The sequence below is a fragment of the Dendrobates tinctorius genome, unplaced genomic scaffold, assembly GCF_039654945.1.
Source record: "Dendrobates tinctorius isolate UK_male_01 unplaced genomic scaffold, ASM3965494v1 ptg000070l, whole genome shotgun sequence".
In the NCBI taxonomy this organism is placed as follows: Eukaryota; Metazoa; Chordata; class Amphibia; order Anura; family Dendrobatidae; genus Dendrobates; species Dendrobates tinctorius.
The window spans coordinates 98,946,699-99,088,644 of NW_027361738.1; the positions used below are offsets into that span (position 1 = coordinate 98,946,699).

At 49.4% G+C, this 141,946-nt stretch overlaps 1 protein-coding gene across 2 annotated transcripts; it reads right to left on the minus strand.

Annotated features, from left to right (window-relative positions):
* Positions 1-9,826: 9,826 nt before the first annotated feature.
* MINDY4 (MINDY lysine 48 deubiquitinase 4) lies at positions 9,827-119,272 on the minus strand. 2 transcript variants are annotated; one of them, XM_073582202.1, is made up of 18 exons: positions 119,024-119,272; positions 117,897-118,016; positions 113,828-114,072; positions 112,415-112,628; positions 111,783-112,150; positions 91,755-91,798; positions 82,063-82,172; positions 79,425-79,541; positions 78,930-79,009; positions 66,635-66,739; positions 65,969-66,032; positions 60,032-60,097; positions 58,507-58,574; positions 52,391-52,454; positions 48,085-48,246; positions 36,079-36,259; positions 16,138-16,210; positions 9,827-11,236 (listed from the first exon to the last, which is right to left on the minus strand). In XM_073582202.1, exons 1-18 carry the CDS (start codon positions 119,084-119,086, stop codon positions 11,188-11,190), a joined length of 2,193 nt encoding a protein of 730 aa, XP_073438303.1. In that variant the 5' UTR covers positions 119,087-119,272; the 3' UTR covers positions 9,827-11,187. The 2 variants fall into 2 exon arrangements, with proteins under 2 accessions (XP_073438303.1, XP_073438304.1); XM_073582203.1 differs by lacking the exon at positions 119,024-119,272 and adding an exon at positions 118,844-118,880.
* Between the last annotated feature and the right edge of the window lie 22,674 nt (positions 119,273-141,946).

Consider the following 141,946-nt stretch of genomic DNA (forward strand, 5'->3'; position numbering starts at 1 on the left):
GCTGTCGGAGGAGGACACGGTGATGGATCTGAAGCATTCCTGGTTCCATCACAATCTCCTCAAGAAATTATCTCATTTCCGGTCAGCTTCCAGCACATCACTTCAGGTGGAACGTCATTGTGTGTGTTTTAAAATGCTCCTCGGGGCTCCGCCGTGTACTCCTGTGTCCGTGGGAAAAGCCCGCTTTGTACACACTTGGCTCCGCTCCGTACATCCCGTACACATATGGCTCCACTCCATACACACACGGCTCCACTCCGTACACCTCGTACACGCGCGGCTCCTCTCCGTACACCTCGTACACGCGCGGCTCCTCTCCGTACACCTCGTACACGCGCGGCTCCTCTCCGTACACCTCGTACACGCGCGGCTCCTCTCCGTACACCTCGTACACGCGCGGCTCCTCTCCGTACACCTCGTACACGCGCGGCTCCTCTACGTCCACCTCGTACACGCGCGGCTCCGCTCCGTCCACCTCGTACACGCGCGGCTCCGCTCCGTCCACCTCGTACACGCGCGGCTCCGCTCCGTCCACCTCGTACACGCGCGGCTCCGCTCCGTACACCTCGTACACGCGCGGCTCCGCTCCGTACACCTCGTACACGCGCGGCTCCGCTCCGTACACCTCGTACACGCGCGGCTCCGCTCCGTACACCTCGTACACGCGCGGCTCCGCTCCGTACACCTCGTACACGCGCGGCTCCGCTCCGTACACCTCGTACACGCGCGGCTCCGCTCCGTACACCTCGTACACCCGCGGCTCCGCTCCGTACACACGGCTCCGCTCCGTACACCTCGTACATACGGCTCCGCTCCGTACACCTCGTACACCCACGGCTCCGCTCCGTACACCTCATACATACGGCTCCGCACCGTACACCACATACACACGGCTCCGCACCGTACACGCGCGGCTCCTCTCCGTACACCTCGTACACGCGCGGCTCCTCTCCGTACACCTCGTACACGCGCGGCTCCTCTCCGTACACCTCGTACACGCGCGGCTCCTCTCCGTACACCTCGCACACGCGCGGCTCCTCTCCGTACACCTCGCACACGCGCGGCTCCTCTCCGTACACCTCGCACACGCGCGGCTCCTCTCCGTACACCTCGCACACGCGCGGCTCCTCTCCGTACACCTCGCACACGCGCGGCTCCTCTCCGTACACCTCGCACACGCGCGGCTCCTCTCCGTACACCTCGTACACGCGCGGCTCCTCTCCGTACACCTCGTACACGCGCGGCTCCTCTCCGTACACCTCGTACACGCGCGGCTCCTCTCCGTACACCTCGTACACGCACGGCTCCGCTCCGTACACCTCGTACACACTGCTCCACTCCGTACACCTCGTACACACTGCTCCGCTCCGTACACACAGCTCCACTCCGTTCACCTCGTACACACGGCTCCGCTCCGTACACCTCGTACACGCACGGTTCCGCTCCGTACACCTCGTACACGCACGGCTCCGCTCCGTACACACACAGCTCTGCTACATCCACACTGTAAATCCTGACCCCACACATACTTACCTCAACCAGCACCATGACAACAGCAAAGCAGAGTCTTGCAGACGGTAGAAGCAAGGCTGAGCGCACAGGACCTGTGATGAGGTCACAGGAGGGGCGGAGTCAGGGGTGACATGAACGGGGGTCTGGACAAAGGCTCCTGATCATGTGACCTCCTGACTCCTCCCCTCCTGTGACCTCATCACAGGTCCTGCGAACAGAGCGAGCAGGCAAGCGAGTGCGACGCTGTGAGTGGCTGCGGGGGGGAGGGGGTCTCATGCTACGGCGAGGATGGGGGGCGTGGGGGCTTATCTCCCTGCAGTGCGGGAGGAACTTGGAAACTATCACCGCCATGCCCGCAGAGGGCCGGCGGCAGGAGCAACAGTGGCCGCAGCAGCTGGCAAGCGGCCAGATGATCGGGCGCTGCCGCCCGCGGCCCACGTGACAGCGGCCCAGCGGGAAAATGCCCGGTTGGTTATATTGCCAATCCGGGCCTGGTTATATTCTTGTACATAGGAGCAGTATTATAGTAGTTATATTCTTGTACATAGTGAGCAGTATTATAGTAGTTATATTCTTGAACATAGGGGGCAGTATTATAGTAGTTATATTCTTGTACATAGGAGCAGTATTATAGTAGTTATATTCTTGTACATAGGGGGCAGTATTATAGTAGTTATATTCTTGAACATAGGAGGCAGTATTATAGTAGTTATATTCTTGTACATAGGGGGCAGTATTATAGTAGTTATATTCTTGTACATAGGAGGCAGTATTATAGTAGTTATATTCTTGAACATGGGGGCAGTATTATAGTAGTTATATTATTGTATATAGGGGCAGTATTATAGTAGTTATAGTCTTCTAGATAGGGGCAGTATTATAGTAGTTATATTCTTGTACATAGGGGTCAGTATTATAGTAGTTATATTCTTGTACATAGGAGGCAGTATTATAGTAGTTATATTCTTGAACATAGGAGGCAGTATTATAGTAGCTATATTCTTGTACATAGGGGCAGTATTATAGTAGTTATATTCTTGCAGGGGTGGCATTCATGCACATGTAATCGAAGTACATGTATCAAAGTACTACTGGCAGTTATAACATGGATGAATGTGACATGCATCTCTATTCTCTTCATACAGGTAACCAGCTTTTCCAATCTCTGCTCTGAATCCACTCCTGTGTCTCCATTCAATGTCAGCAAGCAGTTAGTCCTGAATGCTATCTCTGTGTTTTCAACTCTGCAAGCTTATATCTGGTATATAGTTTTTTTTCAACTTACTCTGCTTATCCCCTTATGTTGTGAGGTCAAGAAACTATTCAAAATGCTTTATGATCCATGTAGTGCTGGACATGTGTTTTTGACCACAACATTTTATTGGGTGCTGGTGTCTCAATTTAGTGTGATTGATTAACGAGAAGAGAGAGAGCAAAAAAAAAAAAAATCTTAGCCTTAACCTCCTATATATTCAGGCCTAGCTAAGGGGAGCATTTATGCAGGGGTGGCATTTATGTACATGTAATCAAAGTACATGTATCAAAGTACTACTGGCAGTTATAACATGGCAGTTGGGCAGGAGACAGGTAAGACATTTATATATATCTACTCCCTGTACATTTGGATTACAACAAATATATACCATATGCATTTGTGTAATTTTAATCCTGGCCGCTGCATTCACACACATCCACCGCCCTGGCATTAACTCTCTACACTCCATCAATATTGGCCCCTCGCTTCTTTCCTCTCTTATGTATAGCACTCACGCTCTTTTCACGTTGTTAAATTGCACAGATCCAGTCAGTCCCACCATTCAACATCAAAGACGCTCTCACAAATCACTTAACCATCTGCTCACTCTTTCTATCCTCCTTCTCCTAATCGCAGGAGACATTGCTCCCAACCCTGGTCCCCCATGTTATAGAAAGTCAAACCCCCCCACTGCTACACTCAGAAACCCCTCTAATCTTATTAATATTCCCTGCATGCCATCTGTCTCTCTTAATTGTGCACTTTGGAATTCTTGCTCAGTGTGTAACAAACTCTCCTTCATTCATGACTTCTTCCTTTCTAATTCTCTTAACTTCCTGGCTCTTACTGAAACCTGGATCCAGCAGTCAGACACTACCGCTGCTGCTGCTCTTTCATACGGGGGGCTACACTTCTCTCATACCCCAAGATCAGACAATAGAGCTGGTGGAGGCGTTGGTCTGCTCCTACCACCAAATTGTACCTTTCAGGTTATCCCTCAAGTACCCTCACTAGTCTTCCCTTCTTTTGAGGTCCATGCCGTCAGACTCTACACCCCCTTCTCCATGCGAGTGGCGGTGGTGTATCGTCCTCCCGGGCCCTCCCATCAGTTCCTGGATCATTTTGCCACTTGGCTTCCACATTTTCTCTCCTGTGACATCCCTACCCTCATCATGGGAGATTTCAACATCCCCATTGCTCTTCCCCTCTCCCCATCTGCTACTCACCTTTTATCTCTAACCTCCTCATTTGGCCTTTCGCAGCTCACTAATTCTCCAATGCATGAAGACGGAAACTCTCTCGACTTGGTCTTCTCTCGGCTTTGTGCAGTGGATGATTTTGCAAACTCCCCTCTCCCGCTCTCTGACCACAATCTTCTTTCATTCTCTATCAAGAACTGCCAGGCTGCTCAGGTCACCCCCACTGTCCAGACTTATAGAAACATACAGGCCATTAACACCCAGAAACTTATGAAGAACTTGCAGTCTTCATTGGCCCCTATCTCCTCCCTCTCATGTCCTGATTCTGCATTGAAGCATTACAATGAAACACTTCAAAGTGATGAATTTGCACCCCCTATAAATAGAACACCACAACACAGACGGCGACAACCCTGGCACACGGTGCAAACACGTTTCCTGCAGCGGTGCTCCAGGTGCGCCGAACGTCTGTGGAGAAAATCCAATCTACACGAAGATTTCATCCACTTTAAGTTTATGCTTAGAACATACAACACTGCCCTTCACCTCTCCAAATAAACCTATTTCAACACCCTCATCACCTCACTGTCCAATAACCCGAAACGTCTCTTTGACACTTTTCATTCTCTACTCAATCCAAGAGTACAGGCCCCAACCACGGAGCTCCGAGCTGACGATCTGGCCAATTACTTCAAAGAAAAAATTGACCAGATCCGACAGGAAATTATCTCCCAATCACCTCATACCATGCACTGTCCTCCCTCCCCCACTGCATCTAACTCACTCTCTGATTTTGAACCAGTCACAGAAGAAGAAGTGATCAGGCTCCTTGCATCTTCTCGCCCAACTACTTGCACCAGTGACCCATTTCCGTCACATCTCCTCCAGTTCCTTTCCCCTGCTGTCACCCCTCACCTAACTAAAATATTTAACCTCTCTCTCTCTTCTGGTATTTTTCCCTCCTCATTTAAGCATGCCATCATACAACCACTACTTAAAAAACCATCCCTCGACCAAAACTGTGCCGCTAACTATAGACCTGTCTCTAATCTTCCCTTCATCTCTAAACTCCTGGAACGCCTGGTCCACTCCCGTCTTATCCGCTATCTCTCAGAAATCTCTGTTCTCGACCCTCTCCAATCCGGTTTCCGCTCTTTACACTCCACTGAAACTGCCCTCACTAAAGTCTCTAATGATCTGCTAACAGCTAAATCAAATGGTCATTACTCCATGCTAATTCTCTTGGATCTCTCTGCAGCATTCGACACTGTGGATCATCAGCTCCTCCTCACTATGCTCCGTTCCATTGGCCTCAAGGACACCGTTCTCTCCTGGTTCTCCTCCTATCTCTCCGACCGCTCCTTTACTGTTTCTTTTGCCGGTTCCTCCTCCTCTCACCTTCCCCTTACTGTTGGGGTCCCCCAAGGATCGGTTCTAGGCCCCCTCCTCTTCTCCTTGTACACTGCCCCTATTGGTCAAACAATCAGTAGATTTGGTTTCGAGTACCATCTCTATGCTGATGACACCCAATTATACGCTTCTTCTCCTGACATCACGCCAGCCTTTCTAGAAAACACTGGCGATTGTCTAAACGCTGTGTCTAACATCATGTCCTCACTATATCTGAAACTGAACCTGTCAAAGACTGAACTCCTTGTGTTTCCTCCCTCTACTAATGTACCTATACCTGACATTGCCATTTCCGTGTGTGGTTCCACTATTACTCCCCAGCAACATGCCCGCTGTCTTGGGGTCATACTTGATTCTGAGCTTTCCTTTGCCCCCCACATTCGATCACTGGCTCGCTCTTGTCATCTGCACCTCAAAAACATTTCTAGAATTCGACCTTTTCTTACTTTTGACTCTGCAAAAACTCTTACGGTTTCTCTTATTCATTCTCGTCTCGACTATTGTAACTCTCTTCTAATCGGTCTCCCTCTTACCAAACTCTCCCCTCTCCAATCTGTCTTGAATGCTGCAGCCAGGATCATATTCCTCACCAATCGTTACACCGATGCCTCTACCTAGTGCCAGTCATTACACTGGCTACCCATCCACTCCAGAATTCAGTATAAACTTATTACCCTCACCCACAAAGCCCTCCATGGCTCAGCACCACCCTACATCTCCTCCCTTGTTTCAGTATACCACCCTACCTGCGCCCTCCGTTCTGCTGATGACCTGAGGTTAGTATCCTCAATAGTCAGAACCTCCCACTCCCGTCTCCAAGACTTTACACGTGCCGCGCCAATTCTTTGGAATGCACTTCCCAGGTCAATACGATTAGTCCCCAATCCCCACAATTTTAAGCGTGTCCTGAAGACGCATTTATTCAGACTGGCCTATCGCCTCAACACATTAACCTAATCTATCCCTGTGTGGCACAGCCAAAAGTTTTACCATAACCAGATTACCCGCATCATGTTCCCACATGCTTTATGCATCCATTAGCCCTCTGTGTCTGTACTGTCACACACTTAACATTATGGCTGGTCCATACAATCAGGGCAACTGTTACCACCCACCTTTCGTGTCTACCTCTTTCCTCATAGACTGTAAGCTTGCGAGCAGGGCCCTCATTCCTCTTGGTATTTGTTATAATCTACTGTAAGTGATTATTGTTATGCTGTAATGTCTATTGTCTGTACAAATCCCCTCTGAAATGTAAAGTGCTGCGGAATATGTCGGCGCTATAAAAATAAAATGTATTATTATAAATTTATTATATTGTACATAGGAGCAGTATTATAGTAGTTATATTCTTGTACATAGGAGCAGTATTATAGTAGTTATATTCTTGTACATAGGAGCAGTATTATAGTAGTTATATTCTTGTACATAGGAGCAGTATTATAGTAGTTATATTCTTGTACATAGGGGCAGTATTATAGTGGTTATATTCTTGTACATAGGAGCAGTATTATAGTAGTTATATTCTTGTACATAGGAGCAGTATTATAGTAGTTATATTCTTGTACATAGGGGCAGTATTATAGTAGTTATATTCTTGTACATAGGGGCAGTATTATAGTGGTTATATTCTTGTACATAGGGGCAGTATTATAGTAGTTATATTCTTGTACATAGGAGCAGTATTATAGTAGTTATATTCTTGTACATAGGAGCAGTATTATAGTAGATATATTCTTGTGCATAGGGGGCAGTATTATAGTAGTTATATTCTTGTACATAGGAGCAGTATTATAGCAGCTATATTCTTGTACATAGGAGCAGTATTATAGTAGTTATATTCTTGTACATAGGGGGCAGTATTATAGTAGTTATATTCTTGTACATAGGAGCAGTATTATAGTAGTTATATTCTTATACATAGGGAGCAGTATTATATTAGTTATATTCTTGTACATAGGGGCAGTATTATAGTAGTTATATTCTTGTACATAGGGGCAGTATTATAGTAGTTATATTCTTGTACATAGAGGGCAGTATTATAGTAGTTATATTCTTGTACATAGGGGGCAGTATTATAGTATAGTCTTGTATATAAGGAGTAGTATTATATTATATTTTTGTACATATGTGGCATTAGTAGTTGGTGGTATCCAGTTACATACATTACAGGGATATGTTAAACCATGATATTACAATCCCAGGCACTTGTTCTCATTACTGCGGGGTCAGGCCTTTTATAGTCGTAGGCCCTTCCTTATGCCACAGATGTTATCCTACACGTTTAACTGTAATGTTCTAATATCTTTTCGTCTCTTGTGTATAACAAATCACAATTTATCTAACAATCAGTGTGATATAAAGCTTCTGTAAGTCGTCTGGAGAAACAATGCAGTGGGCCATACTTCTGTAAGTGTGCAGTCCCTCTATACGGAGGGCTTGCAGTCCAGTTTGCAGCCAATATAAACAAAATAGAATCAGATTGTTCATACATAGGAAGTTTTCTGCAGCCCCCCCGCTGCCTCGGCTTACACAGCTCCTACCACAATGGAGTTCGGGAAAAGTCAATTAAGGCTCTTATCTTTTACTCCAGGGCTGAATACAGCGCAGACCTGGCTGTGCCACCATCAGGCGGTAAATAAACATTACTGACCCAGAAAGGTGCAAGAACCGGCAGTGCATTAGCCGGGCGCCCTGCCAGCACTGACCCAATATTTATGTTATATACATTCCTGTAATCGCTCGGAACAAAGCTCAGAAATACAGAAAATATTCATGTTTACAATTCAGCCACTAATGTGTTATTAGGAATCCCCCCCGAGAGACCCCAAGATAGGCCATACCCATGTGGCCGTACCTGGTACTGCACGATGGGCCCTGGTTACCTGAATGGGCTGACCTGCAGAAGAAACATCTGTAAGCGCATGGATGTCATCCTGTCCTGTGGCCTGTGGGATTTCCAAAGATAACACAAAGCCGTAATGGACGGTACTTACCATCAAGTTTCTGCAATAAAATCTGCAGAGTGGGAATTCACCCTTCAAAAAGAACGAGGGAGTCGCACATTTCACCATGACACTGATCATTGAGAATGCAGGACCTGCAGGGCCAGGGACGGGCACTTCACTGACCATTGAGAATGCAGGACCTGCAGGGACAGGGACGGGCACTTCACTAACCATTGAGAGTACAGGACCTGCGGGCCAGGGACGAGCACTTCACTGATGATTGACAGTGAAGGACTCGCAGTGCCAGGGACGGGCACTTCACTGATCATTGAGAGTACAGGACCTGCAGGGCCAGGGACGAGCTCTTCACTGACCATTGAGAATGCAGGACCTGCAGGGACAGGGACGGGCACTTCACTGACCATTGAGAGTGCAGGACCTGCAGGGCCAGGGACAAGCACTTCACTGACCATTGAAAATGCAGGACCTGCAGGGACAGGGACGGGCACTTCACTAACCATTGAGAGTACAGGACCTGCAGGGCCAGGGACGAGCACTTCACTAACCATTGAGAGTGCAGGACCTGCAGGGCCAGGGACAAGCACTTCACTGACCATTGAGAATGCAGGACCTGCAGGGCCAGGGACAAGCACTTCACTGACCATTGAGAATGCAGGACCTGCAGGGACAGGGACGGGCACTTCACTAACCATTGAGAGTACAGGACCTGCAGGGCCAGGGACGAGCACTTCACCGATGATTGACAGTGAAGGACCCGCAGGGCCAGGGACGAGCACTTCACTGACCATTGAGAATGCAGGAGCTGCAGGGACAGGGATGGGCACTTCACTGATGATTGACAGTATAGGATCTGCAGGGCCAGGGATAGGCACTTCTCTGACCATTGAGAGAGCAGGGCCAAGGACGAGCACTTCACCGATGATTGACAATGGAAGATCTGCAGTGCCAGGGACGGGAACTTCTCTGATGATTGACAATTCAACATGAGTGACCAAAAAGGGAAGATGTAAAGAAAGTTCTGTACACCAGGGTTCCCCAACTCCAGTCCTCAATGCCCACCAACAGATCATGTTTTCAGGATTTCCCTTGTATTGTACAGGTGAAGCAATTATCACCTGAGCAATACTAAGGAAATCCTGAAAACATGATCTGTTGTTGGGCCTTAAGGACTGGAGTTGGGGAACCCTGCTGAACACGAATCATAAGATCAGAACTGGGGGAATAATTGCATCAGGTAAATAGTTCCCAGAGTCCTAGCGGTCACTAGTACCAGAATGGGTGACCTATAAATCTTACAGATTCGGATTCCAGTGACCAAAATTAAAGTTAAGGGGATGTCCGAGATTAGAAAATATTTCTGCTTTTTTCTAAGAACAGTGCCACACTGGTCCACAGGTTGCAGCTCAGCCATGGTCTTGTTATCCTGGATAACCCTCTTACTTTCTGTAGTACTCAGGTGATCGACAGACGACACAACAGAATTTTCATCACATATTAAAAAACTTTAATAAAAACAAAATATAAAAAAGAAAAATGTAAAATGCACGGTTCACACAAAACAACACCCGGTCCCATGATAAATTAATTCATGAAATAAGTTATAAATGTCCCTCACCAAACAGAAGATCTGAGTAGTAGGACTGTACGGGGTCTGAGCGCGGCCCCGCTTCTCTGCTGAACACCCGACTGATCCAAGTCTCACCGGTAATACAGACTCAGCCTGACAACCCGACTGAGAGGACTGCGGTCACTGAGCATTGTGTCCCTAAGACCCAGACTGTCACACAGTCATGAAAGGAGTCAGAGATGGCCACAAGTCGAGAAAAGTTCAGGAAAAGGTAAAACTTTTTCCCAGAGAGGTCTGATATGTAGAATGTGGGTGAAGGGATCGGTCTGATCGCCGTCAGGAGGGATTATTTCCAGTCTAGGATCTCGATCTGCGGTACAACGGGTCTATGCATGTGCCTGGAGGTACTGACACTACATACAGCGACACTAATAGGCAGCACCCTATCTGACCATATATTTTGGGGTAATTTTGCAAAGTACCCCCTATTCCAAAACAGGTCTGGATCCTTAATGGGTTTGCAAACTTCTGCAAGCAATGACTCCAATACATCGAACATATTAAAGAAGCAACTTTCAGATAAGTCTTTATTACAAATCTCCTACCGTTTGGCGTACGCAGCACTTGCGCAGACCTAAGTGTTCCTGTGGTTACTAACAATCCCTGTCTGACCTGCAAGTGTCACTTTCTTCGGTCAGCCTCCTCTTCTACTGTCTGTAGGCAACCAACAAAAGAGCTTGGAATATCAGACTGGATACACATAGATTTGCGAGGGAGATGTGTACATAAAACGGTAGGAGAATCTGTTACCAGGACATTTTTTTTTTTATTTAAATGCATTAGATTAGTTTACAAATGGTTGCAAAAATATTCACACCCTTTAAGGGTTTCTCTGCCTTTTAGCAGGGGACTGCGCAGGGTTTTCAGACAATTATGGTATACAAGAGGAGTTTGTCATACGTAGCAGAGCTCAGTGAGTAACCGGGCAGCAGTGTACACATCTCTGATTTTACATAGGACTGCAGGTTAACCTACTGGATTACTTTACTTTCTCAGGAGGCACGAAGGCATTGTCAGGCCAGCTCTGCTACATCCATATTCTGCCACGTCCTGACCTTTCACCAGTGCGGGGAACATCCTCGTCTGTAGCGGTTTGTGTGGTTTACTGCTCGCCGGGCACAATAGGACAATCAGCGAGCGCGTCACAGACTCCTGAGGAAATGCCATGTGAGTGTCTGCCTGGCACTGGGAACCATCATTCCCTGGATACGGGGTTTATAGGATGGGGTCTGTGCCATTCCAGTCCACGGCCGCGCCCCTCCACCTGGTAGAAGATACAAAAGTCAGGAAATAAAGAAGAAATCACAAGGCAAATCCAGACAGGAAGCACAAAGCTCCGCTCATTACTTTTCTATACTTGTAAATATTTTATGTTTTTTCTCCATTCGCAACTAAAACTGCTTTAAAAACAAAACATCAATCATGCAGTTGCCCTTGGGAACAGACGGCAGGTCAGATCCTTCTTGCTGTCAGACATGTGACCGCAGAGGTTTAACTATATAAACGGTCGTAAGAAAGTAGCAGAACTCCAATATAAAAGTGATGAAACATTTCGATCCGGGTCATGAATATCAGATCAGTGAAAAGCTTGCAGAGCTCCAGCAATCACCTTTGCTTACAGGGCACAGCGCCGTGCTTTTCAGCAGTGGTTGCTTTTGGTACTGCAGACCCACTGAGATGTACAGCATTAAGCTGCAGTACCCGATGCTGCCACTAGCCAGAATGGCGCTGTGTCTGGTGAACACTGGAGCGCTGGACTCATTCATGGTCTCTTCTCAGCTGATCAGCAGGGAGCAGTAGTCAATCACCACTGATCAGGTAACTTCTCGCTATGAAAAGAGACTTGTGAAGAGGATATAATACAGAACACATTGCCAGGTTCAGCTTTGCAAGAATGGGAAGGTCGGCCATACTGGATGTCTCACAACTGTTCATGGGGAAGATGAAACTAGGCAAGGACATCCACCTTCCCCGCACTGGCATCATGCAGAGCAGCAACGGTCCTTGTAGTTCTTCTGGTGTCACAGCAATAGACTGCTGTCTTCTGGACTAACGTCACCAACAGCAATGGAAACACATGGTGGTCCCATCTGTGAGACCCCTTTCTTAGCAGATGTACATGTATCAGTGGAACCCACCAGGACGATCACACACCAGAAACCACAGTGATGGGCTGGGAACAGCTGGATGTCCATAGCTATAGGATGACAAGGGCTTTACATGGAGGCCAGGTATGCAAAAGATGGTTAATGTAGGGGGGGCTGGGATTCTCCAAAATCCTGCGCCTCCCACATCCATCCTCCACACCGACTGTTTCCAGTATTGGTGGAGACGTCTAACACAGCAGGTGGGGTCCAGCTTCTGGGGAAACAATCTCCCATAAAGCTACGGCAGACCTATGAATAGTATTTCCCCCCTAATGGTGCTTTCCCAGCTTCCTGCTCCCTCACCGGAAATGACCGGTCACCTCTGTCACTGATTGGCTGATGGGGACAGGAAGTAGAGACCCGCGGGGTCCCCGGAAGCGTCAGACTCCTTTCCCCTCCCCCGGTTCTATCACTTGTTTTGTTTTTGGTTTTTTTTCATCCTGATTCTTTTTAACAACAAAATATAATTATTAGCTAGAAAACCCTTAGGCTACTTTTACACTTACCGGGTTTTTGCGAGCCGTATCGCCGCATTTTCTACGGTCTGTCGCAATAACGGACCAAAAAAAGCTTGTGAATCGCCGGTTTTCATGTTCCCAATACTATGTAAATGGTATTGGGAAAAAAATGGCATTCTGCAAAAAAAACGGAAGTCACGGTGATGTTCAATGGGGGCCATGTCCGTACGCCGTGAAAAAGACCGAGCAGGCTCAATATGATTTCACGGCTGCAAATACGGCCCTCACGGCCATACGGCACACGGCGGAATTTGTGCGGGCCGATTTTGCAGCCCCATAGAAATCTATTGGGGCCGCAAAATCGGCCCGCAAAAAGACGGTAAGTGTAAAAGCAGCCTAAGCCCCACAGCTCTCTGCTTAAAGGGGATTTATAGTATTTGGAGAAAATAGGCCATAAGGAATATAACATATAGAAGCAAAGAGGCGCTCGGGGGGTCCTGGGGGGTCTCCTGAGGCCAATCAGTGGTCTTGGCACTAGAGAGACAGCATTAGTTTTGCACAATCAAATTATTATTTTTTTTTTAAAAAGCAACTTTGTGTAAAACTCTGACATGATATTGTGTACGCAGCTACTAAACAGACAAAAGTGTCGACAGGATCCGGAATCAAAGCGGGAAAGCGCCATTCTGCAGTCAAATAGGACGCAGAAACAAGACCGTAACACAAAGGCTTCCAGTCTGTGACCACATTGCTCTGCACAGGTCCTGTATACACAAAACGGAGGGATTTATCACCAAGACCATTTGCCAAGTATACTAGACCCAATAAAGTGGAGTATCTGCAGACGGTATTACTGAAGCAGCGCCATTCCTCCCTTACTGCCGGGACCAAATTTACCCCTTAAGAAGGAGGAACCCACTGTTTGCCTCTGCCTGTTATTACTTTACACATTTCGATGGGAAACATTAGCTTCCTCTGAGAGGTTAAATATCACTTAATGTGAATATCAAGCCTGTATCGTTTAATACAAATAGGTTAAATATTTAGTGCTGATTAATTTCTTAATATCAAAGGTCTGGATCTCAGAATCCCCGACACAGACACAGAACGGAAGACAACACTGCAGCTACCTGCAGCCACCAGCAGAGGGAGGTCCGGAGCTCACAGTGTACTCGCTTGTTATTGAGCACAAGATATAAACTGTATTTTCCTCAGCGCCCTCTAGTGGTGGCTGCAGGCTGCCATTTTTCTAATCTACAGTTGTGTGAAAAAGTGCTCACCCCCTTCCTGATTTCCTATTCTTTCCCATGTTTGTCACACTGAGGGTATGTGCACAAGTTGCGGATTAGCCTGCAAAATTTTCTGCAGAGAATCCGCATCTCTTGGCAGGAAACGCAGGGTAAAACTCTTGCGGTTTTCCTGCGGAACTGATACGGATTCCTTGCGGCTTTTACTGCGTTTTTGTTGTGCGGATTTGGTTTGTGAACTTTCTCCCTTGTACTTCTGGAGGAGAGAGAAAGAAAGAGACTCTTTCTCTCAGAGAGAAAGAGAGAGAAAGAAAGAAAGAACAGAGAGAAAGAAAGAAAGAACAGAGAGAGAGAAAGAAAGAACAGAGAGAGAGAAAGAAAGAACAGAGAGAGAGAAAGAAAGAACAGAGAGAGAGAAAGAAAGAATAGAGAGAGAGAAAGAAAGAACAGAGAGAAAGAAAGAACAGAGAGAAAGAAAGAACAGATAGAAAGAAAGAAAGAAAGAAAGAAAGAAAGAAAGAAAGAAAAAGCGAGAGAGGGATATGCGCGAAAAGAATTGACATGCTGCGGAAAATAAAACGCTGCGATTCTGCACGTAATTCTCTACAGCATGTGCACAGTGTTTTAGGATTTCCTATTGTGTGCACAATGCACTGCGGATTTGAAGCAATTCAGTGTGTCGAAAAACGCTGCGGAAAAGCATCAAAATCCGCAACGTGTGCACATACCCTTAAATGTCTCCGGTCGCCAAACAAATGTAAATATTAGATAAACATAACAAAAGTAATCACACAATGCAGTTTATAAATTTCTATTATGGGAAGAAGAAATCCAAACCTACAGGGGTAACTGCACCCTAAACCTAATAACTGGTCGGGCCGCCCTTAGCACCAACAATTGCAATCAAGCGTGAACTCGCAATGAGTCTTTTACAACGCTCTGGAGGAATTTTGGCTGCTCATCTTTGCAGAATTGTTGCAAATCTGCCACATTGGAGGTTTCTGAGCATGAACTGCCTTGTTAAGGTCAGGCCACAGTCTCTCCATCGGATTAAGGTCAGGCAAAACTTGAGACGAACCTTTATGTTGCTATTGCCCAGCAGTGGTTTTTGTCTTGGCTATCTGCCATGCAGGCCATTATTGCCAAGTCTCTTTGTTACTGTGGAGTCATGAACACTGACCTTAACTGAGGCCTGACGTTCTTTGGGTGTTGTGGGGTCTTTTCTGACCTCTGGGGGTAATCTTGGTCAGTCAGCCACTCCTGGGAAGGTTCACCACTGTTCCATGTTTTCACTATTTGTGGATAACAGCTCTCACTGTGGTTCAAGAGTCGCAAAGCTTTAGAAAAGACTATATAACCTTTTTCCGGACTGATGAATCTCAATTACTTTGTTTCTCATTTGTTCAAGAATTTCTTTGGATAGAGGCATGATGCCTGGCTTTTTAGGATCTTTTGGTCTACTTCATTTTGTCAGGCAGGTCCTATTTAAGTGATTTCTTGATTGAGAACAGGTTTGGCAGTAATCAGGCCTGCGCGTAGCTAGTGAATGTGAATTCAGCTTCCAAAAGATGTGATAAAGCACAGTTAATTTATGTTTTAAAGTGTGGTGGTGGGGGGGGCAATCACTTTTTCACAAAGGGCCCTGCAGGTTTGGATTTCTTTTTCCCTTAATAATAAAGACCTTCATTTATAAACTGAATGTTGTGATTATCTGTTTTAGATATGTCCATTTGTTTGGTGATCTGAAACATTTGAGTGTGACAAACATGCAAAAGAATAGGAAATCGGGAAGGGGGTGAACACTTTTTCATACAACTATATATCTAAGGAAGGCAATATGGAGTATTAGACAGAAAGAAACAAGATCTGTGACTGCTGTAATGCCATATTAAAAGGTATTCAGAGCTGACTTTTGTAGAACAAATGACAATATGATCAAGAGGTGAAGAGGAGTCGTATCCCAACATCCAGACAGTCTCAAATAGCAGAAGTCTAGAGTCGTACATCCTTTCTTATGGAATATCTGGTTAGATTAGTTATTCAGCAGACAAGAGTCTGTTGTGCCAGCGGGCCACCAAAGAGGCCACTCTGGCCATGGCCCACCTACGCGAGGTCAGCTTAGGCCACAGCCCACCAACGCTAGGGCAGCTTCAGCCATGGCCAACCTACGTGAGGGCAGCTTCAGCCACAGCCCCTTCTATAGGAGAGCAACACTGTCCACAGTCCACATGGGGGAGCAGAACGGAGATTGTAGAAGTGACTTCATGTTTGCCAACCCCTTGTCTCTGGGATAGGAGGAGAAGCAGGACTTACTTGGTCCTGATGCAGAATTCAAGGGGTGGAATGAGATCATCATCGTTCTCTTCATTGTAGGTCCCAGATGTGTCTGAAAAGAATAAGAAACAGATTACAGGATTATAACACCAGTGTTACATGGGGCTGCTGGGAAGAGACGGTTCCACTATAGTCTGGCAGTGTCCAAGACTAAAGGGCTACTAGAGAAAATCTCCTAAGTGCAAAGCTAAGGTGTTTACATATTTCACATATTAGCCGTCAGACAGCCAGGGACAGGGAGGATTAATGGCAGCTGTAGCACCAGAGCAGGACATAGAGCCAGAAGATGAAGAAAAATACTGCGTCTCACGATATTAATCTTGGCAGCTTCACTCCATTTCTTCACTACTCCCTCGTCATGCCAAGGGGCAACCACACACTGCAAGAGGAGAAATGGAGCAGAGGTCTGCAGGGTTCACCGGTCAGTGTCTAAGACACCGAAACCAGGCTGTGCAGGGGCAAAAGAGGACAAGCCAACATATAAACAAGTGCTGGAAAGAGGCAAACAAGAAAGAAAAGTACAGTATTATAGCAGTTATATTCTTGTACATAGGGGGCAGTATTATAGTAGTTATATTCTTGTACATAGGGGCAGTATTATAGTAGTTATATTCTTGTACATAGGGGCAGTATTATAGTAGTTATATTCTTGTACATAGGAGCAGTATTATAGTAGTTATATTCTTGTACATAGGGGCAGTATTATAGTGGTTATATTCTTGTACATAGGGGCAGTATTATAGTAGTTATATTCTTGTACATAGGAGCAGTATTATAGTAGTTATATTCTTGTACATAGGAGCAGTATTATAGTAGATATATTCTTGTGCATAGGGGGCAGTATTATAGTAGTTATATTCTTGTACATAGGAGCAGTATTATAGCAGCTATATTCTTGTACATAGGAGCAGTATTATAGTAGTTATATTCTTGTACATAGGGGGCAGTATTATAGTAGTTATATTCTTGTACATAGGAGCAGTATTATAGTAGTTATAGTCTTGTACATAGGAGCAGTATTATAGTAGTTATATTCTTATACATAGGGAGCAGTATTATATTAGTTATATTCCTGTACATAGGGCAGTATTATAGTAGTTATATTCTTGTACATAGGGAGCAGTATTATAGTAGTTATATTCTTGTACATAGGGGCAGTATTATAGTAGTTATATTCTTGTAGATAGGAGCAGTATTATAGTAGTTATATTCTTGTACATAGGGAGCAGTATTATAGTAGTTATATTCTTGTATATAGGGGGCAGTATTATAGTATATTCTTGTACATAGGGAGCAGTATTAGAGTAGTTATATTCTTGAACATAGGACCAGTATTATAGTAGTTATATTCTTGTACATAGGGGCAGTATTATAGTAGTTATATTCTTGTACATAGGGAGCAGTATTATAGTAGTTATATTCTTGTACATAGGAGCAGTATTATAGTAGTTATATTCTTGTGCATAGGAGCAGTATTATAGTAGTTATATTCTTGTATATAGGAGCAGTATTATAGATTATAGTAGTTATATTCTTGTACATAGTGGCAGTATTATAGTAGTTATATTCTTGTACATAGGGGCAGTATTATAGTAGTTATATTCTTGTACATAGGGAGCAGTATTATAGTAGTTATATTCTTGTACATAGGAGCAGTATTATAGTAGTTATATTCTTGTGCATAGGAGCAGTATTATAGTAGTTATATTCTTGTACATAGGGGGCAGTATTATAGTAGTTATATTCTTGTACATGGGAGCAGTATTATAGTAGTTTTATTCTTGTACATAGGGGGCAGTATTATAGTAGTTATATTCTTGTACATAGGGGCAGTATTATAGTAGTTATATTCTTGTGCATAAGGGCAGTATTATAGTAGTTATATTCTTGTATATAGGGGGCAATATTATAGTAGTTATATTCTTGTACATAGGGGCAGTATTATAGTAGTTATATTCTTGTGCATAGGAGCAGTATTATAGTAGTTATATTCCTGTACATAGGGGACAGTATTATAGTAGTGATATTCTTATACATAGGGGCAGTATTGTAGTAGTTATATTCTTGTACATAGGGAGCAGTATTATAGTAGTTATATTCTTGTACATAGGAGCAGTATTATAGTAGCTATATTCTTGTATATAGGAGCAGTATTATAGTAGTTATATTCTTGCACATAAGGGGCAATATTATAGTAGTTATATTCTTGTATATAGGAGCAGCAGTATAGTAGTTATATTCTTGTATATAGGAGCAGTATTATAGTAGTTATATTCTTGTACATAGGGGGCAGTATTATAGTAGTTACAGTGGGGAAAAAAAGTATTTAGTCAGTCAGCAATAGTGCAAGTTCCACCACTTAAAAAGATGAGAGGCGTCTGTAATTTACATCATAGGTAGACCTCAACTATGGGAGACAAACTGAGAAAAAAAAATCCAGAAAATCACATTGTCTGTTTTTTTTTCATTTTATTTGCATATTATGGTGGTAAATAAGTATTTGGTCAGAAACAAGCAATCAAGATTTCTGGCTCTCACAGACCTGTAACTTCTTCTTTAAGAGTCTCCTCTTTCCTCCACTCATTACCTGTAGTAATGGCACCTGTTTAAACTTGTTATCAGTATAAAAAGACACCTGTGCACACCCTCAAACAGTCTGACTCCAAACTCCACTATGGTGAAGACCAAAGAGCTGTCAAAGGACACCAGAAACAAAATTGTAGCCCTGCACCAGGCTGGGAAGACTGAATCTGCAATAGCCAACCAGCTTGGAGTGAAGAAATCAACTGTGGGAGCAATAATTAGAAAATGGAAGACATACAAGACCACTGATAATCTCCCTCGATCTGGTGCTCCACGCAAAATCCCACCCCGTGGGGTCAGAATGATCACAAGAACGGTGAGCAAAAATCCCAGAACCACGCGGGGGGACCTAGTGAATGAACTGCAGAGAGCTGGGACCAATGTAACAAGGCCTACCATAAGTAACACACTACGCCACCATGGACTCAGATCCTGCAGTGCCAGACGTGTCCCACTGCTTATGCCTGTACATGTCCGGGCCCATCTGAAGTTTGCTAGAGAGCATTTGGATGATCCAGAGGAGTTTTGGGAGAATGTCCTATGGTCTGATGAAACCAAACTGGAACTGTTTGGTAGAAACACAACTTGTCGTGTTTGGAGGAAAAAGAATACTGAGTTGCATCCATCAAACACCATACCTACTGTAAAGCATGGTGGTGGAAACATCATGCTTTGGGGCTGTTTCTCTGCAAAGGGGCCAGGACGACTGATCCGGGTACATGAAAGAATGAATGGGGCCATGTATCGTGAGATTTTGAGTGCAAACCTCCTTCCATCAGCAAGGGCATTGAAGATGAAACGTGGCTGGGTCTTTCAACATGACAATGATCCAAAGCACAACGCCAGGGCAACGAAGGAGTGGCTTCGTAAGAAGCATTTCAAGGTCCTGGAGTGGCCTAGCCAGTCTCCAGATCTCAACCCTATAGAAAACCTTTGGAGGGAGTTGAAAGTCCGTGTTGCCAAGCGAAAAGCCAAAAACATCACTGCTCTAGAGGAGATCTGCATGGAGGAATGGGCCAACATACCAACAACAGTGTGTGGCAACCTTGTGAAGACTTACAGAAAACGTTTGACCTCTGTCATTGCCAACAAAGGATATATCACAAAGTATTGAGATGAAATTTTGTTTCTGACCAAATACTTATTTTCCACCATAATATGCAAATAAAATGAAAAAAAAACAGACAATGTGATTTTCTGGATTTTTTTTTCTCAGTTTGTCTCCCATAGTTGAGGTCTACCTATGATGTAAATTACAGACGCCTCTCATCTTTTTAAGTGGTGGAACTTGCACTATTGCTGACTGACTAAATACTTTTTTTCCCCACTGTATATTCTTGTATATAGGGGGCAATATTATAGTAGTTATATTGTTGTATATAGGGGCAGTATTATAGTAGTTATATTCTTGTACATAGAGAGCAGTATTATAGTAGTTATGTTCTTATACATAGGCGCAGTATTATAGTAGTTATATTCTTGTACATAGGGGCAGTATTATAGTAGTTATATTCTTATACATAGGTGCAGTATTATAGTAGTTATATTCATGTACATAGGGAGCAGTATTATAGTAGTTAGTCTTGTACATAGGGGGCAGTATTACAGTAGTTATATTCTTGTATATAGGAGCAGTATTATAGTAGTTATATTCTTGTACATAGGGGCAGTATTATAGTAGTTATATTCTTGTATATAGGGGGCAGTATAATAGTAGTTATATTCTTGTACATAGGGGCAGTATTATAGTAGTTATAGTCTTGCACATAGGGGGCAGTATTATAGTAGTTATATTGTTGTACATAGGAGCAGTATTATAGTAGTTATATTCTTGTACATAGGAGCAGTATTATAGTAGTTATATTCTTGTACATAGGAGCAGTATTATAGTAGTTACATTCTTGTACATATGGGCAGTATTATAGTAGTTATATTCTTGTACATAGGGAGCAGTATTATAGTAGTTATATTCTTGTACATAGGAGCGGTATTATAGTAGCTATATTCTTGTATATAGGAGCAGTATTATAGTAGTTATATTCTTGTACATAGGGAGCAGTATTATAGTAGTTATATTCTTGTACATAGGGGCAGTATTATAGTAGTTATATTCTTGTACATAGGGGCAGTATTATAGTAGTTATAGTCTTGTACATAGGGGGCAGTATTATAGTAGTTATATTCTTGTACATAGGGGGCAGTATTATAGTAGTTATATTCTTGTACATAGGGGCAGTATTATAGTAGTTATAGTCTTGTACATAGGGGGCAGTATTATAGTAGTTATATTCTTGTACATAGGGGGCAGTATTATAGTAGTTATATTCTTGTACATAGGGGGCAGTATTATAGTAGTTATATTCTTGTACATAGGAGCAGTATTATAGTAGTTATATTCTTGTACATAGGGGCAGTATTATAGTAGTTATAGTTTTGTACATAGGGGGCAGTATTATAGTAGTTATATTCTTGTATATAGGGGGCAATATTATAGTAGTTATATTCTTGTACATAGGGAGCAGTATTATAGTAGTTATATTCTTGTACATAGGGGCAGTATTATAGTAGTTATAGTCTTGTACATAGGGGGCAGTATTATAGTAGTTATATCCTTGTACATAGGGGGCAGTATTATAGTAGTGATATTCTTATACATAGGCGCAGTATTATAGTAGTTATATTCTTGTACATAGGGGGCAGTATTACAGTAGTTATATTCTTGTACATAGGGGCAGTATTATAGTAGTTATAGTCTTGTACATAGGGGGCAGTATTATAATAGTTATATTCTTGTACATAGGAACAGTATTATAGTGGTTATATTCTTTTACATAGGAGCAGTATTATAGTAGTTATATTCTTGTACATAGGAGCAGTATTATAGTAGTTATATTCTTGTACATAGGGGCAGCATTATAGTAGTTATATTCTTGTATATAGGGGCAGTATTATAGTAGTTATATTCTTGTATATAGGGGGCAGTATTATAGTAGTTGTATTCTTGTATATGGGGGGCAGTATTATAGTAGTTGTATTCTTGTACATAGGGGGCAGTATTACAGTAGTTATATTCTTGTACATAGGGGCAGTATTATAGTAGTTATAGTCTTGTACATAGGGGGCAGTATTATAATAGTTATATTCTTGTACATAGGAACAGTATTATAGTGGTTATATTCTTGTACATAGGAGCAGTATTATAGTAGTTATATTCTTGTACATAGGAGCAGTATTATAGTAGTTATATTCTTGTACATAGGGGCAGCATTATAGTAGTTATATTCTTGTATATAGGTGCAGTATTATAGTAGTTATATTCTTGTATATAGGGGGCAATATTATAGTAGTTATATTCTTGTACATAGGGGGCAGTATTACAGTAGTTATATTCTTGTACATAGGGGCAGTATTATAGTAGTTATATTCTTGTATATAGGGGGCAGTATTTTAGTAGTTATATTCTTGTACATAGGGGGCAGTATTACAGTAGTTATATTCTTGTATATAGGGGCAGTATTATAGTAGTTATATTCTTGTATATAGGGGGCAGTATTTTAGTAGTTATATTCTTGTACATAGGGGGCAGTATTACAGTAGTTATATTCTTGTACATAGGGGCAGTATTATAGTAGTTATAGTCTTGTACATAGAGGCAGTATTATAGTAGTTATAGTCTTGTACATAGGAGCAGTATTATAGTAGTTATATTCTTGTACATAGGAGCAGTATTACAGTAGTTATATTCTTGTACATAGGAGCAGTATTACAGTAGTTATATTCTTGCACATAGGAGCAGTATTACAGTAGTTATATTCTTGTACATAGGAGGCAGTATTATAGTAGTTATATTCTTGTACATAGGTTCAGTATTATAGTAGTTATATTCTTGTACATAGGCGCAGTATTATAGTAGTTATATTCTTGTACATAGGAGCAGTATTACAGTAGTTATAGTCTTGTACATAGGGGCAGTATTATAGTAGTTATATTCTTGTACATAGGGGCAGTATTATAGTAGTTATATTCTTATACATAGGGGGCAGTATTATAGTAGTTATATTCTTGTACATAGGTGCAGTATTACAGTAGTTATAGTCTTGTACATAGGGGCAGTATTATAGTAGGTATATCCTTGTACAGTGCAGTAATGCACTGTATTGCTATAGAATAATATAACATTGCCTTCTTGAATGACTTGTTTCACTATAGTCTTTGTTCCTTCTATCAGAACTCTGTTTCCAGTAACTTTTTATCTGTTAGTTAGGAAAGGGGACCCCAAAAAAAGATTTACAAATTATTGTGAATGACAAAGACCCGGATTCATTATGAATCATGTACAAGTGTGAACAGTCTCTGACTGAGAGAAGCTTCCAGGGTCTGATGAAGAATTATCAATATGAAAATCTTGTAATTATAAATATGAAATTAAATGTCTATTTAACACAGCAGATACTTGACAAGTAGATAACACAGGCTCCGGACTGCAGGGGTGTAGTCAGATAATAGTTGGGCCCAAGATCAACTATTTTATACACAGCTCCGACCCTCCAGACTCCATCACTCAAACTAGAAAAACAACTTCTAATTGCAGAAGAGTTCAGGCCTCCATACAAGTTACACTAATGTTGTGGATATCGGGGCTTAGAAAAAAGTCTATTCTGCATGAGGGTCCCCGAAAGATGATGTTCTTGGGGTTGAGCTGGTGTTCAGCGTTTTATGGATTGAAAAGAGTAATACAGCAGGGCTAGTGTTCAGTATGATATGGAGAGAGGAGAATAGTACAGCAGGGCTGGTGTTCAGTATAATATGGAGAGAGGAGAATAGTACAGCAGGGCTAGTGTCCAGTATGATATGGAGAGAGGAGAATAGTACAGCAGGGCTGGTGTTCAGTATAATATGGAGAGAGGAGAATAGTACAGCAGGGCTAGTGTTCAGTATGATATGGAGAGAGGAGAATAGTACAGCAGGGCTGGTGTTCAGTATAATATGGAGAGAGGAGAATAGTACAGCAGGGCTAGTGTCCAGTATGATATGGAGAGAGGAGAATAGTACAGCAGGGCTAGTGTTCAGTATAATATGGAGAGAGGAGAATAGTACAGCAGGGCTAGTGTCCAGTATAATATGGACAGGTTAGAATAGTACAGCAGGGCTAGTGTTCAGTATAATATGGAGAGAGGAGAATAGTACAGCAGGGCTAGTGTTCAGTATGATATGGAGAGAGGAGAATAGTACAGCAGGGCTGGTGTTCAGTATAATATGGAGAGAGGAGAATAGTACAGCAGGGCTAGTGTCCAGTATAATATGGACAGGTTAGAATAGTACAGCAGGGCTAGTGTTCAGTATAATATGGACAGGGGAGAATAGTACAGCAGGGCTAGTGTCCAGTATAATATGGACAGGGGACAATAGTACAGCAGGGCTAGTGTTCAGTATAATATGTATAGAGGAGAATAGTACAGCAGGGCTAGTGTCCAGTATAATATGGAGAGAGGAGAATAGTTCAGCAGGGCTAGTGTCCAGTATAATATGGACAGGGGACAATAGTACAGCAGGGCTAGTGTTCAGTATAATATGGATAGGGGAGAATAGTACAGCAAGGTTAGTGTTCAGTATAATATGATAGGGGAGAATAGTACAGCAGGGCTAGTGTTCCGTATAATATGGATAGAGGAGAATAGTACAGCAGGGCTAGTGTTCAGTATAATATGGATAAAGGAGAATAGTACAGCAGGGCTAGTGTCAGTATAATATGGATAGGGGAGAAAAGTACAGCAGGGCTAGTGTTCAGTATAATATGGATAGAGGAGAATAGTACAGCAGGGCTAGTGTTCAGTATAATATGGATAAAGGAGAATAGTACAGCAGGGCTAGTGTCAGTATAATATGGATAGGGGAGAAAAGTACAGCAGGGCTAGTGTTCAGTATAATATGGATAGAGGAGAATAGTACAGCAGGGCTAGTGTTCAGTATAATATGGATAAAGGAGAATAGTACAGCAGGGCTAGTGTTCAGTATAATATGGACAGGGGACAATAGTACAGCAGGGCTAGTGTTCCGTATAATATGGATAGAGGAGAATAGTACAGCAGGGCTAGTGTTCAGTATAATATGGATAAAGGAGAATAGTACAGCAGGGCTAGTGTTCAGTATAATATGGACAGGGGACAATAGTACAGCAGGGCTAGTGTTCCGTATAATATGGATAGAGGAGAATAGTACAGCAGGGCTAGTGTTCAGTATAATATGGATAAAGGAGAATAGTACAGCAGGGCTAGTGTCAGTATAATATGGATAGGGGAGAAAAGTACAGCAGGGCTAGTGTTCAGTATAATATGGATAGAGGAGAATAGTACAGCAGGGCTAGTGTTCAGTATAATATGTATAGGGGAAAATAGTACAGCAGGGCTAGTGTTCAGTATAATATGGAGAGATGAGAATAGTACAGCAGGGCTAGTGTCAGTATAATATGGATAGGGGAGAAAAGTACAGCAGGACTAGTGTTCAGTATAATATGGATAGAGGAGAATAGTACAGCAGGGCTAGTGTTCCGTATAATATGGATAGAGGAGAATAGTACAGCAGGGCTAGTGTTCAGTATAATATGGATAAAGGAGAATAGTACAGCAGGACTAGTGTTCAGTATAATATGGATAGAGGAGAATAGTACAGCAGGGCTAATGTTCAGTATAATATGGATAGGGGAGAATAGTACAGCAGGGCTAGCGTTCAGTATAATATGGAGAGAGGAGAATAGTACAGCAGGGCTAGTGTTCAGTATAATATGAATAGTGGAGAATAGTACAGCAGGGCTAGTGTTCAGTATAATATGAATAGTGGAGAATAGTACAGCAGGGCTAGTGTTCAGTATAATATGGATAGTGGAGAATAGTACAGCAGGGCTAGTGTTCAGTATAATATGATAGGGGAGAATAGTACAGCATGGCTAGTGTTCAGTATAATATGATAGGGGAGAAAAGTACAGTAGGGGTAGCGTTCAGTATAATATGGATAGGGGAGAATATTACAGCAGGGCTAGTGTTCAGTATAATATGGAGAGAGGAGAATAGTACAGCAGGGCTAGTGTTCAGTATAATATGAATAGTGGAGAATAGTACAGCAGGGCTAGTGTTCAGTATAATATGAATAGTGGAGAATAGTACAGCAGGGCTAGTGTTCAGTATAATATGGATAGGGGAGAATATTACAGCAGGGCTAGTGTTCAGTATAATATGGAGAGAGGAGAATACTACAGCAGGGCTAGTGTTCAGTATAATATGGAGAGATGAGAATAGTACAGCAGGGCTAGTGTTCAGTATAATATGAATAGTGGAGAATAGTACAGCAGGGCTAGTGTTCAGTATAATATGATAGGGGAGAATAGTACAGCAGGGCTAGTGTTCAGTATAATATGGATAGGGGAGAATAGTACAGCATGGCTAGTGTTCAGTATAATATGATAGTGGAGAATAGTACAGCAGGGCTAGTGTTCAGTATAATATGAATAGTGGAGAATAGTACAGCAGGGCTAGTGTTCAGTATAATATGAATAGTGGAGAATAGTACAGCAGGGCTAGTGTTCAGTATAATATGGATAGGGGAGAATATTACAGCAGGGCTAGTGTTCAGTATAATATGGAGAGAGGAGAATACTACAGCAGGGCTAGTGTTCAGTATAATATGGAGAGAGGAGAATAGTACAGCAGGGCTAGTGTTCAGTATAATATGAATAGTGGAGAATAGTACAGCAGGGCTAGTGTTCAGTATAATATGATAGGGGAGAATAGTACAGCAGGGCTAGTGTTCAGTATAATATGGATAGGGGAGAATATTACAGCAGGGCTAGTGTTCAGTATAATATGGAGAGAGGAGAATACTACAGCAGGGCTAGTGTTCAGTATAATATGGAGAGATGAGAATAGTACAGCAGGGCTAGTGTTCAGTATAATATGGAGAGAGGAGAATAGTACAGCAGGGCTAGTGTTCAGTATAATATGAATAGTGGAGAATAGTACAGCAGGGCTAGTGTTCAGTATAATATGATAGGGGAGAATAGTACAGCATGGCTAGTGTTCAGTATAATATGATAGGGGAGAAAAGTACAGTAGGGCTAGCGTTCAGTATAATATGGATAGGGGAGAATATTACAGCAGGGCTAGTGTTCAGTATAATATGAATAGTGGAGAATAGTACAGCAGGGCTAGTGTTCAGTATAATATGATAGGGGAGAATAGTACAGCAGGGCTAGTGTTCAGTATACTATGGATAGGGGAGAATAGTAAAGCAGGGCTAGTGTTCAGTATAATATGGAGAGAGAAGAATAGTACAGCAGGGCTAGTGTTCAGTATAATATGATAGGGGAGAATAGTACAGCAGGGCTAGTGTCCTGTATAATATGGAGAGATGAGAATAGTACAGCAGAGCTAATGTTCAGTATAATATGGAGAGAGGAGAATAGTACAGCAGAGCTAGTGGTCAGCATAATATGGATAGGGGAGAATAGTACAGCAGGGCTAGTGTTCAGTATAATATGATATGGGAGAATAGTACAGCAGGGCTAGTGTCCTGTATAATATGGAGAGATGAGAATAGTACAGCAGGGCTAGTGTCCAGTATAATATGGACAGGGGAGAATAGTACAGCAGAGCTAGTGTTCAGTATAATATGAATAGTGGAGAATAGTACAGCAGGGCTAGTGTTCAGTATAATATGATAGGGGAGAATAGTACAGCAGGGCTAGTGTTCAGTATAATATGAATAGTGGAGAATAGTACAGCAGGGCTATTGTTCAGTATAATATGAATAGTGGAGAATAGTACAGCAGGGCTAGTGTTCAGTATAATATGAATAGTGGAGAATAGTACAGCAGAGCTATTTTTCAGTATAATATGAATAGTGGAGAATAGTACAGCAGAGCTATTGTTCAGTATAATATGAATAGTGGAGAATAGTACAGCAGGGCTAGTGTTCAGTATAATATGAATAGTGGAGAATAGTACAGCAGGGCTAGTGTTCAGTATAATATGATAGGGGAGAATAGTACAGCAGGGCTAGTGTTCAGTATAATATGATAGGGGAGAATAGTACAGCAGGGCTAGTGTTCAGTATACTATGGATAGGGGAGAATAGTACAGCAGGGCTAGTGTTCAGTATAATATGGAGAGAGGAGAATAGTACAGCAGGGCTACTGTTCAGTATAATATGAATAGTGGAGAATAGTACAGCAGGGCTAGTGTTCAGTATAATATGGAGAGAGGAGAATAGTACAGCAGGGCTAGTGTTCAGTATAATATGATAGGGGAGAATAGTACAGCAGGGCTAGTGTTCAGTATAATATGATAGGGGAGAATAGTACAGCAGGGCTAGTGTTCAGTATACTATGGATAGGGGAGAATAGTACAGCAGGGCTAGTGTTCAGTATAATATGAATAGTGGAGAATAGTACAGCAGGGCTACTGTTCAGTATAATATGAATAGTGGAGAATAGTACAGCAGGGCTAGTGTTCAGTATAATATGGAGAGAGGAGAATAGTACAGCAGGGCTAGTGTTCAGTATAATATGATAGTGGAGAATAGTACAGCAGGGCTAGTGTTCAGTATAATATGATAGGGGAGAATAGTACAGCAGGGCTAGTGTTCAGTATAATATGATAGGGGAGAATAGTACAGCAGGGCTAGTGTTCAGTATAATATGATAGGGGAGAATAGTACAGCAGAGCTATTGTTCAGTATAATATGATAGGGGAGAATAGTACAGCAGGGCTAGTGTTCAGTATAATATGATAGGGGAGAATAGTACAGCAGAGCTATTGTTCAGTATAATATGATAGGGGAGAATAGTACAGCAGGGCTAGTGTTCAGTATAATATGATAGGGGAGAATAGTACAGCAGAGCTATTGTTCAGTATAATATGATAGGGGAGAATAGTACAGCAGGGCTAGTGTTCAGTATAATATGGATAGGGGAGAATAGTACAGCACAGGTAGCAGTCAGTTTACATACAATGCAGCTGAACGCTGGGTAATAAAGGTGATAATAAATGTAATGGTTTTCCTCTCCCTGGTGTGAGGCGTGGGACAGGACACCCAGTACATAACTCCTCCAGGACATCCTCCCCTGGCGCGGGCACCCAGTGGAAAGAAAACAAGAGATAAAGCGGAAAGTACAAGAACCAGCAAACGCAGAAACAATTACAGAAACCTCCTGCGCCTGGAGAAATGCCCACCGGGGGGCCCCCTGCCAGACCTCACCCTGCGCTGGTATATTAGGTAGAATCCATGAAAGAAGACCTAAGTCCAGAGCAGGCTGGCACTGTATACGGGGTGAAGCTCTGCGTCTGGCATTATATACAAGCAGAATATGGCAGGCAATCTATATGTCAGGCTCTGGCTGTCACTGTATATGGAGGACTCATGACAGACATTGTACAGTACATAGCGGCCAATGAGGTGGGCAATGTATATATTAGACAGTAGGCAGCGTATATTGCTGGCATGAGGCGGGCAGTATCACTACGCTGTGGGCATGAGGCGGGCAGTATCACTACGCTGTGGGCATGAGGCGGGCAGTATCACTACGCTGTGGGCATGAGGCGGGCAGGATCACTACGCTGTGGGCATGAGGCGGGCAGTATCACTACGCTGTAGGGCATGAGGCGGGCAGTATCACTACGCTGTGGGCATGAGGCGGGCAGGATCACTACGCTGTGGGCATGAGGCGGGCAGGATCACTACGCTGTGGGCATGAGGCGGGCAGGATCACTACGCTGTGGGCATGAGGCGGGCAGGATCACTACGCTGTGGGCATGAGGCGGGCAGGATCACTACGTTGTGGGCATGAGGCGGGCAGGATCACTACGCTGTGGGCATGAGGCGGGCAGGATCACTACGCTGTGGGCATGAGGCGGGCAGGATCACTACGCTGTGGGCATGAGGCGGGCAGGATCACTACGCTATAGGGCATGAGGCGGGCAGTATCACTACGCTGTGGGCATGAGGCGGGCAGTATCACTACGCTGTGGGCATGAGGCGGGCAGTATCACTACGCTGTGGGCATGAGGCGGGCAGGATCACTACGCTGTGGGCATGAGGCGGGCAGGATCACTACGCTGTGGGCATGAGGCGGGGAGGATCACTACGCTGTGGGCATGAGGCGGGCAGGATCACTACGCTGTGGGCATGAGGCGGGCAGGATCACTACGCTGTGGGCAAGAGGCGGGCAGGATCACTACGCTGTGGGAATGAGGCGGGCAGGATCACTACGCTGTGAGCATGAGGCGGGCAGTATCACTACGCTGTGGGCATGAGGCGGGCAGTGTCACTACGCTGTGGGCATGAGGCAGGCAGTATCACTGTAAGCTGTGGGCATGAGGCGGGCAGTATCACTACGCTGTGGGCATGAGGCAGGCAGTATCACTACGCTGTGGGCATGAGGCGGGCAGTATCACTACGCTATAGGGCATGAGGCGGGCAGGATCACTACGCTGTGGGCATGAGGCGGGCAGGATCACTACGCTGTGGGCATGAGGCGGGCAGGATCACTACGCTGTGGGCATGAGGCGGGCAGGATCACTACGCTGTGGGCATGAGGCGGGCAGGATCACTACGCTGTGGGCATGAGGCGGGCAGGATCACTACGCTGTGGGCATGAGGCGGGCAGGATCACTACGCTGTGAGCATGAGGCGGGCAGGATCACTACGCTGTGGGCATGAGGCGGGCAGGATCATTACACTGTGGGCATGAGGCAGGCAGTATCACTAAAGGCGGGCAGTATCACTACGCTGTGGGCACGAGGCGGGCAGGATCACTACGCTGTGGGCATGAGGCGGGCAGTATCACTACGCTGTGGGCATGAGGCGGGCAGTATCACTTCGCTGTGGGCATGAGACAGGCAGGATCACTACGCTGTGGGCATGAGGCGGGCAGGATCACTACGTATCACTACGCTGTGGGCACGAGGCAGGCAGTATCACTACGCTGTGGGCACGAGGCGGGCAGTATAACTACGCTGTGGGCACGAGGCGGGCAGTATCACTACGCTGTAGGGCACGAGGCGGGCAGGATCACTACGCTGTAGGGCATGAGGCGGGCAGTATCACTACGCTGTGGGCATGAGGCGGGCAGTATCACTACGCCGTAGGGCATGAGGCGGGCAGGATCACTACGCTGTGGGCATGAGGCGGGCAGGATCACTACGCTGTGGGCATGAGGCGGGCAGGATCACTACGCTGTGGGCATGAGGCGGGTAGGATCACTACGCTGTGGGCATGAGGCGGGCAGGATCACTACGCTGTGGGCATGAGGCGGGCAGGATCACTACGCTGTGGGCATGAGGCGGGCAGGATCATTACGCTGTGGGCATGAGGCAGGCAGTATCACTAAAGGCGGGCAGTATCACTACACTGGGCACGAGGCGGGCAGGATCACTACGCTGTGGGCATGAGGCGGGCAGTATCACTACGCTGTGGGCATGAGGCGGGCAGTATCACTTCGCTGTGGGCATGAGACAGGCAGGATCACTATGCTGTGGGCATGAGGCGGGCAGGATCACTAAGCTGTGAGCATGAGGCGGGCAGTATCACCACGCTGTGGGCACGAGGCGGGCAGTATCACCACGCTGTGGGCACGAGGCAGGCAGTATCACCACGCTGTCGGCACGAGGCGGGCAGTATCACTACGCTGTGGGCACGAGGCGGGCAGTATCACTACGCTGTAGGGCACGAGGCGGGCAGGATCACTACGCTGTAGGGCACGAGGCGGGCAGGATCACTACGCTGTGGGCACGAGGCGGGCAGTATCACTACGCTGTGGGCATGAGGCGGGCAGTATCACTACGCTGTAGGGCATGAGGCGGGCAGGATCACTACGCTGTGGGCATGAGGCGGGCAGGATCACTACGCTGTGGGCATGAGGCGGGCAGGATCACTACGCTGTGGGCATGAGGCGGGCAGGATCACTACGCTGTGGGCATGAGGCGGGCAGGATCACTACGCTGTGGGCATGAGGCGGGCAGGATCACTACGCTGTGGGCATGAGGCGGGCAGGATCACTACGCTGTGGGCATGAGGCGGGCAGGATGACTACGCTATAGGGCATGAGGCGGGCAGTATCACTACGCTGTGGGCATGAGGCGGGCAGTATCACTACGCTGTGGGCATGAGGCGGGCAGTATCACTACGCTGTGGGCATGAGGCGGGCAGGATCACTACGCTGTGGGCATGAGGCGGGCAGGATCACTACGCTGTGGGCATGAGGCGGGCAGGATCACTACGCTGTGGGCATGAGGCGGGCAGGATCACTACGCTGTGGGCAAGAGGCGGGCAGGATCACTACGCTGTGGGCAAGAGGCGGGCAGGATCACTACGCTGTGGGCATGAGGAGGGCAGGATCACTACGCTGTGGGCATGAGGCGGGCAGTATCACTACACTGTGGGCATGAGGCGGGCAGTGTCACTACGCTGTGGGCATGAGGCAGGCAGTGTCACTGTAAGCTGTGGGCATGAGGCGGGCAGTATCACTACGCTGTGGGCATGAGGCGGGCAGTATCACTACGCTGTGGGCATGAGGCGGGCAGTATCACTACGCTGTAGGGCATGAGGCGGGCAGTATCACTACACTGTGGGCATGAGGCAGGCAGTATCACTATGCTGTAGGGCATGAGGCGGGCAGTATCACTACGCTGTGGGCATGAGGCGGGCAGTATCACTACGCTATAGGGCATGAGGCGGGCAGGATCACTACGCTGTGGGCATGAGGCGGGCAGGATCACTACGCTGTGGGCATGAGGCGGGCAGGATCACTACGCTGTGGGCATGAGGCGGACAGGATCACTACGCTGTGGGCATGAGGCGGGCAGGATCACTACGCTGTGGGCATGAGGCGGGCAGGATCACTACGCTGTGGGCATGAGGCGGGCAGGATCACTACGCTGTGGGCACGAGGCGGGCAGTATCACTACGCTGTAGGGAACGAGGCAGGCAGTATCACTGTAAGCTGTGGGCATGAGGCGGGCGGTTTCACTACGTTGTGGGCATGAGGCGGGCAGGATCACTACGCTGTGGGCATGAGGCGGGCAGTATCACTACGCTGTGGGCATGAGGTGGGTAGGGTCACTATGCTGTGGGCAGTGTCACTACGCTGTTGGCATGAGGCGGGTAGGGTCACTATGCTGTGAACATGAGGCGGGCAGGGTCACTACGCTGTGGGCATGAGGCGGCCAGTATCACTACGCTGTGGACATGAGGCAGGCAAGATCACTACGCTGTGGGCATGAGGCGGGCAGGATAACTACGCTGTGGGCATGAGGCAGGCAGTATTCACTGCGCTGTGGGCATGAGGCGGGCAGGATCACAACGCTGTGGGCATGAGGCGGGCAGTATCACTACGCTGTGGGCATGAGGAGGGCAGGATCACTACGCTGTGGGCATGAGGCGGGCAGTATCACCACACTGTGGGCATGAGGCAGGCAGTATCACTACGCTGTGGGCATGAGGCGGGCTGTATCACTACGCTGTGGGCATGAGGCGGGCAGTATCACTATGCTGTGGGCATGAGGCGAGCAGTATCACTACGCTGTGGGCATGAGGCGGGCAGTATCACTACGCTGTGGGCATGAGGTGGGTAGGGTCACTATGCTGTGGGCAGTGTCACTACGCTGTTGGCATGAGGCGGGTAGGGTCACTATGCTGTGAACATGAGGCGGGCAGGGTCACTACGCTGTGGGCATGAGGCGGCCAGTATCACTACGCTGTGGACATGAGGCAGGCAAGATCACTACGCTGTGGGCATGAGGCGGGCAGGATAACTACGCTGTGGGCATGAGGCAGGCAGTATCACTGCGCTGTGGGCATGAGGCGGGCAGGATCACAACGCTGTGGGCATGAGGCGGGCAGGATCACTACGCTGTGGACATGAGGTGGGCAGTGTCACTACGCTGTGGGCATGAGGCGGGTAGGGTCACTATGCTGTGAACAGGAGGCGGGCAAGGTCACTACGTTGTGGACATGAGGCGGGCAGGATCACTATGCTGTAGGCATGAGGCGGCCAGTATCACTACGCTGTGGACATGAGGCGGGCAGGATCACTACGCTGTGGGCATGAGGCGGGCAGGATCACTACGCTGTGTACATGAGGCGGGCAGGATCATTACGCTGTGGGCATGAGGAGGGCAGTATCACTGTAAGCTGTGGGCATGAGGTGGGCAGTATCACTGTAAGCTGTGGGCATGAGGCGGGCAGTATCACTACGCTGTGGGCATGAGGCAGGCAGTATCACTACGCTGTGGGCATGAGTCGGGCAGTATCACTACGCTGTGTACATGAGGCGGGCAGGATCATTACGCTGTGGGCATGAAGTTGGCAAGATCACTACTCTGTGGGCATGAGGCAGACAGTATCACTGTAAGCTCTGGGCATGAGGCGGGGAGGATCATTACGCTGTGGGCATGAGGCGGCCAGTATCACTACGCTGGGGACATGAGGCAGGCAAGATCACTACGCTGTGGGCATGAGGCGGGCAGGATCACTACGCTGTGGGCATGAGGCAGGCAGTATTACTGCGCTGTGGGCATGAGGCAGGCAGGATCACTACGCTGTGGGCATGAGGCGGGCAGGATCACTACGCTGTGAGCATAAGGTGGGCAGTGTCACTACGCTGTGGACATGAGGCGGGCAGTATCACTATGCTGTGGACATGAGGCGGGCAGTATCACTATGCTGTGGGCATGAGGCAGGCAGTATCACTGTAAGCTCTGGGCATAAGGCGGGCAGTATCACTACGCTGTGGACATGAGGCGGGCAGTATCACTATGCTGTGGGCATGAGGCGGACAGTATCACTACGCTGTGGGCATGAGGCGGGCAGTATCACTACACTGTGGGCATGAGGCGGGCAGTATCACTATGCTGTGGGCATGAGGCGGGCAGTATCACTATGCTGTGGGCATGGGGAAGGCAGTATCACTACGCTGTGGGCATGAGGCAGGCAGTATGTGACACAGTGGGCATGACGCGGGCAGTATCACTACGCTGTGGGCATGAGGCGGGCAGTATCACTACACTGTGGGCATGAGGCGGGCAGTATCACTACGCTGTGGGCATGAGGCGGGCAGTATCACTACACTGTGGGCATGAGGCCGGCAGTATGTGACACAGTGGGCATGACGCGGGCAGTATGTGACACAGTGGGCATGAGGCGGGCAGGATCACTACGCTGTGGGCATGAAGCGGGCAGTATGTGACAGTGGGCATGAGGTGAGCAGTATGTGACACAGTGGGCATGAGGCGGGCAGTATGTGACAGAGGGCATGAGGTGAGCAGTATGTGACACAGTGGGCATGAGGCGGGCAGTATGTGACACAGTGGGCATGAGGCGGGCAGTATGTAACACAGTGGGCATGAGGTGAGCAGTATGTGACAGTGGGCATGAGGCGGGCAGTATGTAACACAGTGGGCATGAGGTGAGCAGTATGTGACAGTGGGCATGAGGCGGGCAGTATGTAACACAGTGGGCATGAGGTGAGCAGTATGTGACACAGTGGGCATGAGGCGGGCAGTATGTGACACAGTGGGCATGAAGCGGGCAGTATGTGACACGGTGGGCATGAGGTGAGCAGTATGTGACACGGTGGGCATGAGGCGGGCAGTATGTGACACCGTGGGCATGAGGCGGGCAGTATATGACACAGTGGGCATGACGTGGGCAGTGGGTGACACAGTGGGCATGAGGCGGGCAGTATGTGACACAGTGGGCATGACGCGGGCAGTAGGTGACACAGTGGGCATGAGGTGGGCAGTATGTGACACAGTCGGCATGAGGGGGGCTGTGGGTGACACAGTGGGCATGAGGCGGGCAGTATGTGACACAGTGGGCATGAGGTGGGCAGTATGTGACACAGTGGGCATGAGGTGGGCAGTATGTGACACAGTGGGCATGAGGTGGGCAGTATGTGACACAGTGGGCATGAGGTGGGCAGTATGTGACACAGTGGGCATGAGGTGGGCAGTATGTGACACAGTGGGCATGAGGTGGGCAGTATGTGACACAGTGGGCATGAGGTGGGCAGTGGGTGACACAGTGGGCATGAGGCGGGCAGTGGGTGACACAGTGGGCATGAGGCGGGCAGTAGGTGACACAGTGGGCATGACGCGGGCAGTAGGTGACACAGTGGGCATGAGGTGGGCAGTATGTGACACAGTGGGCATGAGGTGGGCAGTGGGTGACACAGTGGGCATGAGGCGGGCAGTATGTCACACAGTGGGCTCACATACATTCGGGCACAGGCCGTCCTGTACATTACACAGTCGGATTGTAGAATGTCGCGGTGGGATCGTCCTCGCTTACCGACGGTGAGGCGGATCTCCTCCTGCTGATTGGCCAGCCCATCGTAGTAGTGAAGGTCAAATTTACGTTCGGCTTTCCAGTCGCTGATCAACTCTTTCTTCAAGCAAAACAGGACGCTAAAGTGACTTTCGCTGCAGACCACCCAGATCGGATACTTAGGGGTCTTCAGATAGGAGCCGACCTGGAGGAGAAATAGTGGAAGTAGTTCACGCACAACGATTATATTCAGTGCCTATATGGAAATAACAGTCTACTTCTCACAGCTGAGGGGTTGTTACAGTTGTATCCAGTCTACACAATCCTCGGTGAGTCATCAGCAGCACTAGTCTCTCTCAGGGGCAAAAACCTCAGCACCGAAACAACGATAGAGAACAAAGACTTCGATGCAATAAGTGAATATTTTATTTTAATCCGGCAAGAAAAGGTCCAATGTTTCGACCAAAAACAATCTTTATCAAGGAGCTCTGTATTGTGGAGGAGCCAGGCATCGGGTGGAGGAGCCGGGCAACAGGTGGAGGAGCCGGGCGTCGGGCGGAGGAGCCGGGCGGAGGAGCCGGGCGGAGGAGCCGGGCGGAGGAGCCGGGCATCGGGCGGAGGAGCCGGGCGTGGGGCGGAGGAGCCGGGCGACGGGCAGAGGAGCCGGGCGTCGGGCGGAGGAGCCGGGCAACAGGTGGAGGAGCCGGGCGTCGGCGGAGGAGCCGGGCGTCGGGCGGAGGAGCCGGGCGTGGGGCGGAGGAGCCGGGCGTGGGGCGGAGGAGCCGGGCGACGGGCGGAGGAGCCGGGCGGAGGAGCCGGGCGTGGGGCGGAGGAGCCGGGCGACGGGCGGAGGAGCCGGGCGGAGGAGCCGGGCGTCGGGCGGAGGAGCCGGGCGACGGGCGGAGGAGCCGGGCATCGGGCGGAGGAGCCGGGCAACGGGCGGAGGAGCCGGGCAACGGGCGGAGGAGCCGGTCATCGGGTGGAGGAGCCGGGATCTATGCTCTCTATAATCATTTTGGTGCTGCGTTTTTTTGCCTACATGAAGTCAGGACTGCGGTCCTTTCCTCGAGCTCCTACACTTCAGGAGCAGTGGTGCTGGTCCTTCCTCCAGAATCTCTCTGGGGCTGATACTTTGTTACAATGTTTCAGTCTGAAGACCAGGCTGTGCAGCTCTAGATTGTATAGACTAGATACAACTGTAACACACAGTCAGCTGTGAGAAGTAATCAGCCAAGTTCACTGTTACACGTAGACAACGTTCCCGTTCACTGACAGCAAACAGAAAAAAAAATAGAAAGTCAGTGTAAAGCATCGGCACAAGACGTCCTCTGGATCGAGATCCAGTGAGGGAGGAATGAAGGGGAAGGGAAAGAAGGGAAAAGGAAAGGAAGAAAGGAAGGCATGAAAGGGAAGGGAATGAATGAATGAAGGTGATGGGGAAAAAAGTAAAGAAGGAAGGAAAGGAAGAAAGGGGAAGGAAGAAGAAAGAAAGGAAAGGGAAAGAAGGGCCATATGTACACTACGGATCTCCGACAGACCAGAAGAGGACATGTCACGACCACCACTGACCTGAACGCTAAGGCCACAGTCAGTGGTCGGGACGTCATCTCTACTATCCAGGAGAGACCACCAGAGTGCCAAGTGCTGGGGTGGGTGGCGGATTCGGGGGGGGTAAATTCGGCTTCTATCTTTATTTTATAGGCGTAGCTTCCTGCTGGTAATTTTTAAGGCAGTTCTAATACGGCATATAGTGATTGTTCAGAATAGAGGAAAAAAATCCATTGCTTTCTTCCAAAAAAACAGCTGTGCACGGCTGTGTGTCATATTGCAGCTCAGAGGCATTCACTCCAACAGCGCAGAGCTGCAATACCAGACACGACCTGGGTCAAATGTGGAGCTGTTCTTGGAGGAAAGCAGCCATGTGTTTCTTATCCTGGACAGTTTTCCCTGAATCTGGTAAATAGTGCTGGACTTCCCTGTAGGTTTGATTTTTGGGACGTCCAACTATCCCATACAGCCATTCCTGGCTGTCAGACCTCATCACACTCCCTGTAACACATTACTCCTATGGACAGTTCTCTCCCCTCCGGCATCAGCTCCCGGGGTCTCCAGGTAAAACTTCCAGAGCCGGAGAACGAGCCAAATTCCATCAAGGAATGAGGTGTCAGTTTTGGGTGGAATTTCCATCTCTGAAGCCAAAATTAATCAAGAGAGGAATTCAGGTCCATCCTTGGAAGCAGCCCTGGTCAGTAATCAGCTGAGATTACACGGCTCTTATGAGACACGATGAGACTCAAGAAGCCACGTCTAAGGTGTTCACACGTCGCAGACATATCGCCTTTTTTTCCTCGGTAATTATGTCACTGATCAAATGAGAAAGATGCTCGTTCACCGGCCAACTGGATTGTTTCAGGAGTCTCTGAGCTGGTGGTTTGGAGCCGAGAGGCTATGATGTCTCCCATACACAGCACACACAGACATGAGGGATTCCTGCTCTCCTGTCTCTATGTCTATGTAGCACATGTTCAGCAGTAACAAGAAGCAACATCAGCCATACTGAGCAATGTAGATGTGATTCCAGCTCTGGAGTGAGACAAAATAATATTAGAAACCAGCAGTGTGGATGATATTACACAGCAGTACTGCAAAGTAGGGCTGTGAATCCAAAACTAGGGTGGGAGAAAACACTGGGAAGATGCAGCATGGAGGATATTATACAGCTATAGTGAGCAGAATAGCTGTGAATCCAATACTTGGATGAGAGAAAACACTGGAAAGCTGCAGCATGGAGGATATTATACAGCATTTCTGACCAGTGTAGATGAGAATCCAACTCTCAACTGAACTATAACACTTACTATAAAGCATTAGCATGGTTAACATTATACAACAATATGAAGCGGTGTAGCTGTGAATCACATACAGGGGTGAGATAAATACTTAGCAGCAATATGGATGACATTATATAACACTAATAAAGTGTTTATGTGAGCCCAGCGCCGAATTGAGGTGAACAATTACTACAAAGCTGCTTTGACACGTAGAACATTATACAGCATTACTAAGAAGTGTAACTGTGAATCCAGCACTGGAGTGAGATAAAACACTTACTGGAAAGCAGCAGCTTATGCCACTCACTGTCCTCCCCTCCCCCTATAGACTGCAATCTAAGGGTACCGTCACACATAGCGACTCACCAGCGATCCCGACAACGATAGCAACGTGTCAGGATCGCTGGTGAGTCGCTATGTGATCGCTGGTGAGCTGTCAAACAGACAGCTTCACCAGAGATCAGGATCAGCACCAGCGACGCCAAGCGCCCGGCGTCGCTGTTTTCATTAGTTACCAGCACGCTGATGCAGGGAGCTGGTAACTAAGGTACACATCGGGTTTCTAAGAGGCGTGCGTCACTTAGAAACCTGAAGTGTACCTTAGTTACCAGCTGATCGCTGGTCTCCCGCCTGTCACACACAGCGATGTGTGAGGGCCAGCGGGAGACCAACGATCAAAGAAATGTCCAGGGCTTTCCAAGAGCGATCAGCGATAGTGAGCACAGACCTACAACGCATGCAGTTAGGGTAAACCTACAACGCATGCAGTGAGTGCAGACCTACAACGCATGCAGTGAGTGCAGACCTACAACGCATGCAGTGAGTGCAGACCTACAACGCATGCAGTTAGGGTAGACCTACAAGGCATGCAATGAGTACACCTACAATGCATGCAGTGAGCACAGACCTGCAACGCATGCTGTGAGGGTAGACCTACAACGCATGCAGTTAGGGTAGACCTACAACACACGCAATGAGTACACCTACAATGCATGCAGTGAGTGTAGACCTACAATGCATGCAGTGAGTGTAGACCTACAACGCATGCTGTGAGGGTAGACCTACAAGGCGTGCAGTGAGGGTAGACCTACAACGCATGCAGTGAGGGTAGACCTACAACGCATGCAGTGAGGGTAGACCTACAACGCATGCAGTGAGGGTAGACCTACAACGCATGCAGTGAGGGTAGACCTACAAGGCATGCAGTGAGGGTAGACCTACAAGGCATGCAGTGAGGGTAGACCTACAATGCATGCAGTGAGGGTAGACCTACAATGCATGCAGTGAGGGTAGACCTACAACGCATGCAGTGAGGGTAGACCTACAACTCATGCAGTGAGGGTAGAGCTACAAAGCATGCAGTGAGGGTAGACCTACAAGGTGCACAGTTGTAATTCACTTAGGGTGTCTGTCAGCTACATGCTAATATTACTAACTGCTATTCCTCCTTGAAACCCTTATACACATGCAGGCTCCGTTTGTCTTGGTGTGCATATGTTCTGCATGCTCATGCTCGGCCAGGTCACTTAGGAATCACATTATAGCTGCCTATTGAAGTCGATAGAAACGAATGGGTGGAAAAGAGAGAAGCAAGAAGACGATTTTGCTACTTCTTAGTAAGTGTTTTATCTCACCTCAGGGCTCGATTTACAGCAACATTGTTTCCTATGACTAAACAGATCAGACAAGTTAAAATCCAACATGTCCTACCCACTTTTAATCAGCACACCAATATGCATGTAAGTAAATCTTCAGGTTCTGCAAACATTATCCAGAGCAGGTCATACAATTTCAATAGCGGAGCGCTCGACAGGCCAACATCTGCTTCTCCCGACCTCCTCACACATATGCTGGTGTTTGGCACAAGGTAAATCGCAGCCGCAGCGCAGAAGACGTGAGCAGCTTCTGCCACCAGATTCCACAGGAGAATTTTCCGCCGAGCATTAGAACTAAGGCCGTGTTGGTATGAGCCACGTAAATCCCTTTCCTTTTCGTCTAAGCTCGCGGATGCTTTGATAGGGGCAGCAGATGTTTTAGACATATTGCTTTTGTTCTGGGCGCACATTCCTGCATTGGCGGAGCTCCTTATTCTGGGGAATTTCCTTTAGGAGGTTTTCAGATACAACCCCGTGACCTCGGGGCTCATGAGGGTCAATCCTAGTTTACTGGATCTGAACCAGGACATTTTATCCGATGTGACCGGTCAATATGAGGTGAAGGAAAACTCCGGGACGGTCAACAACTGTTTTTTGACTAACAGGTCGAGAGCCAAAAATGGCGATCATTGCTTGGAGCCACTACAGGAATAACCTTCATTCAAGGACTCAAAGAAGCTTCGGAATCAAATAAGGGTTAGTGGGGTATTGTCCGTAATGGTCAATGGTGTTTACGGGGCTTCGGAATTAAATCTACAGTGTTAAGGAGATTAATGAGAACATCAGTGGTGCTAGAACAGCTCAATACATAGATGTACACAGCCACCACTAGGGGGAGCTCACTATATACAGATTTATGCAGCCACCACTAGGAGGAGCTCACTACATAGATTTATAGTCACCACTAGAGGGAGCTCATTCCATAGAGATTTATACAGCCACCACTAGGGGGAGCGCACTACATACACATTTATGCAGCCACCACTAGGAGGAGCTCACTACATAGATTTATAGTCACCACTAGAGGGAGCTCACTACATACAGATTTATATAACCACCACTAGGGGGAGCTCTCTACATACAGATTTATACAGCCACCACTAGGGGGAGCTCACTACATACTGATTTATACAGTCACCACTAGGGGGAGCTCGCTACATACAGATTTATACAGCCACCACTAGAGGGTGCTCACTACATACAGATTTATACCGCCACCACTAGAGGGTGCTCACTACATACAGATTTATACAGTCACCACTAGGGGGAGCTCACTACATAGATTTATACAGTCACCACTAGGGGGAGCTCACTACATAGATGTACACAGCCACCACTAGGGGGAGCTCACTACATTCAGATTTATACCGCCACCACGAGAGGGAGCTCACTACATACAGATTTATACAGCCACCACTAGAGGGAGCTCACTACATAGATTTATACAGTCACCACTAGAGGGAGCTCACTACATACAGATTTATACAGCCACCACTAGAGGGAGCTCACTACATACAGATTTATAAAGCCACCACTAGAGGGAGCTCATTACATACAGATTTATACAGCCACCACTAGAGGGAGCTCACTACATTCAGATTTATACAGTCACCATGAGAGGGAGCTCACTACATACAGATTTATACAGTCACCACTAGAGGGAGCTCACTACATACAGATTTATACAGCCACCACTAGAGGCAGCTCACTACATACAGATTTATACAGCCACCACTAGAGGGAGCTCACTACATACAGATTTATGCAGCCACCACTAGAGGGAGCTCACTACATACAGATTTATACAGCCACCACTAGGCGGAGCTCACTACATAGATGTACACAGCCACCACTAGGAGGAGCTCACTACATACAGATTTATGCAGCCACCACTAGGAGGAGTTCACTACATAGATTTACAGTCACCACTAGGGGGAGCTCACTACATAGATGTACACAGCCACCACTAGGGGGAGCTCACTTCATAGATTTATACCGCCACCACTAGAGGGAGCTCGCTACATACAGATTTATACAGCCACCACTAGGGGGAGCTCACTACATACAGATTTATACCGCCACCACTAGAGGGAGCTCACTACATACAGATTTATACAGTCACCACTAGGGAGAGCTTACTACATACAGATTTATACAGCCACCACTAGAGGGAGCTCACTACATACAGATTTATACACTACATAGATTTATACAGTCACCACTAGGGGGAGCTCACTACATAGATTTATACAGTCACCACTAGGAGGAGCTCACTGCATAAAGATTTATACTGACACCACTAGAGGGAGCTCGCTACATACAGATTTATATAGCCACCACTAGAGGGAGCTCGCTACATACAGATTTATACAGCCACCACTAGAGGGAGGTCACTACATACAGATTTATACAGCCACCACTAGAGGGAGCTCACTACATACAGATTTATACAGCCACCACTAGAGGGAGCTCACTACATATATATTTATACAGTCACCACTAGGGGGAGCTCACTACATACAGATTTATACATTCACCACTAGAGCGGAGTTCACTACATACAGATTTATACACTACATAGATTTATACAGTCACCACTAGGGGGAGCTCACTACATAGATTTATACAGTCACCACTAGGAGGAGCTCACTGCATAAAGATTTATACTGACACCACTAGAGGGAGCTCGCTACATACAGATTTATATAGCCACCACTAGAGGGAGCTCGCTACATACAGATTTATACAGCCACCACTAGAGGGAGGTCACTACATACAGATTTATACAGCCACCACTAGAGGGAGCTCACTACATACAGATTTATACAGCCACCACTAGAGGGAGCTCACTACATATATATTTATACAGTCACCACTAGGGGGAGCTCACTACATACAGATTTATACATTCACCACTAGAGCGGAGTTCACTACATACAGATTTATACACTACATAGATTTATACAGTCACCACTAGGGGGAGCTCACTACATAGATTTATACAGTCACCACTAGGAGGAGCTCACTGCATAAAGATTTATACTGCCACCACTAGAGGGAGCTTGCTACATACAGATTTATACAGCCACCACTAGAGGGAGCTCACTACATAGATTTATACAATCACCACTAGGAGGAGCTCACTGCATAAAGATTTATACTGCCACCACTAGAGGGAGCTCGCTACATACAGATTTATACAGCCACCACTAGAGGGAAATCGCTACATAAGGATTTATACAGTCACCAATAGAGGGAGCTCACTACATACAGATTTATAGTCACCATGAGAGGGAGCTCACTACATACGGATTTATACAGTCACCACTAGAGGGAGCTCACTACATACAGATTTATACAGTTACCATGAGAGGGAGCTCACTACATACAGATTTATACAGTCACCACTAGGGGGAGCTCACTACATACAGATTTGTACAGTCACCACTAGGGGGAGCTCACTACATTCAGATTTATACACTCACCACTAGGGGGAGCTAACTACATACAGATTCAGAACTCAGAAGTAGCTATATAAACCTGCATATAATAACCTCCCTCTAGTGACAGTATCAGAGAACCCAAGTTTCCATATTTAATGCTATGGCAGCTTTGATGCATCTGAGCAGCATCACCCATACGTCTCGGTGCACCCCTGTAACCGCTACTCTGGTCGATACGGTTACGCCTATACACACAGACACATTGTATGACACATAACACACAGGACAGGGACGTGTGCTGCGCGTGTTTGTGTCCAGGCTCGGTACAGGCTGTATACAGACCCCTGATTATACCGATGAGTGTTCCCATTCACGACCACAAGCAGAGATCTGGTGAACACATTAATACCAGATTCTGACCACAGTGACAATGAAACGCACGGAACGTTCGGACCCATTTCCTAATGAGATTTTTATGTTCTTGGCCGCTTTCTGGAAAGTCATTAAAAACAAATTTGGCTGTTGGCACGCGGCCTCGTCACCCGAACCTCTCCAGCATGAGAACAACAATATAGTATTAACACCCCGACCGATCTCCTACAACTAGACCGCCTGTACGTTACCTGCAGGTGATCAGCTCCCCGCTGCCCGGATCCGGTGCGGGGCCACAATGGAACCTGCGCACTGTATTATCGGGGGATCATCCCACGCTCACTACATCAAGTTTAAAGGTAAATTGTCATCTCAGACATTTAAAGGAACGCATCTATGGAATGGGGCCACGTCGCTGGGAATAGAGCAGGGGCCGCGCATCCGCAGCTCTCTCCATTCACTTCTATGGGAGTTCTGAGGACAGCGGAGCAGGCGTGCTTGGTAAACGCATGTGCAGCCCCCTCTACTCTCTGCAGCGTCAGACGGCACATTTTCCACACAGGTGCGGGACCCTGAGCTCTCTCCTGGCCATGATGTCAGGCTGTCGAGCTAATGCCCAGGGGAACATTATCGGGACATAGCCAGGGGCCACCATTCACCTGATTGGGGCCCCAGCGTCCTTGGGCCTCAGTCGCGGTGGGGTGCCGTACCTCACAGCAGAATGACAAACCATCCCAGTGCTTTGTGTCTGCGCAGTGTTGTAGGTTGTCGCATGCTATGTTGCCTAGACGTCTTGTCTGTAAGATCTGCTATACCGCAGACTGCCTCTCCATGCTGTACAGACTTGGCTGAGATTTTTCTTACACAGGTCCATTGCAGCAGTGTGTTTTCTGCATAATCAGAGTTGGAGGATTGAAGTGAACACGTTCCCCCAAGAGAAGGATAAAAGCTGCTCACTTCTCTCCTGGGAATTGTTGCCGTTTTCCCGGTTTTCTTCCATTAGATCCGATCTCCGGTGTGCGCAAGCAGAGGAACCCTGCAAAGCAGCACGACTGATGACCCGGCACCCGCGGCCCGGGACCGCCATGATTATTAATATTACAGCTGAATTTAGACATTGCATAGCACTATTTATGTGTACAAATGTTATTAGGTCATTGCTTGGCAGTATTATTGGTGCACTGTATGGCGGTATTATTGGTGCACTGTATGGCAGTATTATTGGTGCACTGTATGGCAGTATTGTTGGTGCACTGTATGGCGGTATTATTGGTGCACTGTATGGCGGTATTGTTGGTGCACTGTATGGCGGTATTATTAGTGCACTGTATGGCGTCATTGCTAGTGAAAAGTAAGAAACCAGCTCACCTGCTGCGGCATGTGGTGTGAGGAAACACGGAACTCGAGTAGTCTCACGTGCAGTAAATCGAAAGAAAAGAGGTGCTCCAGCGTGCTTAGGAAAGCTCAAAAGAGAGGAGGTGCTTAGCGCTTCGAACACGCTAAGGTGTCCTTTCTGGAGAAACGCCTTACTGCTACACATGATAATGTGAACTTTGTCCTGCCTCAACCTGCTTTTATCTATGATTGAATACATTTTGGAATTTTTTGGAAGCTGGAGCACCTGCTTTCTTTCGAGCTATTGTTAGTGCACTGTATGGTGGTATTAGAGCACTGTATGATGGTATTATTGAGCACTGTATGGTAGTATTATTAGAGCACTGTATGATGGTATTATTGAGCATTGTATGGTGGTATTAGAGCACTGTATGATGGTATTATTGAGCACTGTATGGTAGTATTATTAGAGCACTGTATGATGGTATTATTGAGCACTGTATGGTGGTATTACTGGAGCACTGTATGGGGTATTATTGAGCATTGTATGGTGGTATTACTGGAGCAGTGTATGGGGGTATTATTGAGCATTGTATGGTGGTATTACTGGAGCAGTGTATGGGGGTATTATTGAGCACTGTTTGAAGGTATTATTGGAGCACTGTATGGTGTTATTATTGAGCACTGTATGGTAGTATTATTAGAGCACTGTATGATGGTATTATTGAGCATTGTATGGTGGTATTACTGGAGCAGTGTATGGGGGTATTATTGAGCACTGTATGATGGTATTATTGGAGCACTGTATGGTGTTATTATTGAGCACTTTATGGTGGTATTATTAGAGCACTGTATGGGGGTATTATTGAGCACTTTATGGTGGTATTAATAGAGCACTGTATGATGGTATTATTGAGCACTGTATGATGGTATTATTGGAGCACTGTATGGTGGTATTATTGAGTACTGTAAAGCGGTATTATTAGAACACTATATGGGGTATTATTGAGCACTGTATGGTGGTATTATTGAGTACTGTAAAGCGGTATTATTAGAACACTATATGGGGTATTATTGAGCACTGTATGGTGGTATTATTGAGTACTGTATAGCAGTATTATTAGAACCCTGTAGGGTGGTATTATTCAAGCACAATATGATGCTTTTATTGAGCATTATATGGAGGTATTATTGTGCACTGTATGGGAATATTCTTGAGCACTGTATGGTGATATTATTGCAGCACTGTATGGTGGTGTTATTGGAGAAATATATGGTGGTATTTGTGCACTGTATGGTGCTACTATCGGAGCACTGTATGGTGATATTATTTGAGCCCTATATGGTGGTGCTATTTGAGCAGTAGTATTATTTGATCACTGTATGATGGTAGTATTATTGAACACTGTGTGGTGTCATTATTTGAGCAGTATATGGTGGTATTATGTGCCCTATATGGTGGTGCTATTTGTGCCCTATATGGGGGTACTATTTAAGCACTGTATAATAGTAAGTCTTGTGACCCTGGTGGCACTATACAATATACCATTACTGCAGCTGCATAGCCCATAACACAATAATACCGGCATATCTGCCAATCAGGAGCTACGTGAGTGCTGAAGTGCCGCTACACTACACATCATGCCTGGCTGCAGTAGTGCTGACAGGTGTGGCCTGGGGAGCGCTCCGGTCTCTTCTCATTTGTGCTCCGGCGTATATTGGATCGGTGCAGAGCGTTTCTGATTCTGGACGTATTATTTACACTGTGGGAGCCTTATTATTAGGCAGTGAACTGGGGTGACCCCAATAAACAGTTTTTCACAGTCAGATGAGCAAATGTTTCTCTTCCTCCTAGAACTGTGCTTGTGTAGCGCTGCCATGGGAGAATGGTAAATTGTTCTGCGGGTCCAGTAAAGGTCTCTCCCCTGATCTGTTCTGCTTCAGCCGCATTGTCATCATCCGGGAGCAGAGGCAGGAATGCCGGGAATGCCGGCCTGATTGTGAGGAAGCCTCGCCGCCTCTGAATACAGCAATTGTGCGTGGCTCTAAAAACGATGAGCTAAACCCGATCCTGCACTGACACATGGGACGATCACACAAAGCCCCGCTGCACCCCGGCACTGGCTGCACCCGTCACCCTCCTTCTGGACCGGCTCCCTTCGCCTTCTTCTGCAGTTAGATCCTATTCTTTCCCTGACCTAACACTACCTGGAAACAGTCAACAAGTAGGCGAAGAACTGCGGACAGGTCTGATCAGGTCGAGATTTCTAGAAGAACTCCTGACCAAGGTGAAGTGAAAAGTTCTGCAACTTTCTGGTATTTTTTCAAGATCTCTGTTTGCCGTCAGTGAACTGCGACAGGGCGTTACACAGACGCTTATCTGATGAAACGTACCTGGCATACATTGTAGTGTTCAAAGAGCGAGAGGAAGCCGATGTCACTGCGGCAGGAGATGCCTTTCAGAACTGTCGTATTCCCGTCCCCGGAGTCCAGCTCCATCACGTCATTAAAAACATTAGACGCGGCCCGGCCACTCAGTATAAGGTTTACCAGCTCCTGTGGATCAGAACAGGACATTAGATATAGGTTCAGTCTGCTGTACAGTACACTGCCTCTCCAGGCTGCACAGACTTGTCTGAAGCTCCTCCCACTCAGGCAGCAGAATGATAGCCCATCGTCTGCCTTGTTATATCTCTCCTGAGATCTGTAGCTCTGAATGACCAGCCAGTTACCAGATATCTCTTGCTACTTTCCTAGAAGCATCTAAGAAATAATTAGGTCTGATATTAATTACCAGTATTAACATTTAATCACAAGAAAGCAGCAGATTGCTGTCAGTTATCGGCTGTCGCCACTAGAGGGCAGCGTATATATATATATATATATATATATATATATATATATATATATATGGAAAAAGGGAAAAAGTAGCACAATTAACAGACAATGCAGGTGCAAGCCTTCCAGGCATATACCAAACCTCAAAAATAGTCCTCAAGATGAAAGCAGCACACCAAAAGAAATCCAGTCAAAGTGCTATTTATTAGCCCATCTGTCTAGTTGCCCATACAGTGATGTTCCGGTCCTTGAGAAAGGTCCACAACTCCCAGGACCGAAACGTCGCTGTATGGGCAACTAGCCAGATGGGCTAATAAATAGCACTTTGACTGGATTTCTTTTGGTGTGCTGCTTTCATCTTGAGGACTATATATATATATATATATATATATATATATATATATATATATATATATCTATATATATATAATATATAAAGCTCAAGTGTATGTATGTATGTATGTATGTCCGGGATTGGCATCCGCACCGTCGCAGCTACAGCCACAAAATTTTGCACAGGCACACGTCTGGGCCCCGAGAGCGTCATAGACTATGTTGTGAGGCGAAATTTTAACCCCGCGCATTCCAATTCATCAAACAATTTGGCCTATTATTATCATTTTTATGGTGTTATCGTCCTTCTGTAAAGCTGGAAATAACACAATTTATTACCGTGCCAACACAGACCACCCTCTGAGACAGACTGCAGGGGGAGCCCAGTATCACGCAGGATAGGATTAGATCCACGGCTCAGCAGTCAGTATCACGCAGGATAGGATTAGATCCACGGCTCAGCAGTCAGTATCACACAGGAGAGGATTAGATACACGGCTCAGCAGTCAGTATCACACAGGAGAGGATTAGATACATGGCTCAGCAGTCAGTATCACACAGGAGAGGATTAGATACACGGCTCAGCAGTCAGTATCACACAGGAGAGGATTAGATACACGGCTCAGCAGTCAGTATCACACAGGATAGGATTAGATACACGGCTCAGCAGACAGTATCACACAGGAGAGGATTAGATACACGGCTCAGCAGTCAGTATCACACAGGATAGGATTAGATACACGGCTCAGCAGTCAGTATCACACAGGATAGGATTAGATACACGGCTCAGCAGTCAGTATCACACAGGATAGGATTAGATACACGGCTCAGCAGTCAGTATCACACAGGATAGGATTAGATACACAGCTCAGCAGACATTATCACACAGGATAGGATTAGATAAACAACTCAGCAGTCAGTATCACACAGGAGAGGATTAGACACACGGCTCAGCAGACATTATCACACAGGAGAGGATTAGATACACGGCTCAGCAGTCAGTATCACACAGGAGAGGATTAGATACACAGCTCAGAAACAGGATGTGCCAAAGGAGAGGACATTTTCATTCCAAGAATTCCACTCATTCCATCTGATTTGTTTTTTGATTTTAAACGCCTACAGTTTCCAGTTCAACTGCTATTTGCAATGTCCATTAACAAGGCTCAGGGACAGTCCTTGAAAGTAGTAGGGATCGATTTGCAATCTCCATGCTTTTCTCATGGTCAACTTTACGTGGTCTGTTCAAGAGTTGAAACTGCCAAAAATCTGTCCATCTTTGCACCGAAAGGAAAAACCAAAAATCTTGAATGAGTTGAAAATAAAATACTATCAATACTTGGGTAATCGTTTAGTTAATTTGTGTAGCAAATCTGTAGTGTTGAATATATGATGTGAAATGTTTTCATGTGCAATATAATCATTATAATTTGTTATAACTAACCACAGTTGGTTACTATACCCAGGCAGCGACGGGCTCTTCAGCTAGTATACATCACTAGTTAAATATATATATATATATATATATATATATATATATATATATATATATATATCTGCTATAGCGCTGAACAAAATAGCACATATGATCGCCCCCTGGTGGTGATGACAAGAAGCACAGATTTTTATCATTACGTCTATGGTGGAACCTACAAAATTAGCTTTCTCATATCAAAATGGAGCTCCGGAGCTTGATTAGGTAATTTAGGAAAATACCCCAAGCAATTAGCACAGGACATTTCTACATTTCTTAGGAAATTAATTGCAACGGTAGGTGTCCTTTAAATGGTAAATTCCATTTGTCTGCCAAATCGTCTCTAAAGATGGACAGCTCCATAAAAGAAATAAACACCCGATCTTTGATGTAATCTCACATCACGGCGGTCTTGTGATCGTCTCTCTCGCTGGGGTAAAGGGAGGGGGCGGCTTATTATGTTCATTGAATTGCTGCTCTGCCCCAAGATGAAGAGGCGCTGCAGCAGCTCGGTATGGCCGCCTCGTGTGACGCCACAGGGGTATTAGAGAAGACTGACCATTGGCTCCGCTAAACTTCTTCACACGCTCCACACTCCACAAAAATAGCATAAAAGTACAAATCTTTATTGTGCTAAATACTGAGTGGCGGACGAGGTCAGAGATACAATAATCAGGCGGCATCAGTGGGTTTATCCCACTAGGCTTTGTGGAGAGGGGCGAGCTGCAGATCGGCATGCTGGGAGTTGTAGTTTCACAATAGCTATGGATAAAAACAACTTTGCTGGCCCAAATAATCACAGCGGTAACAACATGAAGGACAGGGGGGATCCCTGCAATCATAGCCATGGGGGAACCATTCACATCCAGGGGTGAAGGGGTTAAATGTACACACATGCGATGACTGGGAGAAAGAGAACGGCCAAGTTGCACAAGCGAGCGGGAAACAAGCAAGCGAGCGGGAAAAAAGCGAGTAAGCAGAAAACAAGCACGCCAGCAGGAAACAAGCAGGCAAGTGGGAAACAAGCACGCCAGCAGGAAACAAGAACATGAGTGGGTAACAAGCACGCCAGCGGGGAACAAGCACACCAGCGGGAAACAAGTACACCAGCGGGAAACAAGCACGCCAGCGGGAAACAAGCACGCCAGCGGGAAACAAGCACGCCAGCGGGAAACAAGCACGCCAGCGGGAAACAAGCACGCCAGCGGGAAACAAGCACACCAGGGGGAAACAAGCACGCCAGCGGGAAACAAGCACGCCAGCGGGAAACAAGAAAATAAGAGGGAAACAAATAAGCGAGTGGGAAACAAGAGAGCAAGCAGGGAACAAACGAGCTGGAAACAAGTGAGCAAGAGAGAAACAAGTGAGTGAGAAATGAGAGTGAGTAGGAAATAAGTGAGAAGCAAGCGAGAAACAAGCGAGAAAAAAATAGGAGTAAGCGGGAAACAAGCAAGCGGGAAAAAAGAGAGCAAGCAAGAGATCAGGATTTTCTTTGCACAAACAAAATAGTGCAGTATACATACAGCACACCATAGCACGGTATAGATACAGTACAGCACACTATAGTGCGGTTGCGGTATCTTGACAGTCCTCTGTGTAGTGATTGGTCTGCACACATGTGTGAGTATATTTGGTATTTTCCGTTACCGCTGTTCGTATTACCTTGTTAGTCTGGTTGGCGTATGATAGTACACTACTAATCCCCTCTTCCCTGTGTGGGAGAAGGATACAGACTGGAAGAGGATTTCAAGATCTAAGGCAAGGTACGTGGCCCCGGCATCTTCACCATCAGAAGTAATCTGGGGAACAGGGTAAGCTAGGGCGCCCCTAGAATTAGGGACAGGGAAGGAGCCCCTAGTCCCAGGACACCTGACAACAGCGTTGTGACATGCAGGATGAGAGGTGGCAGCGCTCCACTGGGCTCTGGATAATTTACATGCAATGTGTCACCCATCCCATAACAGGTTGTGGATAGTGAGATCCGGCATCTACTGCAGCTGCTGCACCTCATTCCCTCCAATGCTTCATAGCTAGAGATGGGTGTCAGCACGTTACCTGGGTACAGTAGGCATGAGCACCAATTAGGCAGGTTGTTGGGACGTCAAAATCCTTAAGAATCCTGCAGAGAAATACAAACAGAAATCAGTGACCGCAGAGCAAATGTCAGAAATCACTGACCGCAGAGCAAATGTCAGAAATCAGTGACTGCAGAGCAAATGTCAGAAATCAGTGACTGCAGAGCAAATGTCAGAAATCAGTGACTGCAGAGCAAATGTCAGACATCAGTGACTGCAGAGCAAATGTCACAAATCAGTGACTGCAGAGCAAATGTCACAAATCAGTGACTGCAGAGCAAATGTCAGACATCAGTGACTGCAGAGCAAATGTCACAAATCAGTGACTGCAGAGCAAATGTCAGACATCAGTGACTGCAGAGCAAATGTCAGACATCACTGACCGCAGAGCAAATGTCAGAAATCAGTGACTGCAGAGCAAATGTCAGAAATCAGTGACTGCAGAGCAAATGTCAGAAATCAGTGACTGCAGAGCAAATGTCAGAAATCAGTGACAGCAGAGCAAATGTCAGACATCAGTGACCGCAGAGCAAATGTCAGACATCAGTGACTGCAGAGCAAATGTCAGAAATCACTGACTGCAGAGCAAATGTCAGACATCAGTGATGTGCTGCAGAGAAATGTCAGAAATCAGTGACTGCAGAGCAAATGTCAGATATCAGTGACCGCAGAGCAAATGTCAGACATCAGTGACTGCAGAGCAAATGTCAGACATCAGTGACTGCAGAGCAAATGTCACAAATCAGTGACTGCAGAGCAAATGTCACAAATCAGTGACTGCAGAGCAAATGCCACAAATCAGTGACTGCAGAGCAAATGCCACAAATCAGTGACTGCAGAGCAAATGTCAGAAATCAGTGACTGCAGAGCAAATGTCAGACATCAGTGACTGCAGAGCAAATGTCAGACATCAGTGATGTGCTGCAGAGAAATGTCAGACATCAGTGATGTGCTGCAGAGAAATGTCAGACATCAGTGATGTGCTGCAGAGAAATGTCAGACATCAGTGACTGCAGAGAAATGTCAGACATCAGTGATGTGCTGCAGAGAAATGTCAGACATCAGTGACTGCAGAGAAATGTCAGACATCAGTGACTGCAGAGAAATGTCAGACATCAGTGATGTGCTGCAGAGCACTTGCTGGAAATCACCGACAAGCTGCACGATCCAGTTGGGGTCAGCAGTAGCCAAGAGTCGCATTAGCCATCGCCCAGCGTTTCACTCCTCAAATATCAGGAGCCGGATATTCTATTACAAATCTGTCTGACAACCTGTTAGGAGCAGAGCTGAGATCAGGCAGGTTGTCGCACTTTCCTATGCAGCAGCTTGACAAGAGATGCGGATTTGTCCCTCTGAGGTCACACTGACCCCGCTGTCCTCATTAATGGCTGTTCCTCCCCAATATTCCAGCATTGTCTGGTGCAGGAAGATAAATCAGAGCTGTCACAAAGATGAATATCAGGCTGACAGATCGCCACTGGTGACAAAAGGAGGATGTGCTAATGACATGTTTAGCTGTAAACAACGTGGGAAAGGAGCGGCGGCATCTGCACATTAGATCATCTGCCCATAGAGGAAGCAGCAATCAGGAGAGGAGTGTACAGCGACAACGGCGCCCGAGCTCCCCCCTCCCCCCAAAAAAATCCCACTCCAAGAGAAAGGCAGGAGGCTGTAAATGCCCCCGATTCACCCGCTCACCCCTCACTAGTACGGCATGCCCCTCTTCTGTCCAACGGGGGCCGAGAAATCAGTCTCGAATGAAAAGTTTTGAAACTTTTTGTTTCTACTTTGCTTTCGGTTTGCATTCAGGGGCTGAAAACACACAGCTGCAGGTTCGCTACAATTGTATCCAGTTTTGACAGTAATGTAGTAACTGGCCTGAACTCCAGACAGATACAATGTAACGGATGAACAGCAAAGGAAAACATCTGTGCAGCTGTCAAAACATGAGAATACAACTGTAACAAACCTTCAGCTCTGAGAAGTCCAGGGGCAGGGGCGAGTATATCACATTAATAATGGTGGGTTCTGGTGCCAGAGCAAGAGGGGCAGCTCAGGATCAGTAATGTAATGTCTGTACACAGTGACTGCACCAGCAGAATAGTAAGTGCAGCTCTGGGGTATAACACAGGATGTAACTCAGGATCAGTAATGTAATGTCTGTCCACAGTGACTGCACCAGCAGAATAGTGAGTGCAGCTCTGGAGTATAATACAGGAGGTAACTCAGGATCAGTAATGTAATGTATGTACACAGTGACTGCACCAGCAGAATAGTGAGTGCAGCTCTGGAGTATAATACAGGATGTAACTCAGGATCAGTAATGTAATGTCTGTACACAGTGACTGCACCAGCAGAATAGTGAGTGCAGCTCTGGAGTATAATACAGGATGTAACTCAGGATCAGTAATGTATGTACACAGTGACTGCACCAGCAGAATAGTGAGTGCAGCTCTAGGGTATAATACAAGATGTAACTCAGGATCAGTAATGTAATGTATGTATACAGTGACTGCACCAGCAGAATAGTGAGTGCAGCTCTGGGGTATAATACAGGATGTAACTCAGGATCAGTAATGTAATGTCTGTACACAGTGACTGCACCAGAAGAATAGTGAGTGCAGCTCTGGGGTATAACACAGGATGTAACTCAGGATCAGTAATGTAATGTATGTACACAGTGACTGCACCAGCAGAATAGTGAGTGCAGCTCTGGGGTATAATACAGGAGGTAACTCAGGATCAGTAATGTAATGTCTGTCCACAGTGACTGCACCAGCAGAATAGTGAATGCAGCTCTGGAGTATAATACAGGATGTAACTCAGGATCAGAAATGTATGTACGCAGTGACTGCACCAGCAGAATAGTGAGTGCAGCTCTAGAGTATAATACAGGATGTAACTCAGGATCAGTAATGTAATGTACAGTATGTACACAGTGACTGCACCAGCAGAATAGTGAGTGCAGCTCTAGAGTATAATACAGGATGTAACTCAGGATCAGTAATGTAATGTATGTATACAGTGACTGCACCAGCAGAATAGTGAGTGCAGCTCTGGGGTATAATACAGGATGTAACTCAGGATCAGTAATGTAATGCATGTACACAGTGACTGCACCAGCAGAATAGTGAGTGCAGCTCTGGGGTATAATACAGGAGGTAACTCAGGATCAGTAATGTAATGTATGTATACAGTGACTGCACCAGCAGAATAGTGAGTGCAGCTCTGGGGTATAATACAGGATGTAACTCAGGATCAGTAATGTATGTACACAGTGACTGCACCAGCAGAATAGTGAGTGCAGCTCCAGAGTATAATACAGGATGTAACTCAGGATCAGTAATGTAATGTCTGTCCACAGTGACTGCACCAGCAGAATAGTGAGTGCAGCTCAGGGGTATAATACAGGATGTAACTCAGGATCAGTAATGTAATGTATGTACACAGTGACTGCACCAGCAGAATAGTGAGTGCAGCTCTGGAGTATAATACAGGATGTAACTCAGGATCAGTAATGTAATGTATGTACACAGTGACTGCACCAGCAGAATAGTGAGTGCAGCTCTGGGGTATAATACAGGAGGTAACTAAGGATCAGTAATGTATGTATACAGTGACTGCACCAGCAGAATAGTGAGTGCAGCTCTGGTGTATAATACAGGATGTAACTCAGGATCAGTAATGTAATGTATGTACACAGTGACTGCACCAGCAGAATAGTGAGTACAGCTCTGAGGTATAATACAGGATGTAACTCAGGATCAGTAATGTAATGTATGTACACAGTGACTGCACCAGCAGAATAGTGAGTGCAGCTCTGGGGTATAATACAGGATGTAACTCAGGATCAGTAATGTATGTACACAGTGACTGCACCAGCAGAATAGTGAGTGCAGCTCTGGGGTATAATACAGGATGTAACTCAGGATCAGTAATGTCTGTCCACAGTGACTGCACCAGCAGAATAGTGAGTGCAGCTCAGGGGTATAATACAGGATATAACTCAGGATCAGTAATGTAATGTATGTACACAGTGACTGCACCAGCAGAATAGTGAGTGCAGCTCTGAGGTATAATACAGGAGGTAACCCAGGATCGGTAATGTAATGTATGTACACAGTGACTGCACCAGCAGAATAGTGAGTGCAGCTCTGGAGTATAATACAGGATGTAACTTAGGATCAGTAACGTAATTTATGTACACAGCAAAATAGTGATTGCAGCTCTAGAGTTTTATACAATGCTTGAGAGAAAGTTGTGCCCACATGCCAACCAATTGCAGTTAATTGACAGACTTGGGTTACTGGATCACAAGTGAGGACAAACAGTGGGTTAATTTTAGATCAGTGGGGTCCGGCATCTGGCAGTCCCGCAATGATCAGTGGGTTGGATGTACGCAGTGCACGGAGCGGGCACAGGTCAGCTCTATGCATGGTGTAGTGCCAGTTCTCGGGGACTGCAGCTTAGTTCCTATTCCCTTCATAGGGAGTGTCAGTGGCTTCTATGGGGATCTGGGGACAGTCCGGGGTCCCTGACACACCTACGCGTCTCTGGCAGTTGATGGTCAGTGTAACTCCGGGAGTGAGCGTGACAGCTTCCCCCTAGTTGGGCCGAGTGGTGACTGATAACAGCTACTTCTCATCGCCCGCAGGCTTCCAGTAAGATTGTAAAAGTTAATGCTGCTGATTAGGAGCTGGCAGGCGATGCGATAAACAGCCGAGACCTCCCTGACCAGTGGAAAAATGAGAAATCCGGGCAAAATCCAAATGTCCTTCTCTGACTTTTCATGTTCTGCCAGAAGTATGTCAGTAATGTAAACTGGTCCGGCTGCACAATGGTCGTGGCAGAGACTCCCCGGATACCTGGCTCTCCAGGGGTCAAATGGAGGGGATCATTGAACTCTCTGACTTGTATGATCACAAACACCACCGTGCCAAATGCACCAGAGCGTCGGGACGGCTCCGCAGTTACAGGGGCAATTACCTTCCAAGTCACATTACGGTCAGTAGGGTCCGTTTCTGTGTCACGCTGGTCACCCGCTCGTCACGGACTCCCAGTGCGGCCTGATGCTGTACTGCAATTCCCTGCAGATCCAGGAGGTGGCAGCTGCCCCAGCATAGTATCCCCTTCAGTCTCAGGATTAGGGGGAGTTCAGACTTCAGACCCTCAGAGCTCATAAAGTGACCTGGAAACACCCTTTAACCCTCTGGTTATGCACACTGTACGTGTACGGTGGACGTGCACCATCACTGTATGGAGCAAATCCAGGAGCTGAGTCAGATCCATACAGCCGGCACCTGGGGGTAACTAATGACGCTGGAGCCAATCACAACAGTTTAAAGGGGTGCACACCGTCAGGGCACTCACAGTCCGGGTTTCATAGGAGACACTGAACCGTAGATTTATAAGCAATCGAAAGATCGCAGGTTCAAGTCCCCATATCTATGCAGAATAATAATAAATAAGAATATGCAGGAGTAAAGAAATAAGGTTAAATATGCAAAAAAAAATAAATAAAAATTTTGAAAAATATATTTAATCATTTTTAAGATTTTTACCAAAAAGCATAAAATTAGGAATCACCCCTTTTCCCCTAGTTAAAAATATGGAATTAAATAAAAACAAAAATGTTCGGTATTGCAGCTTATGTTATAGTCTGGTTAAATGTAAAATTATTTAATCCAAATGTTGAACCCTAAAACATCCAAACACTAGGACTGCTGGAACTCCCATGTAAAGAGGGCAAAATTTAATTAAAAAAAAGCAATTAAAATCTTCTGCGTATTCCAAAACATTATCAATAAAAAATAGATCTTACAATAAAACGAGACCTCACAGAATAGTAAAAAAAAAGTTACCAGAGACACAAAGCGACAGCTGCAAGAAGGAGGCGGATGTTCGCCATAGAGGATATCTAGCTGTAATGTAAGGTGTAAAGCTGAACCAGCAATAATCTGCTCACCCAATAGGCGAAACCTCGCCAGCTGGGTGAGGGTGTGGAGAACGGGCGCCGTCGGATTGTGCACCCCGTCTATGGAGACGGCAGATCACAGCACCGATATTACACACACAGTATACATTATATATACTCACTGTTCCACTGTTCTGGAGAGGATGACGGAGACAGTCAGCAAGATACATCCGAAGGGGCCGCGCTCAAACTGTGGAGAGTAGAGCAGGATGAGAAATGGCTTGTGTGCATGTTTTTTTATTTTTTAACAGGGAGAGGAAAATAAGCAGCTGTAGACAAAAGGAGAGTAAGGATCGGGCATGCTGAAATACAACATGTCTGCTCCTTCTTCACCACCGATATCTGCATACATATTAGATGTGCGATGTGTACGCACACCATAATCAGGTATTATGATAGTAGGAAACTATCCCCCCTCCTTGATAAGTCTGATAATTACTCGATTGCTGGTAGAACAGAAGACCCCCCAATCGCATAAAGCGGAGGTCGAGCATGAGTACAGAGTTCAGCTATCTCACCTGCCTCACAGAAAATGGTGCGCATCCTCGACTTCCATCTTAACTAAACATTGACCCAAGTTCCCCATTAAAGTGATCGGTGAGGTCTAAAGACCCCGTCACACACAGCGATCTCGCTAGCGAGATCGCGATTTTGTGACGCCACAGCGATCTTGACAGCGAGACCTCTGTGTGTGACGGGGATCAGCGACCACCGGCCCCCCTGCCGGGTATCACTGATCGTGCTCGATCGGCCTGGGCCATTTTTTGATCGGTGGTCTCCTGCTGGCCAGCACGCATCGCTGTGTGTGGCAGCGGGAGCCAACGATCAGCGAGGCTCCCAGCGCTCTAAGCAGGCGCTGGGAGCTGGTCTCTAAGGTAAATATCAGGTTACTAAGCGGCGCGCGGCGCTTAGTTACCCGATGTGTACCTTAGAGACCAGCGTGTCGGCAGCTCCCGGCGCGAGCACGCAGGTTTCTAAGGTACACATCGGGTAACTAAGTGACGCGCGCCGCATAGTAACCCGATATTTACCTTAGAGACCAGCGTCCTCGCTGGTGCTGATCGCTGGTGAAGCTGCCTGTTTGACAGCTCACCAGTGATCATGTAGCGATGCACCAGCGATCCTAACAAGGTCGTATCGTTGTCGGGATCGCTGGTGCATCTTTATCTGTGACGGGGCCTTTAGTCGTCAGACCCCCACTTATCTCGTATTTATGGATTCCTCAAGATAAGTGGTAAGTTATTGTTACAGGAATACCCCTTTAACCCATAGCTGCAGGTTACATAGAGACACATAGATAAGCACAGGAGCTGTGTACACTAAACCTGGTGTTATTTGCTAATAACAGTCTGCAAAGCTTTTCACACTGAAGATAAAGGTTGGCGGTTCGTCAGCGGCTGGGTTATGTCACCTACTCACAGTAGTCAGGGAGGAGACGTGAAACGCGCCGATTACCATAAAGGCCTTGATGTCATGAAGATTCTCCGTTCCTTCCTTCTCAGAGCGTTCACCAGCCGGATATTATCATATTTATTCCGCCTTTGCAGTGACCCAAGACCCCGAGTAATTTCTGATTAACTCACGAGGGAACATCCATTCACAGATGACACTAATAGGTCCATAATGTAACGCGGCGGAGTAATTCACCTGATTAATGTTCTGCTGCAGGAAGGTCACAAGATCCTCGTATTTTCTGAACTTGTACAGGATGAGCTGCAGGAAAATGAGAATTCGCATTAATACGGGTCACACGTGACGGCACAACACATGTAACGTGCAACAGGCAAGGAAGAGCAGATAATAAGATCAACAATCTCATCTACCGACCGGTACATATTTAATTACCTGATACTCACAATACCCCAGAGTTGCACTCACTATTCTGCTGGTTCAGTCACTGTGTACATACATTACATTACTGATCCTAAGTTACCTCCTGTATTATATTCCAGAGCTGCAATCACTATTCTGCTGGTGCAGTCACTGTGTTCATACATTACATTACTGATCCTGAGTTACATCCTGTATTATACTTCAGAGCTGCACTCACTATTCTGCTGGTGCAGTCACTGTGTACATACATTACATTACTGATCCTGGGTTACATCCTGTATTATACCCCAGAGCTGCAATCACTATTCTGCTGGTGCAGTCACTGTGTTCATACACTACATTACTGATCCTGGGTTACATCCTGTATTATACTCCAGAGCTGCACGCACTATTCTGCTGGTGCAGTCACTGTGTTCATATATTACATTACTGATCCTGGGTTACATCCTGTATTATACTCCAGAGCTGCACTCACTATTCTGCTGGTTCAGTCACTGTGTACATACATTACATTACTGATCCTGAGTTACATCCTGTATTATACTCCAGAGCTGCACTCACTATTCTGCTGGTGCAGTCACTGTGTACATACATTACATTACTGATCCTAAGTTACATCCTGTATTATACTTCAGAGCTGCACTCACTATTCTGCTGGTGCAGTCACTGTGTTCATATATTACATTACTGATCCTGGGTTACATCCTGTATTATACTCCAGAGCTGCACTCACTATTCTGCTGGTGCAGTCACTGTGTACATACATTACATTACTGATCCTGAGTTACATCCTGTATTATACTCCAGAGCTGTACTCACTATTCTCCTGGTGCAGTCACTGTGTACATACATTACATTACTGATCCTGAGTTACATCCTGTATTATACTCCAGAGCTGCACTCACTATTCTGCTGGTGCAGTCACTGTGTACATACATTACATTACTGATCCTGGGTTACATCCTGTATTATACCCCAGAGCTGCAATCACTATTCTGCTGGTGCAGTCACTGTGTTCATACACTACATTACTGATCCTGGGTTACATCCTGTATTATACTCCAGAGCTGCACTCACTATTCTGCTGGTGCAGTCACTGTGTACATACATTACATTACTGATCCTGAGTTACATCCTGTATTATACTTCAGAGCTGCACTCACTATTCTGCTGGTGCAGTCACTGTGTACATACATTACATTACTGATCCTGAGTTACATCCTGTATTATACCCCAGAGCTGCACTCACTATTCTGCTGGTGCAGTCACTGTGTACATACATTACATTACTGATCCTGGGTTACATCCTGTATTATACCCCAGAGCTGCAATCACTATTCTGCTGGTGCAATCACTGTGTTCATACATTACATTACTGATCCTGGGTTACATCCTGTATTATACTCCAGAGCTGCACTCACTATTCTGCTGGTGCAGTCACTGTGTACATACATTACATTACTGTTCCTGAGTTACATCCTGTATTATACTCCAGAGCTGCACTCACTATTCTGCTGGTGCAGTCACTGTGTACATAGATTACATTACTGATCATGGGTTACATCCTGTATTATACTCCAGAGCTGCACTCACTATTCTGCTGGTGCAGTCACTGTGTACACACATTACATTACTGATACTGAGTTACATCCTGTATTATACCCCAGATCTGCACTCACTATTCTGCTGGTGCAGTCACTGTGTACATACATTACATTACTGATCCTGGGTTACATCCTGTATTATACTCCAGAGCTGCACTCACTATTCTGCTGGTGCAGTAACTGTATACATACATTACATTACTAATCCTGGGTTACATCCTGTATTATACTCCAGAGCTGCACTCACTATTCTGCTGGTGCAGTCACTGTGTACATACATTACATTACTGATCCTGGGTTACATCCTGTATTGTACTCCAGAGCAGCACTCACTATTCTGCTGGTGCAGTCACTGTGCACATACATGACATTACTGATCTTGAGTTACATCCTGTATTATACTCCAGAGCTGCACTCACAATTCTGCTGGTGCAGTCACTGTGTACATACATTACATTACTGATCCTGGGTTACATCCTGTATTATACTCCAGAGCTGCACTCACTATTCTGCTGGTGCAGTCACTGTATACATACATTACATTACTAATCCTGGGTTACATCCTGTATTATACTCCAGAGCTGCACTCACTATTCTGCTGGTGCTGTCACTGTGTACATACATTACATTACTGATCCTGGGTTACATCCTGTATTATACTCCAGAGCTGCACTCACTATTCTACTGGTGCAGTCACTGTGTACATATATTACATTACTGATCCTGAGTTACATCCTGTATTATACTCCAGAGCTGCACTCACTATTCTGCTGGTGCAGTCACTGTGCACATACATTACATTACTGATCCTGAGTTACATCCTGTATTATATCCCAGAGCTGCACTCACTATTCTGCTGGTGCAGTCACTGTGTACATACATTACATTACTGATCCTGAGTTACATCCTGTATTATACTCTAGAGCTGCACTCACTATTCTGCTGGTGCAGTCACTGTGTACATACTGTACATTACATTACTGATCCTGAGTTACATCCTGTATTATACTCTAGAGCTGCACTCACTATTCTGCTGGTGCAGTCACTGCGTACATACATTACATTTCTGATCCTGAGTTACATCCTGTATTATACTCCAGAGCTGCACTCACTATTCTGCTGGTGCAGTCACTGTGTACATACATTACATTACTGATCCTGAGTTACATCCTGTATTATACTCCAGAGCTGCACTCACTATTCTGCTGGTGCAGTCACTGTGTACATACATTACATTACTGATCCTGAGTTACATCCTGTATTATACTCCAGAGCTGCACTCACTATTCTGCTGGTGCAGTCACTGTGTACATACATCACAATACTGATCCTGAGTTACATCCTGTATTATACTCCAGAGCTGCACTCACTATTCTGCTGGTGCAGTCACTGTGTACATACATTACATTACTGATCCTGAGTTACCTCCTGTATTATACTCCAGAGCTGCACTCACTATTCTGCTGGTGCAGTCACTGTGTACATACATTACATTACTGATCCTGAGTTACCTCCTGTATTATACTCAAGAGCTGCACTCACTATTCTGCTGGTGCAGTCACTGTGTACATACATTACATTACCGATCCTGTATTATACTCCAGAGCTGCACTCACTGTTCTGCTGGTGCAGTCACTGTGTACATACATTACATTACTAATCCTGAGTTACATCCTGTATTATACTCCAGAGCTGCGCTCACTGTTCTGCTGGTGCAGTCACTGTGTACATACATTACATTACTGATCCTGAGTTACATTCTGTATTATACTCCAGAGCTGCACTCACTATTCTGCTGGTGCAGTCACTGTGTACATACATTACTGATCCTGAGTTACATCCTGTATTATACCCCAGAGCTGCACTCACTATTCTGCTGGTGCAGTCACTGTGTACATACATTACATTACTAATCCTGAGTTACATCCTGTATTATACCCCAGAGCTGCACTCACTATTCTGCTGGTGCAGTCAGTGTACACACATTACATTACTGATCCTGAGTTACATCCTGTATTATACCCCAGAGCTGCACTCACTATTCTGCTGGTGCAGTCACTGTGTACATACATTACATTACTCATCCTGAGTTACATCCTGTATTTTACTCCAGAGCTGCACTCACTATTCTGCTGGTGCAGTCACTGTGTACATACATTACATTACTGATCCTGAGATACATCCTGTATTATACCCCAGAGCTGCACTCACTATTCTGCTGGTAGTCACTGTGTACATACATTACATTACTGATCCTGGGTTACATCCTGTATTATACCCCAGAGCTGCAATCACTATTCTGCTGGTGCAGTCACTGTGTTCATACACTACATTACTCATCCTGAGTTACATCCTGTATTATACTCCAGAGCTGCACTCACTATTCTGCTGGTGCAGTCACTGTGTACATACATTACATTACTGATCCTGAGTTACATCCTGTATTATACCCCAGAGCTGCACTCACTATTCTGCTGGTGCAGTCACTGTGTACACACATTACATTACTGATCCTGAGTTACATCCTGTATTATACCCCAGAGCTGCACTCACTGTTCTTCTGGTACGGTCACTATGGTGGAGTCTGCGGGGCGGAGCCTGACACAGGGATTCTTGAACACCATAGACATTCCCTGTGTCAGACTCCTCCCCCAGGACCATTGCAGCGGGCCTCGCACAGTACTGTAGGGAATATTCCTTTCTGGATCTCTCGTGCCCCTTTAAGCTGCTCTGTCACGTGTTCTGTGATGTATCTTCCCAGGACACTGGTAGAACATTGGATTACGGATAATTGATATAAGACCCCCGCGGCCACAACCAGTACAGTCCCTTGTAGTTTTCCATTGTGAACTTCTGTCCATGAGATGTAGGAGAACATTCCAAATCTTGCGAGGAGCCGCAGGGCAGCGCCGCTCCGACCTGGTTAATAAATATTCTTCTCGTTGGCTCGCTCCATTGTTTTGCCGACCTCCTGCAAGTTTTACACCGGGGTGAACAAAGCAATGTTGGTCCAGTGCCCGGAGGAGCTTCCCGTCCAATATGTAGAGTCTCTGTCCCCCGCGACTGGGCGCAGGAGAGGATATTCGTATTTAAAGGGTAATTCCACCCCAAATGTTACAGGATGTGGACACCTCCCAGGTTTTAGGGTTTTTTCTATTTAACTGCTAGATTTTCATCATAGGTTGGTAAGGGCTGATGGAGCTGGAGCAGGAGATGATGCCTGTGTTATACAGCCAGCATCTGCTTCTAATAGCAGCAATCAGAACCTGCTCCAATCGCTGCAGGGTGAAAGAACACACCCCCAGAGAAGACTCTGAAGAAATGCCCAGTTGTACCATAAGCAGAGATTTCACATACTGCTCTCCAGAAGAAACAAACGTGAATTTTTCTGCAATACAGCGACGCAGCGCAAAAAGGAAAAGAGCTGCAGAATCAAGGGAATTAACTACGTATTTAACTCACTGGAGAAAGCGACAAATCCTCTTTAAATTTTATTATTTTAGAAAAAAAAGGGCTAATTACTAAACAGATTCAAAATTCAATAATTAATTTAGTAATTTATCTTTACGCCGGCCAGAGCTCCAAATTCCTGCACAGTTCTCATGCTGAAGAATAACATTCTGTCTGCCGGCAGCCAACACTAGAGGGAGCTCATCGAATACAGTTTATACATTGAACTCAATGAGAACAGTGTATACAGAAAACTCCTGAGCTCCCCCTAGTGGCGGCTGCATGAAGGCAGAATTTTAGATTTTACATTTATGTCAATATAGTAGATTTTATAGGAAACCTATAAAGGAATACAATGGAATTAATGCCTTAATCAGATGTTAGAAGGTAATAATCCTGCATTAACTCTATAAGCGGAGGCATAATGATGAGCTGTTATTCTAATTTCCTGGTGATGTACTATATCTCACTATGGCAGCGACCTGCACACTACACATCCATACCTCAGATGTCACAGACTAGGTCGCCCCTGCAGCCGCCTAGTGCTAGATAAAATGTGAGATATAGCTATCGATCACCTCCCCAGTGCCTATGCCCCATCTCCTACACATGGCATCCCCCCAGAGACCCCGCATTGACATCCAGTGATCATGCATCACGTACGTGCTCCACTGCACACGCCAGTTCAGTGACTTACACTTTCTAGGATCCCATCAGCTCTATATCTTCCGGCTGGAGTGAACTGCTGCCTTCCAGACGACCTGCAAGATGTGAACAAGATGCATCATTCTACTACCAGCCCTCTAATCCGGCATCCTATAATCTGGAAGTCCACATGGGATGTCTTATACAGATGCTGTGGGCTTCTTCAGCAAGGAAATTGTCATACAATGTAGATTTTTAAACTTTCACCTTGTCCGTTTCTTCTTGAGGTCTAGGTAAACCCAGCATCATTCTCTCACTACCAGAAACCCGGCGGTTACGTGACCCCGGCGCTTCCTTTATTGTATTCTGCACCATGTATAGAAGAACAGCGAAGACCGAGTGATGAAAACTACGTCCGACGTCTCCGGGTCTGGGCGCCCAACAATCAGCTCTCTGATCGCTCAGGTCATAAATATGCATTGGCACGAGTCTAAGGACATGGCCGACTACAGTACATTTATGGCAGGTGGGTATTAAAGGGTTAACCCTAAGCACCTCCATTACACGGACCTCATAGTGTTCAATAGGCACTGTGTAAGGGATCATTTCCATCCACATCAATGCAGCCATATAGGAAGCCTCCGATCGTCTTCTCCGTTCTCCATGTGACGGACAAGACAGAATTATCACCCGTCTCATTATGCACGTATCTACTCACAATGTGACCACGGCTTCCTTGCCATCTCCGGCACGCCACAGGACATCAGCGAGGGCTTTATACAGGCAGCTCGTCCTGACCGCGTCCGAAGGCTGCAGAATCCGGCTGGAAACAGAAATGACAAAAAAGAAAAAAACCATCAATGACGATGGGTATAATGGTGCCCGTACCGCTGCCCGTCCTCCCCCGCTGCACAGGATATCAGTGACTATGGGTATAATGTGCCCGTACCGCTGCCCCTCGTCCCCCAGTGCACAGTATATTAGTGACTATGGGTATAATGGTGCCCGTACCGCTGCCCCTCGTCCCCCGACGCACAGGATATTAGTGACTATGGGTATAATGGTGCCCGTACCGCTGCCCGTCCTCCTCCGCTGCACAGGATATCAGTGACTATGGGTATAATGGTGCCCGTACCGCTGCCCCTCGTCCCCCGCTGCACAAGATATAAGTGACTATGGGTATAATGGTGCCCGTACTGCTGCCCATCCTCCCCCGCTGCACAGGATATCAGTGACTATGGGTATAATGGTGTCCGTACCGCTGCACGTCCTCCCCCGCTGCACAGGATATTAGTGACTATGGATATAATGGTGCCCGTACCGCTGCCCCTCGTCCCCCGACGCACAGGATATCAGTGACTATGGGTATAATGATGCCCGTACCGCTGCCCCTCGTCCCTCGACGCACAGGATATTAGTGACTATGGGTATAATGGTGCCCGTACCGCTGCCCCTCGTCCCCCGACACACAGGATATTAGTGACTATGGGTATAATGGTGCCCATACCGCTGCCTCTCGTCCCCCGACGCACAGGATATTAGTGACTATGGGTATAATGGTGCCCGTACCGCTGCCCCTCGTCACCCGACGCACAGGATATCAGTGACTATAGGTATAATGGTGCCCGTACCGCTGCCCGTCCTCCCCCGCTGCACAGGATATTAGTGACTATGGGTATAATGGTGCCCGTACCGCTGCCCCTCGTCCCCCGACGCAGAGGATATTAGTGACTATGGGTATAATGGTGCCTGTACCGCTGCCCCTCGTCCCCCGACGCACAAGATATTAGTGACTATGGGTATAATGGTGCCTGTACCGCTGCCCCTCGTCCCTCGACGCACAGGATATTAGTGACTATGGGTATAATGGTGCCCCTACCGCTGCCTCTCGTCCCCCGACGCACAGGATATTAGTGACTATGGGTATAATAATGCCCGTACCGCTGCCCCTTGTCCCTCGACGCACAGGATATCAGTGACTATGGGTATAATGGTGCCCGTACCGCTGCCCGTCCTCCCCCGCTGCACAGGATATTAGTGACTATGGGTATAATGGTGCCCCTACCGCTGCCTCTCGTCCCCCGACGCACAGGATATTAGTGACTATGGGTATAATGGTGCCTGTACCGCTGCCCCTCGTCCCCCGACGCACAGGATATTAGTGACTATGGGTATAATGGTGCCCGTACCGCTGCCCCTCGTCCCCCGACGCACAGGATATTAGTGACTATGGGTATAATGGTGCCTGTACCGCTGCCCCTCGTCCCCCGATGCACAGGATATAAGTGACTATGAGTATAATGGTGCCCGTACCGCTGCCCATCCTCCCCCGCTGCACAGGATATCAGTGACTATGGGTATAATGGTGCCCGTACCGCTGCCCGTCCTCCCCCTCTGCACAGGATATTAGTGACTATGGATATAATGGTGCACGTACCGCTGCCCCTCGTCCCCCGACGCACAGGATATCAGTGACTATGGGTATAATGGTGCCCGTACCGCTGCCCCTCGTCCCCCAGTGCACAGTATATTAGTGACTATGGGTATAATGGTGCCCGTACCGCTGCCCCTCGTCCCCCGACGCACAGGATATTAGTGACTATGGGTATAATGGTTCCCGTACCGCTGCCCGTCCTCCTCCGCTGCACAGGATATCAGAGACTATGGGTATAATGGTGCCCGTACCGCTGCCCCTCGTCCCCCGCTGCACAGGATATAAGTGACTATGGGTATAATGGTGCCCGTACCGCTGCCCATCCTCCCCCGCTGCACAGGATATCAGTGACTATGGGTATAATGGTGCCCGTACCGCTGCCCGTCCTCCCCCGCTGCACAGGATATTAGTGACTATGGATATAATGGTGCCCGTACCGCTGCCCCTCGTCCCCCGACGCACAGGATATCAGTGACTATGGGTATAATGGTGCCCGTACCGCTGCCCGTCCTCCCCTGACGCACAGGATATTAGTGACTATGGGTATAATGGTGCCCGTACCGCTGCCCCTCGTCCCCCGACGCACAGGATATTAGTGACTATGGGTATAATGGTGCCCATACCGCTGCCTCTCGTCCCCCGACGCACAGGATATTAGTGACTATGGGTATAATGGTGCCCGTACCGCTGCCCCTCGTCACCCGACGCACAGGATATCAGTGACTATGAGTATAATGGTGCCCGTACCGCTGCCCGTCCTCCCCCTCTGCACAGGATATTAGTGACTATGGGTATAATGGTGCCCGTACCGCTGCCCCTCGTCCCCCGACGCACAGGATATTAGTGACTATGGGTATAATGGTGCCTGTACCGCTGCCCCTCGTCCCCCGACGCACAGGATATTAGTGACTATGGGTATAATGGTGCCCCTACCGCTGCCTCTCGTCCCCCGACGCACAGGATATTAGTGACTATGGGTATAATAATGCCCGTACCGCTGCCCCTCGTCCCCCGACGCACAGGATATCAGTGACTATGGGTATAATGGTGCCCGTACCGCTGCCCGTCCTCCCCCGCTGCACAGGATATTAGTGACTATGGGTATAATGGTGCCCCTACCGCTGCCTCTCGTCCCCCGACGCACAGGATATTAGTGACTATGGGTATAATGGTGCCTCTACCGCTGCCCCTCGTCCCCCGACGCACAGGATATTAGTGACTATGGGTATAATGGTGCCCGTACCGCTGCCCCTCGTCCCCCGACGCACAGGATATTAGTGACTATGGGTATAATGGTGCCTGTACCACTGCCCCTCATCCCCCGACGCACAGGATATAAGTGACTATGGGTATAATGGTGCCCGTACCGCTGCCCATCCTCCCCCGCTGCACAGGATATCAGTGACTATGGGTATAATGGTGCCCGTACCGCTGCCCGTCCTCCCCCTCTGCACAGGATATTAGTGACTATGGATATAATGGTGCACGTACCGCTGCCCCTCGTCCCCCGACGCACAGGATATCAGTGACTATGGGTATAATGGTGCCCGTACCGCTGCCCCTCGTCCCCCGACGCACAGGATATTAGTGACTATGGGTATAATGGTGCCCGTACCGCTGCCCCTCGTCCCCCGACGCACAGGATATTAGTGACTATGGGTATAATGGTGCCCATACCGCTGCCTCTCGTCCCCCGACGCACAGGATATTAGTGACTATGGGTATAATGGTGCCCGTACCGCTGCCCCTCGTCCCCCGACGCACAGGATATCAGTGACTATGGGTATAATGGTGCCCGTACCGCTGCCCGTCCTCCCCCGCTGCACAGGATATTAGTGACTATGGGTATAATGGTGCCTGTACCGCTGCCCCTCGTCCCCCGACGCACAGGATATTAGTGACTATGGGTATAATGGTGCCCGTACCGCTGCCCCTCGTCCCCCGACGCACAGGATATTAGTGACTATGGGTATAATGGTGCCCGTACCGCTGCCCGTCCTCCCCCGCTGCACAGTATATTAGTGACTATGGATATAATGGTGCCAGTACCGCTGCCCCTCGTCCCCCGACGCACAGGATATCAGTGACTATGGGTATAATGGTGCCCGTACCGCTGCCCGTCCTTCCCCGCTGCACAGGATATCAGTGACTATGGGTATAATGGTGCCCGTACCGCTGCCCGTCCTCCCCCGCTGCACAGGATATTAGTGACTATGGGTATAATGGTGCCCGTACCGCTGCCCGTCCTCCCCCGCTGCACAGGATATTAGTGACTATGGATATAATGTTGCCCGTACCGCTGCCCCTCGTCCCCCGACGCACAGGATATTAGTGACTATGGGTATAATGGTGCCCGTACCGCTGCCCGTCCTCCCCCGCTGCACAGTATATTAGTGACTATGGATATAATGGTGCCAGTACCGCTGCCCCTCGTCCCCCGACGCACAGGATATCAGTGACTATGGGTATAATGGTGCCCGTACCGCTGCCCGTCCTTCCCCGCTGCACAGGATATCAGTGACTATGGGTATAATGGTGCCCGTACCGCTGCCCGTCCTCCCCCGCTGCACAGGATATTAGTGACTATGGGTATAATGGTGCCCGTACCGCTGCCCGTCCTCCCCCGCTGCACAGGATATTAGTGACTATGGATATAATGGTGCCCGTACCGCTGCCCCTCGTCCCCCGACACACAGGATATCAGTGACTATGGGTATAATGGTGCCCGTACCGCTGCCCATCCTCCCCCGCTGCACAGGATATTAGTGACTATGGGTATAATGGTGCCCGTACCGCTGCCCCTCGTCCCCCGACGCACAGGATATTAGTGACTATGGGTATAATGGTGCCCGTACCGCTGCCCCTCGTCCCCCGCTGCACAGGATATCAGTGACTATGGGTATAATGGTGCCCGTACCGCTGCCCGTCCTCCCCCGCTGCACAGGATATTAGTGACTATGGATATAATGGTGTCCGTACCGCTGCCCCTCTTCCCCCGACGCACAGGATATCAGTGACTATGGGTAGAATGGTGCCCGTACCGCTGCCCGTCCTCCCCCGCTGCACAGGATATCAGTGACTATGGGTATAATGGTGCCCGTACCGCTGCCCCTCGTCCCCCGCTGCACAGGATATCAGTGACTATGGGTATAATGGTGCCCGTACCGCTGCCCGTCCTCCCTCGCTGCACAGGATATTAGTGACTATGGATATAATGGTGCCCGTACCGCTGCCCCTCATCCCCCGACGCACAGGATATCAGTGACTATGGGTATAATAGTGCCCGTACCGCTGCCCGTCCTCCCCCGCTGCACAGGATATCAGTGACTATGGGTATAATGGTGCCTGTACCGCTGCCCCTCGTCCCCCGCTGCACAGGATATCAGTGACTATGGGTATAATAGTGCCCGTACCGCTGCCCGTCCTCCCCCGCTGCACAGGATATCAGTGACTATGGGTATAATGGTGCCCGTACCGCTGCCCCTCGTCCCCCGCTGCACAGGATATCAGTGACTATGGGTATAATGGTGCCCGTACCGCTGCCCGTCCTCCCCCGCTGCACAGGATATCAGTGACTATGGGTATAATGGTGCCCGTACCGCTGCCCCTCGTCCCCCGACGCACAGGATATCAGTGACTATGGGTATAATGGTGCCCGTACCGCTGCCCGTCCTCCCCCGCTGCACAGGATATCAGTGACTATGGGTATAATGGTGCCCGTACCGCTGCCCCTCGTCCCCCGCTGCACAGGATATCAGTGACTATGGGTATAATGGTGCCCGTACCGCTGCCCGTCCTCCCCCGCTGCACAGGATATTAGTGACTATGGATATAATGGTGCCCGTACCGCTGCCCCTCATCCCCCGACGCACAGGATATCAGTGACTATGGGTATAATAGTGCCCGTACCGCTGCCCGTCCTCCCCCGCTGCACAGGATATCAGTGACTATGGGTATAATGGTGCCTGTACCGCTGCCCCTCGTCCCCCGCTGCACAGGATATCAGTGACTATGGGTATAATAGTGCCCGTACCGCTGCCCGTCCTCCCCCGCTGCACAGGATATCAGTGACTATGGGTATAATGGTGCCCGTACCGCTGCCCCTCGTCCCCCGCTGCACAGGATATTAGTGACTATGGGTATAATGGTGCCCGTACCGCTGCCCCTCGTCCCCCAGTGCACAGTATATTAGTGACTATGGGTATAATGGTGCCCGTACCGCTGCCCCTCGTCCCCAGACGCACAGGATATTAGTGACTACGGGTATAATGGGGCCCGTACCGCTGCCCCTCGTCCCCCGACGCACAGGATATTAGTGACTATGGGTATAATGGTGCCCGTACCGCTGCCCCTCGTCCCCGATGCACAGTATATCAATGACGATGGGTATAATGGTGTCCGTACCGCTGCCCAGTATATCAATGACGATGAGTATTATGGTGCCCGTACCGCTGCCCCTCGTCCCCTGATGCACAGGATATTAGTGACGATGGGTATAATGGTGCCCGTACCACTGCCCCATGTCCCCCGATGCACAGGATATTAGTGACGATGGGTATAATGGTGCCCGTACCGCTGCCTGTCCTCCCCCGCTGCACAGGATATCAGTGACTATGGGTATAATGGTGCCCGTACCGCTGCCCGACCTCCCCCGCTGCACAGGATATCAGTGACTATGGGTATAATGGTGCCCGTTCCGCTGCCCCTCGTTCCCCAGTGCACAGTATATTAGTGATTATGGGTATAATGTTGCCCGTACCGCTGCCCCTCGTCCCCAGACGCACAGGATATTAGTGACTATGGGTATAATGGTGCCCGTACCGCTGCCCCTCGTCCACAGACGCACAGGATATTAGTGACTATGGGTATAATGGTGCCCGTACCGCTGCCCCTCGTCCCCCGACGCACAGGATATTAGTGACTATGGGTATAATGGTGCCCGTACTGCTGCCCCTCGTCCCCCGACGCACAGGATATTAGTGACTATGGGTATAATGGTGCCCGTACCGCTGCGCCTCGTCTCCGATCCACAGTATATCAATGACGATGGGTATAATGGTGCCCGTACAGCTGCCCATCCTCCCCCGATCCACAGTATATCAATGACGATGGGTATAATGGTGCCCGTACCGCTGCCCGTCCTCCACCGCTGCACAGGATATTAGTGCCGATGGGTATAATGGTGCCCGTACCACTGCCCCTCGTCCCCCGATGCACAGGATATTAGTGACGATGGGTATAATGGTGCCCGTACCGCTGCCCATCCTCCCCCGCTGCCCAGTAAAAAATGACTATGGGTATAATGGTGCCCGTACCGCTGCCCCTCGTCCCCCGCTGCACAGTATATTAGTGACTATGGATATAATGGTGCCAGTACCGCTGCCCCTCGTCCCCTGACGCACAAGATATCAGTGACTATGGGTATAATGGTGCCCGTACCGCTGCCCGTCCTTCCCCGCTGCACAGGATATCAGTGACTATGGGTATAATGGTGCCCGTACCGCTGCCCGTCCTTCCCCGCTGCACAGGATATCAGTGACTATGGGTATAATGGTGCCCGTACCGCTTCCCATCCTCCCCCAGTGCACAGGGTATCAATGACGATGGGTATAATGGTGCCCGTCCCGCTTCCCGTCCTCCCCCAGTGCACACGATACCACTGTACAGTAACGTCCCATTATACGGGTATCCCGCTGTGAGGTCTAATAATACAGCAATAAAAGTAAAGTCGGGACCAGATATTGTATAACCCCTGACCGCCGCGATATCCGTCACACATTGTATATAGTGCAATAAGAGGTCATGCTTCCTGTAGAGCGAAGCCAGATACAAGGAACGCTGCACCGTACAGGAGACAAAAGGCAGGAACTTTATCCTTTAGGCTGTGTGCCCACGTAGCGTTTTTTAAGCGTTTCCGCAGCGCTTTTAGACAAGCGATTCTGCTGCAGAAACGCTTAAGAAAAGCATCCAATTGATTTTTAATGAAAAACGCATATGTTGTGCCAATGGTGCGTTTTTAACCGCTGTGGAAACGCTTAGCGAGTAAAAACGCAGCATGTTCATTAATTATACCATCAATTATATGGGCAAAAACGCTTGACAAACGCTTACAAAAGCGCGTCAAAAAACGCATGCGCTTTCCCGGGAGCAGGGTGTGCGATTCTGCTCAGGATTATTCTGCTTCACAGTCGCTATGTGGGCACATAGCCTTAACGATTATTAATATGGAGGCTTTCCGGATTATGTCATCCATGGGGAGAGGGGAGGAAGCCACGGCCAGACTCCTCTGTGCAGTGGAGAGTCAGGAGGGAAGCACACAAACTGGATAACGGTCTGGTTCAGCCCGACTTTAATCCGATGAGTATTGGGGTCCTTGCACGACAGTCTGTCAATCTACGACGAGCAGGGTACAGGTATCGGCAGGGTTCCTGGGTACGAGAGACGAGCGACCACTGGGGCACGGGTCGGGGTACACGCTGGTTCATTTATAACTAGAGATGAGCAAACCGATTCTTAATAAACAGATATCGCTTTAAAATTCTAAAAGAATTTGCTTTATTATTGACTTCATTTGCACAAATCCAGCAAATTAGCGACCGGAAAGTCATCTCTGGTCCTCCATTACCTGTCCTGCCATCACCGATCCCCACCCGATCCTCTTTGGCTTTCTCCTATTCTGGGTGTTCCGGTGCCCCCACTGACACGGCCCCATGTTGAGCGCAATGCACATTAATGCAGGTATTAATCCCTTATGATGCGACTGTGTGCAGAACCAGTCCGGATATTACGGTGCTGTAGTACTTGGCTTCTACCTCACTACAACTCTCACATAGGATGTAATGCCCCCCGACCAGCTCACAGCTCTGTGAAGCCCCCTCACCCCGGGGTCACCGGGACATTTTTCCATGTCCCTCACTGACATTATCTTATGGCTGAAAAATCTTTCCTATAAAAGTTAATAAAAAGATCGACAGAAAGAAAAGGACCTTTCTGGAAAAGAGAAAATTACATTTTGTCTCATTCCGATTTGTAGCAACGAAGGACGAAAGAGGGAGGATCAGGTTATTTCAGCCCTCAGAGTGGTTTTTCACTTTTCTGTACATGTGGCCAAAAGGAAAGGAGCCCCCAATGATTGGCTGCAGCGGTCAGGCGAGTCTCCGGATAGGACGGCATCGGAGCGGTGGAGCTGGAGTGTTGGGGGTTCGGGGAGGTAAGAGATCTTTTTCGCTATTTTACAACAATCCCTCCCTAGAAAACCTCTCCATCCCCTTAACCACCGCCGATACGCCTTTTAACGGCAGCAGTTAAGGGGACTTATGAACTCAGCGCCACTTTTTAACGGCGCTGAGAAATAAGTGTATAGCGCCCCCCCCAGGGTCGGAAAATCTGAGGTCTCGGCTACCGGGGTAGCCGAGACCCCAGAGAACATGATTCAGGTTGGTTTTTAACGTCCCCAGTTTTGTGATCGCCATTATTCACGGAATAACGGCAACCACAAAAAAAAGTCTGATTTCTCATTTATTTCTCTCTTCTCTGAAATGATCTAGCACAGAGGAGAAATGGGGTCCCCCGAGCCCCCCCGGTACGTCCGGCACCTCCTGCATTCCCCGGTCCTGTCCCCCAGCGTCTTATTCAGGGAAAAAAATGTTGGATGCCTGAGCAGTGCGCCCACCGAGATCTGCCGGCCGACACCCAGCAACAATAGGAGATTAGTTCATTTTGATCACTGTGATAGGGTCTATCACAGTGATCAAAATAAAAAAAATAGTAAATCAAACCCCCCTTTAACACCCCTTTAATTAGGTAAAAATAATAAAATAAAATATATATTTTTTTTCCATTTTTCCATTAGGGTTAGGGTAGGGGCTAGCGTTAGGGTTGGAGATAGCGTTAGGGTTGGAGATAGGTTTAGATCTAGGGTTAGGGTTGAGGCTAGGGTTAGAGCTAGGGTTAGGGTTGGAGATAGGGTTTGGGTTGGAGATAGGGTTAGATCTAGGGTTAGGGTTGAGGCTAGGGTTAAAGTTGGGGCAAGGGTTAGGGTTGGGGCAAGGGTTGGTGTTAGGGGTGTGTTGGGGTTAGAGTTGTCGTTAGGGTAATGGTTAGGTTAGGGATTAGTGTTAGGGGTGTGTTGGGGTTAGGGTTGGAGTCAGGTCTGTGTTAGGTTTGGAGTTATAATTGGGGGGTTTCCACTGCTTAGGTACATCAAGGGGTCTCCAAACGCGACATGGTGCCCGCCATTGATTCCAGACCATTTTGCGTTCAAAAAGTCAAATGGTGCTCCCTCCCTTCCGAGCCCTGCCGTGCACCCAAGCAGTGGTTTTCCCCCACATACGGGGTATCAGTGTACTCAGGAGAAATTGTACAACAAATTTTGTGGTCCATTTTCTCCTGATACCCTTGTGAAAATAAAAAAAAAAATTGGTTCCAAAGTAAATTTTTTGTGAAAAAAGTAAAATGTTCATTTTTTCCTTCCAAATTGCTTTAGTTCTCGTGAAGCACCTGAAGGGTTAATAAACTTCTTGAATGTGTTTCTTTTGCACCTTGAGGGGTGCCGTTTTTAGAATGGCGTCACTTTGGGGTATTTTCTGTTATATTGACCCCCCCAAACTCACTTCTAATGTGAGGTGGTGCCTAAAAAAATGGTTTTGTAAATTTTGTTGGAAAAATGAGAAATCGCTGGTCAACTTTTGACCCATAACGTCCTAACAAAAAAAAATTATGTTTCCAAAATTGTGCTGATGTAAAGTAGACATGTGGGAAATGTTATTAACTATTTTGTGTGACCTCTGATTTAAGGGCACAAAAATTTAAAGTTTGAAAATTGCAAAATTTTCAAATTTTGCCAAATTTCAGTTTTTTTCATAAATAAATACAAGTTATATCAAAGAAATTTTACCATTAACATGATGTTAGGCGTTGGGTTCCTGCAGCTACACAGCAGGAATCCAGAGCCATGCAGCCAGCGGTCTCCCATTCCCCTGCGACCTTTCAGGGACCTGCACAGCAATCTCAGCGATCCAGACGCCCTGCTCAGACCAGCTCTCTGGGTCTGGTTGTTGCTGCCACCTCTGGACCAGCAATGGTAGCGCAGCCTGCTCTGCAGCAAGCCACTCCAGAGGCTACGTCCTCTCACCGCGCTACTGGGCATGCTCACGAGACGATCTCCCAGTGGAGATCGGGAGTCACGTGCTCAGGTCCTTCTCCTGATCTGATAGGTCCATCTCAGAGATCTGGAAGGTCCCGGAAGCGCACGGCTATAATAGGCCCGCATGGCCACTCAGCCATGCGCTAGTATAGACTCTAATTGCTATCTGTGTGAATGGTGATGGATGCATGTGCCTGCGAATGACTCATTAAAATCCCCTCCCTCTGATATTACGAGTGTGGATAGGGACTTAGTCATAGAGTCAGCGCCAGTCAGTGGCAAGCTACAGGCCACAGTTCACATCTTACAGCACTAGCGTCCGACAGTGCGCCCCCTCTTGGGCATTGTCGTGTGGCGGCTGAGTCGGTCGCCGCGCTGCAGTCAGCAGCACTTATTGGCGTCCGCAGTAGCGACGCGGCAAGCACGGTAGGTCTAGACGGACATTGACCCTGAGTCTTGGGCCTAGTCCTGTGACCGTATACTGTGTGCGCACACCACTGAGACCTGTGAGGTCAACAGGCTCGGCACTTATGTTTATGCGTCTCTGTGAGGTTAACAGAGCTCGCCAGCGCACATCGGGTGACGTATAACCCGTGTGTGCTATACCGTCATATAGCGCGTCTGCCATTACATAGCAGCAGTTTAACACCTCTGCACGGTGGACCCCGGGCGGCGAACGCACTTTCTGTTATTCAATATTTAGTGCGTTCCGCCGTCCCTAATACATGAAGTACAATATGTCACGAAAAAAAACAATGTCAGAATCAGCGGGATCCGTGGAAGCGTTCCAGAGTTATAACCTCATAAAGTGACAGTGGCCAGAAATGTAAAAATTGGCGTAGTCACTAAGGGGTTAAGGAGCCGAACACTTTTTTTTTAACCTCTCAGCATTTTGGTAGTGGTGACCAGAGTGCGGTACTGAAGAGATCACAGATCAGACTGTGGTCGCACTGCCTGTCAGGACCGAGTGCTCTACCATGGGGGGGGAATGTCCAGTGACCTGTCCTGCATACGAGGCCCTGGTCCCTTGCCTAGGGAACCAGACACCTCTGATACTGCAGAGGTGGCCAGTAACCTAAGCAACTTGCAATCCACTTAAAAATCCCTTCATTCTTTAGGTTTTTATATCAGGTAATTCAAAAAGTTGCTTGTTTTATATGTACAAGTAATTTTACCCATTTAATAGGACGAGACAATCGCTTTAAGACAGAAATGATAAATGTCCGGTTGCAGCAGCAGGTGAGGAGCCGTGGCAGCCAGCCCCATTATCTGCTGATCATCACAATCCGTGCTTTATCCTATTGCCCGACGTCCCCCAATTAAATACTTGCTAACCAATAACCCCCAAATCCAGGGTCGCACAGAGGTTCACGGCCAGCGGACAGTGCTGAGGATGCAGAGTGTCACCGTCCGACTACATGGCGCATATCTCACCTGTTGTCAGACTCCTTCCCGAAGAGCAGATGCTTCAGCACACAGGCCTGGACGGCAGCCAGGACCCCGCAGGGACCACCCTAGAAGAAGCAAAGCACAGTCCAGCATCAGGGGAAGTGAGCAGCCGTCACATGATTCTGTTCAGTGCTGCGGACCGGCTGATCATACGATATGGGGTGATTCTTATTTTTTAATCCCCCCTTTCATCATTTTGGGGGAACACCTGTAACTGTTCCCACTGGTGAGGGTACAATACGCCGGAGATTTCTATCCCAATGACGTATTTAGAAGAAGCAAAAATGGAAAGCGAGATTTTACAAATTTAAAGGGGTTGAAAAAACATGGCTGCATCCAGACATGCAGAGATTTACAATGTAGTGTCCCCAGCACATTAACAACCAGAGCCACCGGCTATGAGACCCCGGAGTACACTGCAGGCACAGCGAGGACCCCAGGGTGTATAGCGGTGGTATAGAGGGGTCGGGGGGTACGTACCTTTTTCTGCACAATGCCGTACTTCAGCTTCTTGGTGTTAGTGAATGTGAAGCTCTGGATTTTCCATTCTTCACTGAAGCAGCAGAGAGACGAACCGAAGAGCAGCGTCTTCAGATCCTGCAGCAGAGACCGCGATCAGCAGGGGGTCTTCTGATATGTGGGGGTATACTGAGCAGGTATATATATGGGGCTTTGCCCCTGATCCCGGCGTGCCATTTTGTCTTGCGGCCTGGGTCAGGAGGTAGGATTCTGCCAGACCTTCACAATACTTTCTCCTCATTACCTTTCCGGGATCTGGGTCGTCCTTCTTGCATTATTAGGACTACCCGTGCCCGATGGTTTCTCTGCAGTCAGACCCATTCCCATGTGTGAGCTTTTCCAGGCATGGTATTTGCATATATCTTTTGCCTTTTTGGCCTTATATGTTATTGTTTTCCTATATGTTTCAGGGTCTCACTATAACCTACATATTATATGGTCCTATTCTGGCTCATTCCACACTCATTGTTTGTAGGTCATGTTGGCGTGCTTAGTAAGGTATGGCAGTGTATATATGTATATGGCTATGTGACTTCCCGCACGGACAGGGTCTGCGCTGGACTCGGGGTCCACATCCCCTTCTGACCTGTATTCAAGGAGGCAGCCCAGGACTGGCGGTCACTTTACCAGATATCCCCTGCATACACCTACAGCCATGGACGACCGTGTTGGCACCCTTGAAATTAATCCAGAAAATGAACTATTTCTCCCAGACAATTATTGCAATTCCACACGCTTTGTTCTACACATTTTTATTTCCTTTGTGCATTGTAAGTAGAGATGAGAAGAGCTTACCGAACAAGCTGCCGGATACCTGGATCGCTCCCGTTAATCAGGTGTCTGGTGCCGCAGCTGCATGTGTCGCGGCTGTGTGACAGTCACAACAAACAGGCTCTCCACGCATGTGCTGTGACTGTCACACTGCCGCAACACATGCAGCAGCGCCGTACATCGGATTATCGGGAGCGTTTCAGGTATCCGGGTTCCCGCTGCAGCTTCTTCGGAAAGCGCTATAGCCAATTAAAGAGGGAGCCGACGACATTCGCTCAACTCTAATTGTAACAACACAAAAAAAAAAAAAAACACAGATGGAAAAAAAGGCAAACGGGACAGAATTTCACGCAAAACCACAAAAATGGGCTGGAAAAAAATTGTTAGCACTTTTCTAAAATTATGGGTAAACAACTTTGTTTCAAGCATGTGATGCTCGTTCACACTCACCTGTGGCAAGTAACAGATGTGGGCAATATGAAAATCACACCTGAAAAAGGGGATAAGTTGACTCAATCTTTGCATTGTGTGTCTGTGTGTGAGACACTAAGCATGGAGAACAGAAAGAGGAAAAGAGAACTGTCTGAGGACTTGAGAGCCACAAAAATATCAACAATCCCAAGGTTACAAGTCCATCTCCATCTCAACTTAATATTTGGCTGCACCCCTTTTGGAATAAATAACTGCAATCAATCGCTTCCTATAACCTCACAGCTGGAATTTTGGACTCTTCTTACAAACTGCTCCAGGTCTCTCATATTTGAAGGCATCTTCTCCTAACAGAAATTTTAAGATTTCTCCGCAGGTGATCACTAGGATTTTCTGTCACTTCAGAACTCTCCAGCGCTTTGCTTCCATCCATTTGTGGGGGCTTCTTGAAGTGTGTTTGTGGTCATTGTCGTGCTGGAAGACACATGACCTAGGAAGCAAACCCAGCTTTCTGACACTGGGCATTACATTACCACCCAAAATCCTTTGTTAATCTTCAGATTTCATGATGCCTTGCACACAGTCAAGGCACCCAGTGCCAGAGGAAGCAAAACAACCTCAAAACACCTTTGAACCTCCATCATAATAGACTGTAGGTAGGGTGTTCTTTTCTCATTCCATTTTTGTTAAACACTGAAATTATGTGCTTTATCAAAAAACTCAATCTTGGTCTCATCTGTCCACAAGATGCTTTCCCAAGATTTTGACCTACTCACATACCTCACGCTTCATTTCATTCACATGGGGATGGATAGTTTGCGCTGACAATGAAGCACCCTGAGACTGCAGGACAGCTCGAAATTCTTTGGAGCTTGATTGGGATTTATCCACCATCTGGACTATCCTGCGCTGTGACCTTTCATCAGGTTTTCTCTGCCGTGCACATCCAGGGAGATTAACTGTAGTGCCATGGGTTATAAATTTTTGATTATGTTGTGCAAAGTGGACAAAGGAACATCAAGATCTCTGGAGATGGACTTGTAGCCTTGAGATTGTTGATATTTTTCAACAATGTTTGTTCTCAAGTTCTCAGACAGTTCTCTTCTCCTCTTTCTGTTCTCCATGCTTAGTGTGGCACACGCAGACACACAATGCAAAGACTGAGTTATCTTCTCCCCTTTATATCTGGTTTCAGGTGTGATTTTCATATTGCCCACACTTGTTACAATTTTGGAAAGGTACTAACAGTTTTTTTTTGTGTTCTTCCAATACACACAAAATAAATAATCATGTGTATAACAAAACATGCGTAAGTGCAATAATTTACTGGAACAATTTCAATACTTCTCGCCATGTCTTTATATTAATTCCTGCAGTTTGCTGCCCTTCTGCCACTCACTGTCGCCTGCTGCAGATCGATCGCTTTCCCTTCGGTCTGAACTTCATTTTCCATGAAGAAAGATGGAATCCTGGCGGTGTCAACAGAGAGCAAATCCTCCTCCACGTCATCTGATAGGGAGATGAAGGCAAAGAAAGAGGGATGAAGGCGAGGATATATGTACATACACATCTATAGGCACTGCCCAACTCCAGCACCTCTCCTGAAATACTCTGTGCTGATGGAGGCACTGCCACACACCTCTCCTGAAATACTCTGTGCTGATGGAGGTACTGCCACACACCTCTCCAAAAATACTCTGTGCTGATGGAAGCACTGCCACACACCTCTCCAAAAATACCCTGTGCTGATGGAGGTACTGCCACACACCTCTCCTGAAATACTCTGTGCTGAAGGAGGCACTGCCACACACCTCTCCAAAAATACTATGTGCTGATGGAGGCACTGCCACACACCTCTCCTGAAATACTCTGTACTGATGGAGACACTGCCACACACCTCTCCAAAAATACTCTGTGCTGATGGAAGCACTGCCACACACCTCTCCTGAAATACTCTGTGCTGAAGGAGGCACTGCCTCACACCTCTCCAAAAATACTATGTGCTGATGGAGGCACTGCCACACACCTCTCCTGAAATACTCTGTGCTGAAGGAGGCACTGCCACACACCTCTCCTGAAATACTCTGTACTGATGGAGACATTGCCACACACCTCTCCTGAAATACCCTGTGCTGATGGAGGCACTGCCACACACCTCTCCTGAAATACTCTGTACTGATGGAGGCACTGCCACACACCTCTCCTGAAATACTCTGTACTGATGGAGACACTGCCACACCCCTCTCCTGAAATACTCTGTACTGATGGAGACACTGCCACACACCTCTCCTGAAATACCCTGTGCTGATGGAGGCACTGCCACACACCTCTCCTGAAATACTCTGTACTGATGGAGACACTGCCACACACCTCTTCTGAAATACCCTGTGCTGAAGGAGGCACTGCCACACACCTCTCCTGAAATACCCTGTGCTGAAGGAGGCACTGCCACACACCTCTCCTGAAATACTCTGTGCCGATGGAGGCACTGCCACAAACCTCTCCAAAAATACTCTGTGCTGATGGAAGAACTGCCACACACCTCTCCTGAAATACTCTGTACTGATGGAGACACTGCCACACACCTCTCCTGAAATACCCTGTGCTGATGGAGGCACTGCCACACACCTCTCCTGAAATACTCTGTACTGATGGAGACACTGCCACACACCTCTTCTGAAATACCCTGTGCTGAAGGAGGCACTGCCACACACCTCTCCTGAAATACCCTGTGCTGAAGGAGGCACTGCCACACACCTCTCCTGAAATACCCTGTGCTGAAGGAGGCACTGCCACACACCTCTCCTGAAATACCCTGTGCTGATGGAGGCACTGCCACACACCTCTCCTGAAATACTCTGTGCCGATGGAGGCACTGCCACAAACCTCTCCAAAAATACTCTGTGCTGATGGAAGCACTGCCACACACCTCTCCTGAAATACTCTGTACTGGTGGAGACACTGCCACACACCTCTCCAGAAATACTCTGTGCTGATGGAGGCACTGCCACACACCTCTCCTGAAATACCCTGTGCTGATGGAGGCACTGCCACACACCTCTCCAGAAATACTCTGTACTGCTGGAGGCACTGCCACACACCTCTCCTGAAATACCCTGTGCTGATGGAGGCACTGCCACACACCTCTCCTGAAATACTCTGTACTGATGGAGGCACTGCCACACACCTCTCCTGAAATACCCTGTGCTGAAGGAGGCACTGCCACACACCTCTCCAGAAATACTCTGTACTGCTGGAGGCACTGCCACACACCTCTCCTGAAATACCCTGTGCTGATGGAGGCACTGCCACACACCTCTCCTGAAATACTCTGTACTGATGGAGGCACTGCCACACACCTCTCCTTAAATACCCTGTGCTGAAGGAGGCACTGCCACACACCTCTCCAGAAATACTCTGTGCTGATGGAGGCACTGCCACACACCTCTCCAGAAATACTCTGTGCTGATGGAAGCACTGCCACACACCTCTCCTGAAATACTCTGTACTGGTGGAGACACTGCCACACACCTCTCCAGAAATACTCTGTGCTGATGGAGGCACTGCCACACACCTCTCCTGAAATACCCTGTGCTGATGGAGGCACTGCCACACACCTCTCCAGAAATACTCTGTACTGCTGGAGGCACTGCCACACACCTCTCCTGAAATACCCTGTGCTGATGGAGGCACTGCCACACACCTCTCCTGAAATACCCTGTGCTGAAGGAGGCACTGCCACACACCTCTCCAGAAATACTCTGTACTGCTGGAGGCACTGCCACACACCTCTCCTGAAATACCCTGTGCTGATGGAGGCACTGCCACACACCTCTCCTGAAATACTCTGTACTGATGGAGGCACTGCCACACACCTCTCCTGAAATACCCTGTGCTGAAGGAGGCACTGCCACACACCTCTCCAGAAATACTCTGTGCTGATGGAGGCACTGCCACACACCTCTCCAGAAATACTCTGTGCTGATGCACTGCCACACACCTCTCCAGAAATACTCTGTGCTGATGGAGGCGCTGCCACACACCTCTCCAGAAATACTCTGTGCTGATGGAGGCGCTGCCACACACCTCTCCTGAAATACTCTGTACTGATGGAGGCACTGCCACACACCTCTCCTGAAATACTCTGTGCTCATGGAGGCGCTGCCACACACCTGTCCTGAAATACTCTGTACTGATGGAGGCACTGCCACACACCTCTCCTGAAATACTCTGTGCTGATGGAGGCGCTGCCACACACCTCTCCTTAAAATACTCTGTACTGATGGAGACACTGCCACACACCTCTCCTGAAATACCCTGTGCTGATGGAGGCACTGCCACACACCTCTCCTGAAATACTCTGTGCTGATGGAGGCGCTGCCACACACTTCTCCTTAAAATACTCTGTACTGATGGAGACACTGCCGCACACCTCTCCTGAAATACTCTGTACTGATGGCGGCACTGCCACACAACTCTCCTGAAATACCCTGTGCTGAAGGAGGCACTGCCACACACCTCTCCTGAAATACTCTGTGCTGATGGAGGCACTGCCACACACCTTGCCAGAAATACTCTGTGCTGATGGAGGCACTGCCACACACCTCTCCAGAAATACTCTGTGCTAATGGAGGCGCTGCCACACACCTCTCCAGAAATACTCTGTGCTGATGGAGGCGCTGCCACACACCTCTCCAGAAATACTCTGTACTGATGGAGGCACTGCCACACACCTCTCCTGAAATACTCTGTGCTGATGGAGGCACTGCCACACACCTCTCCAGGGATACTCTGTGCTGATGGAGGCACTGCCACACACCTCTCCAGAAATACTCTGTGCTGATGGAGGCACTGCCACACACCTCTCCTGAAATACTCTGTGCTGATGGAAGCACTGCCACACACCTCTCCTGAAATACCCTGTGCTGATGGAGGCACTACCACACACCTCTCCAGAAATACCCTGTGCTAAATGAGGCACTGCCACACACCTCTCCTGAAATACTCTGTGCTGATGGAGGCACTGCCACACACCTCTCCAGAAATACTCTGTGCTGATGGAGGCACTGCCACACACCTCTCCTGAAATACTCTGTGCTGAAGGAGGCACTGCCACACACCTCTCCTGAAATACTCTGTGCTGATGGAGGCACTGCCACACACCTCTCCAGAAATACTCTGTGCTGATGGAGGCGCTGCCACACACCTCTCCTGAAATACACTGTACTGATGGAGGCACTGCCACACACCTCTCCTGAAATACTCTGTACTGATGGAGACACTGCCACACACCTCTCCAGAAATACTCTGTACTGATGGAGGCACTGCCACACAGCTTTCCTGAAATACTCTGTGCTGCTGGAGGCACTGCCACACACCTCTCCTGAAATACCCTGTGCTGAAGGAGGCACTGCCACACACCTCTCCTGAAATACTCTGTGCTGATGGAGACACTGCCACACACCTCTCCAGAAATACTCTATGCTGATGGAGGCACTGCCACACACCTCTCCTGAAATACTCTGTGCTGATGGAGGCACTGCCACACACTTCTAATACTCTGTGCTGATGGAGGCGCTGCCACACACCTCTCCAGAAATACTCTGTGCTGATGGAGGCGCTGCCACACACCTCTCCTGAAATACCCTGTGCTGATGGAGGCGCTGCCACACACCTCTCCAGAAATACTCTGTGCTGATGGAGGCGCTGCCACACAGCTCTCCTGAAATACTATGTGCTGATGGAGGCACTGCCATACACCTCTCCTGAAATACTCTGTGCTGATGGAGGCGCTGCCACACACCTCTCCAGAAATACTCTGTGCTGATGGAGGCGCTGCCACACACCTCTCCTGAAATACTCTGTACTGATGGAGGCGCTGCCACACACCTCTCCAGAAATACTCTGTGCTGATGGAGGCGCTGCCACACACCTCTCCTGAAATACTCTGTGCTGATGGAGGCGCTGCCACACACCTCTCCTGAAATACTCTGTGCTGATGGAGGCACTGCCACACACCTCTCCTGAAATACTTTGTGCTGATGGAGGCACTGCCACACACCTCTCCAGAAACACTCTGTGCTGATGGAGGCGCTGCCACACACCTCTCCAGAAATACTCTGTGCTGATGGAGGCACTGCCACACACCTCTCCTGAAATTCTCTGTACTGATGGAGGCGCTGCCACACACCTCTCCAGAAATACTCTGTGCTGATGGAGGCACTGCCACACACCTCTCCTGAAATACTCTGTGCTGATGGAGGCACTGCCACACACCTCTCCTGAAATACTCTGTGCTGATGGAGGCACTGCCACACACCTCTCCAGAAATAATATGTGCTGATGGAGGCACTGCCACACACCTCTCCTGAAATACCCTGTGCTGATGGAGGCACTGCCACACACCTCTCCTGAAATACTCTGTACTGATGGAGACACTGCCACACACTTCTCCTGAAATACTCTGTGCTGATGGAGGCACTGCCACACACCTCTCCTGAAATACCCTGTGCTGATGGAGGCACTGCCACACACCTCTCCTGAAATACTCTGTACTGATGGAGGCGCTGCCACACACCTCTCCTGAAATACTCTGTGCTGATGGAGGCGCTGCCACACACCTCTCCTGAAATACTCTGTGCTGATGGAGGCACTGCCACACACCTCTCCTGAAATACTCTGTACTGATGGAGACACTGCCACACACCTCTCCTGAAATACCCTGTGCTGAAGGAGGCACTGCCACACACCTCTCCTGAAATACTCTGTGCTGACGGAGGCGCTGCCACACACCTCTCCAGAAATACTCTGTGCTGATGGAGGCGCTGCCACACACCTCTCCTGAAATACTCTGTGCTGATGGAGGCACTGCCACACACCTCTCCTGAAATACTCTGTACTGATGGAGACACTGCCACACAGCTCTCCTGAAATACTCTGTGCTGATGGAGGCACTGCCACACACCTCTCCTGAAATACCCTGTGCTGATGGAGGCGCTGCCACACACCTCTCCAGAAATACTCTGTGCTGAAGGAGGCACTGCCACACACCTCTCCTGAAATACTCTGTGCTGATGGAGGCACTGCCACACACCTCTCCTGAAATACTCTATGCTAAAGGCGGCACTGCCACACACCTCTCCTGAAATACTCTGTACTGATGGAGACACTGCCACACAGCTCTCCTGAAATACTCTGTGCTGATGGAGGCACTGCCACACACCTCTCCTGAAATACCCTGTGCTGATGGAGGCGCTGCCACACACCTCTCCAGAAATACTCTGTGCTGAAGGAGGCACTGCCACACACCTCTCCTGAAATACTCTGTGCTGATGGAGACACTGCCACACACCTCTCCAGAAATACTCTGTGCTGATGGAGGCGCTGCCACACACCTCTCCTGAAATACTCTGTGCTGATGGAGGCACTGCCACACACCTCTTCAGAAATACTCTGTGCTGATGGAGGCGCTGCCATACACCTCTCTTGAAATACTCTGTGCTGATGGAGGCACTGCCACACACCTCTCCAGAAATACTCTGTGCTGATGGAGGCACTGCCACACACCTCTCCTGAAATACCCTGTGCTGATGGAGGCACTGCCACACACCTCTCCTGAAATACTCTGTACTGATGAAGACACTGCCACACACCTCTCCTGAAATACTCTGTGCTGATGGAGACACTGCCACACACCTCTCCTGAAATACCCTGTGCTGAAGGAGGCACTGCCACACACCTCTCCTGAAATACTCTGTGCTGATGGAGGCGCTGCCACACACCTCTCCAGAAATACTCTGTGCTGATGGAGGCGCTGCCACACACCTCTCCTGAAATACTCTGTGCTGATGGAGGCACTGCCAAATACCTCTCCTGAAATACTCTATGCTGAAGGCGGCACTGCCACACACCTCTCCTGAAATACTCTGTGCTGATGGCCTGAGGCGCTGCCACACACCTCTCCTGAAATACTCTGTGCTGATGGAGGCACTGCCACACACCTCTCCTGAAATACTCTGTGCTGATGGAAGCACTGCCACATAGCTCTCCTGAAATACTCTGTGCTGATGGAGGCACTGCCACACACCTCTCCTGAAATACTTTGTGCTTATGGAGGTACTGCCACACACCTCTTCAGAAATACCCTGTGTTGATGGAGGCGCTGCCACACACCTCTTCTGAAATACCCTGTGCTGATGGAGGCGCTGCCACACACCTCTCCTGAAATACTATGGAGGCACTGCCACACACCTCTACTGAAATACTGTGCTGATGGAGGCACTGCCACACACCTCTCCTGAAATACCCTGTGCTGAAGGAGGCACTGCCACACACCTCTACTGAAATACTGTGCTGATGGAGGCGCTGCCACACACCTCTCCTGAAATACTCTGTGCTGATGGAGGCACTGCCACACACCTCTCCTGAAATACTCTGTGCTGATGGAGGCACTGCCACACACCTCTCCTGAAATACTCTGTGCTGATGGAGGCACTGCCACACACTTCTCCTGAAATACTCTGTGCTGAAACCCATATTATCCTGGAATGAGAATTTTGCTAACTTTCTAATATACTTATGATTTCAATAACTCTACTTCCTATTAGAACATGGAAATATTTGTTTTAAGAGGCTGAAATTCCCATATATGTATCAGTGCAGGTAACATGTATCAGTCTGAGGTCCGGGCTGAGGGGTTGTTACAATGTATCAGTACAAGTAACATGTATTAGTCTGGGGTTCAGGCTGGTGGGTTGTTACAATGTATCAGTGCAGGTAATATGTATCAGTCTGGGGTCCGGGCTGAGGGGTTGTTACAATTTATCAGTGCAGGTAACATGTATCAGTCAGAGGTCCGGCCTGAGGGGTTGTTACAATGTATCAGTGCAGGTAACATGTATCAGTCAGAGGTCCGGGCTGAGGGGTGGTTACAATGTATCAGTGCAAGTAACATGTATCAGTCTGGGGTTCAGGCTGGTGGGTTGTTACAATGTATCAGTGCAGGTAACATGTATCAGTCTGGGGTCCGGGCTGAGGGGTTGTTACAATGTGTCAGTGCAGGTAACATGTATTAGTCAGAGGTCCGGCCTGAGGGGTTGTTACAATGTATCAGTGCAGGTAACATGTATCAGTCAGAGGTCCGGCCTGAGGGGTTGTTACAATGTATCATTGCAGGTAATATGAATCAGTCTGGGGTCCGGGCTGGTGGGTTGTTACAATGTATCAGTGCAGGTAACATGTATCAGTCTGGGGTCCGGGCTGGTGGGTTGTTACCATGTATTAGTGCAGGTAACATGTATCAGTCTGGGGTCTGGGCTGAGGGGTTGTTACAATGTATCATTGCAGATAATATGAATCAGTCTGGGGTCCGGGCTGGTGGGTTGTTACAATGTATCAGTGCAGGTAACATGTATCAGTCTGGGGTCCGGGCTGGTGGGTTGTTACCATGTATTAGTGCAGGTAACATGTATCAGTCTGGGGTCTGGGCTGAGGGGTTGTTACAATGTATCATTGCAGATAATATGAATCAGTCTGGGGTCCGGGCTGGTGGGTTGTTACAATGTATCAGTGCAGGTAACATGTATCAGTCTGGGGTCCGGACTGGTGGGTTGTTACCATGTATTAGTGCAGGTAACATGTATCAGTCTGGGGTCCGGGCTGAGGGGTTGTTACAATGTATCAGTGCAGGTAACATGTATCATTCTGGGGTCCGGGCTGAGGGGTTGTTACAATGTATCAGTGCAGGTAACATGTATCAGTCTGGGGTCCGGGCTGAGGGGTTGTTACAATGTATCAGTGCAGGTAAAATGTATAAGTCTGGGCTGGTGGGTTTTTACAATGTATTAGTGCAGGTAATATGTATCAGTCTGGGGTCTGGGCTGAGGGGCTGTTACAATGTATCAGTGCAGGTAACATGTATCAGTCTGGGCTGGTGGGTTTTTACAATGTATTAGTGCAGGTAACATGTATCAGTCTGGGGTCCGGGCTGAGGGGCTGTTACAATGTATCAGTGCAGGTAACATGTATCAGTCTGGGCTGGTGGGTTTTTACAATGTATTAGTGCAGGTAATATGTATCAGTCTGGGGTCTGGGCTGAGGGGCTGTTACAATGTATCAGTGCAGGTAACATGTATCAGTCTGGGGTCCGGGCTGGTGGGTTGCTGCAATGTGTCAGTTTGTGGTCCTGAGCGCAGAATTTGTACATTTTTCCTGTTCATGAGTTACTTGATCGTTTTCCGGCCCGGTCTGATAATGGTGGGACGTGTCGGTCTGTGATTCCTGCTGACGATTTCTTGTATGTACTCACACACGGGTAAGGAGAGATCCTCAGAGAGAAGCCTCCGCTCCCCGACATCTCCGGCATTTCCTGCTGTGGTTTCTAACCTCCTCCTACGATACTTCGCTGTATACGGCCCATCAGCACAGTGAAGCCCCCACACCCTGCGCATCGGTGGGGTCTGCATGACGCCTCCATAGGGGAATTTACAAACGCAGCAAAGATGAAAAGTGCAAAGCAACGTCTGCTACTAAAAAACACGATTCTACTTCTTACACAAATTTTTCTCCATAATTCATAATTTGCTTAAAAATGTGAAGTCTCAGCAAGTCTCCTTAAAGGAGCAAGATTATAGAGCAGAGAGCTCTGCGGTCTGCATGCACAGTCTCCCTTGGGGTGTAAATGTAAACCATGGGGCGACCTGCACTGGATCCGGGTACGTGCCGCCTCCAGGGGAGGATTAGTTTGTTTGTTGGCTTTTTTAACATATTTTACATTTAATAAAAATTGAAATTTTGCCCCGACAGCCCCTTTAATCTGCTGCCATCCTGTGAACCTTTCCGTCTCACATCCGTCTGAAGAAATATAAACCCCACCGCAAAAAAAATATCGGTAACTGCACGGGCGTGTGTTTGGTTTTACAGTGGCTCTCTGAATCAGAAAGTACAGAAGGTCGGCCTTTAACCCCAGACGCACTGATGACCTCTCCTGTGGGGCTCCGGGGGTTACACTGGACCATATTATATCCCGACCCCCCCCAGCCACATGTGAACATGACAGGTTGTGGCCCCCACGAGCCGCAGCGAGGTGCTCACCCAGCCTGAGGTCTTCTCCGCCATCTTCTCGTGTGTACGACTTCCTACAGGAAACAGACAAGTTAGAGGTTATCGTATAGAATAATAATCAGACGGCGGCCGCCCGCAGATCTGGGGATGTCCCCACCGCAGCCTCAAGGTCGTCACTTGTGATGGTCTCGGAGGAGACTGCGCGCTCACTTTCCCGGTAACACTCTGTACTGTACACTCCGGGAGCAGCCTGCACGGGATCCCTCAGAAAGGGGTCCGCTCTCCAGAAGGGTATGCACCTTACATCTCTTACGACTGTAGTTTAATAGCCTCAACTTTATTATTTCTTGATCTAAGGCAGAGGTAGTAATCCCGTCCAGTATGCAGACGGCGCGGTCTGCTCCCTGCACACAGGCTTGTGCTAGGTGATACCTTTAGTTTTAGACCCCTTAGTGACGTGACTGTCACCTGCCATCGGTCACCTGACCTCACCGTCAAACAATGGCCTGAGCGGTCACCTGACCTCACCGTCAATCAATGGCCTGAGCGGTCACCTGACCTCACCGTCAATCAATGGCCTGAGCGGTCACCCGATATCGCCACCAATGACCTAAGCGATCACCCGATATCGCCACCAATGACCTAAGCGATCACCTGATCTTTGCATCAATGACCTGAGTAATCACCTAACCTCGCTGTCAATCAATAGTCTGAGCGATCACCTGATCTTGCCATCAATGACCTGAGTAATCACCTAACCTCGCCGTCAATCAATAGTCTGAGTGGTCACCTGATCTTGCCATCAATGGCCTGAGCGATCACCCGATATCGCCACCAATGACCTGAGCGATCACCTGATCTTGCCTTCAATGACCTGAGTGATCACCTGACCTCGCCATCAATCAATGGTCTGAGCGTTCAGGAGACTGATTGGACAGGTTATCATCACTCAGAGACCCCCGGAGCCACGGTGCTGTGACTCCGCGGGTCTAGAGGTGTAAGCAGCACCTATCTACAAGAAAGTCCACAGATGAGTGTATGACGCCTCCTCCCAGGGCCACGCTCGCTCCCATCGACATGGATGTTACCCTGCATTTCCCCTCCATGAGTTTGTAGCAGTGTCCGGTGTTGTGTGAGGAGCTGCTGATATTTCTATCACACTTGTTATTGTCGGAGACATCCTCCCTTTGAGGTTCGTTCTCAGATCAGGACATAAAGGAAGAGCCACTTAGTGTGATATTCTGCCGGGACTGCGTGATACGGCTGATAATAATGGCAGGCGCTTCCGCCCCAGTCACTGTTTTTCTGCTGCAATCCTCATCATAAGGACAGTGCAGGTGATACTCGGGGCCCAGAGCAGTAAGTGGGCCTCCACTATAATAGAAGACTGTAACTGCCACTAGGGGGAGCTCTTCACATACAGACGCATACAGCCAATATTCACTGTGCTCCCCCTAGTGGTGGTAGCAGCATGAATTTTATCATTCATCTTAAAGAGTCATTCCCTGTCCACAGGTAAGGGGATAACTTGCCAATCGCCGGGGGTCCCCTGCAATCCTGAGAAGGGAGCTCTGCAACTCAGACTTGTATGGAGCAAAGGTGAACACGCTCGGCCTTCACTCATTGTATATGGGACGGCTGGAAATAGCCGAGCACTGTGCTCCCTTTTCTTCAGCAGCCCCGTAGACAATGAACGGAGAAGGCGTGGAGAATGTGCACCTTCGATCCATTCATGATGGTGGTACAGCAGACCACCCTTCTCAGGATCACTGGAGATCGCAGTGGACAGAAAGTGAATCTCTATCCAAAGGATAGAAGATAATCTATTTTGGGAATGACCCTTTAATGACTGGTGTCCTGATCACAGGATAGGTCTCCTGCAGCTCCGCACTTGTGATGTCTTATAATGGACCTGTCACTGAGCTGTGATGCAAGAAAGACATGCTCCTTTATGAGCGAGGGGTCCGGGACCCTACTGATCCCCTATTCATCCTCAGTGAAGGATTCTCTGCTCCTCTCCAAAATCTCTCCGTGCTTCCCCCACACTCTAGAACGTGCTACCCCAGTCAGTCATAGTCTCCCCCACCGGGGAACACCTTCCCAAGAAACCGGAGAAGCCTCGTGTGTAGAAAAGCCTACAATAACCCCACAGCTCCATAGGGTTCGCTGGCGCCATCAGGCTCCTTCCATCTTCCGCGGACAGGAGATGTTGTGCATATGAATGTATTAAACGTACCCAGAAATCTGCATATTGAACAGTGGACATGACCTTATTCTCCAGAGCTGCATTCACAATCCTGCGGGCTGGGAACAGTCAACAAGCTTCAGAACAGACAAATCCATAACACCTGAGCTGAGGGCAACTATATAAGATGAAGCAAATCCTATTTCCCACATATTGCACATGTCATACAGTGCAGACAATATACACCCCCGACCTGGAGACACGGGATCAGTGTACACAGCTCCCGTATTGTTCCTCGTATACAATGTTTACATCCTGAGGATCTTTCCAGACAGAAAAAGGAAGTTATAAACTCCAGCCAAACAGATGAATAGTTCCTGAGCTCCGGCGCGTCCTATATATGCCACCGATGTTTCCTGTCCCAGAGAACAGAATGTTCCCGGCTACAGAGCGGCTCTCCAGAGATGGACGACCCCACAAACACCACGATCCTCGGCCCCCGGCCTTCTGGAAGGCGACAATCCCACCAGATAATGGCATGTAAGGGCCGCGGATCCCCATGTATATAAATATATCTAATATATAAAGCTCAAAGTGTGTGTGTGTGTATGTATGTGTGTATGTCCGGGATTGGCATCTGCACCGTCGCAGCTACAGCCACAAAATTTGGCACAGTCACACGTCTGGACACCGAGAGCGTCCTAAGTTATGTTGTGAGGCGAAATTTTAACCCCGCGCGTTCCAATTCACCAAACAATTTTGCCCCTATCTACATACTGGGGAAAAAGTGTGTGCGTATCAAGCCCCGCCCCTCATTATGATGTCACAATGGTTGCCATGGCGACGCTGATGTCATCATAGGTTGCAAGCCCCGCCGCCGCTCATTATGATGTCATTATGGTTGACTATGGGATGGCGGATATGTATGATGGGTATATGGGCACGGGCCTATGGGATGGAGGATGTGTGATGGGTATATGGGCATGGGACTATGGGATAGAGGATATGTATGATGTGTATATGGGCATGGGACTATGGGATAGAGGATATGTATGATGTGTATATGGGCATGAGACTATGGGATGGCGGATATGTATGATGGGTATATGGGCACGGGCCTATGGGATGGAGGATGCATGATGGGTATATGGGCACGGGACTATGGGATAGAGGATATGTATGATGTGTATATGGGCATGGGACTATGGGATAGAGGATATGTATGATGGGTATATGGGCACGGGACTATGGGATGAAGGATGTGTGATGGGTATATGGGCATGGGACTATGGGATGGAGGATGTGTGATGGGTATATGGGCATGGGACTATGGGATGGAGGATATGTATGATGGGTATATGGGCATGGGACTATGGGATGGAGGATATGTATGATGGGTATATGGGCACGGGACTATGGGATGAAGGATGTGTGATGGGTATATGGGCACGGGACTATGGGATGAAGGATGTGTGATGGGTATATGGGCACGGGACTATGGGATGGAGGATATGTATGATGGGTATATGGGCACGGGACTTTGAGATGAAGGATGTGTGATGGGTATATGGGCACGGGCCTATGGGATGGAGGATATGTGTGATGGGTATATGGGCATGGGACTATGGGATGGAGGATGTATGATGGGTATATGGGCATGGGACTATGGGATGGAGGATATGTATGATGGGTATATGGACACGGGACTATGGGATGGTGGATATGTATGATGGGTATATGGGCACTCGACTATGGGATGGAGGATATGTATGATGGGTATATGGACACTCGACTATGGGATGGAGGATATGTATGATGGGTATATGGGCATGGGACTATGGGATGGTGGATATGTATGATGGGTATATGGGCATGGGACTATGAGATGAAGGATGTATGATGGGTATATGGGCATGGGACTATGGGATGGAGGATATGTATGATGGGTATATGGACACGGGACTATGGGATGGTGGATATGTATGATGGGTATATGGGCACTCGACTATGGGATGGAGGATATGTATGATGGGTATATGGACACTCGACTATGGGATGGAGGATATGTATGATGGGTATATGGGCATGGGACTATGGGATGGTGGATATGTATGATGGGTATATGGGCATGGGACTATGGGATGGTGGCTATGTATGATGGGTATATGGGCATGGGACTATGAGATGAAGGATATGTATGATGGGTATATGGACACTCGACTATGGGATGGAGGATATGTATGATGGGTATATGGGCATGGGACTATGGGATGGAGGATATGTATGATGGGTATATGGGCATGGGACTATGAGATGAAGGATGTATGATGGGTATATGGGCATGGGACTATGGGATGGAGGATATGTATGATGGGTATATGGACACGGGACTATGGGATGGTGGATATGTATGATGGGTATATGGGCACTCGACTATGGGATGGAGGATATGTATGATGGGTATATGGACACTCGACTATGGGATGGAGGATATGTATGATGGGTATATGGGCATGGGACTATGGGATGGTGGATATGTATGATGGGTATATGGGCATGGGACTATGGGATGGTGGCTATGTATGATGGGTATATGGGCATGGGACTATGAGATGAAGGATGTATGATGGGTATATGGACACTCGACTATGGGATGGAGGATACGTATGATGGGTATATGGGCACGAGCCTATGGGATCGTGGATATGTATGACGGGTATATGGGCATGGGACTATGGGATGGAGGATGTGTGATGGGTATATGGGCATGGGACTATGGGATGGAGCATGTGTGATGGGTATATGGGCACGGGACTATGGGATCGTGGATATGTATGATGGGTATATGGGCACGGGACTATGGGATGGAGGATAATTATAATTTGCTATAACTAACCACAGTTAGTTACTATGCCTGGGCAGCGCCGGGCTCTTCAGCTAGTGTGTGTATGTATATATATATATATATATATATATATATATATATATATATATATCACTGGGCAGAAGTTATAGGCAGGGGCAGAAAACGCTGCAGTGTCAGAAGTTTCATACATGAATATGATAATAGCTTATCTTTATTACTGAACAAAACAACAAAATACAAAGACCGCCCGTCGCCTCCATCATCAGTATCTGGTGACTGCCCGTCGCCTCCATCATCAGTATCTGGTGACAGATTGTCGCCTACATCATCAGTATCTGGTGACCCCCGTCCTCTCCATCATCAGTATCTGGTGACCGCACGTTGCCTCCATCATCAGTATCTGGTGACTGCCCGTCGCCTACATCATCAGTATCTGGTGACCCCCGTCCTCTCCATCATCAGTATCTGGTGACCGCACGTCGCCTCCATCATCAGTATCTGGTGACAGCCCGTCGCCTCCATCATCAGTATCTGGTGACAGCCCGTCGCCTCCATCATCAGTATCTGGTGACAGCCTGTCGCCTCCATCATCAGTATCTGGTGACTGCCCGTCGCCTCCATGATCAGTATCTAGTGACAGCCCGTCGCCTCAGTCATCAGTATCTGGTGACTGCCTGACACCTCCATCATCAGTATCTGGAGACCGCCCGTCGCCTCCGTCATCAGTATCTGGTGACCACCCATCACCTCCGTCATCAGTATCTGGTGACTGCCCGTCGCCTCCTTCATCAGTATCTGGTGACCAACCGTTGGGCTGGTGTACGGCTTTCCGTTGGCCTGGGGTGCGGCCCTCTTGGTGAATAGCTGTACACCTCTTTTCCTCCTCTTGCATTATCTCCATTTCAGGGTGGGTACTCCCATGTGCTCCTCTCAAGGAAGGTACTCCCATGTGCTCCTCTCAGGGTGGGTACTTCCATGTACTCCTCTCAGGGTGAGTACTCCCATGTGCTCATCTCAGGGTGAGTACTCCCATGTGCTCATTTTAGGGTGGGTACTCCCATGTGCTCCTCTCAGGGTGGGTACTCCCATGTGCTCCTCTCAGAGTGAGTACTCCCATGTGCTCATCTCAGGATGGGTACTCCCATGTACTCATCTCAGGGTGGGTACTCCCATGTGCTCATTTTAGGGTGGGTACTCCCATGTGCTCATCTCAGGGTGGGTACTCCCATGTGCTCCTCTCAGGGTGGGTACTCCCATGTGCTCATCTCAGGGTGAGTACTCCCATGTGCTCATCTCAGGGTGAGTACTCCCATGTGCTCATTCTAGGGTGGGTACTCCCATGTGCTCCTCTCAGGGTGGGTACTCCCATGTGCTCCTCTCAGGGTGGGTACTCCCATGTGCTCCTCTCAGGGTGGGTACTCCCATGTGCTCCTCTCAGGGTGAGTACTCCCATGTGCTCCTCTCAGGGTGGGTACTCCCATGTACTCATCTCAGGGTGGGTACTCCCATGTGCTCCTCTCGGGGTGGGTACTCCCATGTGCTCCTCTCGGGGTGGGTATTCCCATGTGCTCCTCTCGGGGTGGGTACTCCCATGTGCTCCTCTCGGGGTGGGTACTCCCATGTGCTCCTCTCGGGGTGGGTACTCCCATGTGCTCCTCTCAGGGTGGGTACTCCCATGTGCTCCTCTCAGGGTGGGTACTCCCATGTGCTCCTCTCAGGGTGGGTACTCCCATGTGCTCCTCTCAGGGTGGGTACTCCCATGTGCTCCTCTCCGGGTGGGTACTCCCATGTGCTCCTCTCGGGGTGGGTACTCCCATGTGCTCCTCTCGGGGTGGGTACTCCCATGTGCTCCTCTCGGGGTGGGTACTCTCATGTGCTCCTCTCAGGGTGGGTACTCCCATGTGCTCAGGGTTTGGCCTGTCCACCTGTTGTGACTATTAGGCCATGTACACACGTAGTTGGAAGGGCTGCGGATTAGCCTGCGGTTTCACAACTCTACAATGGAGGTGTGAAACCGCTGCGGAATCCGCACAAAGAATTGACATGCTGCGGATTTGAACCCGCAGCAAATGCACAGCATGTGCACAGCGTTTTTGGTTTTACCATTGCAAAGAATGGTACTGTAAACGCTGCAGATCCGCAGCAGAATCCGCATCATGTGCACATAGTCTTAGGAGGCCAGCTCTGCCTCCCGCGCTCAGCCTCCTATTCCCAGGCTGCGCCAGTTGCAGCGGTGCTGGGGGAGGCCGCACTATTCTTCCTTGGCTTCCTGTCTGCCATCACTCCTGGAAACACATGCTTGTCTTTATGAGAGTCCGCGGCGGGGGTGGGGGGTGGGGGGGCGGTCAGCCGGGCACAGATTTAGGAAGCAGTAAATGTGCCAAGTTGCCAGTAATCCCGCTGGGCACTATTCCGGGGTTATGTAAGGATTCCCTCCAGTCCCTTCCCAGAATTGTGTGCCCCTCACCCCATGTCCCAGCGGGCACAGCCTGGATCCGATACTCATGGCATCACCTGCCCACAATCCCACTCCCTGCAGCGCCCCCCAGATGAAAATAGCGCTGCTCATCCTGAGCCTCCTAATGCATGAAGCGAAGGCCAGAGAGAGTCCAAACTCTATATATCCGTCATCAACACAGGAAGACGGGATGGCAGACAGTCAGACACTTGAAGGCACTTTTATAAGCAAAGTAGTCACATTACTAAGAAACAGGGGAGCAGACATTAGACTTGGGGGCCACACATGGAAGTGACACTGTTCCCTGAAATACTTTATCTATTCCCTATGGTTTCCAGGATCTCGGCTTGCTGTCAGTGACTAGGAAGATCGCACAGCTGCACGGCTGTCATGTGCGGTGCGGTCTCGGTCCAGTAACAGGCGCGGCGGCCTCGGGCCAGCAACAGACGCGGCGGCCTCGGGCCAGCAACAGGTGCGGCGGCCTCGGGCCAGCAACAGGCGCGGCGGCCTCGGGCCAGCAACAGGCGCGGCGGCCTCGGGACAGCAAAAGGCACGGCGGCCTCGGGCCAGCAAAAGGCACGGCGGCCTCGGGCCAGCAACAGGCGTGTTGGCCTCGGGCCAGCAACAGGCGTGTTGGCCTCGGGCCAGCAACAGGCGCGGCGGCCTCGGGAAGGTAACAAGCGCGGCGGTCTCGGGCCAGTAACAGACACGGCGGTCTCGGGCCAGTAACATGTGCGGCGGTCTCGGGCCAGTAACAGGTGCGGCGGTCTCGGGCCAGTAACAGGTGCGGCGGTCTCGGGCCAGTAACAGGTGCGGCGGTCTCGGGCCAGTAACAGGTGCGGCGGTCTCGGGCCAGTAACAGGTGCGGCGGTCTCGGGCCAGTAACAGGTGCGGCGGTCTCGGGCCAGTAACAGGTGCGGCAGTCTCGGGTCAGTAACAGGTGCGGCAGTCTCGGGCCAGTAACAGGTGCGGCAGTCTCGGGCCAGTAACAGGCGTGGCGGCCTCGGGCCAGTAACAGGCATGGCGGTCTCGGGCCAGTAACAGGCATGGCGGTCTCGGGCCAGTAACAGGCATGGCGGTCTCTGGCCAGTAACAGGCATGGTGGTCTCGGGCCAGTAACAGGCATGGCGGTCTCGCCAGTAACAGGCGCGGCGGTCTCGGGCCAGTAACAGGCGCGGCGGCCTCGGGCCAGAAACAGGCGCGGCGGCCTCGGGCCAGAAACAGGCGCGGCGGCCTCGGGCCAGAAACAGGCGCGGCGGCCTCGGGCCAGAAACAGGCGCGGCGGCCTCGGGCCAGAAACAGGCGCGGCGGTCTCGGGCCAGTACCAGGCGTGGCGGTCTCGGGCCAGTACCAGGTGTGGCGGTCTCGGGCCAGTACCAGGCGTGGCGGTCTCGGGCCAGTACCAGGCGTGGCGGTCTCGGGCCAGTACCAGGCGTGGCGGTCTCGGGCCAGTACCAGGCGTGGCGGTCTCTGGACATGGGCTCAACCACACGTGAATAAATCCAATGGCAGTAAACACTGGAATAACAGCGAGCAGAGGTCTTCACAACTGTGAGGATGTAACACAGGAACATTAGGGAGGCAGAGGGTGACCGTGCACACACCCCTCACTATGGCCCCCGCAGGGGTGGTCCTCCATCTTTCCATTACTACAACTGGAGGACGAGATCAGAATTCTAGAAAAGCTGGGTGACTACTGCCGGGTGTCAGGTTGCCCATGCTGACCCTCCTCACCCGAAATCACCCACAGCTTTTCAAATTTCGCTGCCCTGAGCTGATCTTTTCCAGGAAAAATCTCTAGTGATAATCTGCATCTACAAACAGCTGTCACTGGTGACCAACAGGGAGCAGCGCTGACCCCGAACCCACAGTGTCTGCAGGAGAGGAATAAAGCAGCCTCATCAGTGGAGCAAGGCACAGGCAAAGCGGGAAGGTGAGCGAGAGGTGACATCTGATGGCCACTACAGGAATAACTGTGTACACACAACAGAAGTAATGTAATGTATGCACACAGTGACTGCACCAGCAGAATAGTGAGTGCAGCTCTGGAGTATAATACAGGATGTAACTCAGGATCAGTAATGTATGTATGTACACAGTGACTGCACCAGCAGAATAGTGAGTGCAGCTCTGGGCACGCCCAGGAAGAGGAGGAGCGTCGCAGCTGAGCCTCTGCAGGCTGGGGTTTTGCTAAGCTCCTGGGAAGGGAGGTTTTTTTTCCTGCAAGGACTTTCCATCTGCCCCCTTCCCAGGAAAGAGGACTTTCCCTGGGACTGAGCGCCAGGGCTGTGCCCCTGGCTCCCACCCCCCGGCAAGCCAGCTGGGGGTGGGGGGCCTCATCCACCACCAGGAGGCCCAAGGCACAGCCAGCCAGTCCCAGGGATGGGGAAAAAGCGGACCCCAGGGGGCCGCAAGGCTCCAGGGTCCGGGACCCCTGAAGTGAAGACTGTGGCGGGCCCTTCCCCCGGAGGTGCAGCAGCCGGCAGAGGTGAGGCGGGGCCCCCCCTTAACATCTGGGGCTCCATGGTTGCGGGAGAGCCGGCTACCACCTTCGCCTCCCGCATCCATGCCCACCTCTCCGAGTACGAGGAGGCCGGCAAGCAGCTCAGGAGACTCCGGGGGGAGTTGGAGGGAGCCCGGGTCATCAGTAAAAACAGGCTCCCTGCCTCAAAGAGAGCGGAGGTCGCCGCCACAGTCAAGCGGCTGAAAGGGGAGATTCGGGCCCTGGAGGGCCGGCGAAGTTCCATCATGGCCGGCAGCGGCCTCTTTGCTGAAAAGCTACAAAACGAGGACCGGTTCAGGGCCATGGCCGGTGGGTCTCCTGGGGGATCAGGAGGCCCCATCCAGGTGGTGGAAAGCGAGGAGGAGGAAGAGCAAGATGGCGCCCACACCACACCCGGGCCGCCTCCACCTGAAGACCTGGCGGACACCAGCGTGAGCCAGGTAACATGCAGTGGGATAGCCCCCGAGCAGGTGGCCCTCCCGCTGGACTCCAGTAACGCGGAGGAAAGCGGGAGCGAGGGGGAGGATGGAGGGAGCCGGAGTAGTTCTGAGGGGGGCTGCCTCATCCTTAAACAAGTACGGCAGACGGAATCCCCAGCACGGTTTGGCACGCTGTTGTTTGGGTATGAAGTCTGCCCGCAGGATGAGGCAACCGGGAAGAGGAGAAACAGGAGGCACAGGCGTAAGGCCTCTGAAGGCGTGGAGGAACAACTGGTTTTTGCTCCTCTTCCCGGGGCCCCTCTGTCCCGCTGTGTGGAACCCGCTACCCACCCCGCCTCGGGCCCTGTGGTGGGTCCGCAGCGAGGGAGCGGGGAGATTGATGTCTGTTGTGACCTGACTGTCGCATCTGGTGACAGTTCAGACCAGGGCAGCGACATGGAGGTCGGTGCTGGTTGTTGTGTTGGTGGTAGTGTCCGGGCTCAGCCCTCGGTGGCAGGGGGGGCTGGCCTGGCACCAGGTAAAGTTGGTACAGCCAGGGCCGCACCTCCGGCGGCGAGTGCTGGGGCTTGTGGACCCCCCACGTACGGATCCGCTAAGTCTGGATCGCTAGTGGGGGTCCAGAAGCCTAGGAAGGGCGAACAGAACATCAAGCAGCAGCTGAGGCGGTACAAAGTGCTGGTCGCTCCCATGTCAGCACCTGTGGTGAGAGCGGGGTCTCCAGCACGTCGACCCAAAACGGGGTCCGTGCAGGGGGCTCCACCGCTGCTGGGCGACGAGGGGGAGTGGCCGGCCTTGCCTGTCTCAAGTGGTGGGCATAGGGTGGCGGCGGTGGTCCGTGAGGGGGGTGTGGCCTCCCCGAATGTTGCCCGGCCTGCAAAGGCTGCGGCATGCGGGGGGGGGCATGTCCTCCTCGGCCGTCGTCCCGCCCGCTGCGTCCGCGTCACCCGGGGGAGGCGTGGCCTCGCAAGGGTTTGCTGCTCTGCCCGTGGTGGCCGTGACTAGCGGGGGGGGCATGGCCTCGATGGTCGCGGTTCTGCCCACTGTGCTCGCGTCACCCAGGGGGGCCGTGGCCTCACAAGGGGCCGCGGCTCTGCCTGGGGTGGCTGCGACCGGCGGGGGGGGCGTGGCCGCAGCGGGCCCGCTGCCCTCTGTCCCACCCACCCTTCCAAGTAATGATGTGCTGCCCCCAAAAGCTGGCGGGGAGTTGTCGGGGTCCCCGGCCCACCTACCTTCATCTGAGGGTGCGGGGGCTCTGGCGCTCCCTGGCAAGCCGGCGGCGGGGGTGAAGAAAGGTGCAGGGCAGGGAGCGGTGCCAGTGGCCGTCCCTGCCCAGAGTAAACAAAACTCGGAAAAAGAAAAAAAATGGAGCTGAAATCAGAAGCTGCTGCTGCTCCTAGGCCCAGCCAGGGCAGAGTGCATGATGTCATCAGCACTGAGGCATTTAAAGGGGCGGCGGCGCTCCTGGACAGGAGCTGGAGTAGCTCCCAGCAACAGAGCTCAGGGCCCCCTGCAGGCAAAGAGAGGAACTGCACTGGTTTAGTAAATGTAAATAATATTACTATGTTCACCAATTGTGCGAGTGAGAGTGAGTACGAAAGCGGAGTGGACATATTTGAGGAGATGTTTGCTGAAGTGAATGGTGATATGAGTGACATGGATGAGGGAGTGAGTGCTAGTGTGAATGTTGGTGAACGTGCTGGAGTGAATGCTGGGGTGAATGCAAATAATAAAAGAGTGAATGGGAGAGTGACTGGGAGGACGAATGAGGGTGCTAGCACAAGTGGTGGTAGTGGTGGGAGGGCTGGCCCGACTGCCCCTCCAGCCGCGAGACCCCAACGCAATTATGCGGGGGCCGCGGCTGGGGGTCGGGGTGGTTCTGGGGGGGAGGTCTACTCGCCTCCGAGCTCCAGGGACGGCGTTTCGCACCGCCGTTTCCTGGAGGCTCTCAAAAGGGGAGATAGCTCAATAGTAGTAGAGGGGAGGACAGTGGACTTGTCTTTCTGGATAGAGAGACACGGCCTTGCTGCCTTCCAAAATCAAAGGGAGGGAGGGACTGTTTGGTCTCTCCCCACAGCCGGGCAGGGGCCGCCAAGAAGGAATGTGGTCCGTCTTAGGTGGGGTGGCAGTGAAGCTCTGCCACCTAGGAGCAAGGTGGTGGAGCTCCTCCTTAAGATGGGCTTCGGGGCGAATGACATCTTTGCCCTGATACATCCTTCGGCGTCCCGCTTCTTCGACGTCAGCTTCGTGCGGCCAGAGGGGCTTGAGCTCTTTTGGTCAAATTACGAACTGGTGCGAGATGAGCCCGGATGGCGAGACTTCGTGGCTCAAGCGGTGTCTCGCCAAAATTCCGTCAAGCGAGTGACCGTGGTTACATGTAACGAGTCTCTCGCAGGCGTGGACATCATGACGTGGCTTTCCCGTTACGGGGAGGTCACCGAGGTCCCAAAAAAGAACAGGGACGAGTTCGGCATCTGGTCGGGGGGCTGGACCTTCATGGTCAAAGTGAAGGTTTCCGGCGGCACGGTCACCCACATCCCTTCCTCGGCGTTCCTGGGAAGGGACAGGATCCTGATCTTCTACCAGGGGCAACCGAAGGTCTGCCACAAGTGCGGCGACCCCACCCACTTCAGCGCCAACTGCAAGGTGCAGAAGTGCGCGTTGTGTGGTGGGGTAGGTCACCTGGCCGCCTTGTGTAAGGATATTCGGTGCCACCTGTGTGGTGACCTAGGTCACCCTCTCAGCCGCTGCCCTCGCTCTTTCTCTAATGCCGCCGCAGGCCCAGTGGGGGGAGACCGTGGGGGGGCAACCCCCGGTGGCGCTTCTTCTGCTGTGGCAGGTGGTGGCGGAGGAGGAAGGGCTGAGGGGTCAGTGAGGAAGGGCAATGCTGCAAGGGGCCCCGCGTACCAGCGGAGGCAGAAAAAGCGCCAGGGAGGTAAGGGACAGGTGGAGCCTCGGGCAACCGGGGTGATGCCTGCTCCTCCCTCCAGGCCCATGGCCAAAGCCTCTGAGGCCCTGGGGGAGAGTGCGGTGAGTGAGGAGATCAGGAGGATGGAGAGAGAGGAGAAAGCGGCTGACTCGGACAATTCCTCTCAGTATGAAAGTGTTGATGAGGAAGTCCAAGAGCAGCCTACAGCATCAGGTGGCAAAACCAGGCGTGCCAAGCGCAAAACGGGGGGGAAGAAGGCTGACAAGCCTTCAAAGTCTCCCCTGCCCCCGACCACCAGGGTGCACACGGAAGGGCCCGCTGACCCCCCTCTGATCAGACTCTCCAACCGGTTCAGCGCCCTCAGAGGTTCAGATGATGAGCCGCAAGACGAGGGTGCTGGGCCGGGAGCAACACCGGAGGGTCCTTCAGGGGTTGGCGGAGTCCGTCCCTCAGGGGGCACTATTCCTCCTGAGGGGGGATAGACCTGGAACCCGGGGGCGAGGACACCAGGGGGGGTGGGATGGACACGTCGGGAGCTTCCCTGAAAAGGAAGGTGTCTGACCCCTCCCCAGGTGGAGGTGATAGCGGGGTAGGGAAGAAATTGGCCATCCAACTCGATCACCCATGATGGCTGAACTCGCCCCGTTGACGCTAGCGTCCATTAATGTCACCAGCATCAAGTCAGATGCGGCTCGCTTTACGGCCTTTGATTTTTTCTCCCGGATTGAGGCATAAATTTTATTCTTGCAACAGACCAGACTAACAGACATGGGGGCCATCTATAAAGCACGGAGGGAGTGGAGGTGCGGGCCCTCATACTGGTCTCTTGCGGCCGAGCCGTATAGCGGGGTAGCAGTCCTTTTTAAGACTGCAGCTGTTGAATGCCGACGGGTTACTGAGTTGGAAATGGGGAGGTGCCTGATCCTAGATGTCTTCATGAGGGGACAAGAGCTCCGGCTCATCAACATCTACGGCCCGCAGTCCAAGTGGGACCGCAAATGTCTCTTCCTGAGGATCAAGCCCTTTCTTTTTACGAGCCGGCAGGTGGTCTCCAGTGGGGACTTCAACACCATTACGAGGTCCCGTGACCGGGGGGGTCCTGGAGATCGCCTGGCTTATAACAGCGTCGCGCTTAATAGCATAGCTAGTGAAGCTCGCCTGGTGGATGTCCACATCCGGCACACCCCAGGCCACGGGGGTTTCACCTACCATAGGGGTAGCAGTAGGTCTAGAATAGACAGGTTTTTTTTAAAGGAGGACGCCATCTTTTCTGCTGTGTCCGCCGTTGAGGTGGAGTTCTCCGATCACTGTCTAATTTTCTTTTCTCTGAATGTTGCAGAGACTCCTCAGATGGGAAGAGGGCTGTGGAAGCTCAATTCGTCCCTGCTGGAAGAAGCGGAGGTGAGACAATCCTTCGAGGACTTTCTTCAGAGCCAGGTACCGCTGTTGGATCTCTGTAGTAGTAAGTCAGAGTGGTGGGAGATCTTCAAAAAGCGGGTGGCGGGGTTCTTCCGTCAGCTCTCGAACCTCAGGAGTCTGAACAGGCACCGCTTGTACCAGGCCCTGGGGAGGAAACTCGAGCAGCTTGTCTCGACTGGAGGTGACCGTGAGGAAATCTCCAGAGTGAAATCTTTGCTCAAGAGGTGCCAGTATGATAGGCACACATCTTTAGTTTTTGAGAGGGACTTCGGGAAGTACCGCTCGCCCGACCCTTACAGAAACTGTAAGATGTCAGTGAATTGTAAGATGGTAACAGGACTGATCGACAGTACGGGGTCCCTGAACAGATCCAAATCAGGGATCCTGGAGGTGGTCAGATCCTTCTACTCACACCTCTTGGAAAAGAAGGATCTGGAGCGGGACAGGATGTCGGCTTTCCTGGCTGAAGCCGTCCCTGAGCCAGGGGGTGACCCCTCTCTTGGTGTTTTGGCAGAAGAAATCAGGGAAGAGGAAGCGAGACTGGCCATTGATGGGCTTCGGCCCAAGAAATCGCCAGGTCCGGATGGCTTAACATCCGAGTTCTATAAGACTTTTAGGGACTCCTTGGTCCCCCTCTTGACGGGTATTTAATGAGTGTCTCTCCTCGGGCACTCTTCCCGACTCAATGAGGAAGTCAGCCCTCATTATTCTGTCAAAGGGTAAGGATCCGTCCCGTATCGAGAATTGGCGTCCCATAGCGCTTCTCGATACGGACCGGAAGGTCCTGGCCAAGGTGCTGTTTAATCGGTTGGTGAAGTTTGCACCCCGGCTCCTTTCAGGGGCCCAGCATTGCTCTGTTCCAGGCCGCAGTACTTTTAGTGCTGTGCTCGGTGTCCGAGAGGCAGTGGAGCAGGGTAGGGCAGGTCACTGGAAGGGGTACTTGCTGTCATTAGATCAAGCGAAAGCCTTTGACCGGGTCAACCACGAGTACCTCTGGTTCGTCCTTTTGAGGTATGGTCTGCCTGGGAGGTTTGTAAAATGGTTAGAGATCTTGTACCAAGGGGCTGAGACTTTTCCGCTGGTGAACGGTTGGTCAGGTCGCCCTTTTGAGGTGGGTTCTGGGGTCCGTCAGGGCTGTCCACTGAGCCCGCTTTTATACGTGTTCGCGATCGATCCCTTCCTAAGGAGGGTAGATCGTGGACCGTTGGCGGGAGTCGGGATGGACCAGGCGGGCTCTGGGTCCTCTCTGAGGGTGGTGGCGTACGCCGATGATGTTTCCCTTTTCGTATCTTCGAGAGGGGAGGCGGACTGGGTCATGTCGGAGGTAGTGCGCTACTCGGAGGCATCCGGGTCCATGATCAACCAGGATAAGTGTGAAAGTCTCTGGCTGGGAGGGGGAGATCCTAGTTTTGATCTGACGGACACCCTTCCAGGGCCCCAGGCCACCGCCAAAATTCTAGGCATCGAATTTGGCCCCGGGGATTACCCCCAGCAAAACTGGGAGGGCAGACTTAAGATCGCCGCCCAAAAGGTGGACCAATGGAAGGGTTGGTCTTTAACCCTGAGGGAAAGGGTTGCCCTGGCTAAAGGCTTTCTGCTACCTTTATTAATATACCTGGGCAGTGTGTGCATCTTGCCGGAACCTCTTTGGACACGGGTCTATAGCCTGTTCTTCCAATTGTTATGGGGGAATAGGCTTAACCTAATCAAGAGGGAGGTTACATACCGTACGAGGAGACTAGGCGGGTTGGGTATGGTCAACCCGGTGGTGTTTCTAGTAAACACCTCTCTTAAGACTAACATCTCCAACCTCTGGCTAGAGAGGGCTCCTCCGTGGGTAGTCTCCTGCAAGGGTTGGCTTTGGCCTTTCTTCCAGGAATGGGAGACAGGAGGGCGGGTGAAGGTCCTACGTACACCTCATGGGCATCTCCCGGCTTACGCTACCCCGGTTCTGAAGGTGATCCGCCGGTGGGGTTTGGGAATGTGGGAAATCAGGACCATGTCGAGGCAATGCCTTGACAGGAGGGTCCTGTTGACCCATTTCCAGAAGCCCCTGGCCCTTAAGGATTGCCCAGACCGGGATCTGGAGGTCGGGCTGGGGCTTTTAAATTCTAAGCGGATCCCCATGAAGTTTTGGGACTTGACCTGGCGCTGCTTCCACGGGAGGCTGTATGTAAAGGATAACTTGAAGTGCAGGAAATCCGATGATCGGGGTTGCCCTCGTGAGGAGTGCGGCGACATGCTGGAAAGCATGGAGCACTTCCTGCTTCATTGTCCCTTTAATGCAGAGGTTTACAACAGGGTGGGTGCTTCCATACGTTGGCCGCGGCTGGCGTCCCTCTCCTATGCCGAGTGGGCCTATGGAGCGTTCAGAACCCTGGGTGGCCGGGACCCGTGCACTTTATTCCTAGTCAGTGTAGTGGTTAGGTTCTATACTTGGAATGCACGGTGCCTAGTTTCGACGCGGAAAAAAACCCTCCCAAGGGATGAGGTGGTAGGAAACATCTTGGGTGACCTGGTGAAGGTCTGTTCTTTGGAGTTCGAAAGGTTGGGTGTGAGGAAGGCCTCTTGGCTTTGGAGAGGCCTCTCCTTTTAAAAAAATGCACTCAAGGGAGAGCTAGCTCCGTGTGAATGAGGGTAGGGATAGCATAAGTTTCACTGGGGGTGTTAGGGACAGAAGTAGGGGCAGATAGGGACAGGGAGGGACAGGCACTGAGGGACAGATAGAGAGTTAGCTATGATAAGTTAGGTAGAATAGGGACAGTTAGGGACAGATAGGGACAGTTTCTTTAGGGACATAAGCAGGGACAGTCTTAGTTGTTGAGGGACAGGGTGAATGAGTTAGTGAGGGACGGGGCCTCTAGAACTCCTTTTCCTGGTGGTGGGCTAAAGCATGCCACTCTAGTCTTTTGTTTTGGAAACATAGAGCATTGATGGATATTGGGCTTGCAGGCACTGAACTTGGGCCTGTAAGTAAAGTTTCGAAGGGTATGGTGTATTTAGTAATTGTTATGACATTATATTTAATTGGCCATCTTGTATTGTGTTATATTGTATTGTATGTTATTATGTGTTGTGTATGTGTTATTATTTTCTTTTAGTTAGAGGGCATGGGAGGGTATAGTGAGGTTGGGAGGGGGGTGAATGGGGGAGGTGAGAGTGGGAAAACTCAAAGGACCTCAAGTCAAAGGCAAGTGGAGATATCATACCATGGACCATGGAGGGAGAAGGCATGCTGGAGCACATCGGAGGCAAATGGTGGGGGTTTTTTTTTTCTTGAGGGGCATAAAACTTTCGTGCTCTTCAAGGTACATGTGATAAGGCCACGAACTGTTATGGACCTTGTGGAGTGATAGGCCATAGACGTATATGGACCTGTGGTGAGGAAAAAAGGTGGGGGGGGGGAATTTTGAAAAAAAAGGGATAGGGGTGTTAAGCTCGGTGAGGGGTTTTCTTTTTGCCAAGTTAATGGCTAAAGTTACTTTTGAGGCAGTATGGGCCGGAAGTATTTATTTCTTTCGTTATTTGTATATAGGTATGGGTGGGAAGCGTGAATGGGGTATGAACGGGTATGCATGAGGATGAATGGATTATATCTGGGGTTTTATTTTTATTTTTTAAATTGTATAGTGTTGGTGGAGAGATCCTGCTGGGGGCCTTCTAAGCTGGAAAGCTTGCGGACCACAAAGGACATTGCAAGTTTTGCACAGGCGTTGTATGTTTCTGTATGGTTTTGTCTTGGTTTTTAGTTCTGGAATGTTGTTTTTGTCTGTCTTAGGTATTATGTATTGTGTTTTGATACTTTTATAATAAAAGAGATACAGGATGTAACTCAGGATCAGTAATGTATGTACACAGTGATTGCACCAGAATAGTGAGTGCAGCTCTGGAGTATAATACAGTATGTAACTCAGGATCAGTAATATAATGTATGTACACAGTGACTGCACCAGCAGAATAGTGAGTGCAGCTCTGGAGTATAATACAGGATGTAACTCAGGATCAGTAATGTATGTACACAGTGACTGCACCAGCAGAATAGTGAGTGCAGCTCTGGAGTATAATACAGTATGTAACTCAGGATCAGTAATGTAATGTATGTACACAGTGAGTGCACCAGCAGAATAGTGAGTGCAGCTCTGGGGTATAATACAGGATGTAACTCAGGATCAGTAATGTATATACACAGTGACTGCACCAGCAGAATAGTGAGTGCAGCTCTGGGGTATAATACAGGATGTAACTCTTGCATGCTCTTATCATCTCCCGCCTCGACTACTGCAACCTCCTACTCTCTGGCCTCCCCTCTAGCACTCTGGCTCCGCTCCAGTCCATCCTACACTCTGCTGCCTGACTAATCCACCTGTCTCCCCGCTATTCCCCAGCCTTCCCCCTATGCGAGGCCCTTCACTGGCTTCCTATTGCCCAGAGGCTCCAATTCAAAACCCTAACCATGACATACAAACCCATCCACAACCTGTCTCCTCCATACATCTGTGACATGGTCTCTAGGTACCTACCCGCACACAACCTTCGATCATCTCAAGATCTACTTCTCTACTTCCCCCTTATCTCTTCTTCCCACAACCGCATACAAGATTTCTCCCGTGCTTCCCCCATACTCTGGAACTCTCTGCCGCAACACATCAGACTCTCACCATCAACGGAAACCTTCAAGAAGAAACTGAAGACCCACCTGTTCCGACAAGCCTACAGCCTGCAATGATCCTCGGTCTACTGAACCACAGCACGACCTGCTCTACCCTCTCCTACTGTATCCTCACCCATCCCTGTAGACTGTGAGCCCTCGCGGGCAGGGTCCCCTCTCCTTATGTACTTGTGTGTCCCTTGTCTTACACATGTTTATTGTACTTGTCTATATTTCCCCTTTTCACATGTAAAGCGCCATGGAATAAATGTGTAATAATAATAGTAATAATAATAATAACTCAGGATCAGTAATGTAATGTATGTACATAGTGACTGCACCAGTAGAATAGTGAGTGCAGCTCTGGAGTATAATACAGGATGTAACTCAGGATCAGTAATGTAATGTATGTACACAGTGACTGCACCAGCAGAATAGCGAGTTCAGCTCTGGGGTATAATACAGGATGTAACTCAGGATCAGTAATGTAATGTATGTACACAGTTACTACACCAGCAGAATAGCGAGTTCAGCTCTGGAGGATAATACAGGATGATATTTGGGATCAGATAAGTATTGTATATAGTATATACCATGTGTCTTATGAACCCACCTTCTGGAAGAAGATAAGCCGTCTGGTTTTTGCAATGGCTTTTGATGTTTTTCTTGTTCTGCTCCTAATGAAAGTTTCATTCTGAAGTCCCTGTAGGGGTCCGCCCCGGTCTCTTCCACTTCCCCGGTGGACTTGGGCAGCTGTTTAGTAACAGGCAGGAGGGTCGGGCTCCTGGGCGTTGAGTTTATCGTAGTGGCAGCCAATAGTTTGGCAGAGAATTCCTTGCCCAGTTGCAGTGCAGGGCTCGGGGGGCTTTTCGTCAGCTCGCTGGTCATTGCTTGTTGGCCATTAGTCAGGGGATTGTCTTTGGCTTGGACAGATTGATGAGAAGCAGAGGAACGTCGCTGCGCCTTCTTTTTCAGAGGATCCTATGGAAGAAATAGCCATGAGAAGGTTTTATAGACAGCAGGTCCTTGCTGCGGCAGCGTCTGGGAGTAAATCTGCTAATGTAGTGTCGGGGATGTCCTGGGAAACCCGTGAAGGATGTGACTGCGACGAGTCTGGCGTCATCCTCCGTGCGAGCCGTATTTGTCATTTGGCTTCCCCCCTCAAAAAAACTCCAAAACATAAATTGTGAAAGAACTTTCCAGGACTTGTGTCCCCCGCGAACGTTTCCTGGCAGCGGCACTCACCTCCTGGGCGCTGGCTATAGGACCAGACATCATCCCCCGTACGATCCTGCTGGATCTGGGTCTCGGAGCCTCGGCTGGACTCTCTGGTGGTCCTGACGTCTCCCTCTTCGGCTCTCTGGTTAGGACGTTTCCTTCTTTTTCGGACTTTCTGAAGTCGTCGTTTACGGCTCTGGGTCGCTCCTTACGGTTGTACGCTGGGTTATGACTTCTTTCCCTGTAAGACGTGCAGACGTTGTGTGAGAATCCACGTATCGGCGAGAGCGACACCACCACAGCGGTCAGATCCAGAAAAGAACAAACTATTAAAATTATTTCATCCGTACGGCAAACACCATGAAGCAAAAAAAGCCAGTGAGATTTTCGATCACCTCCCCCCAAAGATGCAATAAAAAGTGATCAAAACAATAAATCTGCACCCAAATGTTATTGAGAAAAAATACATATTGCCACAAAAAAAAAAGAGAAATAAGCCGACAACGGAAAAATGAGGAGTCCCGGAATGTGGTGAGACATGGAAAGAATGTTTAAAAAAAAAAAAGAAAGTGGATAACAATTTTTCCATTTTTTTTTGCGCTACTTAAAAAAATCTCCGTCCTGAGAGTGACCTGGCCACTAAAAGAAAAGTAGAAAAAATAAATAATGATAGTGCTGGCACTGTGGGGTTTTCTTCATTGCAATTGGAATTGGGATGAAAAAATTAGTTATAGAAAAAGGGAAGAAAAAAAAACAAAAGCCACAAAAGGTGACAGGAAGAGGTAAAACTGGCAGACGTTTAGTTTTCTGATATAAAGCTAAAAATCCAATCTGCGGACAGTTCCTGCACCCACCTCTGGGTGATCTGGGGGTCCTAGGGGGTGGGTATCATAGCCCACCTGGAAATCTCTGCAGGAACTGACATCCTGAGGATTGCAGCCCTTAACGGTCAGATCTCCCGTGGGCCACGATGAAAGTCTAGATACCCGCAGGAACAAGTGAATAAGCGTCAGTGATAGGCGGTCATAGAGGAGCGCTTAGGAAGCAACCCGGGGGCAGACAAAAATGTCAGGTCTCCACCGCAGCTCCAGCCGAAAACCTCCAATGGAGGATAGGAGCAATGAGAAAAAGAAAACGGTCTTAGGAGCGCAGGAAAGAGACTCAGACAAGAGATGGGTTTAAACCACAACGTGTTTCGCCGGGGTTCCGTCTTCATCAGGTGGAAGACGGATCACCTGATGAAGACGGATCCTCCGTCGAAACGCGTTGTGGTTTAAACCCATCTCTAGTCTGAGTCTCTTTCCTGCGCTCCTAAGACCGTTTTCTTTCTCTCATAATACTCGCAGGGTCACTCATCAGGTCAGGAGAAGAAGCGACCATCAGCACATACAATACCAGCAGTGGCCACAGGGTGTCAGTAGAGGGCGCAGCAGCCGCTACCTGCGGATTCGGAGGGTGGTACTGGAGTCGGACACGGCGTAGCTCTCGCCGGCGTCCTCGTCGGAGAGGTCATACACGTCTAGGTGGGAGGCCTCTGACTCCTTCCTCCGATTTCCTTTGATAAATATCTTGGTGGCCTCCATGCCGCGGTCTCCAGTCATTTCCCGCTTTTTATTTTTATCAAAACTTTCAAGAAAATACTTTGTGATGAGCTCCAGGAGGGTCTTCAGGGGTCTGTCAGACAACTATGAAAAAAAAACATTAAAGGGGTTTTCCAAGACTTTATTGTTTATCATCTGTCCTTAAGAAAGCTGCACTACCACTCACGGCCACTACATCACGTGTGGCGCTATGCTACTTCCTGGCAGATGAACCAGCTGATTGGCATAGTGATTAACTCTGAAGAAAGGTCATCAATACGGATTGGCGGACTCGTGGAAGTTTGGATCAGGAGAGTTTGGCCGAACTTTAAAAAAATTTAAAAAAAAGTTTGGTTCAGAAACGGTACCCAAACTCGAACCAAAACCAGGACCCCTTTCAAATGAATGGGGGGCCTGAACATCCAGCGTTTCCCACGCTGTCATCTGTGTGACAACTCAAAATACATTGGCTATGATTGGCGGCAAACTTTACACATTCCCGCCGGAGGTGAAAAGGTTACAGCCCGTCAGGCGTCGGCTGATGAGTACAACTCTCATCATCATACACCTGGTCTCTCTGATAGTAGCGAGCAGGGGTACGCTGATGAGAGTATTCACCAGCTGACATCTGACCAAAGTAGGAAATATCTCAGTGAGATATATAATTAGTGCAGTGCGTGTGTATTTTACTGTACATGTATTTAGCTAACAAATCAAAGAAAAAAAAATGGTGTGGGGTCACCTTTTACTAACCAGCTGAGGAAAAGCTGACAGCTGGCGGCTGGTGTTATTATTCTGGGAAGGGGCCAATATCAATGAAGCTTCCCAGCCTATTAATATCAGCTCACAGCCATCTGCGCAGCCTTTACTTGTTAGTAACAAAAAAATATATATTTTTCACTGAAAAATGTTGTCTCAACCCCAAATTTGTTCATTATCACAAGGATAGCAAGTGAAAGTGGTCCTCAAAATTTGTTGATCAATTTCTCCTGAGTGCTCCAATACCCTATATGTGGAGGAAAATTACTTTTGAGGCACAGTGCACAGCTCAAAGGGGAAGGAGCCCCATATTGGAGTTCAGATTTTGCTGGACTGGTTTGAGTGGGCCATATGACACTGGCAGAGGCCCTGAGGTGCCAGAACAGCAGAAACCCCCATAAGTGACCCCAATTTACAAACTACATGTCTCAATGAATTCATTTAGGGGTGCAGTGATCATATTGACACCACAGGGTCACAGAATTTTATACTATTGGGATGTGAAGAGAAAAGTCATTACATTTTCACTACCAAAACTTTGTTTTAGACCCGGATTTTACATTTTCACACGGGAAAACGGGCAAAAATGGCGCCAAAATTTGTCCCACAATTTCTGCTGAATGTAGAAATACCCCGTGTGTGGCCGTACAGTACTGATTAGCCACACGGCAAAACTAGTGAGGAATGGAGAGCTATTTGCCTCCTGTTGCAGAGATTTTCCTAGAATAGTTTGCAGACTCTATATACAATGCCCCTAAGTGCTAGAAAAGCAGAATCCCTCCTTCAAGTGACCCCATTTAGGAAATACTACACCGGTAGATAAATTTCCAAAGGGGTAGAGGCGATTTCGACTCCATAGGTGTTTTCCAGAAACAAGCAGCAGTGGATATTGCGGAGTTAACACTGCAAACTGCTGTGGTGGTGCCCAGTTCCTTACAGTGAGCAGTAAGTTGTGCCCGGCTCATGTTTCTGGAGACATGCACCCGTATGTGGTTTAGACACACTGGGGCTCAGAAGGGAGGAGGGCATTTGGATTTGGGAGCGCAGAATTTGCCGAAATTTCTTTTTGGGGAGTGAGGAGATGACGGACCTGAGTGGGGACTTGCTTTTTTTGTGGATTGAGCTGAAGCTTTTCTTGGGAAAATTTTACATAACGTTTGGGATCACATTTATCCTGAGCTCTATGTTGAGCACTTACTTTGGGGTTTCCATCTAAATCTCCGAGTGACGTGATTCCGATGAAACTCCCTAGGGATCCATTCACTATAATAAGGCAGCAGAGTTACTCTGGCCTCTGTTCAGTGCTGTCCTTCTTTTCAGAAGTGCACAAAACTGTGGCTGACGGCACTTTTATGCAATCCTAAAAAGACGGACACCAGCGGATCACAGGTCACAAGGTGTCAATAGTGCCTCCATCTGCCTCATTATAGGGTATCATCGGCCAGAGGTTCCGTCTGAATCACCTGCTTTCAGAGATTTACACAGAAACCCCGATGCAAGTGCTCAGCGCAGAGTGCAGGATAAATGTGCGATCTTTGTGAGGCAGAATGAAAAAAAATTAACAACAGGTGAAGAATTGGTTTTATTTTTTACGCCGTTCCTCGTGCGGTATAAGTAATTGGGTGACTTTATTCTCCGGGTCGGTGCGAATACAGCGATACCAGATTTATATCGGGTTTTATGTTTGGCTGCTGTCACACACTAAAAGACGCTTTTTTTTTTCACATCACCATATTTTGAGAGCTAGAATTTTTCCATGTTTTGGCCTACAGAGTCATGGGATGTCTTGTTTTTTGTGAGACCAGTTGACGTTTTTATTGGTACCATTTTCAGACACATGACATTTTCTGATCGCTTTTTCTGATTTTTAAGGGGTAGAATGAACAAAACCAGCAAATCAGAAGGTTGGTTTTTTTTTTAGTTTTTTTTTTATGCTGTTTCGCATGTGGTAAAATTGATAAGACAGCTTTATTCTTCGGGTCAGTACGATTACAGCGATATCCAAGTTATAGTATTTTTGTATGTTTTGGCGCTTTTACGCAATAAAAAGTATTTTATAGAAAATAATAGTTATTTTTGCATCGCTTTATTCTGAGAGCTATAACTTTTTTATTTTTCTGCTGATGGAGCTATATGGCGGCTTGTTTTTTGCGGTACCATATTTATTTACATTAATCTTTTTGATTGTGGTTTATTCCATTTTTCGACCGGTGGTATGATGAAAAAGCACCATTCTTTACCTCGTTTTTTTTTTTTTAGGGTTCACTAAAGGGGTTAACCGGTGGGACAGTTTTATAGGTTGGGTGGTCCTGGACCTGGTGATACCAAATAGGTGTACTTTTATTGCTTATTTTTTCATAAAAATATTTATTTATGGGCAAAATATATTTTTTATTATATTTTTTTTTACGAGGTCCCTCCATGGGACTGTCACTTTCTGCAGTCTGACTGCAGTCATAAAGCAGGAGCAATGTACGAGCAACGCGTCAGAACTGTCAGTGCTGCACCGACACAAGTAGATCATGATCTAGCTAACTTGCTGGTGCCTGTTGACCGGGATGCCATCATGACGACATTGGGCAACCATGGTAACGATCGGACCCCTGCTTTGAAGTCGTGGGGGTGCCGATTGGAGTGCAGATAGGAATCCCTCTCTCTGCATGCCTGCTAAATGCTGCATGCTGTCAGAATCAGCTGACACCTGACAGCGATCGCGCGCGGCAGCCTGTGTGCGCACAAAATACCAACCGAGCTGGACGTATATATACATCAGAGGTCGTGAAGGTCTTAAAATGGGGGACCACCCCAAAGAAAAAATGAAGTGGGGTCCCACTATATTGAATAACCAGCAAAGGCTAAGCAGACAGTTGTGGGTTGATATTAATAGGTGAGAAGGGGCCATGGATATTGGCCCCATCCCAGATAAATAACATCAGCTCTCAGCCGCCCCAAAAATGGCGCATCCATAAACTGCGCCAATTCTGGCGCTTTGCCCTGCTCTTCCCACTTGTCAGCTGTTTTTTGTCCGCTGACATCAAGCCCAGCTTCACCCATCTCTAGTCATCCATAACCAAGTGGTGGACAATCCCTTTAAGGTGCGGTTTATTATGATGGAATGTGAGGTTTGATATCGGAGTATTTGTCGTCAGACCGTCTGTTCTGCCAGTCACCTTATTCTCCCTGTACAAGGCCTCCAGGTGCAGGACGCTCCGCAGCTCGTTCCTATTATTGATACTTTGTAGGGAGCGAGGAAACTCCACCTCCAGAGCAGCGCTCGTCCTCTTCAGCCCCTGGGCGAGAAAACAGGGAGAGGAAGGGAGATCATTACAGAGAGCACCCTAAACGTCAGGACTCACATCTACCTGAACCCAGGGGAAAGACACAAGTTATAAGTGACGCAAGCTCATCCCGACGTTGGCACACCGACACTCGGGGTGCGGGAGGATGCCGCTGACGCTCGAGGTGACGGAGGACGCCGCTGACGCTCGAGGTGACGGAGGACGCCGCTGACGCTCGAGGTGACGGAGGACGACGCTGACGCTCGAGGTGACGGAGGACGCCGCTGACGCTCGAGGTGACGGAGGACGACGCTGACGCTCGGGGTGACGGAGGACGACGCTGACGCTCGGGGTGACGGAGGACGACGCTGACGCTCGGGGTGACGGAGGACGACGCTGACGCTCGGGGTGCGGGAGGACGCCGCTGACGCTCGAGGTGACGGAGGACGCCGCTGACGCTCGAGGTGACGGAGGACGCCGCTGACGCTCGAGGTGACGGAGGACGACGCTGACGCTCGAGGTGACGGAGGACGACGCTGACGCTCGGGGTGACGGAGGACGACGCTGACGCTCGGGGTGACGGAGGACGACGCTGACGCTCGGGGTGACGGAGGACGACGCTGACGCTCGGGGTGACGGAGGACGACGCTGACGCTCGGGGTGACGGAGGACGACGCTGACGCTCGGGGTGACGGAGGACGACGCTGACGCTCGGGGTGACGGCAGGACGCCGCCGACGCTCGGGGTGACGGAGGACGACGCTGACGCTCGGGGTGACGGGAGGACGCCGCCGACGCTCGGGGTGACGGAGGATGACGGGGTCGGTCATTATACTGGACCTTTCCTGTAATTATCTGGGCTTTCTACCGCTCACATACAATGGCGGCCACCAGGGCGTGCGCTTTAGAATACACACATTTATAAAGAGCAGCTCCCGTGACACCACAACTCCCAGCATGCCCTGACAGTCTTCGGTAGGTGATGCATGCAGGGATCTGCAGTGTCACTAGCACACGTACCTTCCTGCTGAGAAACTCCCTCACCAGAGACGACGCCACGGCCTCTGTGAAGCTCTGCTCCATGCCCGACGCTCCCCTCCCGGCCCGGGCCGCTCAGCACCAGCTCCAGGCTGCCTCCATCCCGGCATGCACTAGGCCGCGGCCGTGTGTCGCCTCTGTTGTCATGGTAACGCGTGGTCTCACTTCCCCTCGGCGCGCAGAGCGGGGCGTGCTCGCCATCTAGCGGCCACATCTGAGAATGCGCGGCTCCGGCGCCTGTGATCGATGATAACACTGTGATAGTGATCGCTTCAACGGGTGACGGTCAGGTGCAGGTCTCCTGTCCCTCTGCAAGAATAGACATCTTACAACATTAGACGTTCTCCCTGCACTCCACACCGTGCTTTACAAGCCTCCCTCCCCCCTACACCGTGCACCGCTGGCGCACCCTCTACACTGCGCACCGCTGGCGCTCCCTCGCCCCCTACACCGCGCACTGCTGGCGCTCCCTCGCCCCCTACACCGCGCACTGCTGGCGCTCCCTCACCCTCTACACCGCGCACCGCTGGCGCACCCTCATCCCCTACACCGTGCACCGCTGGCGCTCCCTCACCCCCTACACCGCGCACCGCTGGCGCTCCCTCTACACTGCGCACCGCTGGCGCTCCCTCGCCCTCTACACCGCGCACCGCTGGCGCTCCCTCACCCTCTACACCGCGCACCGCTGGCGCACCCTCATCCCCTACACCGTGCACCGCTGGCGCTCCCTCGCCCCCTACACCGCGCACCGCTGGCGCTCCCTCTACACTGCGCACCGCTGGCGCTCCCTCGCCCCCTACACCGCGCACCGCTGGCGCTCCCTCACCCTCTACACCGTGCACCGCTGGCGCACCCTCTACACTGCGCACCGCTGGCGCTCCCTCGCCCCCTACACCGCGCACTGCTGGCGCTCCCTCGCCCCCTACACCGCGCACCGCTGGCGCTCCCTCTACACTGCGCACCGCTGGCGCTCCCTCGCCCCCTACACCGCGCACTGCTGGCGCTCCCTCGCCCCCTACACCGCGCACCGCTGGCGCACCCTCTACACTGCGCACCGCTGGCGCTCCCTCGCCCCCTACACCGCGCACCGCTGGCGCTCCCTCGCCCCCTACACCGCGCACCGCTGGCGCTCCCTCTACACCGCGCACCGCTGGCGCTCCCTCGCCCCCTACACCGCGCACCGCTGGCGCTCCCTCACCCTCTACACCGTGCACTGCTGGCGCACCCTCTACACTGCGCACCGCTGGCGCTCCCTCGCCCCCTACTCCGCGCACTGCTGGCGCTCCCTCGCCCCCTACACCGCGCACCGCTGGCGCTCCCTCGCCCTCTACACCGTGCACCACTGGCGCACCCTCTACACCGCGCACCGCTGGGGCTCCCTCGCCCCCTACACCGTGCACCGCTGGCGCTCCCTCGACCCCTACACCGTGCACTGCTAGCGCTCCCTCACTCCCTACACCGTGCACTGCAGGCGCTCCCTCACCCCCTACACCGTGCACTGCAGGCGCTCCCTCACCCCCTACACCGTGCACTGCAGGCGCTCCCTCACCCCCTACACCGTGCACTGCAGGCGCTCCCTCACCCCCTACACCGTGCACCACTGGCGCTCCCGCACCCCCTACACCGTGCACCGGTGACGCTCCCTCACTTCCTACACCATGCACTGCAGGCGCTCCCTCACCCCCTACACCGTGCACTGCTGGCGCTCCCTCACCCCCTACACCGTGCACCGCTGGCGCTCCCTCACTCCCTACACCGTGCACTGCAGGTGCTCCCTCACTCCCTACACCGTGCACTGCAGGCGCTCCCTCACCCCCTACACTTTGCGTTATAAGCCTCCCTCACTCCCTACACCATGCACTGCTGGCGCTCGCTCACCCCATACACCGTACACTGCTGGCGCTCCCTCACTCCCTACAGCACTGCTGGCGCTCCCTCACCCCCTACACCGTGCACTGCTGGCGCTCCCTCACCCCTACACCGTGCACTGCTGGCACTCCCTCACCCCCTACACCGTGCTTTATAAGCCTCCCTCAATCCCTACACCGTGCACTGCTGGCGCTCCCTCACCCCCTACACCGTGCACCGCTGGCGCTCCCTCACCCCCTACACCTTGCGTTATAAGCCTCCCTCACCCCCTACACCGTGCACCGCTGGCGCTCCCTCACCCCCTACACCGTGCACCGCTGGCGCTCCCTCACCCCCTACACCGCGCACTGCTGGCGCTCCCTCGCCCCCTACACCGTGCACCGCTGGCGCTCCCTCACCCCCTACACCGTGCACCGCTGGCGCTCCCTCATCCCCTACACCGTGCACTGCTGGCGCTCCCTTGCCCCCTACACCGTGCACCGCTGGCGCTCCCTCACCCCCTACACCGTGCACCGCTGGCGCTCCCTCATCCCCTACACCGTGCACCGCTGGCGCTCCCTCGCCCCCTACACCGTGCACCGCTGGCGCTCCCTCGCCCCCTACACCGTGCACCGCTGGCGCTCCCTCATCCCCTACACCGTGCACTGCTGGCGCTCCCTCGCCCCCTACACCGTGCACCGCTGGCGCTCCCTCACCCCCTACACCGTGCACCGCTGGCGCTCCCTCATCCCCTACACCGTGCACCGCTGGTGCTCCCTCGCCCCCTACACCGTGCACTGCTGGCGCTCCCTCGCCCCCTACACCGTGCACCGCTGGCGCTCCCTCATCCCCTACACCGTGCACTGCTGGCGCTCCCTCGCCCCCTACACCGTGCACCGCTGGCGCTCCCTCACCCCCTACACCGTGCACCGCTGGCGCTCCCTCGTCCCCTACACCGTGCACCGCTGGCGCTCTCTCACCCCCTACACCGTGCACTGCTGGCGCTCCCTCATCCCCAACACCGTGCACCGCTGGCGCTCTCTCACCCCCTACACCGTGCACTGCTGGCGCTCCCTCGCCCCCTACACCGTGCACCGCTGGCGCTCCCTCACCCCCCACACCGTGCACTGCTGGCGCTCCCTCGCCCCCTACACCGCGCACTGCTGGCGCTCCCTCGCCCTCTACACCGTGCACCACTGGCGCACCCTCTACACCGCGCACCGCTGGCGCTCCCTCGCCCCCTACACCGTGCACCGCTGGCGCTCCCTCGACCCCTACACCGTGCACTGCTAGCGCTCCCTCACTCCCTACACCGTGCACTGCAGGCGCTCCCTCACCCCCTACACCGTGCACTGCAGGCGCTCCCTCACCCCCTACACCGTGCACTGCAGGCGCTCCCTCACCCCCTACACCGTGCACCGGTGACGCTCCCTCACTTCCTACACCATGCACTGCAGGCGCTCCCTCACCCCCTACACCGTGCACTGCTGGCGCTCCCTCACCCCCTACACCGTGCACCGCTGGCGCTCCCGCACCCCCTACACCGTGCACCGGTGACGCTCCCTCACTTCCTACACCATGCACTGCAGGCGCTCCCTCACCCCCTACACCGTGCACTGCTGGCGCTCCCTCACCCCCTACACCGTGCACCGCTGGCGCTCCCTCACTCCCTACACCGTGCACTGCAGGTGCTCCCTCACTCCCTACACCGTGCACTGCAGGCGCTCCCTCACCCCCTACACTTTGCGTTATAAGCCTCCCTCACTCCCTACACCATGCACTGCTGGCGCTCGCTCACCCCATACACCGTACACTGCTGGCGCTCCCTCACTCCCTACAGCACTGCTGGCGCTCCCTCACCCCCTACACCGTGCACTGCTGGCGCTCCCTCGCCCCCTACACCGTGCACCGCTGGCGCTCCCTCACCCCTACACCGTGCACTGCTGGCGCTCCCTCACCCCCTACACCGTGCTTTATAAGCCTCCCTCAATCCCTACACCGTGCACTGCTGGCGCTCCCTCACCCCTACACTGTGCACCGCTGGCGCTCCCTCACCCCCTACACCGTGCACTGCTGGCGCTCCCTCACCCCCTACACCTTGCGTTATAAGCCTCCCTCACCCCCTACACCGTGCACCGCTGGCGCTCCCTCACCCCCTACACCGTGCACCGCTGGCTCTCCCTCATCCCCTACACCGTGCACCGCTGGCGCTCTCTCACCCCCTACACCGTGCACTGCTGGCGCTCCCTCATCCCCAACACCGTGCACCGCTGGCGCTCTCTCACCCCCTACACCGTGCACTGCTGGCGCTCCCTCGCCCCCTACACCGTGCACCGCTGGCGCTCCCTCACCCCCCACACCGTGCACTGCTGGCACTCCCTCGCCCCCTACACCGTGCACCGCTGGCGCTCCCTCATCCCCTACACCGTGCACTGCTGGCGCTCCCTCATCCCCTACACCGTGCACCACTGGCGCTCTCTCACCCCCTACACCGTGCACTGCTGGCGCTCCCTCGCCCCCTACACCGCGCACTGCTGGCGCTCCCTCGCCCCCTACACCGCGCACTGCTGGCGCTCCCTCGCCCCCTACACCGCGCACTGCTGGCGCTCCCTCACCCTCTACACCGCGCACTGCTGGCGCTCCCTCACCCCCGTACACCGCGCACTGCTGGCGCTCCCTCACCCCCTACACCATGCACTGCAGGCGCTCCCTCACCCCCTACACCGTGCACTGCTGGCGCTCCCTCACCCCTGTACACCGCGCACTGCTGGCGCTCCCTCACCCCCTACACCATGCACTGCAGGTGCTCCCTCACCCCCTACACCGCGCACTGCTGGCGCTCCCTCACCCCCTACACCGTGCACTGCTGGCGCTCCCTCACCCCCTACACCGTGCACTGCTGGCGCTCCCTCACCCCCTACACCGCGCACTGCTGGCGCTCCCTCACCCCCTACACCGCGCACTGCTGGCGCTCCCTCACCCCCTACACCGTGCACTGCTGGCGCTCCCTCACCCCCTACACCGCGCACTGCTGGCGCTCCCTCACCCCCTACACCATGCACTGCAGGCGCTCCCTCACCCTCTACACCGCGCACTGCTAGTGCTCCCTCACCCCCTACACCGTGCTCTGCTGGCGCTCCCTCACCCCCTACACCGTGCACTGCTGGCGCTCCCTCACCCCCTACACCGCGCACTGCTGGCGCTCCCTCGCCCCCTACACCGTGCACTGCTGGCGCTCCCTCACCCCCTACGCCGTGCACTGCTGGCGCTCCCTCACCCCCTACGCCGTGCACTGCTGGCGCTCCCTCACCCCCTACGCCGTGCTCTGCTGGCGCTCCCTCACCCCCTACACCGCGCACTGCTGGCGCTCCCTCACCCCCTACACCGCGCACTGCTGGCGCTCCCTCACCCCCTACACCGCGCACTGCTGGCGCTCCCTCGCCCCCTACACCGTGCACTGCTGGCGCTCCCTCGCCCCCTACACCGTGCACTGCTGGCGCTCCCTCACCCCCTACACCGTGCACTGCTGGCGCTCCCTCACCCCCTACACCGCGCACTGCTGGCGCTCCCTCACCCCCTACACCGCGCACTGCTGGCGCTCCCTCGCCCCCTACACCGTGCACTGCTGGCGCTCCCTCGCCCCCTACGCCGTGCACTGCTGGCGCTCCCTCACCCCCTACGCCGTGCACTACTGGCGCTCCCTCACCCCCTACGCCGTGCACTGCTGGCGCTCCCTCACCCCCTACGCCGTGCACTGCTGGCGCTCCCTCACCCCCTACGCCGTGCTCTGCTGGCGCTCCCTCACCCCCTACACCGTGCACTGCTGGCGCTCCCTCACCCCCCACACCGTGCACTGCTGGCGCTCCCTCACCCCCTACACCGCGCACTGCTGGCGCTCCCTCACCCCCCACACCGTGCTCTGCTGGCGCTCCCTCACCCCCTACACCGTGCACTGCTGGCGCTCCCTCACCCCCTACACCGCGCACTGCTGGCGCTCCCTCGCCCCCTACACCGTGCACTGCTGGCGCTCCCTCGCCCCCTACACCGTGCACTGCTGGCGCTCCCTCACCCCCTACACCGCGCACTGCTGGCGCTCGCTCACCCCCTACTCTGTGCACTGCTGGCGCTCCCTCACCCCCTACACCGCGCACTGCTGGCGCTCCCTCACCCCCTACACCGTGCACTGCTGGCGCACCCTCGCCCCCTACACCGTGCACTGCTGGCGCTCCCTCACCCCCTACACCGTGCACTGCTGGCGCTCCCTCACCCCCTACATCGTGCACTGCTGGCGCTCGCTCACCCCCTACACTGTGCACCGCTGGCGCTCCCTCACCCCCTACACCGTGCACTGCTGGCGCTCGCTCACCCCCTACACTGTGCACTGCTGGCGCTCCCTCACCCCCTACACCGCGCACTGCTGGCGCTCCCTCACCCCCTACACCGCGCACTGCTGGCGCTCCCTCGCCCCCTACACCGTGCACTGCTGGTGCTCCCTCACCCCCTACACCGTGCACTGCTGGCGCTCCCTCACCCCCTACACCGTGCACCGCTGGCGCTCCCTCACCCCCCTACACCGTGCACTGCTGGCGCTCCCTCACCCCCTACACCGTGCACCGCTGGCGCTCCCTCACCCCCTACACCGTGCACTGCTGGCGCTCCCTCACCCCCTACACCGTGCACTGCTGGCGCTCCCTCACCCCCTACACCGCGCACTGCTGGCGCTCCCTCACCCCCTACTCCATGCACTGCAGGCGCTCCCTCACCCTCTACACCGCGCACTGCTGGCGCTCCCTCACCCCCTACACCGTGCACCGCTGGCGCTCCCTCACCCCCCTACACCGTGCTCTGCTGGCGCTCCCTCACCCCCCTACACCGTGCTCTGCTGGCGCTCCCTCACCCCCTACACCGTGCACTGCTGGCGCTCCCTCACCCCCTACACCGTGCACTGCTGGCGCTCCCTCACCCCCTACACCGTGCACCGCTGGCGCTCCCTCACCCCCTACACTGTGCACCGCTGGCGCTCCCTCACCCCCTACACCGCGCACCGCTGGCGCTCCCTCACCCCCTACACTGTGCACCGCTGGCGCTCCCTCACCCCCTACACCGTGCACCGCTGGCGCTCCCTCACCCCCCACACCGTGCACTGCTGGCGCTCCCTCACCCCCCACACCGTGCACTGCTGGCGCTCCCTCACCCCCTACACCGTGCACCGCTGGCGCTCCCTCACCCCCTACACTGTGCACCGCTGGCGCTCCCTCACCCCCTACACCGCGCACCGCTGGCGCTCCCTCACCCCCTACACTGTGCACCGCTGGCGCTCCCTCACCCCCTACACCGTGCACCGCTGGCGCTCCCTCACCCCCCACACCGTGCTCTGCTGGCGCTCCCTCACCCCCTACACCGTGCACTGCTGGCGCTCCCTCACCCCCCACACCGTGCACTGCTGGCGCTCCCTCACCCCCTACACCGCGCACCGCTGGCGCTCCCTCACCCCCTACACTGTGCACCGCTGGCGCTCCCTCGCCCCCTACACCGTGCACTGCTGGCGCTCCCTCACCCCCTACACTGTGCACCGCTGGCGCTCCCTCGCCCCCTACACCGTGCACTGCTGGCGCTCCCTCACCCCCTACACCGCGCACCGCTGGCGCTCCCTCACCCCCTACACTGTGCACCGCTGGCGCTCCCTCGCCCCCTACACCGTGCACCGCTGGCGCTCCCTCACCCCCTACACCGTGCACCGCTGGCGCTCCCTCACCCCCTACACTGTGCACCGCTGGCGCTCCCTGCGTTCTCTGTGCCTCCTTATTAGTGATGAGCGACTTTGTTTGGAAACGATCACCAAACATAAATTTGGCACAAATGCGGCACGTTCGGATTCGTGATCGTAAAGCCGAGCAAAATTTATAACATCGGTAAAAGTGCGGGAAAATCTTCACGTTGCCAAAAAAATATTTTCCGCGCTTTACTAGTGATAATGGTGGAGCATGACGAGTGTTTGGCGCGTGTATGATGCGGGGGGGGGTTGCAGAGCTCAGAGGCGCGGCGTTCTTGGAAGCACAGCTGTCATTTTGTTTTCCTAACTTTATGTGTATGCATTGCAGCTAGCCAATCAGGGCGGAGGAAACATCCACAATGTCCTGACACTACGGCTTGTGTCATTGGCTGCTGAAATCACCTGTCCCTCTGCATATAAATAGCGGCCATCTTGTCTTAGCGCCACTTTGACACTGATCCACCGCAGAGAGGCTGCTCCTGACCCTGGCACTGCTCGTTAGGTGGTTGTACATTAGTTAGATAGTGTCCGGTTTGGCTGTAAAATTTTCCTTCCGGAATTGTTTTGTTTTTTTTGGGGGGGGCATTACTGAGGTTCTCAGACAAAGCCGGCAGGCACATGTCCCACAAGTGTGCTGGGCTCCATGCATGAGTATAGCGCTCTAAATGCCATTGTGTCACTAGCTGAATGTGACGCCGCCCGCCGTATCCCACCTCGCCATTTAGTGGCGGTGATAGGAACCTGTCTGCAGACCTGAGGCAGAAAAAAATTATAATTTTTCAGTTGCAAAAATTTAGACCTCCCGGCGCCGTATCACACTTTGTCGCTTGGATGGGTTGAAGCTAAGCTGTTTTCTTCTGTTCCCAGAGTCATACAATAGGGGACCTGAGTTTAACCCCTTCCCGACCTTCACCGTACTCATACTGCTCTGCGGGAGGTGCATTTCTGCCCCAAGGAGTACTAGTATGGCGGCACAATCGCACATCGATCATGTGCTAGCACCGATCATGGCCATTTAGCCCCTCTGATGCCACTGTCAGTAGTGACAGCGGGATAGAGAAGCATCACGCAGGGAGGGCGGCTCCCTGAGTGCTCCCACCAGAACAATGCAATCGCATTGTTCTGGTGGTCTTCATGGAGACCCCGGCACCAAGATGACCGCCGGGATCTTCCGGGTCCTGCAGAGAAGGTGGCTTGTGAGCGCCTGCTGAGAGCAGACACCGGCTTGCCTCCTTCCCTGCCTGTCAGATCCTGATGAGATACTCTGCAGTGTGGATCTGACATTACATAGTGATGTCCTATACTGGGACAATGCAAAACAAAACCCATATATATATAATGTATTACAAAGTGTAAAAATATTTTTTTTAAATCCCTAAATAAAGAAAAAAATATATATTTTTTCCAATAAATACATTTATTTATGTAAATAAAAAGCCGTAAAAGTACACATATGGTATTGCCGCATCCATAATGACCCACTCTATAAAACTGTCCCACTAGTTAACCTCTGAAGTGAACACCGTGAAAAAATAAATAAAATACGAGGAAAACAACAATGGTTTATCATCATATCGCCGAACAAAAAGTGCAATAAAAAGCGACCAAAAAGTCGGCTCTAAATAAAAATGGTACCACTGAAAAAGTCATCTTGTCCCGCAAAAAAACAAGCCGCCATATAGCTCCATCAAGATAAAAATAAAAAAAAGTTATAGATCTCAGAATAAAGCGATGCAAAAATAATTATTTTCTCCATAAAATAGTTTTTATTGTGTGAAAGCGCCAAAACATAAAACACCATATAAATGAGGTATCGCTGTAATTGTACTGACCCGAAGAATAAAACTGCCTTATCAATGTTACCACACACGGAATGGTATATAAAAAAAAAAAAGCAATTCCTGAATTTCTGGGGTTTTTTCATTCTGTCTCCCAAAAATCTGAATAGAAACAATCAAAAAATGTCATGTGCCTGAAAATGGTACCAATAAAAATGTCAGCTCGTCCCGCAAAAAACAAGACCTCACATGACTCTGTCGGCTGAAATCTAAAAAAAATTATAGCTCTCAAAATATGGGGATGCAAAAACTAGTTTTCGCAACAAAAAGCGTCTTTAAGGCCTCTTTCACACATCAGGTTTTCGCCGTCAGGCGCGATCCGGCGCTTTTGACAGAAACCGGATCCGGCGAAATGCAATGCCGGATCCGGTTTCCCCCCCATTGACTTGCATTTGCGCCGGATCGCGCCGGATGGCCATGCGTTTCATCCGGTTTTCGCCGGATCCGGCAATGTGTCGCAATGTGTCGCGATCCGGCGTCTGGAAAAAACGTCTACTGTAACGTTTTTTTGTCTCCGGTGAAAAAGCCGGACACGCCGGATCCGGCGCGTCCGGCTTTTTCACACAATGAAAGCCTATGAGCGCCGCAATGCGCCGGATCCGGTTTTTTTGGTCTGAGCATGCTCAGTAGCTCTGCCCACAGGAGATATATAAAAGCAAGACAATGGGACCCTCAGCCACACCCAACATGCCACCCAAGCCAAGAACCAGGAGCAGGAGAAGGCAGCAGACATCTGCAGCAGCAGCACCATCAGCACCACCCCAAATGGAGCAGCATGCTGAACGGGAGGGGAGTCCAGCAGCAGATGAGAGACGGTAATTATCAAATCCCCCATTCCTCCAAACTAGGGCCATGGAATATCAAGATATTCATTGGCCCTTTGTTTCTCTTTATTCAACAGCCGCCAAAGAGATGCAGCAGCAGCAGCAGAAATGGCATCACTGGCAGCAGCAATACCCACAGCCATGGAGTGTGGCCATCAACAGGACAGCACATCATCTTCTGGGAGCCCTCCCTCGCATCGTCAGCGTTTGACGGTAAGTTTTTATTTCCAAAATCCATCATCTCTGTAATATATGTCTATTCATTGCCTTTTATTTCAAAACAGGATTCACAAGATGAAGAGGAGCTCCCAGAAGAAGAAGGAAGGGGTGGACAGACACCTGGAGTGGGCTCACAATTGGTAAGTTTTTTGCATCAAACGCAGAAACACAACATCACACTACACACAACACATAGAAAACAATGTTCTGCAGACCACACACAGCAAACAAATGCCTACATCCAAAGACATAACATTTTTTGTTTTCTTCTCTAGTCTTCCCAATCTGGTGCTCGGCCAAGAGGTCCTCGCAGTGCCTCCCAGGGTCGTCGGCGACAGCAACGCGGCGGTCACCAGCGTGTAAGTATAAATATTTTTGCTTTGTTTTTTTTGCACTTTTTATTTCATTTCTTTTGTGGAGGCTAATTATGTTATTTTTGTCTTTTTCTTTAACAGCCTTCACAGCGTGCTCCCGACTCTGACGGTGAGGATGGAGGGATTGATGTGGACCGCCTCATCGATCTCGTCAGAGAAAGGGAGCCGCTCTGGAATATGGCTGACCGCCGCCACGCTGACCTGATCGTTACCCGACGACTCTGGGAGGAAATCTGTTCGCTCCTTGTGGACCGCTGGGAGGTCCTCGATGTTCGGGCCCAGATTAAAGAGCGTAAGTATATACAGTACCGGTTGCTTGATGTAAACCAGTGTTTCCCGAACTCCAGTCCTCGTGGTCCCCACGGATCATGTGTTCAGGATTTCTATTTACTATGGAAATCCTGAAAACATGACCCCTGGGGACCATGAGGACTGGAGTTTGGGAAACACTGATGTTGTATACTAACCACTTTGTCCTTTCTCGTTTCAGGGAACAGAATTGTGAATCGGTGGCGGTCTGTGAGGGATCGTTTCAAGAAGGAGTTCAATAAAGAGATGCGGGCCCCGAGTGGATCTGGAGGACGCAGGAGCAAGTACAAGTACGCAGAAGCCCTGTCGTTCCTCCGGGAAACAATGCTCACCAGAAGGTAAATATTACACACCACATGTGAAAAAAAATGTTAGATGTAACTTTTTTTTTTCAGCCAGGGCCATACCATGTCAGTATTTTAATTGTTTTTTTTTTCTCTTTATTCCACAGCACGGTGAGCAGCACTCGGGAGCCTGCACGATTGGACCCTTCTGAGGCGATCCCTGAGGAGACCGGCACCGAGGGACACTTCGACCGCCCCGGTACATCTGCACCTTCCCAGCCTTCCCACACATTCGACCCATCTGTCCCATCCACCAGCACAGGAGCATCGTGGCCGCCTACATTACATGAAGCTGCTGGTGAGGAGATCGCTTTCCCTTTACCCCACCCTTCTGCCCCTGCCGCCTCTAGTACACCTGCGGGTACTGGGCGGCAGCGGCAGAGGGGTCAGGAAAAGAGTTATGCGCAAGAGTTCTTGCATCTGAATGCATCTTTCCAGAACTGTCTAAAAGTCTTGTCAGAGCAAATCTCCGCAGGCTATCAGCAGATCAACTCCAGCATTCTGGAGGTGAAGACACTTCTGCAAACCATGCATTCAGAAGCAAGATCTTCGCCAAACCACACCTTTTTCAGGTCTGTTGTGGAGCGCATGGCAACACTATCTCCTACCCAGCAGATGCATGTAATGCATTCGTGCCACGGTGCTCTACAGCAGGTTACCTCCCAACCTCCACCTCCCACCACTGTAGTTCCTCCACCTGCACCCCCTCCAGCCACTTTCCATCCTCCCCCTCCTATTACATCTGCACCCCCTCCAGCCACTTTCCATCCTCCCCCTCCTATTACATCTGCACCCCCTCCAGCCACTTTCCATCCTCCCCCTCCTATTACATACCATCCACCTCCCCAGCACCATCCACCTCCCCAGCAACCTCCCCAGCACCAGCAACCTCCCCAGCACCAGCAACCTCCCCAGTACCAGCAACCTCACCAGTACCAGCAACCTCCCCAGTACCAGTCATCTCCCCACCTCCAGCAACCTGCCCCGTACCAAACTCCTTCCCCGTACCAAACTCCTTCCCCGTACCAAACTCCTTCCCCGTACCAAACTCCTTCCCCATACAACTTTCCATCAACATCATCTGCTCCTACAGTCCCTGCCCAACCCTCCACTCCACCACCCACCACCTCTTCTGCTTCCCACATGTCCACCCATTCTGTAGTTTTTTCCACACCATCACCTCTAACTGTTCCTTCCCCACCAAGATCCCAGTCCTCTCTCCACACTCCCATTGTCGAAGTGTCCCGCAGCCCCTCCAGCAGTATTTCCACCCCACACTACACAGATTTGTAATGTGTGTTTTTTGTAATAAAAATGCCCATTGGGTTTAAAACCTTTATTAAAAAAGTTTTTTGCACTTTAAAAACATTTTACAAAAAAAAAAAAAATTTAAATAAAAGTTAAATTATCGTTTCACAATGGTTGTCTGTCATTTCTTTCTGCGGCGAACTATGTTTTAAAAAAAGGTTAAATACAGGGTATTTCAAAGGTAAAAAGGTATTCAAAACCAGGTATATAACTGTGGGTAAATTTTAGCTTTTTGCCACAGTTGTGTTCCTGGTTGTGTTTGAAGCAAAGTATTTCACCTAAAAAGTTGTGTTTATTGTTGGTGATTTCCTAACAATGTACACAACTTTTGTTAAAAGGTGAAATACTTTGCATAAAACACAACCAGGTACACACCTGTGGCCTAAAGCTAAAAATAGTAAGACCATGACAAGATAGCCAACTTTGGTTGGCAAAGGTATATACTGTTGGTCCAGAAGGTACACAAGTTTAGGGCACAAATCTCTCACACTCTGTCATCCTGCCAGTGTACTCTGCCTTGAGGTGACATAAAGTATAGTGGAAAATTGTCCCTGAAACCGTCACAGAACTTCTAGTGGTAATATTTCCAATGACAACATCCATCTTCGCCAGTAACTTGCTCTTCTCTCCAACCTGCACTTTCTTCTCTACAACCTGTCAAAGAAGGGCTGTAGGAACATGCTATATATAGTTTTCCAGTAGCCAATCCCGTTCGGAAGGCCACAAGGGTCAATTTTAAAAACCGGATCCGGCGTAATCCGTCGAAAAACGGATAGAAAAACGGATGAACCGGATGAGACGGATCCGGTTTTGTCTGTCAAGAACAAGACGGATCCGGCAGAAAACCGGATCCGGCACTTCAGGTTTTACAAAACATTTGCCGGATCCGGCATTCCGGCACGACGCCGGATCGCGCCTGACGCCGAAAACCTGATGTGTGAAAGTAGCCTTAGGCTAGTTTCACACTAGCGTATCTACACGCAGCGCACGGCGCCGCTAAGCCCCGCCCCCTGCCGTGCCCCCTCCGGTCATCTCCCTACTATCGCACAGTGCTGCATGCAATCTGCGCATCCTATCTTTAGCACTCTGCACTGAGCGCTTCCGTGTAAATCTCTGAAATACGTGATTCAGACAGATCCCCCGGTGGAAAATTCCCTATAATGAGGCAGATGGAGTCACTGAGGACACCATAGGACCTTTGATCCTGTACAGAGGCCAGACGGAGTCCAGAGTAACTCTGCAGCCTCACTATAGTGAATGGATCCATCGGGGGTTTCATCTGTCACGTCACTCAGAGATTTAGATGGAAACCCCGATGTAAGTGCTCAGCGTAGAGCGCAGGATAAATGTGATCCCAAACGTTACGTAAAATGTTCCCAATAAAGTCTTCAACTCAGTCCACAAAAAAAGCAGACCCCACTCAGATCTGTCATCTGTTAACGGAAATATAGGGGTTTCCACATTACCGATAGCACAAAGGGTCTGGAAAAGTGAAATGGCTCCACATGCGTAAAAAAAGAAATTCAGAAAATTCTGTGCTCCCAAATCCAACCCCCCCACCCCCCTCTTCTGAGCCCCAGAGTGGCTAAACATTTAGCGCCCACCTATTTGGCATTTCTGTAGTGATGAGCGCCCGCCTAATTTACAGGTGCATGTCTCCAGAAGCATGAGCTGGGCATAACGTACTGGTCACTATAACGTACTGGTCACTATAACGTACTGGTCACTACAAAGGCAGTTTGCAGTTTTTACTCAGCAACATCCACTGCTGCCTGTTTCTGGAAAACACCCATGGAGTCAAAATCGTCACTATATCTGTAGATAAATTCCCAAAGGGTTATAATTTCTAAAATTTGGAGCTAAAAAATTTATTTGGGAAAAATGTGATTTTTTTTTTACGGCTCTACGTTATAAACTTCTGTGACAATATACCTAGAAGGAATATAAAGCACACATAGGGTCTTATCCGAGATAAAAGGAATATCCGTGAGGGATGATCAAATTCACTCACCTATGGTTGTGTGAGACACAACCACTGCGCTTAGCATTGGCGGCTGCTGCAAGCCCCGATGTAGTGATCCTTTGCTGGGTGAAGAGAATGGGGCATCAGACTGCGCTGCTCGCCGGTCAGGATGATGGACCAGAGAAGTCTAAGTAGATGTAATAGAGAATAGACTTTATTTCTACGCGTTTCGTGGTGATCACACCTCTTCCTCAGGACAGTCTATACCAGAGGCGTAGCTAGGGTTTTGGTTCAGGGGGGGCGAAACTTCAGAGTGGGCCCCTAACCAGGTGACCTTGATTCTAACTGGGTGACGCACCCTAGTAGTGGAGGAGAACCTCAGCAGATGACCGCGCTGTTACTAAAAATAATCGCTATATAAAGACCAACATTGATATTACCGCCTTATGGTCAGTGGTAGTGATCTCTTATACTGTATAAGAGATCACAGCTACAGATAGTGTCTTACCGCTGACGTTCTTTCTGAAGGAACCGTTCACTTTTCACGTCTTTTCCATCTTGCCCAGACCGACATGACTTCTCCAGCCAGGACTCGGCTACAGAGAATACAACAACGATATGTTTCACTTCTCACATTTTCAGCACTGTCCAAAACAGGACTATCCCCAACCTGCACAAACTCCTCATCCGGCTGATGCCCCAATGCTGATCCGCTGCTGTCGTATGTGGCCCTATTAATGCACCTGCTGTGTGGCCCTGTGTGACCTCTAAATTTTAAAGCAACCCTCTAGAAAATACTAAGGCCGGGTGCAAGTGCCCTAGAAAACAGTGCCCACATTTTGTCCCTTAGAATGTAATAATGCCCTGTGTCTGCCCATTTGACACAGTTACCCGAGTTCCTCTATAACAATAAGTGCCCACTTTACATTTCATAGTGTCCCGAGTCTCGCCCCTGTACAGCTCCTCTATACACAGTATGATGCCCCTCACTGTGTACATAATGACCCCTTAATATCCCCCAAACTATTTAATGGCTCCAACACTGTATGATGGCCCCATCACTATAATTACCACACTGTGTGATGGCCCCCTAGATAGCCTCCATATAGCATAATACACCAGATAGTTCTCAATATAGTGTGATGCACTCCCCATAGGTCTCCATATAGTATAGTGTACTCCCCATAGGTCCACCGTCTCCATATAGTATAATGCACTCCCCATAGGGCTCCATATAGTATAATGCACACCCCATAGACAGACTATATAGTATTATGAATTCCACATAGGCAGCCTCTATAGTGTAATGCACACCCATAGCCACTCTCTGTAGTATAATGCACCCCATAACCATCCTCTGTAGTATAATGTACCCCATCGCCACCCTCTGTAGTATAATGCACCCCCATAGCCACCCTCTGTAGTGTAATGCACCCCCATAGCCATCCTCTGTATATGCACCCCCATAGTCACCCTCTGTATTTGCACCCCCATAGCCACCCTCTGTATATGCACCCCCATAGCCATCCTCTGTATATGCACCCCCATAGTCACCCTCTGTACATGCACCCCCATAGCCACCCTCTATATATGCACCCCCATAGCCACCCTCTGTATATGCACCCCCATAGCCACCCTCTGTATATGCACCCCCATAGCCACCCTCTGTATATGCACCCCCATAGCCATCCTCTGTATATGCACCCCCATAGCCACCCTCTGTATATGCACCCCCATAGCCACCCTCTGTGTCAAGGGAGTTTCAGTCTTCCAATTAGAAATCGTCCAGACCTGAATAAGTTAGATGCTTCTTTATTGGACATGCCGGCACGGAGAGAGAATGACGGCCACACCAGGTGTGGGCCGTCCTCTGTCTAACTCAATACATATTCTTAAGAGTTTAAATAGCAAAGCCAAAAGGGTGTTGTAACACATTGCGTTTGCAGAAAAGAGTACATGGAATATGCTTAGCTTGTTAGAAATTCTTATCTACGTTACCAGAGAAGTCACGCAAGGCAAGGAAAGCAGCTAACGTTCACAAAAAGTAACACCCAAAGGTAACACCCATATGTTACATCAGCTGAAAAGAGTGACTAGGGATAATAATGGCAGAATCATGTACGGTATATACACACACATACACATATGTATATAGATATATAGATACATACATATATACACATACACCCATGCACACAAAAGAAAGGACTTTATTACAATTATTATAACATTCCCTCATCTTGTAATAAAATCATCTATCTGTACACATTGGGGACAGATTTCTTTTTGTCAGATTTCACAGAAGATCTTCATATAATCTAGAGGGAGAGTAATATGTTCAGTATATTTATCATTAAGTCCCAAAATTTTCATTCTTTCGTTGGATTCCAAGGTCTCCATTCCTTGATACATAGGTTTTTGTTATGGCAGAGTCAATCAGTCTTTGAACAAGTCCTCTAATGCATAGAATAGCGCAGCGTCCACAAACAATCAGCACTCCGGCCACGATGGTAAGAGATGTCAGCGCAGAAGTGAGTAATCCGGACCATTTCCCAAACCATCCTTCAGTCCAGGAATATGTCGTCATATCCAGAGTTCTCAGCTAATTCATTAGATGGGGCAGTCAGTCCATCAAGAGCTTTGGAGATACTTCCATTAGGATCTGAATTAGGGATAAAGGGTGCAACAAAATCCTCCAAACATTTTATATACACCTCCCTTTTCTGCTACTAACTTGTCTAATGCCGTCCTATTCTACCAAGCCATGAGAGGAGATGGTCCTAATTGCTCAGCTGTCCCTTTAACTGCATCTCGGGTATAATTAACAAATCTCTGCTGGTTCTAGTATAAGTAGTTTATCCAATGTACATTCTTTTTTATAATCACCCACCAAATTATGGATTCCCACCCGGCTGCTACCTGGTTCCTAGCCTTGTACTCGTTGGTCACTCCCCTGGGAACTCCAATGTCATCTCTGTAGAGACTAGAATGGAAGGATCCTTGCGGAGTTTCACACTTCTGTCTCTTCCACTACGTACCTTTGGCCATATCCCTGTTGACAACAGGTGGAACGGCATGATTGGCTGGACCACCGCACAGTCCCCTCGGGAACCATGTGGTAGTCTGGCTCTTATGCTTTTATCACCACATAACCACCATATATCCGCTCTCAGGGCAGTGTGGTCTGACCATATGGCTGAGTACTTGGCCCTGTGGGAGACAATGATCCGTTCTCTACAAGAGTCGCCTTGGAGCTCTCCGAAGTCGTGCCCATGCCCTGGAAGACTAAAACAAGTATAGTTACCAGGATTAGCAATCACCTGTGGTGGGATATCCAGTTTCTTAAGTGGAGGATATAAAAATGATAACATTTTACATTTTCCATTCATTTTCTGAACAGACATAAGTTTTACTATATAACTTAATTTTTTAAACCTTTTTGCAACGTAGTTAAGCCATTCTAACCATTCTTCTCCTCACAGCCTCTCTCTAGAGCTAGTTTATCTTCATAAGTTAGGTTAGACAATCCAACTATGAACCCTATGGACTCTGTTAGGGTTCTCTCTGGCATACCTTCCTTGGGTCTATGTATGCTATTATTCTGAACTTCTATGTAGAAACGTCCTATTGGGTCTAATCCTGACATATCAGCTCTTCTAACCTTTGATCCCTCATCTTAGGGTTTTTTTTAAAAGTTCTCAGTAGTTGATTACAATTATTCTTATTTGTGTAAGGGGATCTCCTTTTTTTTCCTAATGGAGAATCAGGCTTTAAATCTATGTAGCCATAAGGCTTATACCTATAGTCTCGGGCTACAATTGTCCATGCTGCGTTACTCCAGTCACACACATCCATCCCCTCTGCTATTAGAGCTCATAACACAGACATATTTATCAGACTCGGCTAGTTTCACAGCTTGTTCCCTGTCTCTGTATCATTTATACAACAGACCGAAATCCACTAACATGGTAGCCTCCTGCCCGATTTCAAAAGTAGGATTTAAAGTCCTAAATCTGAAACCATTCTACCACCCTGGACTTTCCTCTCCAGCTGGGTCTATTACCCTCCACTCTCCCATCACTATGGTCACGAAGAATATACCTGTGACTAACCCTGATGTACACATCCTAGATCTGACTGTCTTGTCCGGGTAGGGGGATGAATGGGAGACTTCACCAGTTTGAGACAAGCTTTCCCTTGTGGAAAACCTCCCTTTGTAGCTGGACTATGACAAGCAAGTCAGATCCTACTCTGTCCCTACCTGTCTGACAAGTTTACAGTATGAGAGATGGACCCAGGAATCTTGACCGCAGTAGGAGAAGTCCACAGGACTTGGTAAGGACCTTCCCACTTAGGATGGTGCTGGTGTCTCTTCTTTATCACCGTCACAAGGCCCCAGTCTGCAGGTTTCACGATCTCAGGTTTTGTTAGTGGGTTTCCTGGAACAAAACTACGAGTAGAAACTTCTTTGTGAGTTAATATCTTAGCCATATATTCTGCTAATGTGCAATCAACTTCCTCATCTATCCTTCTAAAGAGCTTTAGCTGAGGTAACAGAAAAGATCTCCCGTATATGATTTCAAAGCCTGTCAGCACTACCGATGTCCGTGTGACATACATATTTAGTACAACCCATAGGAGACAGTGCAACCAATTTTTCCTGTTTCCTGCATGGTCTTTGTCAACCTATTTTTCAAGCTCCCACTGTCTCTCCACCAGTCCGGCTGACTGAGGATGACAGGCACAGTGGTTTCCCAACTCAATTGACAATGTTTTAGGTAATAATAACATTACTTAGTTTACTATATGTTTTCTGGAACCCCAAATCTGGGTATGATTCCCTTTAGAAGGGCCTTCGGTACCATTAATGCACCAGGGTGGACAGCTTCAATCCACCTGCTGAAAGCATCCATAATAACAAGGCCGGACTTTTTCCCTCAAACTTGTTCAATAAAATCCATACAAATGTGTTGGAATAAGTATTCAGGGTGAGGACATTGTCCTCTCTCTGGTCTCAGATTCCCTTAGGAATTATTTTTGCACCAGTAATGCAGATTAAACAAAAATTTTTAATAGTTAGTAAAGCCATACATCCTAAACACGTAAGATATGACCTCTACCACCCCTCCTGTTGAGACATAGCTTATGCCATGGCTCAATACTGTGACATATCTTAGGAGGTCACTGGGCAGTTTATACATATAGGTCATTGTTAAAGAGAACCCCTCTTGTTACCAATTTTTTTTTTTTTTTTTTTTAAGTACCAATAGCATGTCATCCACATATAAGAGCATCTGGCTCCTTCTGGTGACTCACATTGAGCTAGGTTAGCCGATTTTACCTGGAACACAATAGTAGGTGATTCACAGTACCCTTGTGGGATTCTGGTGAATGTATACCTGCTCCCCTTATATGTGAATACAAACCATACCTGGCTCTCTGGATGTACCAGGATGCTGAAGAAGACATTACTGAGATCACTGTAAAGACCTTATGTTCCGGCCTCCAGTCATTCAGCAGAGTATGGGGGTCCGGCACTGTGGGGGCTCTTGTTATCACCGCCTTGTTTACAGATGGGGGCGCCCTCCCTACTGGAAACAAGGCTGTGTTACAAGGTGAGCTGGACAGGGTATAATCACCCCTTTTATCAATCCCACATCTGCAGGTCATGAGGACCACAAAGATTCTGGGTATGTGGTCAATTCTTCCTCTAATTCTGGGAAAGGATCAGCATTTCTCACTCGCTCCCCTGCCTCCCTGCAGGTGGACACTGGGTTTAGAAATGGTGTTCCACTTCAGTACTTGTGAACATGCCTGCAGTCTGGCATTGTAAAATGAGCCATCGCCCAAACCCTCCCATTGTTACTTTCCTTACACTCCAACAAAATCAAGGAATTTCCATGATCTACTTTACATCTGGAGAGGGAAACATGTGGCACGGTGCCTCTAAAAAGCAAAAACAACAATTTAATTTGTTCTGACAGTTTACAACTGACGGCGCAGTTCCCTTTATAATTCCAGTATATGGTGTGCAAAGAACAATCTAGAGCATGAAAATTCTCATATTTTACATCAGGACCCCTGAAATACCTACAATACATGGTGCTGTGTAGTTCTTCAGGTGTGTGAACATCTACATTTATATACCTTTATCTATTGCTTCCTTGATGAAGGACTCAGTGACTGAGGATGGTCCTGCAGTTATTGGATCTAGACTGTAATAGTATCTAGATTCCCCATACCCCTGGAGCACCATTGTCTCAGCCATGGATTTCACCTATAGTCCTGCAGCAGTAGGAATTATTCCCAGGCTCAGGGCTGCGTCATATCCCTCCCACAAAGATAATATAATTTGTGCAACTGCACTTTTACCTGTGCTGAGGGCCGGTGTCTCCACAGGCGTAGACAATGGCTCTCTGTGTCTTACCACTTGCTCCTTTTACCACTATGCAGGCAGCAGACAGCCCAATAGTCGGTATCTCTTCTGGATGTACTAAGGTTCTCGTGCTCCGGAATCAACAAGAAAAGTGACCTCATGGCTTCCCACAAGGACGTTTACTTCTGGAAATACAGTGTTTTATAAATGTATTTCTACTTTAGCCAAATTAAATATTTCCTCTCATTACACCTTTCTTGTACCAAGTTTTCACATTTTATGAAACTAAGTTTATCATCAAATACAACCCAGCTGTCAAAAGACACATTCAGGGTCTCCTAGTGGCCCCTTCTTATCTCAAAACCACAACCACATTCCACAACAATCCTCATGTTAACAGCTTATCTCCCACCCTCAGGACCGTGTGCTCTGGGTGGTGCCTACTCCTAGTGTTCAAGACTAAAAAGACATTGTCAGCGATATAGAATTTTCACTCACTATTTGCTATAATATATAAGAGTTAGGCCTATAAGTTACCAATAAGGACACATCGCACATCTGATCTGAAGACTGTTCTCTCTGCGTACCTGATGAAAAAGGACCATATCCGGTCTCATTCCAGGGATACCTTCTTGGTACAATCTTAATAACTTTCCAGCTTTCAGATGAAAGGGAAAATAACAATTCTGCCTTACAATGAGGACAAGATCTTAAAATATATATCTATGGGATAAAGTCCCATAATGATGTTACATAAAATTCTTAAACACAAAAAGACAAACAACAAAATAAGGACTATACACAATATAAACCCTGGAGCACAATGGATTTCTACCCACTTTTAAGAAGTTTGACAAATATCAGTGAAATTCATAAGTCAACAAGAAGATAAAAAACCAACAGCAACAATTCAATTACTGCTCCTAATATCCAGGATCTAAATAATCCTCACTGATTACACTATGTCCTAGATATTTACCAGCTTGTATCTCTATATCTTGCCGCCTCCATCCAATGAAGGCCTGTGAGGGCCTAGTATGACAACACAGTGTGACAAACGTGAACGGTCCCCAAGGAATGGGGTCACAATGATAAATGTGGTCACTGATATGAATGAGATAAATATGCTCACAGGGACTTCTAACGTCACAGTGCAAACACACAACGTACAACAATCTTCACAGTTAGGGACTGGACAGACACACGTACACAGAGACATAAGACAGAGAAAACCAAAAGCAAAACACAAAACAAATATCCTGGAATAAAAAAGTAAAAAAAAAAAAAAAAGTAAAAAAATATAATTGCAAAAATTGCATGAAGGTAGTAATAATAAGGGTATTTAGTTAACATAATTTTGATCAAAATAATGTAGAAGCCATCCCGCCACGTCACGGCAACCCTTGTGGGACAGTCCTAACTCTTGTATTTAAAACCTTTCCACTTGTCAAGTGACGTAAATGTGAACAAGGACAGAGGGACTGAACCACCAGTAATAGTATAGGCCAGACAGGATGGATTTTCCAACTCAGAAACAGGGCGGTCACACCCTTATATGCACAGAATGCACAATGAAACAAATGAGAAACTGGGTCTGAGCAGAAAAAGTAAATTAATGTGCATGCAAAATGTAATTGCATATGAACACATGACCTTTACACAGAGAAAACCAAAAGCAAAACACAAATATCCTGGAATAAAAAAGTAAAAAAATATAATTGCAAAAATT

Bases quoted from the DNA above. Each gene is read 5' to 3' on its own strand.
- MINDY4 (XM_073582202.1), bottom strand. From the start codon at position 119,086: ATGGAGCAGAGCTTCACAGAGGCCGTGGCGTCGTCTCTGGTGAGGGAG. The intron at 79,542-82,062 runs GTGAGTGGCAGA...TCTCTGCTGCAG, and splicing joins TCGATCTGCAGCAGGCGACA to GATCTGAAGACGCTGCTCTT. The intron at 58,575-60,031 runs GTGAATTACTCC...TACTCTCCACAG, and splicing joins TGCAGCAGAACATTAATCAG to TTTGAGCGCGGCCCCTTCGG.